The 133775-nt window shown below is 54.6% G+C and overlaps 12 protein-coding genes and 1 long non-coding RNA gene across 31 annotated transcripts in view; 7 read left to right on the top strand and 6 right to left on the bottom strand.

Moving 5' to 3' along the window:
* FGFR1 (fibroblast growth factor receptor 1) overlaps positions 1–8388 on the top strand; it is a 22603-nt gene extending 14215 nt beyond the window's left edge. For 2 of the 3 annotated variants that reach the window (XM_062621034.1, XM_062621033.1), the window contains 14 exons: positions 179–354; positions 1187–1310; positions 1829–2019; positions 3885–4029; positions 4972–5168; positions 5901–6046; positions 6133–6254; positions 6367–6477; positions 6559–6749; positions 6850–6972; positions 7119–7189; positions 7338–7475; positions 7971–8076; positions 8169–8388. In XM_062621034.1, the coding sequence (XP_062477018.1) occupies positions 179–354; positions 1187–1310; positions 1829–2019; positions 3885–4029; positions 4972–5168; positions 5901–6046; positions 6133–6254; positions 6367–6477; positions 6559–6749; positions 6850–6972; positions 7119–7189; positions 7338–7475; positions 7971–8076; positions 8169–8345 (2018 nt within the window). In that variant the 3' untranslated portion in view covers positions 8346–8388. Of the gene's footprint in view, positions 1–178; positions 355–1186; positions 1311–1828; positions 2020–2396; positions 2548–3884; positions 4030–4971; positions 5176–5900; positions 6047–6132; positions 6255–6366; positions 6478–6558; positions 6750–6849; positions 6973–7118; positions 7190–7337; positions 7476–7970; positions 8077–8168 lie in introns of all 3 variants that reach the window. The other variant, XM_062621035.1, reaches the window with a different exon arrangement.
* A 6355-nt stretch (positions 8389–14743) lies between these two features.
* LETM2 (leucine zipper and EF-hand containing transmembrane protein 2) lies at positions 14744–21786 on the bottom strand. Of its 3 annotated transcripts, none has more exons than XM_062621030.1 (10): positions 21638–21786; positions 20601–21030; positions 20051–20194; positions 19590–19724; positions 18999–19202; positions 17946–18065; positions 17250–17360; positions 16982–17106; positions 16216–16290; positions 14744–15701 (listed from the first exon to the last, which is right to left on the bottom strand). In XM_062621030.1, the coding sequence occupies exons 1-10, from the start codon at positions 21682–21684 to the stop codon at positions 15626–15628; spliced, it is 1467 nt and encodes a 488-aa protein (XP_062477014.1). In that variant the 5' UTR covers positions 21685–21786; the 3' UTR covers positions 14744–15625. The 3 variants fall into 3 exon arrangements, with proteins under 3 accessions (XP_062477014.1, XP_062477015.1, XP_062477016.1); XM_062621031.1 differs by having other exon boundaries at positions 17020–17106; XM_062621032.1 differs by lacking the exon at positions 16982–17106.
* Positions 21787–23046: 1260 nt separating this feature from the next.
* Positions 23047–58929, top strand: NSD3 (nuclear receptor binding SET domain protein 3). 9 transcript variants are annotated; one of them, XM_062621024.1, is made up of 24 exons: positions 23049–23348; positions 30386–31128; positions 33847–33915; positions 34313–34472; positions 35332–35486; positions 35916–36419; positions 37167–37293; positions 39762–39862; positions 42252–42297; positions 42809–42939; positions 43473–43601; positions 44205–44331; positions 44966–45163; positions 45678–45848; positions 49477–49626; positions 52038–52194; positions 52687–52889; positions 53349–53461; positions 54274–54543; positions 55587–55703; positions 56038–56179; positions 56661–56767; positions 57254–57458; positions 58398–58929. In XM_062621024.1, the coding sequence occupies exons 2-24, from the start codon at positions 30430–30432 to the stop codon at positions 58637–58639; spliced, it is 4323 nt and encodes a 1440-aa protein (XP_062477008.1). In that variant the 5' UTR covers positions 23049–23348; positions 30386–30429; the 3' UTR covers positions 58640–58929. The 9 variants fall into 9 exon arrangements, 6 of the variants coding, with proteins under 6 accessions (XP_062477010.1, XP_062477008.1, XP_062477011.1 ...); XM_062621027.1 differs by having other exon boundaries at positions 23051–23348; positions 49603–49626; XM_062621025.1 differs by lacking the exon at positions 23049–23348 and adding an exon at positions 23424–23447.
* Positions 58930–64820: 5891 nt separating this feature from the next.
* PLPP5 (phospholipid phosphatase 5) lies at positions 64821–67979 on the top strand. 3 transcript variants are annotated; one of them, XM_062621065.1, is made up of 7 exons: positions 64821–64921; positions 65004–65112; positions 65554–65644; positions 66091–66154; positions 66509–66633; positions 66918–67088; positions 67771–67979. In XM_062621065.1, exons 1-7 carry the CDS (start codon positions 64848–64850, stop codon positions 67923–67925), a joined length of 789 nt encoding a protein of 262 aa, XP_062477049.1. In that variant the 5' UTR covers positions 64821–64847; the 3' UTR covers positions 67926–67979. The 3 variants fall into 3 exon arrangements, with proteins under 3 accessions (XP_062477049.1, XP_062477047.1, XP_062477048.1); XM_062621063.1 differs by having other exon boundaries at positions 64836–64921; positions 65551–65644; XM_062621064.1 differs by having other exon boundaries at positions 64856–64925; positions 65551–65644.
* Positions 67980–69854: 1875 nt separating this feature from the next.
* DDHD2 (DDHD domain containing 2) lies at positions 69855–79163 on the bottom strand. Its single transcript, XM_062621023.1, has 17 exons — positions 78911–79163; positions 77729–77919; positions 75821–75910; positions 75274–75394; positions 74438–74527; positions 73495–73630; positions 72719–72927; positions 72553–72620; positions 72317–72436; positions 72076–72171; positions 71700–71813; positions 71448–71603; positions 71269–71371; positions 71025–71189; positions 70382–70544; positions 69999–70118; positions 69855–69929 (listed from the first exon to the last, which is right to left on the bottom strand). The coding sequence occupies exons 1-16, from the start codon at positions 79089–79091 to the stop codon at positions 70028–70030; spliced, it is 2094 nt and encodes a 697-aa protein (XP_062477007.1). The 5' UTR covers positions 79092–79163; the 3' UTR covers positions 69855–69929; positions 69999–70027.
* Positions 79164–83151: 3988 nt separating this feature from the next.
* Positions 83152–86879, bottom strand: BAG4 (BAG cochaperone 4). The gene is made up of 4 exons (XM_062621020.1): positions 86760–86879; positions 85192–85434; positions 84688–84921; positions 83152–83933 (listed from the first exon to the last, which is right to left on the bottom strand). Exons 1-4 carry the CDS (start codon positions 86835–86837, stop codon positions 83457–83459), a joined length of 1032 nt encoding a protein of 343 aa, XP_062477004.1. The 5' UTR covers positions 86838–86879; the 3' UTR covers positions 83152–83456.
* Positions 86880–86920: 41 nt separating this feature from the next.
* On the top strand, positions 86921–88707 carry LSM1 (LSM1 homolog, mRNA degradation associated). 2 transcript variants are annotated; one of them, XM_062621021.1, is made up of 4 exons: positions 86921–87077; positions 87289–87357; positions 88030–88145; positions 88524–88707. In XM_062621021.1, exons 1-4 carry the CDS (start codon positions 87032–87034, stop codon positions 88692–88694), a joined length of 402 nt encoding a protein of 133 aa, XP_062477005.1. In that variant the 5' UTR covers positions 86921–87031; the 3' UTR covers positions 88695–88707. The 2 variants fall into 2 exon arrangements, with proteins under 2 accessions (XP_062477005.1, XP_062477006.1); XM_062621022.1 differs by lacking the exons at positions 86921–87077; positions 87289–87357 and adding an exon at positions 87481–87854.
* A 3546-nt stretch (positions 88708–92253) lies between these two features.
* On the top strand, positions 92254–95879 carry STAR (steroidogenic acute regulatory protein). Of its 2 annotated transcripts, none has more exons than XM_062621019.1 (7): positions 92254–92398; positions 92738–92851; positions 93724–93851; positions 93937–94092; positions 94444–94628; positions 95120–95213; positions 95309–95879. In XM_062621019.1, exons 1-7 carry the CDS (start codon positions 92335–92337, stop codon positions 95414–95416), a joined length of 849 nt encoding a protein of 282 aa, XP_062477003.1. In that variant the 5' UTR covers positions 92254–92334; the 3' UTR covers positions 95417–95879. The 2 variants fall into 2 exon arrangements, with proteins under 2 accessions (XP_062477003.1, XP_062477002.1); XM_062621018.1 differs by having other exon boundaries at positions 93934–94092.
* A 528-nt stretch (positions 95880–96407) lies between these two features.
* ASH2L (ASH2 like, histone lysine methyltransferase complex subunit) lies at positions 96408–105840 on the bottom strand. The gene is made up of 16 exons (XM_062621017.1): positions 105703–105840; positions 105558–105627; positions 103475–103620; positions 102739–102827; positions 102479–102573; positions 102263–102358; positions 101979–102074; positions 101689–101764; positions 99719–99812; positions 99005–99222; positions 98646–98813; positions 98147–98340; positions 97774–97866; positions 97335–97433; positions 97000–97059; positions 96408–96596 (listed from the first exon to the last, which is right to left on the bottom strand). Exons 1-16 carry the CDS (start codon positions 105837–105839, stop codon positions 96489–96491), a joined length of 1839 nt encoding a protein of 612 aa, XP_062477001.1. The 5' UTR covers position 105840; the 3' UTR covers positions 96408–96488.
* Positions 105841–107241: 1401 nt separating this feature from the next.
* Positions 107242–109475, top strand: NODAL (nodal growth differentiation factor). The gene is made up of 3 exons (XM_062621061.1): positions 107242–107535; positions 108127–108863; positions 108955–109475. Exons 1-3 carry the CDS (start codon positions 107319–107321, stop codon positions 109105–109107), a joined length of 1107 nt encoding a protein of 368 aa, XP_062477045.1. The 5' UTR covers positions 107242–107318; the 3' UTR covers positions 109108–109475.
* On the bottom strand, positions 109303–109987 carry LOC134164872 (uncharacterized). Its single transcript, XR_009965298.1, has 3 exons — positions 109906–109987; positions 109670–109699; positions 109303–109429 (listed from the first exon to the last, which is right to left on the bottom strand). It is a non-coding gene; the product is annotated as an uncharacterized LOC134164872 (long non-coding RNA).
* Positions 109988–116233: 6246 nt separating this feature from the next.
* On the bottom strand, positions 116234–121013 carry EIF4EBP1 (eukaryotic translation initiation factor 4E binding protein 1). 2 transcript variants are annotated; one of them, XM_062621015.1, is made up of 3 exons: positions 120831–121013; positions 117705–117875; positions 116234–116633 (listed from the first exon to the last, which is right to left on the bottom strand). In XM_062621015.1, the coding sequence occupies exons 1-3, from the start codon at positions 120976–120978 to the stop codon at positions 116599–116601; spliced, it is 354 nt and encodes a 117-aa protein (XP_062476999.1). In that variant the 5' UTR covers positions 120979–121013; the 3' UTR covers positions 116234–116598. The 2 variants fall into 2 exon arrangements, with proteins under 2 accessions (XP_062476999.1, XP_062477000.1); XM_062621016.1 differs by having other exon boundaries at positions 116234–116630.
* Positions 121014–132989: 11976 nt separating this feature from the next.
* ADRB3 (adrenoceptor beta 3) overlaps positions 132990–133775 on the top strand; it is a 3673-nt gene continuing 2887 nt past the window's right edge. For both annotated transcript variants that reach the window (XR_009965297.1, XM_062621060.1), the window contains exon 1: positions 132990–133775. This exon is cut by the window's right edge. Coding sequence is in view for 1 of the 2 variants with exons in the window: in XM_062621060.1 (XP_062477044.1) it covers positions 133125–133775 (651 nt within the window). In the remaining variant the exon portion in view is untranslated.

Genomic DNA, 133775 nt, shown 5'->3' with positions numbered 1-133775 from the left:
AAGCAGCCTGGTTAGAGCAAGGGGATGTGCAGGCAGGGCCGTGGCACAACCACTGCTGCAGCCATGCATGCTGAGCATGCGCCTCGCAAAGAAAGGGCCCTGTGACCCTTGGATAGCATTAAACCATGAGCTCCCTGTGGGTATCAATGGGTGCTGAGCCCCCCGCTCTGCTCCCCAGAGGCCATCGCTCCCTATTGGACCTACCCCGAGAAGATGGAGAAGAAGCTCCATGCTGTCCCCGCTGCCAAGACGGTGAAGTTCAAGTGTCCATCGAGCGGGACCCCCAACCCCACGCTGCGCTGGCTGAAGAACGGCAAAGAGTTCAAACCCGACCACCGCATCGGCGGGTACAAGGTACCGGCAGCATCCCATGGATGGGGCTTGGAGCATCCCGGTTCACTGTGAGGTGTCCGTGCCCATGCCGTCACCCAGGGCTGCAGCTCCAGCCCAGAGATCCCCCCCCTGGTGACCCCATAAGGGAGCACATCCCCTTTCTCCATCCCATATTCCTGCCCGGGGCTCCCATGCCAGGGATACGCAGCAGGAATGTGGCCACGTCACAGCTCCATGCAGCACATCCCGGGGAGGGCTATGGGCTCACAGCGGGGCTGCTGGCAGCACCACGGCTCCCTGTATGGTGACAGCAGTGCCCTGGATAGCTAATGGGGCTGAAATGTGGAAACAACCAGATTCCAGCTGGGAGCAAAGAATGCAGCCGCAGGGAGCAGGAAAACTGTCCCTGTGCCCATAGAGGGACCCAGGGAGCACCCAGAGCCAAGCCGCTGGGATCCATCCCAAACGGAATGTGCTTGGTCACAGTGAGCATCCCGGGGCTGGCTATGGGGAGCAGCACGGATCCGAGCCTGGAGCCAGCCAGGAAGCACAGTGGGAACAAACCTGCATTGTCTGTTCCCTCCGTGCACTGGGGCGCTCCAAAGGGATGTCCCTGTGCCCATCACGCTCCGATCCCAGCATCTGCTCCCTGTGCAGTTGGCTCCATGGCCAGGCTGTCCCGGGACAGCTGGGAGCGATTATGGTCCCTCTATAGGAAAGGGGAAAGGTGACCTCAAAGGGAGATTTATGTCCTGTCCATGCGGAGGGGCCGAGCCAGCTCCGGCATGGATGGGGATGAGGACTCATGTGCTGCAGCTTCGGATGTGACCTGTGGCCATCCCTGTATCCCCAGGTCCGCTACGCGACCTGGAGCATCATCATGGACTCGGTGGTGCCGTCCGATAAAGGCAACTACACGTGTATAGTGGAGAACAAATACGGGAGCATCAACCACACGTACCAGCTGGATGTCGTGGGTGAGGAGCACGTGGTCCCCTCTACCCCACCATTCCCAGCAGATGCGGGTGCTGCAGGGATGGGGATGGCGAGGTTCAATCTGGGTTTTTTTTTAATTGTGGTGGAAATAATTCCATAGACCAGACAGAAACTTGTCCTAACCGCCTTATTAGCCATAATTCCCAGCTGGGAAGGCTGCTCTGAGCACTTCCACATGTGGAGCTGCTCTAAATGCCAGTAAATGAACCATTCAAAATGTGATTTAATTTGATTACACTGAGCAAACTGAAGGGAACAGCCAGCGAGGTGAACAAAGGGGTTTGTTAATGCTGACTCACCGCAGTGGCAGCCGCTTTGTTAACAGCCGGGGCCCTCCTTAGGTTTGTTTGACCTCTCACCCCCCCAAAAATAGGGGCAATTCCTGTCCCCGCACCGGGATTTCACCTATCCCATAGCTGGGGTTCCTCATAGCACAGTGGCGGGTGGCCCAGCATCCCGAGCCCCATCCTGAGGTGCCCCGTGGCCCTGCATCCCGCAGAGCGGTCCCCGCACCGGCCCATCCTGCAGGCAGGGCTGCCTGCCAACAAGACAGTGGCCCTGGGCAGCAACGTGGAGTTTGTCTGCAAGGTCTACAGCGACCCCCAGCCCCACATCCAGTGGCTGAAGCACATCGAGGTCAACGGCAGCAAGATCGGTCCCGACAACCTGCCCTATGTCCAGATCCTGAAGGTAAAGCCGCACGCCGGGATGCTCCATCCCGCATCCCCGCCGGCCCTGTGGGATGCTTGGGTACCACCGTTGGGCAGCAGGAGCCATAAAGCCACCACCAGGCTCTGTGCCGAGGTCCTGCCATGGGGCTGGGTGGGCGACCCTGGGCAATGCATGGGGCTGGATGCAGGGAGCTGAGCCCCTGCTCCATCCCGATGAGAGCAGCTCCCTCTGCACCGCAGCAGTGATGCTCGCAGCGCGCCCACCAGCATCCCCAGGTGCGGAGCAGGATGCTCACGGCCCCACGTCTGCTCCTGCATCCCGTGTTCATCCCCATCCCTTCCCCGCTGCCGGTGCTCGCAGCGTCAATGTGATTCCATGTTGTTGGTCTGTTCCAGCACTCGGGGATTAATAGCTCTGATGCGGAGGTGCTGACCCTGTATAATGTGACAGAGGCGGAGAGCGGGGAGTATGTTTGTAAGGTTTCCAATTATATTGGCGAGGCCAACCAGTCTGCGTGGCTCACGGTCACCAGGCCTCGGGCACAAGGTAATGGGGAGAACACCCCTGGGGTGTTTCCTCGGACCATCAGCGGTGGAGAACAGACCTCTGGGCTCTCTTGTTTCTGCTGTTCCTGGTGCCACAGCCATGGAAAAATCCTCAGTGGGGCCGGCTGGGCTTGTGCCCCCTGTGTGTGTCCTCGTGTTCCTCCTGTTTGCTTCCCACCCCAGGTGCCTGGTGGATCCGGCTTCACTGAGCACTGGTCCTTGTGGTGCTGATATGGGGCCAGAGCGCACCCAGCCCTGGCACCCGTCTGTGTGTGGATGGGAACAATGAGGTTCTGTGTCCCCCATCTGTGCTGCTCTCCTGTATCCATCCTCCTTGTCTCCATCCTCGTCTCCATCCTCCCATCTCCATCCTCCCATCTCCATCTTCCATCTCCATTCTCCTTGTCTCCATCCTCCCATCTCCATCTTCCATCTCCATTCTCCTTGTCTCCATCCTCCCATCTCCATCCTCTTGTCTCCATCCTCCCATCTCCATCCTTGTTGTCTCCATCCTTGTTGTCTCCATCCTCCCATCTCCATCCTTGTTGTCTCCATCCTTATTGTCTCCATCCTCCCATCTCCATCCTTATTGTCTCCATCCTTGTTGTCTCCATCCTTGTTGTCTCCATCCTTGTTGTCTCCATCCTTGTTGTCTCCATCCTTATTGTCTCCATCCTTGTTGTCTCCATCCTTGTTGTCTCCATCCTCCCATCTCCATCCTCCCATCTCCATCCTTGTTGTCTCCATCCTTGTTGTCTCCATCCTTGTTGGCTCCATCCTTGTTGGCTCCATCCTTGTTGGCTCCATCCTTATTGTCTCCATCCTTGTTGTCTCCATCCTTGTTGTCTCCATCCTCCCATCTCCATTCTCCCATCTCCATCCTCCTGTCTCCATCCTCCCATCTCCATCCTTGTCTCCATCCTTATTGTCTCCATCCTCCCATCTCCATCCTTGTTGTCTCCATCCTTATTGTCTCCATCCTTGTTGTCTCCATCCTTGTTGTCTCCATCTTTGTTGTCTCCATCCTCGCACCTCCCCATGTCGTCCACGTCACCCAGCCGGCTCTGCCTGAGGCTCATTTCTCCATGCAGCCCATTGCCAGCATGTTCCGATGGGCAGGACACTCAGTTTGGTGAAGGGTTTTTTAACCAGCATCTCCTTAGGTCCGCCTGGATGAGTGGTCATCCCGAGGGTCTCTTTAGCAGGTCTGCAGTTGGTCTCTGTCTGCTCCCCGGGGGTCTGGCAAATGAGACTGGGCTCTCCCTCCTCTCTGGCCTCCTTCCCACAGGATCTCATGGCGTTTGCTTCTCCGTTTTTTGCTTCCATTTTTCCCTCTAGACGGCTGGCGTTAACACGACAGACAAAGAAATGGAAGTCCTTCACTTAAGGAATGTCTCATTTGAGGATGCTGGGGAGTATACATGTTTGGCGGGTAATTCTATTGGGATCTCCCATCACTCTGCATGGTTGACAGTTCTCGAAGGTATATACTCCTCTTCCTCTCCCTTTCCTCCCTCCTTTCCAACGTATGCATCGTGGTCCGGGAGAGAGCTCATCCCGGTCCCCCCCCATGCACTGAATGCAGGAATGCTCCCTGCAGCCGGAGCGAGATGGGATGCGCATCCCCCTGCTGTGTGCCCCCATTGGGGTCTGCCCCCCACCCTGCTCTCTCCCTGGCCCCATTGATGCATACCCGGGTGCTTAACCAGGGGCTGCTCCGTTGGAGCAGGAGGGTCCCGTACCCAGGGCAAGGTTTTGGGGTGCTCCCTGCCTTGCCCTGCAGCACAGGACCCACGTGGGGCTCTGTGTGTGTCGCTTCTGCTGTGCCCCTGTGTCCCCATTGATGCTGCTCCTCAGGCATCAATGCACGGACCAAAGCCTGATAACAGCATCCGGGAAAGCTTTTGGGATGCTGCCTGGTTGGTGCTTCCCAGCCAAAAGCTTTCCCCGTTATCAGGTGCTGTTTTCCAGCCGGGTGTGCTCAGAGATGGGACCGGAATCCTCACTCCCTCTTACACCTCTCTCTGAGGCTCTGTTCTTAGGGGGGGTCAGGTTGGGGGGGGTGCAGATCCATCACTGTTTGTGGACCGCGCCGTGAGGCTGCAGCCCTATGGAGCTGTGCATGGCTCTGATGTGTCCCAGCAAAGCGGGGGCTGCCCCATGGATGGGTCCCACTGCAAGGTCGCTGCCACTGGAGGTGCTTCTGGCTGCTCTGCCCTGGGTCAGGCCCCATCCCACCATGGCCAGGACTTGAGCTCTGAGCGGATGCAGAGCACTGGGAAAGGGGGCCCGTTCCCGGGATGCTGCATTGCCCCATCCCTCCGGGATGGGTGATGACACCCCCTGGTCCCTGCTGCCCCGAGGCTCCAGCGATGCAGAACCAGGGGGGCTCATGGATGCTAACGCCCTCTTCACACCGACCCAGCTATTGAAGACACCCCGGCCATGATGACGTCCCCCCTCTACCTGGAGATCATCATTTACTGCACCGGGGCCTTCCTCATCTCCTGCATGGTGGTGACCATCATCATCTACAAGATGAAGAGCACCACCAAGAAGACGGACTTCAACAGCCAGCTGGCCGTGCACAAGCTGGCCAAGAGCATCCCCCTGCGCAGACAGGTAACAGAAAGTAGAGAGGGGGTTTGTTTGCACCTATTGCCCCTCCGGGGGGACACCCAGCCCTGGGGGAGCTCTGCCACCCTCTCAGCTTGGTGCCCATCGTGGTGCGGGATAAGGGGGGACATCCATGGGTATCCCCCAAGCAGAGGGGATGCACTGTGACCCCTTGGCATGGCTCAGTGAGGGGGAGGAGAGAAGGAGAAGGATTTACAGCAGCTTAATGCTATAGAACCACAGAATGGGTTGGGTTGGAAAGGAGCTGAAGATCACCCAGTTCCAACCCCTGCCATGGGCAGGGACACCTCACGCTGGACCGTGTCACCCAAGGCTGGCCTTGAGCACTGTCAGGGATGGAGCATGCTCTTCTCTGGGCACCCTGTGCCAGCGCCTCAGCACCTTCACATAAAGAACTTCTTCCTTATCTCCAACCTGAACCTCCCCTGTTTCAGTCTGAACCCATCACCCCTTGTCCCATCCCTACAGTCCCTGATGAAGAGCCCCTCTCCAGCATCCTTGTAGCCCCTTTTAGACACTGGAAGCTGCTCTGAGGTCTCCACGCAGCTTCTCTCCTCCAGGCTGAGCATCCCCAATGCTCTCAGCCTGGAACTGCACCTTAGCCTGGACCCAGCGTGGCAGCAGCAGGGTTTGGGCTGTGAGGCCCCTGGCTCAGCATCCCCCTGCCACGGGGGGCAGCGGGTGCAGCGTGAAGGTAACCCACGGTCCCCCCCGCAGGTCTCGGCCGACTCCAGCTCCTCCATGAACTCGGGGGTGATGCTGGTCCGGCCCTCGCGCCTCTCCTCCAGCGGCACCCCAATGCTGGCCGGCGTCTCGGAGTACGAGCTCCCCGAGGACCCGCGCTGGGAGCTGCCGCGGGACAGGTGAGGGCCCACGGGAGGATGCGGGGCTGGTGGCACCGGGGATGCGCGTTGCCGTGCGCCCACGTTGGAATCTCTCCTCCGGCCAGGCTCATCCTGGGCAAGCCGCTGGGTGAAGGATGCTTCGGGCAGGTGGTGCTGGCAGAAGCCATTGGGCTCGACAAGGACAAACCAAACCGTGTGACCAAGGTGGCTGTGAAGATGCTCAAGTGTAAGTGGTGGTGAGAAGGAGGGGACACACACACACACACACACACACCGGGCACGATGCTGCGGTATGGGGGTACCCACATCCAACCCCCATCACCAACCTCTGCCTTTAGCCGACGCCACAGAGAAGGACCTGTCCGACCTCATCTCCGAGATGGAGATGATGAAGATGATCGGCAAGCACAAGAACATCATCAACCTGCTGGGAGCCTGCACGCAGGACGGTGAGGCTGGGAAAGGGCTCTCCCTGCAGCCATAGGGCCCGCAGCTCCCGCTCCGTCATCCAACCTCTCATCCCACCATAGGACCCCTCTATGTGATCGTGGAGTACGCCAGCAAGGGCAACCTGCGGGAATACCTGCAGGCGCGGCGGCCCCCGGGCATGGAATACTGCTACAACCCCACACGTGTCCCCGAGGAGCAGCTCTCCTTCAAGGACCTGGTCTCCTGCGCCTACCAAGTGGCCCGGGGCATGGAGTACCTGGCCTCCAAGAAGGTGAGGAGCATCCCGATGGGATGCAGGGCTCGGGATGCAAGCGCGTTTCATAGCGGGGACCCATCCCTGGGGACCTGCTGATGTGCCGGTGCTTGGGCAGTGCATCCATAGGGATCTGGCGGCCAGGAACGTCCTGGTGACCGAGGACAACGTGATGAAGATCGCTGACTTCGGCCTGGCCCGTGACATCCACCACATCGATTACTACAAGAAGACCACGAATGTGAGTGTTGGGGATGGGAATCCGGAGGGGCTCCGTGTGCCAGGGATGCTCCATCCCTTGCTGGTGATGCCACAGGCACGCAGGGCTGCATCCCTGTCCCGATCCCTGTCAGCACAGAGCTGATGGGGAGCTTTCCTGTGCCCCAGGGCCGCCTGCCAGTGAAGTGGATGGCCCCAGAGGCTCTGTTTGACCGAATATACACGCACCAGAGCGATGTGTGAGTAGCAACATGGGACATGGGATGGGATAAGGGAGCAGGGACACGAAGGCAGTGATGCAGCGGGAAGCCCCCAAGCAAATGAACCCAAAGGGGGGGATGCTGGCCCTATGGGTGCCCCAGCATCTCCTGCGCTTGCCCTCTATAGGTGGTCCTTTGGTGTGCTGCTGTGGGAGATCTTCACCCTGGGAGGCTCGCCCTACCCCGGCGTGCCCGTGGAGGAGCTCTTCAAGCTGCTGAAGGAAGGGCACAGGATGGACAAGCCCAGCAACTGCACCAACGAGCTGTGAGTGCGGAGCGGGGCAGGGAATGGGGCTGCAGCGGCACCAGGGCTCGTCCAGCTCCAATGCCCTGCTGTGGGCAGGGACACCTTCCACTAGAGCAGGATGCTCCAAGCCCTGTCTGCATCCCAATCTCCCTTCTATCAGGTTAAAGCCATTCCCCTTGTCCTGTCCCTGCATCCCTTGTCCAAAGCCCATCTCCAGGTTTCCTGTAGCCCCTTGAGGCACTGGAGGTGCTCTGAGGTCTCCCCAAAGCCTCCTCTTCAACCAACTCCCCCCTTTGCTTCTTGCAGGGTAGGATGCCAGGATGACCCCGGAGCAGGGATTAGCCCAGCTCCCCGAGCATCCTCCTCCCAAAGCATCCCTGCAGCCAGGAGGTCCCTTCCTTCCATGCAGGGCATTACCCCTCCATCCCTGGAATAACACCTTTCCTGGCCATGGGCTCCCAGTGGCCATTCCAAGGGTCCCCATGCTCATCCCTCGCCTCCCTCCGCCCGCAGGTACATGATGATGCGGGATTGCTGGCACGCCGTCCCATCCCAGAGACCCACCTTCAAGCAGTTGGTGGAAGACCTGGACAGGATCGTGGCCATGACCTCCAACCAGGTAGGAGAGGCCCCACGGTGCCGGGGCTGGGCGCTCCCCATGGGATGCTCGATCCCCATCCGGAGCCCATCCTCGCCGTTCCTCCCTCCCAGGAGTACCTGGACCTCTCCATGCCGCTGGATCAGTATTCCCCCGGCTTCCCGGACACCCGCAGCTCCACGTGCTCCTCGGGAGAGGACTCGGTGTTCTCCCACGACCCTCTTCCGGACGAGCCGTGCCTTCCCAAATTCCCACCTCAGCACACCAACGGGGGCCTGAAGCGACACTGAGGGGTGGCATCGCCATAGGGACCGCCATGGGCTGCCCGCTCCTGCTCGGAGCAGAGACGCAACGGCAGCATCTTCCCCCTAACCGCATCCATCCACCTCGTGTGCCGGGAGCTCCCTGCAGCCCCAAAGGTTTCCTTCTGCTCTTCCTTTTCCCTTGGATATTTCCGCTTGGTTAAGCCGGAATCTTCTCCTGCGGGAAGCGAGGAGCCAAGCACCCATCACCCCAGGATGCGTTTGGAGAGCTGGGATTAACCAGGACTTGGAGCTGAGCATCCTATGGCTGTGCAAGGGGGCTGGTCCTGCAGCTCGGATGGGATTTGCTTGCCAAACCCTTGGCACATCGGGATCAGGAGCTGCAGCGGGTGCCACCCCCCCCCCCCCCTTCCTTTTCCAGTGCTAAAGACAAAACTCCTGTGTACATAACGACAAATATGTATAAATATGAATATATATTTACATGTCTTTTTAAAGGGGTTGTTACCAGAGATGCACCAGGCGGGTAGGAAGGTTCTAGTGGCTGGGAGGGATCAGTTGCTATGAAAAACCACCAACAACAAAAAAAATCCATATATTTTGCTACTTTTTGCTGGTTTTATGGTTTATTTTTTAAGTTATGTTCTAAACCCAGTTCAGTTTTAGGTCCCTCGGTATCAATTGCTGCTGCTGCTGCTTCACTTTTCTATGGGGCTCTATTAAACAGTACCAATAACGTCGATGCCTTGTGGGAATACGTTGTCATGATGTGCCTGCCCCTTCCCTGGCCCTCCCGCACCCCATGGCACCATATTGGTGCTTGGGGTGCTTGTGCCAGCAAGGGGTTGGGATGGTACCCGGGGATGGGGCTGCACCCCCTGCCATTGGCTCCCATGGGAAGGAGCAGGGATCATGCCGGACCCCAAGGCATTGGTCCAGCCCCCGCCCCGGGTGATGCCCACCAGTGCCTTACCGGGAGCATCCGCATCCTGCCCGAGCTCTGCTCCATGGAGCCGGTGCTGGGGAGGACAGGCTGGGGTGTTTCCATGGGCAGGGATGGGGATACACGTGTCCCTTCCCTCCCTCCCCGTCACTGGCGTTGAGATTCCGGAGCCAGGCCGCTATTACTTGAAAAGTTTATTTTGCCTTTGTATGGAGAAATCTTATTTGTTGTAAACTCTTCTGTAATGAATCTGGAATTCCTGTAATTATTAAAGACTTTAACCCAGGCTCCGCTACCCTGTCCCCGCTTCCAGCTCATCAGAGGGAATAGCAGGGAACGGTGCCTGGTCTTATGGGAGCTGTTTAGCACGGCTCAAGCATCCTCCCCGTTCAACCCCTTTGCTACCACAAACAAGTGCGTGATGGTGACAGTGGGTCCCTTCCTTAGGGATAACCACTGAAACGGCTGGGATGAAGCAGCTGCAGCATCATCGGCCTCACTGGTCCTCTTAAAAGCATCTGCTTGTTGCTGTTTCCCTGCACAGATTAAATCGATCAGCAGTGTCTGCCCCCCCCCTTTCCCCTCCTCCTAAATTAAGTAGAGCTTTTAATGAAGTGATTTATGTTGAATTCCCAGCCCGGGGATGAAACCAGGCACAGGGAGCGGGGCTGGGGGTCTCCATCAATCACCGCTCCCTTGGGATACACTTGGCAGGGCAGGGAGGGATGGAGCTCGTGTTCACAGCACCAGGAACCGCTGCAGCCACAAGCTCCTGCTTGTTTTCCTGGGGTTACCAGGAGGGCAGTTCAATAGGATCAGAGCAGAGCAATGCTGCTGATGGGGATGGGGTGGGTAGCGGGAGCATCCCTGCATCCTGCATCCCGCAGCGCCCTGGGGATGCTGCGCTGCCTCTCACCCAGGGATGGATGCAGGGATGGAGATGGGGATCCTCACTGCTCTTCCAGGTACAGCATCATCATGACGTGGGCAACCCCTCAACATGGAGATACCCCAAATTTGATGTCAGCACCCACCTAATGGGTGGCCCCACGTGGAGCTGGACCCCGAGCATCATCCCTGAGGGTGGCAGCAAGCGCAAGACAAGGCTGCAGGACCAAAGCCATCCCCATCGTCCAAGCACTGCCCAGGGGCTGCAATTGAATTTAGGAGGTGAGTGAGATGGGAAATGACCCCAAAACAAGGGGGGATTGGAGTGGGTGCCTGCAGGACTCCCCCCTCCAAGCACTGGCAGGGCATTGGTGCTCAGCCCCCATAGCACGTTTGGCCCTCGCAGCATCCTTTGTCTCTTCCACTCCTCGCCTTCCTCTTTCTCTCCTTTTAAAGCCCTCTGGCTGTGCAGGACCCAGGCAACCTCTTGGCCACGGCCCAGCCCCTGAGCTGGGCTTTGTCCTGCTGCCAGCCGTGGAAGTGTCTCTGCATCTGCACCTTGATGCAGGGTCCTACAGCACAGTGGGTGCATGGGCAGCAACCCCCTTGTCCCACACGTCCCAGCCAGCAGTGGGGCTCCGGGGGTCTCCTCCATCCCCATAGCAGGGCCAGAACCAGATGTAGATCAGAACCAGAACCAGATGTGGATCAGCACCAGAACCAGATGTGGATCAGATCCAGAACCAGATGTGGATCAGATCCAGAACCAGGTGTGATCAGCATCAGAACCAGATGTGGATCAGATCCAGAACCAGATGTGGATCAGCACCAGAACCAGATGTGGATCAGATCCAGAACCAGGTGTGATCAGCATCAGAACCAGATATGGATCAGATCCAGAACCAGGTGTGATCAGCATCAGAACCAGATATGGATCAGATCCAGAACCAGATGTGGATCAGAACCAGAACCAGATGTGAATCAGCACCAGAACCAGATGTGGATCAGCATCAGAACCAGATGTGGATCAGATCCAGAACCAGATGTGGGTCAGAACCAGATGTGGATCAGATCCAGAACCAGATGTGGATCAGATCCAGAACCAGATGTGGATCAGAACCAGATGCGGATCAGCACCAGAACCAGATGTGGATGAGCACCAGATATGGATCAGCACCAGAACCAGATGTGGATCAGATCCAGAACCAGACGTGGATCAGCACCAGAACCAGATGTGGATCAGCACCAGATATGGATCAGATCCAGAACCAGACATGGATCAGCACCAGATGTGGATCAGCACCAGAACCAGATGTGGATCAGCACCAGATATGGATCAGATACAGAACCAGACGTGGATCAGCACCAGATGTGGATCAGCACCAGAACCAGATGTGGATCAGCACCAGATATGGATCAGATACAGAACCAGACGTGGATCAGCACCAGATGTGGATCAGCACCAGAACCAGATGTGGAACAGCATCACATGTGGATCAGCACCAGAACCAGATGTGGATCAGAACCAGGTTGGATCCAAGGAAGAAGTTGCTCCCTGTGAGGGTGCTGAGGCACTGCCCAGAGAAGCTGTGTCTGCCCCATCCCTGCAGTGTTCAAGGCCAGGTTGGACACAGGGGCTTGGAGCATCCTGCTCTAGTGGAAGGTGTCCAGCATTCCCTGTGGGCTCTGCGATGGGACCATCCCTGGGTGCTGAGCCCTCGCTCCCTGTTACTTTAGGCTGGTTTTAGGCTCCGTCTCCTTTGTTCCAGATTTACAGCACAGACAGCAGGCCTGCTCGGAATGCAGCTCGGATGCAGGAGGCTGTAAATCTCAGCCTTTGTTGTGCTTGGGCCTCACTAAATCAGTGCTTTTCCCCCTGAATATTCATCTCCTACAAAGTGCTGAGCCCTGCATCTTTGTGGGGAAGAGGCTGACGCAAGGGCCGGGGCTGTGCCATAGGCGACGCTTCCAACCAGGATCCAGGTGAAATCCCAACCACCTCCAAGGCAGAGGCACAGGGGAAGGCAGCAGGAATGGGTGCCACAAACCCCTGGAGCCGGGAGAACACCGGGATGCCCCTGGGGAAGGATAAAGCAGCGAGGAGCTGGCTCTGGGATGCGAGGGGGGGGGACTGGAAGGTGTTTGGCACCGGCACGGCTGGAAAAGCTCTCCCCATGCCAAAGCACACACGGCCCTGGATCCGTGTTCATGCACCCGGTGCTGCAGAGCAGCATCCAGCTCCTTATGGGTCCCTTTGCGCCTCTCGCTATGGGGTCATGCAGCAAACCCCTCCCTTCCATAGAGTTGGGGGTCACTGGGGGCCAGGGCTTGGGCTACAGCACCCATAGGTGCCCAGTGATGGGCTGGTGGGAGCAGGGCTCCCCTTTGCAGCACAAATCCATGTGGGAAGGATGTGTCTTTCCCATCCCAGGGCTGGCTGTGTGCTGGGGTGGGGGGGGGGGAAGGTTGAGCCCCATCCCTATGGAAAGCCAACAACCCACAAGGGCTTGCAGGGGCTTGGTTAGGGATGTGGAAGTGGTCCAAGGATGCTGTGGGTTCACGTAGCGCCCTTGCTCCCCACTGGTGCTCAGCACTGGAGCTGGCAACGGAGCCGTGCGGCGCAGGACAACCAGGGAACGGCATTCCCTGCCTTCCAGATCCTTCTAAATGGGAATCACAGGAGGAAAACAGACACAAAGCAACTCCTCGCTCATAAACACCAGCATGGATGGGGCTCATAGAGCACCACAGCTCGCCCTCAGCTCACCCCTTCATCCCATCAGCATCCCACTGCTTCCTGGGAGCCTGTCACAGCTCTTGGAGGGGGCTTTTGGTGCTGGCACAGCTTGTTCTTCCCTGGCTTTGATGAATCCCTATGGTTTTAAGCCAGGATCCTGCCTCCCGACTCCCACCCATATGGGACACCCTGAGAAAGGAGCATCCCTGCTCCTCTGCAAGGGGTTTTCTCCTGCAAAGGGAGCTGCTGCTGTTCACCCCTGTTCCTGCTGCGGAGGAACAAAGAGGCCATTCAAACCCAGCTTTCCCAAGCCTGTCCCTGGTTGCTTCCTGATGGAAGCTGATGGCCTGATCCTGCTCAGCTGCTGGTGCTGCCGGCACACCCAGCCCCTAGTATTAAAGCAGAGGAAGATGAGCTCATTGCTGCTGTGCAGCAGGCACCCACCAGGCTCGCTCAACGCATCAGGTAGGCTCATGGTGCTGCAAGCACAGTGGTGATGGGCTTGGTGAGCTGCTGGGGCACAGCCACTGTATCCATGTGCTGGTGATGCCTGCAAAGGGGCTTGTGTGGGGCAGGACAAGGCTCTGGTGCATCCCTCGGGCAGGCTGCAGGCGCAGCACCCAGGCAGCGATGGTGCCCATGGATCTGTGGGTGCTTTGAGGATGCCTGCGCCCCATGGACCACCATGAGGGGCTGGGGAAGGGAGCAGCATCCCCTGCTGCAGAGCTCGGTGGGTTGCCTTGGCCGCTGTGTGCAGCGGGTCTGGATGCAAGGCCAGGGTTTGGGCTTTGAAGCAGGCACGGGGAGAAGCTTTGAAGTCTGCTTGGTGTTGAGAACACTTCATTACCCCGCGGTAATGAATGGCTGATTCCGGGAACTCGGAATTCCTCAGCTCTAATGGGTGCCGGGAGGGAACTGGGATCGCTCCCTCCCGCAGCTCCTGGGAATCCAAACCCGCTCTCCTCCCAGCTTGAGGCAGATGCTGGGGTGTTGCGTGCGAGGATCAGGCTCTCCATGTGCTGCTCTGCTGTCGTGGGGCTGCAGCCAGCTCTTTAAAGGAGGGCTCCCAACACACCTCCTCCATGTGGCTTCGTGCGTTACTGGAGGGATGCTGTGCATGGGCACCAGGAGCACTGAGACCTGGGTGCAATCAGGAGCATGACTTCATGGGCTCTGGGGGGGGGTTAATGCTGGTCCTTGGGTGTCGTTTGGACCTGGAAGCAGGGTCCTGCGTTAAATCCCAAGGGCTTCATGGACATGTGGGATGTGGAAAGCTTTGCAGGTGTTTCTAGAGGCTCCTGGTCGGCCCCGGCTTCCCTTTGGGACATAGTGGATTCCCTCCACCAGCCCATTTTGGGGCTCGTCAATGCAAGCACTGGGTGATGCTGCGATCTACCGGTGGGAAGCGGCACTGGCGTTCACTGCGCTGACAGAAAGGACCCGCATCCCTCCCGTCATCGCCGCGGGGTCAGCCCCGTTTGTGCCCAGCAGCTCCAGCTCCCTCTTCACACGCTTGTTGCCATAACGGGAACAAGCTGCTCGCATCCTTCTGCACACCCATCTCAGTGCCCCCACTGGGATCTTACACTGAGCAAGCTCCTCTGAGTCAGCCACCAGCAACACCTCACCCGCATCACGCAGAGGAATGGGGTGGTTTTATTGAGGTAACGTTAGTTGTTCTTTACTTAACCCCCAATACTCCATGCTGCGTCCCAAGGCAGGGTGCAGGGGTGGAACAGGGAACACGGCATTCCTGTGAGCAGGATCCTGGAGCTGTGTGCTTGAAGTGCTGATAGCAGCCGGGCTTTTGAGTTGGATTGTTCTAAGGGCTGTCTGACCTCTACAAGAGATGCTTCATTCTACTTAGCACCAAGTCTAGTTTTACATTGACAATAAGTATAAATACACGTTTAAAACCCATCATCTGAGTCATTGCTGAAGACATAGGACAAGTTAAAAACACATAAATGCTAAAACCAGCTTTTGAGCATCTTCCCATAGAGGCTTCCAGAGTCAGTCAGCATCGGAGTGCCCGAAGCATCACTTTGTGCAGCACAAGGGGTCTGAGCACACTGATGTGCAGCTCTGAGCCTGATAAGGTTTAATTGACTTGATGCAGGTTGCATCAGGCTTGGTCCAGCAGTGAAGCCATCCTCTTCACAGCCCTGCTCTTGTCCAGCAAGTCCTTAGGTCCTCCTGACCAGTTAAGTTCAGCCACAGCACTGAAGAGTGTGCTGGCATCCCTCTGCTGCTCTCATTCACCTTGGTACACATGGAACAGTGAAACACAACAGCGACACAGGCCCCTCTGTGCACTGCTTATTGGTTAACCCATGCTAGGATCAAGAGCTTGGAAAGCTGCAGCAGCCAGATGATGCTGCAGGCCCTGGGGATGGGGGTCTCACACTGTACACCAGGCTTTACCAGAGCTCCAGCACAGCTCATTCTGGGCTTCAGTGCAATGAAGAGTTGCCTTTCCTGAGGTTTAAGAGCACAAACACCCCCCTTCAGCAACAGTGCTGACAGTGGCATCACTGTTAACATACCATAAGTTAAACTAGGAGGGGGGGATCCAGCACAACAGAGGAGCTGATGCCATCCAGGTAAGTGCCAGCAAGCTTGGAGCACACAGAGAGGCCCCCAAGGGCTGCTGCCTCCTCTTTTGGGTGATGCATCCTCTGGGAAAATCCCTCTTTCCTTCTGAGGAGGGGCAGAGGGGACAGTGCTTCTCTCCCGGTGTCACACAGCCCTCGCTGGCTCCAGGCTATGCCCCATTGGCACCGGCTTTGCTGCTCCGAGATGCTTCCATTTGAGTCTGGGTGCAAGAGAAAGACGTGGATTTGAAGCACTATCAGGACAAACGCTTCTTGAAATGTAAGGGATTCTTTGGAAGAAGGTATTTTCCCTATGGGAAGCAGGCTAAGAACAAAGTTACTGTGGAAAGGAGCATCCTCCTCCTTGCAGACATCAAGCCTGGATGTCTGCATGAGCAGCTAAACTGACATCAGGTATTTACAGCAAGAAAACAGGCACAAGTCACTGCAGAAAGGACTTTACAGATACAAAACACCATGTAACCCCAGGGTGGGTTTATCCTCGTGGTCCACAGGCGGATATTAAAGAAGAACACAGAGAAAGGCACACTGGGAATTCCCCACAGTGCCTGTCAAGTGTGGTGGGTTTGTATTTAGCAGCCCTCAATGCAGTTCTCATCCACCCCAGGTGCTCCTTGAACTCAACATCCCCAGCACCTCGTAGCATCCAGCCCCAGCTTGGGAGCTGTGGAAAGAACAATCTCCTTTGGGAAGTCTGAGGTTGGAAAAGCTTACCTCTTGTGGGGGAGGCTTTGCTGGCACTTCTGAGCCTGGCAATTGCTCTGTTGGCTGGGATACAACCTCTTCATCCTTTAAGGGAAAAGCAGCTTTAAGACATAGAAGCCTTGGAAAACAAAGCTCTACCTCCATCCCATCCAGCCCCTTCTCCTTCCCATGCACTGCATGCCTGTGAGAGCTCCAGGTCAGCATCTCCAACCTAACAGTGCTGTTTGGAAGTCCTAGCAGTCGACACAATGTCCTCCTTCAGTTCTGCTGCTGCTTCTATCAGCTTGGACTAATCCAAGGAATTCTCTTCAGCCTTATGCTGAGAACCATCCCCTCTTGGCTTTCCTGCTCCAGGTGTTTTGTCTCTCCTTGTCCTGGACCACTCCCCAGCTCACTAAGAGAGTTGAAAACAAGCCTCAAAGTCACCTTTAACTGGCTTCTCTGAGCTAACTGTACCTGGACAGAGGTCTCTGTATGTGACTAAAGCAACTTAGCAGCTTGTGAGCCCTCCTCTGCTGGAAGCCAGCACCCTGGTACTGATTAACTTGGGTTATTAACCCTAATCCTGGTGCTGCTTCCAGCACCAGCCCAAGATGTGCCATAGCTCTCTGTACCTTTCACTGCCTCAAGGCAAAGCGTGCAACCGTGAGGCTCTGTGGCACAAACACAAGCACATGCACTGCTTGTGTGCTCTGGACAATGGTGTCAAAGAAGGGGTGTTGCCTAGCTCTGGAAAGCTCTGTCCCCATGCTCTTCCCAAAGATTACAGCAATACACCCTCATTGTCCTACTCGGAGATTGCTCTTTTCCAACCTTTCCTCCCTGTACAACAGGGGCAGGATCCATCAGGGTCTCTTGGCCTTCGAGAGTGGATGTCGAGACTGGAGCAGCTTCACCTCTCTGCAGAAGAACACTGAGCTCAGCACAGTTCTAACTTCAGCCCCCTCCGAGGATCAAAGAACAAGATCCTTGTCTCAGGGCTTCACCTTTACAACGTGTAATGGTTGAGCTATTAACCTGAAAGCTCTATTCAAACAACTCACCTGCTTTTGGGGAACTGGAGCAGGTTGTGGCTTTGCATCTATCAAGTACAAGGCACGGGAAAGCAGGAGCAGAGAAGGTGGAACGTCCTCTTTCAAATGCAGATCCAGCCACTATTGGAGGAAAACAGAAGGAAAAGGTATTTCATACATGGTTTTATGTCGGTACAGAAAACACAGCACCCTTTGTCCTTCAGGAGCTTAAAGGTATCTGGAGTTTGACTTGCACAGATTGAAGTTGCCACAATGAGAAGGAATAGTTTGGAAGAGTTAAGGATACCAAATGGAATACACGCTAGAGAGGATGCTCCCAGCTGCTCAGAGGGCAAACATCACTACTGAGAAGCAGCCACCAGCTAAAGCAAAGTACTTTGAGTTACCTGTGTCTTACACAAACATCACCTACCGCACTATGTGTAACCTGTTTCAATGCTTACAGAACACTAGTGTTGGCTCTGCTACAAATCTTGGCTACTTTAGAAGCTTAAATCATATTCCACACCCCCTCCCTTCATCTTCCTTCTAGCTGGCCCTGATGCAACTTGGTCTTCTCCTTAGTCCAAGCCATCATCTGGATCCTGCATGCCTTTAATATGTTTTGTCAGGCGAGGACCCACGTGGAATGGATGAATCCCTGGTGAAGCTGGGCCTGAGCACTGCTCCTCACTGTGTCCTAGGACCACACCGGAGTGGACTTGCCTGTCTGAGCTGTTCCTTCAGTTGCTCCTCTGAGAGACCCAGTGACCGCATCCCTCTGGCTCTGCACGCGCTCTGCAGCTCGGACACACTCAGGCCATTGACTCCTTCCTTGGCAATCAGCTGCAATGAAAAGGGATGCTCCTATCCAGGCACAGAGCAAGCCAAAACCCTGATGTACTTGCTGGGCTTGAGCCCAAAGAAAGGTCTGTTTAGGTAAATGGGCATGAAGTCACCCCGATACAAAGATGAGAGGGAACCTTTGTGGGTTATTCCTTCTGACAGCTTTCAGCTCCAGAGGATGGAAAACCTGGATCCTAATTACTTTGGGTTCCCCCAGGCATATGTTACATGTGATGCTGCAGGTCCGAAGAGCTCCTTCACACACTCAATTGCAGGCTTTAAAGCTGGACCAGGGTTAGTTAGTTAGCTGGTTAGTTAATTAGTTAGTTAACCTGGTTAGTTGCATGGGCCTGTCAGAACTCCTCACCTCTTCCTAGCAGTAACCTTTCTGGTCTTTTCTTCTGTGTCCCAATAGGATTCTTTACACCATTTCAAACCACAGCTCCTGCACAAGCCTAAAACATAGGCTGGGACTTCTGGAGGTCCCCAGTCCAACCTCCTGTCCAACAGAGGGTTAACTTAACACGTTTCTTTACATTGCTCAGCCTTTTCCATGTATGCCTTGAGCATCCTTAGGGATTCGGATTCCACAGCCTTTGGAAAACCTGTTCCACTGTTTACCCACTGAGTTTGACTTTGTTTCCTTATCAAGATGGAATTTCCCTTGCTGCAACTGATGACCTTTACCTGTTCTCCTCCTGTGCACCTCTAAGTCTGGTTCCATGTGCTAAGCAACCCCATTAGGCGCATTCTCCCTTGGCCTTCTCCAGGCTAAAGGAATGCAGCCACTCTATAAACTAATATAAACTCATCCTGAATTCACTTGGTTCATGGTGTTTCCATGAGATGTCTATTCCAGACCTGGAAAGCAGCAGTGATTCAGTGGGCTTGCGCTCCACCAAAGCAAGGACATCTGAGCTGCCTCAAGCTCACCTCATCGTCTGCCTTGATGGTTCTGAGCCTGAGCAGGAGCTGAAAGCGGAGCAGGTTGTTGGTGCCAATGGGCTGCAGCTCAAGCAGCTTGCACAGAGCCACCAGCTGAGGCCGTTCCAAGTGCTCCAGGGTGAGCTCGTCCTCAAAGAGCTTGGAGAAGCGCACGATGTCCTGGGTGCTGGGCTGGTGGCCGCTGCGACGGATCTGGGCAAAGCAAGAGGCATCAGGGCCAAAGAGCACCCCAGTTTGGGAAGGATCCTCTTCCCCCTCTCAGGAAGGGGCCCTTCCTGTTTCTCACACTGGGTTTTCAGCCTCTGGATGGAAACCAGAGCCTATAGTTACAAGGCCAAAGGGAAACAGCATTGAGTGGCCACCTAAAGGATGCTCCAGCATGGGAATGCTTGTCCGTATGGATAGCTCTGAGTGGTGGGGTCAAGAGCTAGTGCCAGCAGGGCATCAGCAGCAGGAGGGCATCCAGTTAATGGTAACCCCAGACAGACAGCTCTGCAATCTTAGTACAAATCCCTCATTCTCTGCTCAAAACAGCATCGCTAAACCCCACCACCACCACCACCCCCCAGCCCATTTTACCTGGTGCACATAAGAGGAGAATTGTTTTCCTTGTGCTGATTCCACTTTGTTCCTTTTGGCCATCTCTGCAATGGTTTCCTGCAGGAACTTGGCTAACTCCAGCTTCGCGTTTAACCTCTTCTTCTGCTTCTCTTCCTTCATTTAGGAAACGAAACAGAAATTAGGAATTCCACTTGAAAATCAGGAGGGGATTGCGGGAAGGAGGTGGGATAGGGCTTCAGGGCTGAAAGCAAACAGGCATGGGTTGAGGCAGGTAAATGACTTGCTGTGTGTTTTCCTGCTGATCACTGCTTACAGCACACCCACCAGACCCTGGTGCTCAGCATAGGAACAAGCTGGGCCCTCGACCTGTGCATGAGGCTGTTCCTCACTCAAAGCAACAGGCAGGAAGCAAGAGCTCTTGTGTGCAGCTGTAGAGATGCTCTGATGAGCTGGAGAACGCCCTCAGGAAGGACACAAACCTTCTTTGACTCCGTCTCAAACGTCGAGGGCAGCATTTCAGGAAAGAGCTTCAAGAACACAGGCAACAGGAACTCCATGAAGGGGACAATGACAAACACCAGGAAGGGAACCAGGCGGAAGAGATCTGCACAAGTTCTCAGCAGCTGTAGAGAAGACACAGCAGAAATCACCACTCAACCAGGCACACAAATGGGCTCCAAAGGAGCGTGGCAACTGAGCGGTTCAGCTCCTTTCATAGAACCATTGAGTTAGGGTTGGAAAGGACCTGAGGATCACCCAATTCCAATCCCCTGCCATGGGCAAGGGATGCCTCACACTAGACCATGTCACCCAATGTGGCCTTGCACACTACCAGCGATGGAGCATTTACCACTGTGCCAGCTCCTCAGTATCCTCACATAAAGAACTTCTTCCCTATCTCCAACCTGAAACTCCCCTGTTTCAGTCTGAACCCATCACCCCTTGTCCCATCGCTACAGCCCCTGATGAAGAGCCCCTCTCCATCACTGCAAGCCTCTTATCGCATCATTTCAGCCAGGTAGCACTCACCCTTCTTCTCTCCCTCCTAGTGAGGACCTGGCCATGTAGCAGCCTCCACACCATCCTGGCAGCCACCTTCGTGTCGATCCAAAGCAAGTGGAATCCATTGTAATAATGCCTCAGTTCCCCCACAACTCGTTGGCGTAAAGATCTTGTCCCCTTGGGCCTCTCTGCGTCTGGAGCTGTGTCAGGATGAGCCTTATGGGTCACATCGCTGCAGGATGTGGGTTCTTCCTGGTGTGAGCAGCTGGAGGTGTGGAATGCCCGTAGGGATGCAGCCAGTGGATGGGGCAGGATGGTACCCACGGGAGCACGGCACCCATGGTTCACAGAGTCTCTTACACAGGTCCAGCTTAAACCAGGATCCACTGCTTGGGCAAAAGCAGCTGCTGGGGAGTGCAGAGAACTGGAATGCGCGAGGAGATGGGAGCCTCTGAAACTGGGAAGGTGTTTAAGCAAGTCAGAGCAGCGCAGCCGTGGTACCCAGGCTTCAGACACATGTTAATGGCCTTAGTGCCAAATTCATAGCCACCAACTGCTTTGGGTTGAAGGGGTCTGAGAGGAAAGTACTGAGAATCACAGCAGTGCCCTATGATCCATCCAGTGCTGACAGCTCTTTTGGTGGAGAACAGCTCAGGACTTCACACTGAAGGAAAGCCCTTTTAGCAACTGCACTGCTCCAAATTTGCTAGTTTTAAACCCAAACCGTATGTTCAGAACGGAGATCACATCTCCTGCCCCAGCAGCATCACTTGGGCATCATGGGCAAACTCCATCTCCTTTATCAATGGGAGAAGACCTCGCCCACCGGAATCCCTGTGTTTTAGTTAAACCAAACGTTGCATTTCCCATCTTTAACCCAGGAATCGTTTTAACGCATCCCTGCAGCGTGTTAACGCATTGCTGCTACCGCACAGCGCCAGTAACCGCATATAAACGGCTAAAGCAAGGCGTTGCGGTGCCCGGGACCCCCCGAGGTGCGCTTACGCCATCCCTATCCCCATCCCTGGAGCACAGAGCGCTTGGAAACCCCACCGGCTCCTTACCTGTGCCTGGCGGCGGCGCGGAGCAAGCTCCATCCCCCTGCGGCCATGGCGGACGGGCTCGGGCCCCGGAGGACCCCTCATCCCCCTCGGGCCCGCAGCTCCCGGTGCTGGCCCCATCGGCGGCTCCCGCACCGCCCCATCGCGCCCGGTCCGCAGCGCTCCCGCACCGGCGAGCGCCGCTCTATGGCTGCATCGCCATCACGCCACGGCGCGGCGGCACGGCCCGCTCCGAGGGAGCCAATCAGAAAGCGGGATTGAGGCCCTGCCGCACAGGACACCCAATAGGAGCGGGGAGGAGGCGGGGCTTGACCCGAGGCGGCACTAGAGCGGGCTGGTCCAAGCGCTGCCGGTGATGGGGCAGCCACGGCTTCCCCGTTCAACCCATCCCGGTGTCCCAGCACCCTCACAGGGCAGCACTGCTTAAAGAGCCCATCCCAGCCTCCCCTCTGGCAGCTTAAAGCCATTCCCCTTGGCCTGCCCCTGCATCCCTTGTCCAAAGCCCTTCTCCAGCTTTCCTGCAGTCCCTTCAGGCACTGGAGCTGCTCTGAGGTCTCCCCTTAAGGAGCCTTCTCTTCTCCAGGCTGACCCAGCCTGGCTCCAGAGCAGAGCTGCTCCCCTCATCCTCATGCCCTTCACTGGATGGGCTCCAACAGCTCCACATCCTTACGCTGGGGACACCAGAACCGTACGCAGTGACCATTAACGTTTAATTCCACGCATTTAGAATGCACAGAAGGGAGAGGGAAAGCCTTTCCCAGCCCACCTCTGATTGTGTTGAAAGAGAGTTGCTTTACCATCCCCTTTCACACTGGGGGCCATGAGATCATCACTCAGCTCGTGTCCCAGCTTCCTCTTCCGTGTTAGGTCTCATCGCCTTCTACCTCATCCTTCCTGCTTTATTGTCCACGGGTGTCACCTCCACATCGCGTTTACTTTGCCTTTCCTTGCTTCCCTTCCCTTGTCTCCCCCCGCCCCTGCCCCGCGCTGGCTTCGCTGCAGAGCACATTCACTCCGTGCGCTCCGCTTGCGTTTTCCTGGGCTAAATAAAGCCGGGAGGGCCGTGAAGGAGGGGAATTAACCACGACCATCCCCATGTCTCCTTCACCACTCACAACCTCCCGCGAGCCACGGCGCTTCCCTCCCGGCTCCCACTGGGGTCCCTCGGCCGGGGCCGGTGCTTCCCAGGCCTCACCGTGAGCTCCTCGGGATGCGGGACACGGAGTCGCGGTACCGAGCTGACCCCTCCGGACTACAACCCCCATAATGCCTTGCGGCCGACGCCGCTCGGCTACCCAATAAGATGCGAGGGGCGGTGGCGTCCCGTACGTCGTGCGCGGCGGCGGCGGCGGCGGCGGGGGGGCGGAGGCGGAGGGCGCGCAAGCGGGGCCGGGACCGGGCCTGAGCGCACCGAGCGCCGCCTTCCCCCGCCGCCAGCGGTCGCCCGCGCCCCGCCGAGCGCCTCCCCTTGGCCGCAGCGGCCGGGAGCCGGGCGGTGGGGGGGGCGGGCGGGCGGCCTCCCTCCCGGGGCGGAGCTCGGACGCCAGCGGCGGGGGCGCGGAAATCGAGGCCGGGGCTCCATCGCGGCCTGCTGCTGCAGCGGGAGGAGGCGGGAGGCCCGCCCGCCGCCGCCGCCGCAGCCCCCGCCGCCGGCCTTTGTCTCCGCTGGGCTGGGTGGACGCGGCGGGGGCAGTTAGAATGGAACACACTGAAGGTGAGGGGCAGCGGGGGCGGCGGCGGCGGCGGCAACGGCCCGACCGGGCTTAAAGGGGCCGCGGCCGCCATGTTTGCTGCCGGCGCTGCGGCGGCACCGGCGCGGGCTCCACGGGGCGGGCGTGTGGGGCGGTGTGAACGGGGCTGTCCCGAGCCGAGCCGAGCCGACCCCGCGGCAAGGGCCGGGCAGCAGCGGAACGCGGGCTCCGTGGGGCCGGGCAGCGGGACCCGCTCCCTGCCTCCCTCCCACCCTCCGGTTGCGCAGGCGGCAGGTAACCGGGGTCCGGGGAGGTGTGTGGTGTGTGTGGGAGGGGGGAACCTCGGGCTCGGTGTGTGTGTGGTGTGAGCGGCGCCGTGCCCCTCGGCTCCCCGTCGGTTGTAAGGGTTTCCTGTGTTTGGAATGCCGGGCAGAGCGCGCTTGGATGGGTTGGGGTGGGTTTGGGGCTGTTGCTTCCTTGTGTGTCCCGCCCGGCTTGCTTTGAAGGGTCAGTTTTAATGAAAGCTGAAGGTTTTCGAGGAGGTGTTAAGAAGGAATCCTAACGCTGATCCAGTTCATTGTGTACAAACCGCCCCAAAAGCCGGTGTAAGGTGATGGGAGCTGAGGAAGAAGTTGTAGCCTGTTTTAGTGGTTGTTCCTGTGGCTTTAGTGTCGAGATGCGCAGAGGAAGTTGGGGCAGATTAAGAGTTACAATGGGAATAATGAACTGCTTGGGAAGGTTTGGCTCCCAAAAGTGAGCATGGGCTTCATGGAGTCACGGAGGAGAGGATGCTCATCGAGGGCTGCATGGTTTGGGTTCATGCAACAGCGTTGTGAGGCTTTCAGGGTGTTCACTGCGCCTGAGCTTGAAGGGATTCCTATGGGATACAGTGCAGTTACTGCACTGGGTTGAGATGTGGAAGCACGTCACGACTCTTACAAGGCTTGGTATTAAAGAGCTGGTTTCTGAGACTTTAAATCCCGATGATTTAGAGCCCCAAAGCGACCCCTTTTCTTTCCCTTTTTAACCCATAGCGTTGTCTTTGCTGCTGCCCAAGTTGTTCCGTTCCGGAGGTAACTTCGTGCAGGCACCTTTCTCAAACCCAGGTTTCAGCCTTGACTCTTTCTTCTGGCCTTAAACAAAAGCAAAGCACCTTTAGGAAGGGACCCAGGGGAGGGGGCAGTCTCTCCACACACCCTCAGGTTTGTCTAGAGGCCTCTGATTCACCCTCTGTGGCTGCCAGGGGGGGTCCACAGGCTGCAGTTCCTCTGCTAAGGAAGCTCTGTGCTGTTATAAACCATCCCAAACCGTTCTAGGATTCCACGGAAAACTCGGTGTTGTCTTAATGTGTGTAAAGCAAGCTTGCCATGAATGGTTTCCTAAGGCCATGCAGGACAAAGTGGGACAGAGCAGGTTGCAAATCCCGATGGCAGGAATGGGGAAGACTCATTCTGTTATTTCTGCTCCTGTATTGTGAGCATCACAGAAGGCTGTTAGGGTTGAGGAAGCAGCTCCGCAGGTGATTTTGGACGTGACCATAGGCAAGGTGAGGCTGTGCTCAGTGGTGGTGAGGAGCCTCAGGTGTTTCACCTGGTTCCAGGTGTTAAGAGCAGGAATGGAAACACAGCAGGAGCTGATTGCATCACTTCTAAACCTGAGCGAGCCAGCTCGGTTCCAGCCCAGCAGCTGTCCTTGGTGCAACACCTACAGCAGAGCTCTCAGCTCAGCTGCGTGGAGGAGATGCTGGAGGTGCCTGGTACCAGCATGGGTGAGACACGGGGGTACAGGGAATGAAACAGTGTGGAAAGTGGCATTGAATGGGTGTGTGGTGACTCAGGCAGTGAAGAGCTGGGCTGGTTCTGCTGGAGAAGGCTCCAGGGAGACCTCAGAGTGGCTCCCAGTGCCTCAAGGGGCTACAGGAAAGCTGGAGATGGGCTTTGGACAAGGGATGGAGGGGCAGGACAAGGGGGAATGGCTTTAACCTGGTACAAGGGAGATTGAGCTGAGCTCTCAAGTTCTTCACTGAGGGTGATGGAACACTGGGATGGATTGAATGGAGAAGCTGTGGCTGCCCCATCCATGGCAGTGCTCAAAGCCAGGTTGGACAGGGCTTGGAGCACCCTGCTCTAGTGGAAGCTATCCTTGCCTATGGCAGGGCTTGGAACTAAAGGAGCTTTAAGGTCCCTTCCAACCCAAACCAGGCTGGGATTCTATGATGTGAACAGATCTTTGAATCTCTCTGCTTCAGCCCAGCGTGGATGGGAGCTGGGTTGTTGTTGTTACAGTGTAAAGACATCCCTGGAACTCCTGCTTTCGAGCCTGTTGATCGGAAGCGTGGCTGAGGGTGACGAGGCGGTGACACCGTTCACTGAGCACATAAGGCTGACTCAAACGCGTGCTGTTTCAGCTCAGTGAGCCAGTAGGACAGTTCCTGTTCGCACAGCAGATGCGTTTGCCATCCTCTTGGCTCTCCCAAGCGCTAACCAACTGCTGCAGGCAGGGCTCCCCGTGTGTGGGGGTGTCCCCGGGAAAGGGTGCCTTGAATACAGAAAGGCTTTGTGGAAATCCTGCCGTGCCTCCCTTGATGTTGTGTCAGCTCCAGGGATCTTCTCGCCTTGCTTTGAGCTCTTCCTGCCGGAGCAGGAGCACAGTGGATGGATCCATGGCGCTCCCGTGTTGCTGTGGGAGCCCGAAGCTCCTTGTTTAGGAGGAAGAGCAGCTCCCATCAGTGGGATCAGCATCCTTCGGAGCTGTTTGATGATCTGAGGGCTCAGTTGTTATTTAGTGTGCTGCAGCACAGCAGGAATACTGGGGGGGGTGTGTGTGTGTGTTGGTTTGCTGGGAGGGAAGTTGCGAAATGCTCCTGCTAAAAATGGCTTTAGAGAAGTGCCAGGGTGAACCCAGAGGGTTCCAGAGCTCTTTGAAACCTTCCCGTTGTCCTGAGTGGTTTGAGTCAAACTCAAGTGAAGAAGCTGGGGTGGGGTGGGAAGTGAAGCAAACTTAGTGTGAGTTGAAGAGCTCTACCAGGTTAACCTTCCTTTGCCTTGTACTGCTTTTATGTTTTCGTTCGTTTGCTTTCCCCTCTGGTACTTGGAATTGGGACTCTTCCATGAATAGATTTGCTCAAGCAGTGTCTGTAAACAGGCTCATTCCCTGCTTGGGCAGAAGATCCTGCAGGGAAAGGGCCATGGGCAGGCTGTGTTTCTCTCCCCAGTTTTGGAGGACAAACTTTTCCCTCCTTAGGACATCCAGTTGTGGTTTGGAAGGTATTGATAGCTTCATGGTGTTTCCCAGCTGCTCTGAAGTGCCTGTTTCCTATAGACCTGAAGTAATAGGTTTCTTTAGCTGTTGGTTGAGTTCCAGTGTTACATGTATTGTGGATCGTGTTCGGAACCAAAATCCTACAGCTTGCAGGAGGCTGACACTGTGATTTAATAGAGTGATGGCTGTTGTAATGGGAAGAACTTATTCTGAACCGCTTCCTTGCAGGATCAACGTGGGTTGCTGAAAATCACCTTCAGCTGGGGGGTTAGGTGGTGTTCCTTTGCTGAGGAGGGACAGGCCCAACTCTCTTGAGCTTCTTTGATGTTCCAACAGCCGTGGGGATGACTTATACATGGGAATGACTTGTCCAAAGTGATCCTTGCTGGGGTTTGGCTGTCGAGCTTCCTGTACTTTCCGCGTTGATGGTTCTGGTCCCTTGGTAGCTCCAGGGGCTGTCCTTTCACTGGGCAGCAACTGGGAAACAACCAAAGCAATGCAGAGCTATGGAGAGGAGGGGAGGGTGGGGAGCTCTGGGTGTGAGAGCCGTGATGACAGCGGGGAAGGAAGAGGCTCCAGATGATGTAACCTCTGTGGGGAGGAGAGTACTACAACTGAAGTTTAAGACCTGAGAGTAGCAGTGAAGCAATAGCCCCTGGTGCTGCAGCCTGGATGGGGAGGTACTGAGGCAGGTGTGAAGTTCAGGCTGTGTTACCCAGGTGAGCTCCACAAAGGAGTTACTTCAATAACCAAACTCCTCTCTTGTGCTGGAAACTCCTAAATCCAATGGAAAAAGAGAGATTTGAAGGCCATTAACCCACAGCCTTCACCAGGTAACAAAATGAAGCATGCTGGCAACACATAGACCTTGTGGAGGCGAGTGTGTTGGCAGTGTTAGGAGCAGCCTTAACCTGGGGACTGGCAGCGTGGGCAGACTTTGACCCAAGGACTCTGTGGGCAGGAGATAAGAGCCACCAGACAGTGGCTTGCAGCTTTAGAGTTCTGTTACTGCCATGCCTGGATCTCCTTAATTCCATTCTGGGATAGTTGTGTTAGCAGGGAGAACTTCTCAACACCACCAAAACTGCTGGGTTTGCTGCTGTACCTTATTCCAGCCCTTCTAAGTTAAAATAAGCTGCCTTGGCGTGAGCATTCCTTGAAGGAACAGGCCAGAACTTCTCTCTGTGTTGCTTTGAGTGCTGCATCTCACTGTAGACCCATAGATGTGACCGTGACAAGGAGCCTGGGGTATTGTCACAGCTTGGTGCTCTAGCCTTGTGAAAAGGAGTTCTTCCCATAGGAACACAGCTGAGGCTCAGAAACACTCTGTTAAATCACTCAGCAGTCTGTAGATCCTCAGCTTCAGAGTGATGTTTATAGATGGGATCAGAATGGGGGAAGGCAAGTAGCCTAACACAGAACCCTGCAATGGGCCTTGGTGTCCCAGTGAAACACAACACAAAGCACTTGGGTTCATATCCCCAAGTGTGGAAGCTCTTCTGAGGCAAGCCTGGAAGTTGCCAGTGTGACAGGGAAGGGTCTGCTCTAAGGAGAGGAATGAGATGTGCTCAAGTTCTTTGCCCGCATCAGATGAGCATCCTCCAGCAGGGCCCAAAGCTCACAGCATTTCCACCCTCAGGAGGACATAAAGCAACATTATCCAAGCACCATGAGACATTAGCAGGGTTACTCTTTAACTCTCTATAGTTTTCTTGTCTTAGATTTTCTTCAAGTTGATTTTTGCTTTTGATATAGTTCTGGTGTGGCCTCGCCAAAGGCTGGGTCCTGGTGTGACGTCCTTTGGCAGATCCCTTGTTGAACATCCTAGTGCTTCATGCTGAGCTAAGGGGATGGTCTTACTTTCGTTGTATTTGGGTAAAAGAACGTGACTTATTTCCTATTCAAAGCCTTCCAAAACTGGGAAGTTGAAAGTAATTCTAAGCTCTGTTAAACTCTTCCTGCTTTGACTCTGCCCATCAGTGGATGTACCAGGGTGACCACAGCAGCTTCTCATGATAAAGTTAGGGGGGGTTTTAAGTACCCAGAAGAAAAAGAAGATTGAACCTGCTTTCAGTAACAATAGAAGCAGCCTCGGGTGCAGTTTGTTGCTAGGGTGAGAAATGTGTTGTTTGCTCTTCAGGCTGACAGACCTAAAGCACAAGTAGTGGGTGAGGAGGACAAACAGTGCCGCTTCCTCTTCCTGGAGCTGGTGGTTTTGTGTGTTGGTCTTGGTACACAGCCCTGCTCCGGGTGCTCCTCCCCTGAGCAGCATCGCTTCTGGGGTGGGTTTGGGGTTACTGCACTCAGTGAATTTTGCTGTCGTGCTGTCAAGTTGTTCCCTTGGTCGCTTAATTCCAGCACCAAAGGGGCCTCTGTGATTGTAAAGATGAGCACAGACATCAGTGTAACCCCCAGTGTGAAGCTCATCCTCGTTGCTCTCATGACTTCAGTTTCCTTTTGCAGCCCCGGAGGAGGGAAATGCTCTCAGTGTTTTGAAAACCATTAGGTAAGGCATTGAGATGAGGTGAGAATTGAATGTGGGCAGGGTTAGATGGAGCTTCTTATAATGAGAAGTATCTGTGGGATGTGTTAATGTAGCTTCAAGCCCCGACCAGAAGGGCACAATAACCCTCCTTTGTGCCCACACAAGGACAGGATAAATATCACCAGGCTGTGTTTGCTTTGGAAGGGATAAACTGACCTTGTCTGCAAGCAAACCATTGGTTCTTACCTGAAGTTCAGGTCACTCGTTATTGAACATTGGGATTATTTAGGTGACTGCAAACACCTTTGCTGAGCCAGTAATTGAGGTTTGGAAATCGAACTTGGGTTTCATCTGATTGTCATGTTTTAATAGGCAATGCAAAATGGCAAGTGTGTGTGTGTGAGACAGCTCTCTCAGCTGTAACCTGCATCAGTGATTCCAAACCTCAGGTTTGGAGATGGTTTGATGCTGAGGCTGTTTCCTTCAGATCCATGTAGTGTTGAAGCCCTAAAGGTTTAACGTTTGGGCTCCAGCCAGCCTGAGGGCTGCTCATCCGGTTGTAGCTTTGGCAAGGAGGTGGGGAGGAAGGGAAGAGGTTTCCGTTGTTTGAGTGGTCTCTGGGTGGGTTTTTGGCCTTGTCCAGTTTGCAGTGACTGTGGTGTCAAGAGAACTTGGTATCTTCTGTGTGCTTTGTGCTTCCCTGCACCAAGCTGGAAGGGCTTCAGGGAGCAGCTGGAATTCCAGCCCTGCTGTTGTGGCTTTGTAACGCTTGGGCTCCTAGATCTGTAAGCACTTGGAGGTGCTTAGAACATTTCTTCAGATGTCTTGGGAAGGAAGAAAGTGGTCATTAGAAAAGCTGCTCCGCAGAGATGCGTGAAGGGGGCTTAGAAGGATGCTGGAGATGGGCTCTTCGTCAGGGACTGTAGCGATGGGACAAGGGGTGATGGGTTCAGACTGAAACAGGGGGAGTTCAGATTAGATAAAAGGAAGAAGTTCTTTAGTGTGAGGGTGCTGAGGTGCTGGCACAGGGTGCCCAGAGAAGTGGTGAATGCTCCATCCCTTGTAGCGTTCAAGGCCAGATTGGATGACATGGTCTAGATTGAGGCATCCCTGTCCATGGCAGGGGGGTTGGAAGTGGATGATCCTAAGGTCCTTTCCAACCCAGACCGTTCTGTGATTCAGTAGTACTCCGTAAATCCACAACAGGGTGCTGCTGAATGAAAGGGTTGGGAATGGGTCTTAAATCTCAGCAATTTGCTTAATTATTAGCTTATGATTCACACCGCTTTCTCCTTTCCCTTTTCCCGCCTGTAGGCCCTATGAGAAGAAGGGAAAGCTAAGGATGCTGGAGCAGAACAATGGATTTCTCTTTCTCTTTCATGCAAGGGATCATGGGAAACACAATTCAGCAACCACCTCAACTCATTGACTCCGCCAACATCCGCCAAGAGGACGCCTTCGATGGCAGCAGCGACATTGCCGAAGATGCTGGGCAGACGCCCTACGAGGCGGCGCTGCAGCAGGGCTTCCCTTACCCTGCACCCGCAGCCGAGGAGCTCCCCCCCCTCACCAACGGCTACCCCCCGACCATCAACATGTACGAGCCTCAAGCCAAATACCAGGCGTACCCCCAGTACCCCAATGGTTCAGCCAACGGGTTCGGTACCGTCAGGAACTTCAGCCCCCCCGAGTATTTCCAGCTGGACCACTCGAGCGCACGGCCGCACGATGCGGTGGAGAAACCTTCTCCTCCACAGCCACCGCCTCCACCACCACCACCACCACCACCACCTTCGGTCCCAGCGGCGGTGATTCCAAAGAAGACTGGCTCACCAGAGATCAAACTAAAAATAACCAAAACTATCCAGAACGGCAGGGAATTGTTTGAGTCCTCTCTCTGTGGGGACCTTTTAAATGAAGTACAAGCGAGTGAGTATGCTAAGGCGAAACATGAAGGGAGGAAAGAGAAAAGGAAAAAGAGTAGCAAGCATGACTCTTCCCGCTCGGAAGAGCGCAAGTCACACAAAATCCCCAAGTTAGAACCAGAGGAGCAAAATGTAAGTGGAATCAGAGTTTCAGCCATCTGTATACCTGGTACTGTTGATGGAGTAATGCGTCTTGGGCACTGTTTCTCCTTACTCTTAGTTGTATTACCTCTGTAAAGCCATGGGGCTTTATTGTTAGATGCTCATCTTGCCAGAACCTGTATTTCTAGGACAGTTTTGGTTAAAAGGCTGTATATGACATAATGGATGCTAGAAAAGGTTGTATCGTGGGGTTTAAATCCTATTTAGTGTTTTAGCACGCTTGCTGTGCTTTGGGGAGCGGTGAAGGTGGAGCTTTGGGCCCAAAGCACACAGGCTGCTGGGTTACTCGCTGGAAGGAGCGTTCAGCATTGCAGCTTTGAATGAGTTTCTGAAAGGTAACTCTAAATGCCATGATTATGTATGAAACCCAATAGCTCTGAAGCATGTGTAGAAACCAGTATAAACCAGTGGGCAAAGCAAATGCCAGTTGACTCGGTAAACTTTGAGAGGTTTCACTCTTGATACCTGTTACTGCAGTGTGGTTGCACAAGGGGTGTTGTCTGGAAGTGGTGGTTTAACTGATTCCAGGAAGCAAAGTCCTGGTACTCTCGGCCATTGTTTTCCTTTCAGTTTTAGAAGCCACTTCATTACTTGGGCTTCCTTTTGTCTTGCTTATTCCTGCCAATCTGGGATGCTGGATTCTGTATTTCCCAGTGGAGAGGGGTGTCAGGGATAGGGAAGTTCCATATCAGGCCATGCCAGCTCACAGAACTTGTATCACCCTGTGATAGCTGCTGCTTCTGGTAGGTGTGGGAACCCATCCTGGCCTATGGGGATCAAGGCTCTGATCTGCTTACAGCAGGGTCATGCACTTGATGTGGTGGTCATGTTTTTAATGGAATGCACTCTGATTTCACACTCACACCACTGTTTGCAGCCTCTTCTCCCAAGTAACAAGGGATGGGACAAGAGGAGACGGCCTCAAGCTGCACTAGGGCAGGTTCAGACTGGATATGGGGAGAAATTCCTCCACCAAAAGGGTTGTCAAGCACCAGAACAAGCTGCCCAGGGCAGTGGTGGAGTCACCATCACTGGAGGGATTTAACACACGTGTAGATGTGGGGTGGGCTTAGCAGTGCTGGGTTCATGGTTGGACTTGATCTTAAGGGCCTTTTCCAACCTAAATGATTCTGAACTAAAGCCTTGTCCCTCAAATCCCAAGTTCCTACTCCTATGTGCCATGCAGGATTCACCAGAACTCTTAGTCTTGCTTTTGTCCCCCCTTGGAGCTTCCATTTCCCTTTCAGAAGGTGGTGTTGCAGCGAGATCTTTGATGTTACTCATCCTCGTTGCAGACAGCAGATCACCGCCACGAGCAGGACTTTGTGCTGATGCTTTGCATTGCGAGTTACCCAGCACAGTCTCGGCTGCACCCTCCCACCTTTTGGCTCTCCAGTGTACAACTTCCCCTTCAGCATGCACACTTTTGTCATATTTAGTATTGATGAGATGAGACTTGTAACTTAGGATCATCTTAATGGGAGCAAAACCCAGCTTCAGGGACAACTTTGGTTGTTTTACCCTTCTCTACTCAGCATGGCTGTTCCCAGGTAAGGTTGTCTCCTCCTTCTGCCATTGACTGTGTGGGAATGCTCACACTTGAAAGGCTGATTTGAAATGAAAATGTTATGAAGACATTAATGGACTTCAAGCTCTGAATCCTTGTTTTAAGAACAAGCTCACTGGTGGTGTTCTGGGAGGAACTGATGCTTGCAACTTGCGTGGGGGAAGCTTCCACTAGAGCAAGAAAGGCAGGGGTCACTGCTGTGCTTCCTGCTGCACCAGGGAGGAAGGAATTCTGCCTGGGGTACACTCATATGATTGCTTTTAACTGCTCCTTCTCTCCAGACAGCTCTGAATGAGGTGCTGACCATCATTACTGTAGATGATACTTGTGTTTCCTAGTTTCTCTGAGCTGAAGCATGCTGCTTCCACTAACCTGGGGGCTCTGTTTTCAATGGACTAGTCCTAACTGGGACTCCCAGTATAAGTGGTTTCTCACTGCCTGTGTCTGACTCCTCTTTTGGCTGCTCTTTGAGTCCTTTGACTGTTGACAAAGCAAAAGTCAGCTCCCTGGCTCAGTAGATAGTTCATGTCCCACCTCTTTATCTTGCTCGGCCGTGGGTCACCACGCTCCCTATCACTGCTGCTCCACCAAGGTGCTGGCTTCCGCTCACGGTGATCCCTCTTTCATCACGACCTTTTCCTGGTTGTGGGGTTTCCGTTGTTGACTTTTGATCCCACAAAGAACATTTGCCAACTCTGTGTGATTTACCATGGATTTTACGGGTTTTGTGCTGTGTATTTCATGTGATTTTTGTACTGTAGCTGTTGCAAAGAGCTCGCAGCCCTGGGGGTATCCTCCATATGCTCGTCTCTTTCTTTGACATTGACTATTAATATAGGGGGGCTTACTGGCCCACAGTATGTTCTTCCATCACCTGTTACGGGGGTGTGTGGGTGTAATGTGAATAGTGTAGGAAGAAAGGTCATTTTTGATTGATGCTACTCTGGTTTGGGTTGGCCAGAAGGAGCCGTCACGTTCCTGTTTGCTGGCTTCATGGCTGCCTTTCTCTCCGTGACTTACTGTTTTGGCCTGGTTTCATGATGAGCTTTGTGTGGTTTCCTGGCCCCTTACCTTGTTTGTGTTTGTTTCCCTTTTTCTCTTCGTTGTTACCCATTTCCTAGAGACCAAATGAGAGGCTTAGCATGCTGCCAGAAAGACCCAGAGAAGATGCAGTGTTGGAGGAGACCCCGGTTAGTACCTCCACTCATCACCACTTCATCACCACTTCTCCAACTTCTATTTTGGGACTGATGACAGGCCTTTAATTTGTCAGATAAAGCAGTTGCCGTCTCTTTGAACCTCCTGTTAATCATGACTGCATCAAAACATCTCTCATCCTGTGCTTATTGCTTTATTTTATCCCCAAAACAACGTTCTTAATTGACTTCTGAAGCTTTTTATGGGGTGGTGGCAGGGGGTTGCTGTGGGTGTCTTGGTTTGTCAGTGACTATCTCCTGCCTCAAAGGAATGGTTCTCTGCTGTTAGGTTATCAAACCTCAGGGATACCTAAGAGAAGGGTCCATGTTCCTGTGCTTCTTTGTGCATTGAGTTGTCTTCTGTGGCTTCAAGCTTGCCTTTTCTTTGTAGGTCCAGCAGTTCTTACCTTCTCTTCCAACACAAGGCCCCCATGACATCAAGTTTCAGGTTGGCGATCTGGTTTGGTCCAAGGTGGGAACATACCCGTGGTGGCCTTGCATGGTTTCGTGTGATCCGCAGCTCGATGTTCATACCAAAATCAATACAAGAGGTAAGGAAGGAGGGTCTTTGGCACAGCGTAGCAGGTGTCTGTGGTTCCTTTATTCCAAACATCTTGAGCTCCTGTGTGGGATGAGTTCTGCTGTGTGCATGCTGAGCTGAATATACTTGAGATGGCTAAAGCTGGAATCTGTTGGATTACTTCTGCAGGTGAGCCTGTGCAAACTAGGCTTGTGCACAGGTATTCTTGTTTTTCACTAGGCAATGTATTTATGAGGAGACACTGAGGAGTGTGAGAGTGTTCAGTGTGGGCAAGATACGCTTCACATCATCTAGGCTTATCTTACTTCTAAACGTCAGCCAGGTGCTTCCACCTGCAGGCATGAGTGATGTGGAGAAGGAAGGCATAAGCGAACAGTTCTTACTACAAGAGGGACACTGAGGTGCTTTAGCAGGGCCAGAGAAGGGCACCGGAGCTGGTGCAGGGCCTGGAGCACAAGTGTGATGGGGAACAGCTGAGGAACCTGGGGGGGTTCAGTCTGGAGAAGAGAAGGCTCAGGGGGGACCTGATCACTGCCTACAAGTGCCTGACAGGAGGATGGAGCAAGGAGGGGCTGGGCTCTGCTCCCAAGGGATGGGACAAGAGGAAACGGCCTCAAGCTGCCCCAGGGCAGGTTTAGATGGAGCTGAGGAACAATTCCTTCCCCAGAGGATGCTCAGGCATTGGAACAGGCTGCCCAGGGCAGGGCTGCAGGCACCGTCCCTGCAGGTGTTCACACACCCTCGGTGCCACAGGTGAGTGGTGGCCTTGGCAGTGCTGGGGAGCAGTTGGACTTGATTTAAAGCTCTTTTCCAACCTGGTTCATTCTGTGATGGTGCTAAAAGTGCTGACAAGCATTTCTCATTCCCAGGTGCCCGGGAATACCACGTCCAGTTCTTCAGCAACCAGCCAGAGCGGGCGTGGGTGCACGAGAAGCGGGTTCGGGAGTACAAAGGCCACAAGCAGTATGAGCAGTTACTGGCTGAGGCTGCTAAACAGGCCAGCAACCACTCCGAGAAGCAGAAGGTACGATGAGCATCCTTTGTGCAGAGGGTTACCTGCAGTGTCTGTTAGGGAAACCCCTGTGGGGCAGTCACTGTATAGGCAAGGCAGAAAGTTGATGTGGAAGGAAAAGAGCGTTTATAGGGAAATAAGGAGGATTTAAAAGTAGATAAATGAGGATTAATTCTGTCTCGTCTAACAGGCTTGAATACTGCCTGTTCTTTAGTGAAGCTGTAACTTGGGGCAAGCACTTTTAATTGGGATGATCATAACAATCCAGCTCGAGTGTCTGTACTCTGAGCAGGGGATTCACTGTCTACCTTTATACCCTCTAAATGAAAAGGGAACTTACAGCTGCTACCTGAGGGGTGTGGAGAACCTCAGGACTGCATTTTAAGTGCTGTCTGTGGCCCAGTCTTCAGCGTAATGAGCTGCTTGTCTTTGTTCCTTAAGATTCGCAAACCAAGGCCGCAAAGGGAGCGTGCTCAGTGGGATATTGGGATTGCCCATGCTGAGAAAGCCTTGAAAATGACTCGGGAAGAAAGGATAGAACAATACACCTTCATTTATATAGACAAAGAGCCAGAGGAGGCTTTGTCAAAAGCCAAAAAGACTGCTGCTGCTAAATCAGAGACCAAGAAGAACCGGCGACCCAAGCCAGCGCTGAGCACCCAGCCTGACCCTGCCACTGGGGCAGCAGCATCGCCTTCGAGCGCTGAGGGACGGAGGCAAAGCCAGCGGAGGCAGTCGAGCGTGGAGGAAGAGGAGGCTCCTCCAGTGAAAATCGCCTGGAAAACGGCTGCAGCCAGGAAATCCTTACCAGCTTCCATCACCATGCACAACCTGGACCTCCAAAAGTGTAACATGTCTCCAGTTGTTAAAATTGAACAGGTTTTTGCCCTTCAGAATGCTGCTGGGGATGGAAAGCTCATCGATCAGTTTGTTTATTCCACTAAGGTATGTACTTTGGGTAGCAACTCCTCTTCTGTTCGTGAATGACCCCGAGTCTGTCTCATTGTGGAGCTTAAACCTCAAAGGTTTTGCTGTACATGTTCCTTTCATTGGAGGGGTTACATCTGGCAACAGATGTGACAACAGCATCTTGTAGTGCATGAACTCTTCATTCCAGTGCATCCAAACGTTGCTGGGAGTAACTGTTCTGGCCAGTGGCAGCTCCCTACAGATGGTCACATCTTTGCTCATAACACATTCAAAAGCTGTGGAACTCCAGTAATTCTCTATAAACCTTAAACCAGTGGATATGTGGGAAACAAAACTGTTCATAATGTACTAAAAAAAAGCAATAACTACATTTTGTATAACTGACTTCTAAATGAGTTCTGCCTCCTGGCTTCCTTCAGGTGCACAGCAGCTCCTCACAGTCAGTGTAAGGAAAAGGTTTAGGACTGTTTCTCTGCCTCCTCCTTCTGCCTCTCTCCCTGGAGGGTATTTATTTCATCCTAAGCATTATAGAGAAGGTAATGTTTAGAAAAGTCGCTGGATTCTTTGTTCTCTTGTATGGAAGGGGAGATTGAGGGATGGAAGCTCTGCAGGGAAAGCAGCTCAGTGGTAGACACCGTCACGTGTATGGGTTGAATACACCCATACACATTCTGAGACTTAGGAGTGGGTCAGTGTGCCTGTGAGCAGCAGTAAGTGCAGAAACGGGCTGAGACGATCTCTTCTCTTCTTTCTCTTTTCAAGGGAGTTGGGAACAAACCTGAAATAAGTGTCAAGGGGCAAGAGAAGCTGAACTCTTCATCAGGTCAGAGAAATGAGAAAGCAGCGGTGCAGAGCGCGTCCTCTCCCGAAACAACTTCGGGCTCCACAGGTAGGCAGAGCTGCAGCATCCTCGAGCACTCTTATTATGTCGGTTCAGACAGCGACCCTGGCATTTCACAGGAGTTAATAATGATTATTAACATCTCTCTGTTTAATAGTTGTGACAGGCGTGGCTGATGCAGCACACGGGGAGCCCAGGTGATCCCAGAAAACACGGGATGCCGCTGGGGTGGGATTCACTGGGATTTGAACTTCTGGTGTCCGCAGCTCACGGTCAACTATTTAGGGGGATGGATGCCTTGCGGAGGTGGTTTAGAAGACAATGTAGTGGCTGTGTGTGAACGGAGTGTTGTGATGGCTTTTTGGCACCAAATGGGACATTACAGCAGCTGGGATCAAAGGAGGAGACTCTGGAAGTGGCGTAGTTGAGTAAGGACGGCTCCGAAGCGGGATGGGGACGTTGCTAGACTTTGAGTTCCTGCCTCTGTAAAGGAAAGTGACTGTTTTAAACTGCTTCAGCTAACTCCATCAGCAAAATGAGATGATCTTTGCCTTGTGAAGGCGGTTAGGGGCCCAGCATAAAGCACCAAGTCATGTCTGAGGGCGAGCCACCCCTGAAGCTTATAATGGAGCTTGAGACTGAAAAGGGAACGCCTGGAACAAGCTATTTGAAGTTTAATTTGTAGTACGGTGGTGGAGAAGAAGGGGAAAGATAAATGGGATGAGTGCTCTCTGGGCTTGGAACAGGAAACCAGTGTTTTTAATGTTTGATCTTGAGCAATAGCTAATGGGAATGCTTCCAAAGGGATTGAGCTTTTCCCTACCAGCAGACATTTGTCTGCAGTGTCCTCTCATCATCCCCATGAGGAGCTGGATGCCCTTTGGTGAAGGGATGGAGGTTCCTCAAAAGGCACTGTTTCGAGTCATCTTAAACCAAGAGCTTTTCAAGTTCCTCCAGTCTTTACAGTGACTTCTGTTTTCCAACCACAGATGTTGTCCGGGCCGTGTGAAATCCCCATTAACTACTGCACCTTTGGTACCGAGCTTGCAATCCTGTGCTTGCTATAGCCTCAGACACGCTTAGTTTTACTTTGGGTATGGAAAAGTAAAGTTGAGGTTGCAGCAGAGCACTGGGGTTTTCTCTCATCTCACAGAATGTACGGATGCTCCTGGGGTGGAAGCAGAAAAAGGTGGAAAACTTCTTAGAATACACAGAAAACCCCTCAAACCTTTTCCTCTTGACCTTTGCCAAACGTCAGCTCTGCTTTATCCATTTGTTTGGTTACTTCTCCTTTCCCAAACAGAACGTAAATGAGATTCCAAGCCAGAAACCTCAGCAATCAATGTAAGTGAGGTCCCTGGCCTCTGCCACCACGCTTCAGTGTCTGTACTTGTGCAGCGTTAGGTAGGCTGGAAAGCTTAGTTACAAAGATGCTCCTGAGGCCTAAAAATGCTCATCCCATTGAGCAAGGTGAATTTTCATGGGGTTTTTTCCTAAAGGCTTCTTGCAGCATCTGTTTTAAAGCCTCTCTCTCTCTAGAGCTTGCATCTCCTAACAAGAAGACGCAGGTTTACAACCTCTAACAGGGTATCTGTCAGCACAGGGAGCTAATTCCCAGCCCCAGGAGTTTGTGGTTTTGTTTGGAAGGACACAAAGTATTGTCCATTCACGTCTTCTTTAGGTGAAACACCCAAACTGAAAGCCCAGGTCATGCTCCCCAGCAGATCACTGTAGATCTTCAGATCCCAGTTTTCCATCAGTGCAGCTCTGAGCCTGTGCTTGGTTCTATGCTGTGTCCATGTTTCTCTGTGTACCCTTTGTGGAGATCCTGTAGCATAGAAAGGTCTTCTGGTTTCACCAAGCTTAGTAGCTCCTACTCCATCTCTTGAGCTATGCCGTTAATCTGAGCTTGATTCCTGTAGCAGTATCTCCAAAGACATGGTTTGTACTTTAATGACGATACCACGCCATGATCACTGCTTCTGCTTGTGCTGAGCTTTCCCTCACCCCTCAGTCTTTAGCTGAGCCTTCAGGTCTCATTGACAGCACATGTTACAGCGTGGTTCTTCCTTCCTGTTCTTGTGCCAGCCAGCGGAGCAGTTGCACAGAGCTGGAGCTGGGCTTTGCATCTTCACTTTGGAGCTCGGTTCAGCTCAAGGAGTTGGGTGGTGAGACCTTCCCATCAACACCAAACATGGACCATTTGGTTACAGATAAGCCAAAGCAAAGACTGTGCTGGAGGTGCTGTTTGCCCCCAACTGATTCCAGCTTTTTGTTTCGCTCCGTTACTGGTGTCTCTTCTCGGAAGCTCATCTCCCTGTCTCTGGAATCGGAAGGTGTTGTCTGCAGCCACAGCACCAGCTGGCAAAGAGCTTGGAACTGAATGTAAAAATAAAGCCTTCAAAAGAGGAACAAGTCTTGGTTTCGTTACTTTCTCGGTTGGGTTGGTGTGGAGCAGCTCGCTGTGCCTCGGGAATGCAAGGAGTTGTGTAATGGAGACCTTTTTCCTTCTTCAGGTTCTGTAGAAAAGAAGCAACAGAGAAGATCGATTCGAACGCGCTCAGAGTCTGAGAAATCCACCGAAGTTGTGCCAAAGAAGAAGATCAAAAAGGAGCAGGTTGGCTTCCTCCATGTAGAGAGTTAAAATATATTGTATTCATAAATGTTGTGGCTTATATTGGTGCCTTTTCATTTTTCTCCATTTTTCCCCCATCGGGTTTCGTTTTGGACTATCCTCCATGAAATCCCCTTGTCAATACCATTGCTGTGACTCTGCTACTGGCATCTTACAGTATCAGTCAGGCTATGGAAATGGGAACTCACTGATGCAAGACTCCTAAGAACCTGCCATGTTTCCTTTGCGATTCCTGTCCTGAGCAAAAAAATGGTTTGGTTTCAGTAATTTCTCTTTGATGGAATTGCCACCAGGTTCCTTCCTTTTGCTCTCGGTTCAGCTGCTGGTTTGTATTGAGGTTTTGTTTTTCCAATGAAGTTAGCCTGATTTAATCTGATCGCTTTTGAGAATGGACTTTTAGGAATGATTTCACTTAAAAGATGAATAGTCAGACTTTTCATGTTGGCAGACATCAGCAAAACACATCTCCTGGGATATACGTTTCCTTTCCTTAAGTAGATCTCACATGTACAGGGCATTCCTTTAATCCGGATGTCAGACAGACAAATGTTGTTGCTTTCAAAACTACCATACAATTCTGCCTGGAATGAGCAGGGAAGTTCAGTGGATGGACGTTGCTCTTAAAACCAGAACACCCGTTTCAAACACGTTGCTCAAAGTTGTTGGTTCTTTTCCTTCCGTGGTTGATTCTCCTTCTCCAAGGGCCTCTCCGCTTGAAACCTGGGAATTTGGGATCCAGCTGTTTGATAGTAGAACTTTTATCAGTGAGACCTTTACAAAAGGGACAGTCAGGCTAAAGATTTATATGGGAAGGGGGGGGGGGAATGATCTTTATCTCTTTAATTTATTCTTTGCCCTTTGTTTTGCACTTCATTCACTTCCAAGATTGAAAGTGGACCCAGTTTTTCCTCTCTTTTTCCATACGTTCTTTTGGTGCCATAGCGCTTCCCATGTGTGTTCAGCAGAAGAATGCTCCAGCTCGAGACAGTTTCTAGCTGAAACTTGGAAGCAGCTTCACCATTGGGCATGAGACACCCAATGTAGCCCCATGAGCCTCCTAGGGGGGTGCCTCGGCCTCCCTCCCATCACATGAGTTTTTATGTGTGTAAGCGTTTCTTAAGTTAACAAAGGTAGAAGAACCAACAATATGAACTTCATGGGTCCCCGTTAGCTCGGTGCGCTCCTCTTCCCCAGCTAACTAAGACTATGACCATTAAAGTGCTTTTCTCAGGAAAAGTATATGACTAAAAGTTAAACCCAGATGCACTGTAATGCGCATAACTTTGAATGTATTAAGTTATATTAAAGAAGAAAGACCTTACTAACTTCTTACAGTTCTGCAACAATATTTGTTACCCAAAGTCAAGTTTCCTTGCAACTGATTCCCAAATTAGTCTGCAACAACTTGGTATAAAATTATAACTGGAACGAGTACAATTAATGGGAAAAACCAAATGTTCATGCTACTGTTACAGTGACCAGTGGAGAAATAAAAGTGATTGTTTAGATTTTATATTTGTATTCCGAAATGTATCCGATACAAATCCTTCTATTGTATGTTTTTACCTTTTATTGTACAACAAAATAAAATATTTTTTAAAAAAAGTAGAGGATAATCCTTAACTATTTCCGAAATGTCTTCCTCCCTGCCCACATAACCCCAGTGTAAAGCAGTAACCTCTAATTCTTAACCTTAAAACCAGGCTTTTAGGCAACAGCTTTCTTCTATAGGTACGATGCAGTCGCCAAATTCTCTCCGTGCTCCATGTTCATTGGCAGAACAGTTTGGAAAGGGGCCCTTCTGCTCTAGGCTCAGAGCTCCAAGTGCTTTGTGAGGTTGTAAACTACGGAGCGGATGCTGGCATTGAGCTGTATAGAGCCCTGCACAGCGCCCTGCGCTTTGGGCTGGGCCTTGCAGTGCTCTATACAGGGCAGGAGCCTGCTCCGGAGCGTGCAGGCTTGCTGGAAGCACCCCAAGATGATGCATTCAGTGCCTCCCTAACCCAGTGAATGCCCATTGAGGGGAACTTGCGCTCACACAGGTCTGGGGTTCTACAGAGCATCAGGGTTTGCTGCCAACAGGAGCCCCGTCCCCACCGCGGACACGGATAAAGCTCTCCTGTCATCTTCATGCCCCAAGGGAGTGATTGGAAAGGCCCTTGCTAGTGACTGTGTCTCTGCCTTGTCTCCCAGCACTCAGCGTAGACAGCTAGGATTAAAGCCAACGGGACGAGAAGGCTCCCAGTGGGAAGGGGATGGCAGCCTGCACCTGAGTTCAGAGATGCTAATCGCTTAAACTGCAATGTTTTCTTTTTGATACTAGGGAGAAAAATTCCTCTGGTTTTAACTCTGGATTTTCCTATTCAAACAGGTTGAAATGGTTCCCCTGACAGCAGTGAAGACAGGATTGCAGAAAGGTGAGTGACAGCCGAAAAAGAAACTCTATTTACACCTCTGGCTCCATCCCACTTGGGCAGTGGGTTTTTGCTCTCTGTAAAGCGCAGAGGTTGGAATGCTTTGTGGTGATGAACTGACGGATGCTGAGCTCTGTTCTCTTGTGAGGGTTTGCTGGGTTGGTTTTTGTTGTGTGTTGCTAGCTGGAAGGATGGTGTTAATGTGGTGTGAGCACATAATTCAAGTACTTAAGAAGAAGTCGTCTTTGCTGAGCTGCATTTGAAAGCTGAACAATGAAGAGGAAGGGTTTATCCTCTGTCATAGACAATGTAGTAGTTGCTCTGCTGAGTCAGCATGTTCAGAAGCTTATCAAAAGGTCTAAGGAGGTTTTCAGTTGTTAGCTCTTCAGGGAGAACCAAAGTACTATCACAATTAAGGCTGCGAATGAAGTCCAAATCCAAGCTTTCATCTTTCCTTTTCCTTTATGAAGCTTAAGAACACAGATTAAAGCTAATCTCAGTGTGTTGTGTTAAGGTGCCAGCGAGATTTCAGATTCTTGCAAGCCTTTGAAGAAGAGGAGTCGAGCCTCAACCGACGTGGAACTGACCAGCTCTGCTTACAGGGACACGTCTGACTCCGACTCCAGGGGACTCAATGACTTACAGGTAAATGCACGTTGTTGCTCATAGGGATTTGCTCATTTCATCTCTCTGCCAGGCGTTTTGGTTGTGTATTCCTGAAGGTATGAACACCGTTTTCTACTCCTTTCATGTCTCTGATTGACTGAAATATAAAGCATGTTCTTTTTCTTTCTAATCCCCTCCATTGCGTTGATGTAAAGGAAGATAGAATCTGTCCTTACAAGTGTTCCTGTTTCTTTGGCAAAGCATGGGGTTAGATCACTGCTTCGGCTTGCTTTTGGGAAGGTTTTTGGGATTCTTTGGGGATGCTGATGGTCTATGGCATAAAACTGGGAAAAGTAGGGCCCCCAATACCTTTATGGTTGGTTGTACAGGTAAAAGCAATGCCAAGAAGGCAGCGCTGCTTGGGTCGCTCCCATGAAGTTCAGCAGCGTTGAGGGACCTCTCTTGATGTATTGAACGGTCTTTTTAATCTGTGGTGACTTAAATGCTCTTTCACAATGGGCTTGTCCTTGGGAAGTGTCTTTTTGAGTGCCTGGGGTTTCTCCTCTCTCTAGGGTAGTTTTGGAAAGCGTTCGGACAGCCCCTCAGCTACTGCGGATGCTGATGCCTCTGATGTGCAGTCAGTGGACTCCAGCCTGTCCAGGAGAGGGACTGGGACAAACAAAAAGGACACTGTTTGTCAGGTAAATGATGGAACTGTAGAGAGCTGATGTACCAAAGCTCTATCATCTGTTTCTATTGGTTTGAGCTGATAAGACTTCACATTACACCACTTTGTTTTAACCATGTCACATAACTCCGTATCTCAGATAAAATATCAAGGCTTTTAGGAGTTTTCATAAGAGGCTAAAAGGCTCAAAAGCTGGAAAGGGCTCTCCAGCCCATTGCTGTAGCATAACTTGATGCCATTTTCTGCCCTATGGTCTTTCCAGGCTGGGACAGAGTGAGAATTTTCCAGTATCTGGGGAGAAAATCCTGGAATCTCCTGGCCAGTTTCCTGGTCACTTGTAAGGGAAGAAGTTGTTCTTGCTGCTCAGGTGCCTGGGTGCTCCTGCTCTGTCCCTCCTAGCTCTGTCCATGTTCACACTGCTACAAGAGCAGGATGCAGCAAGTGCTGGCGTTGCCTTCAGCCCAGTCTGGCCACGTCTTTGTAGGGTGCAGAGCAGTTCTCCCACCTCACCTTAGCTCAGAGGGACTTCAGCCTCTTCCTACTCTTTGTTAAGCCCTGGTAGTCTTACATGGAAGACCTGCTGTTCTCTGCTGAGCTGCTTGTCTGCTTGTTCCAGATCTGTGAGAGCTCCGGCGAGGCTCTGGTGTCCTGCGAGGGCGAGTGTTGCAGTGTCTTCCACATGGAATGTCTTGGCCTGAAGTCGATGCCTGAGGAGAAGTTCATCTGCGCTGAGTGTAAAAATGGTGAGTGTTTGCCCATGGTTGGGAAGTGGGGAGGGAGCTCCCTCTGCTAAGGAGCTGTTCTAGGGTCGGAGATACCAGAGGTGGTGAGTTCCATGGGTTTGGAGGGGGTTTGGTTGCGTTATTCTAATGGGTCCTTTACTGTGAGGGTGCTGAGGTGCTGGCAGTGGTAAATGCTCCATCCCTGGCAGTGTTCAAGGCCAGGCTGGGTGATATGGCCTAGTGTGAGGCATCCCTGCCCATGGCAAGGGGTTGGAACTGGATGATCTTAAGCTCCTTTCCAACCCAAACCATTCTATGGTTCTATGATCCTACCTTTTCAACCTCTGAGGCCAGATTCTCCTTTTCCAGCTGGGAAGAAGAAAAGGCAAGTACCTGGTAAGGGAAAAGAACTGCTTAGAGTTTTACTCAGAATGAGGGACTTCTGTGTTAATAATTTCATCTTTACGTTAGCAGTTGCATCTTTACGTTAGCAGTTGCATCTTCATGTTAGCAATTGCATCTTTACTGTGGATTAGGGCAACTCCAGGGTTTGAAGGGAAGGAGCCCGTGTTGCTTAAACCACTGTTCACAACATCTGTACGGCAAAGAATTGCCCGTTGCAGTTGGGATTGTTCCTTATTCCTTCTCTTCCCAGGAGAACACACGTGCTTCTCCTGCAAGCTCCCTGGCAAGGACGTGAAGCGCTGCTCGGTCAACACGTGTGGCAAGTTCTACCACGAGGCCTGCGTTCGGAAGTTTGCCACGGCTCTCTTTGAGTCCCGGGGCTTCCGCTGCCCGCAGCACTGCTGCACCGCCTGCTCCATGGATAAGGATATTCATAAAGCAAGCAAAGGTGAGAGGGGAAGTGGCTTTGAGCAGCGGGAGGAAGCTCGGACGCATCGTGGTAAAGATGGATGTGACTTTACCCTTAGGAATGCAGTGAGGAATGAGGGTTTCCTTCTTAACATCAGGCTGGCTGGGTGGGAAAGCAGCTCAAGTGGACCTGGATCTGCAGCCCAAGTCGTCTGCTGTTGCTGGGTTCAATGGAAGTGGAGGGTTGGTAGTGCAATGCTGTTAGAACATGCTTGGGAGTGGCTTTTATAACGACTCATCTTCCAGAGACAGAGAATCCTTGTAGAAATTAACCCCAAATACTTCAAAACAGGCTCTAGAATGACTAAAACCATGTGTTTTTTTTCTTAACAGAGATTTAAAGTTGAGTTAACTTTGTGAAGCTTTTAAAGATGTAAATGTTTCCTTTCAATCCAGTCCTTCTGGGTGGAATCAAATCAGCCTTGCAGCTGTCTGGTGTCTTCTGCCATAGCCTGACTCGAGGGTGACACGGTGCATTTCTCTGTATTAAACAGGTCGCATGGTGAGATGTTTCAGATGTCCCATTGCCTATCACTCAGGAGATGGCTGTATTGCTGCAGGAAGCTTGTTTGTGTCATCCCACATTCTCATCTGTAGTAACCATTCCAAAAGGAATCACTCCTCATCAGCTGTAAATGTAGGCTTTTGTTTCGTTTGTGCAAGAGGTGAGCACACTTGTTTTCTTTCCCCTCCCCTGTTTTATAGTTTTGTGGTCACTTTGGGCAGTTTAGTGATAAAAAGAATGTGTTTCCTAAAACCCCCTTCCCACAGGATGCTCTGGGGTTCCAATGCTGCCTGGAATTGTCTCTTTGTTGCTCAGCCCTTCTCATGAGCCTTCACTTGCTGATATTTGCTGGTCAGAAGCAGTGGGAGCTCCTCAGGAGCCTGCTTGTTTTGCCAGTAGGAAAGAGTGGATGGGAAGCCCCCAGTTGCAGCCGTTGCATGCTGAGGATGGATGCTGTGTGGTCACTCACTGTCTGTTGGGCAAAAGGGGGTCCTTTTACCACTCCCAAACTGAAACCCGTTTAAATTAAGGGTATAAGGTAGGGTTTCCTCATGCTAGAACAAAAATCATCTCAGTTTATAACTTACCATCACATTTGAGCACTCTGAAAGGAGAACATTTGCAGCGCTGCATGAGCAGGTTTCATGCTAGAGTTTTCCATATGCCAAAATTCTCTCTTTTTTTTTTATTTGACTTTTCTTTTTCCCTTTTTTCCTCTTTATTTTTGACCCACTTGTTACTTCCATGGCTCTGAAGTCACCACTCTTCTGCAGGGAGCAGGTTGAGAGGTTTGAATTGCAATGGCTCCTGTACAGTACTGCAGGGGTTTGTTGGCTGCATTCTTCTCAGCAGCTTTGAAAAGTCACTGATAAGGAAGTGAAAAGGAGATGGATCCTGAAGATCTGGGTTTCACTTGTGTTCAGTCACTTGGAGGGTTAGGATGGGACAGAGTGCCTTGAGTTTGCAAGAGCAGATAGTAATGGAGATCTTTGGATCGGAAGGAAAAGGTGGTGCCAGAATAATTCCCTTTCTCCCTCCTTTCTTCCCCTTTCCTCATTTCCAAGTAATTTAGGAGCCATTATTTTAAATATATCTGAATAATCCAGAAGCTAAGAGAGAAACAGGAAGTTACAGAATGAGGAAAAGCTCCTCTGAATGTATAAAAGGTTGGTGACAACACAGTTCAGTGTTCCTCCTTTTGTGGGCTTATTCAAACATCTGGGGCTCACCCCAAAGCAGGATGTGCAGGAATGGGAATTGCCCCAGCACTGCATAAAGGTACACGTGCAGAGTTGGTGGTGCGTCTGTCTTTATGGCCTTTGGTTTTAGGTTTGAGGTAGCTTTATATCTGGTGTGTGTTTAACTTTGGTTGGTGGTATTGTTACACCTACAAAATGCCCAGGCTGAATCACTGTCTGGAGTCAGTGTGGTACCAGGATCAGATATAGGTTTATGACAGAAGACTTTCTGTGCCTGGTTTGAATATCAGCTTAGAAATGTCTCTTGGCAAGGTCCAGCATGGCTTTAGTCTGCCCCTGGCAGTATGAACAGGGGGGTGATGTCTTGTCCTGCTGCTCTGCTCCTACACCAGGTAGGTCGTGGGGTCTCGGCTGACGCGGGTGTCGCTGGTCTCAGTTATGAAGCTGTGTTAGCACCAAGGTGTGAATGCAGAGCAATGGCAGGCTTCTGCCACTGGGCTTAGCATAAATAGTGTGTTTTCTACCAATTTCAAAGCACTGTGAAGCTGTAGTACCAAAATCCATTGCATGATACTAACCAGCTAAATACATCTCTTTGAGGTTGTGCTTTATTACATCTACTAGAGATGCCAGAAGCCAACTTGAGATCCAAACACTAAAGAGGAACCTGCTTAGATTATACATCTGCAGTACTTTGTTACAGATACATCTGAAGGGGGAATCTTCTGGGGGACTTTTGCTCCAAGTTTTGGCTGCTTACTCTGTGACACAAAGGTGTAAAATCAGTGCCTCCTACTTCTCTTCAGTAGAACCTATTGAAAAGCTTTATGGAGTACCTGCTGTTTGGCCACCTTATATAGATAGATATAGATTGATATCTGACTCAGGAATCAGAATGCAGGAGTAGAATTCCAAAGCTCAGGTACAGTAAAGGAGTCTTACACTTGCTGAAGATGCAGACCTAGGTTTATTCTGAAGAATAACTCAAGTGCAGAAGAATGCTCATGCTTTCTTCTTCATTTTCTCTTTCATTTACCATTGCTTCAGTGGTTCTGTTCATCCCTGAGCCTGCCTTCATCAGAGCTGAAACTACACAAATCTCTTTTCTCCTGGCAGTAGAAGTGACCTCTGATCCCCAGCAGGTGGAATTTCCTGCCCTGTGTCTTCACCCAGTCTTAGTTACTAGAGCTTGAAAAGTGACAAATCACTGCCACTGACTGAATCCTCTATTTTATAGCAACTCCCTACCTGTTCTTCTGGAACATTCTATGAGGTTTGTTACTGTCCTGAGCTGGGCTCAGGAGCCGGTGTGCTTTGCCCAAGAAAGACTGGGGGAGGTTTACATTTAGCAAGCCCCCTTTGTGGGTTGAGTTGGGTCCTGTCTAGTCAGATGTGGTCAGTGTGAGGGCAGGAGCTCAGAAAGGCATGAGGGGTGCAGTGCTTTAGAAACACTTGGGCATCTCTATGGAACAATGATGGTTTAATTAGCTTTGATTGATATCTGAAGGAGGTTTAAGTGTTACTGAAGTGAGGGAATCTACACCATACACAAACTTACCACAAGGTACTTGAAATGTGATGTATCTTGAGACTGCTTCTTCCCCTTTCCTGAGCTAGCCTTTGTTGAGCACATCCTAGTTCACCTGATGGCATGTGTGGGTCAGGCTTGTTTGGGACTCCTCCTATGGATGTGTTCCAGGTAGACTGAGGCCATTCTCCCCTCCAGCAGTTTTTAGGCACCCCATTCCCAAAGCTTCTCTACATCACCCAGCCCTGGTGCATCCCACAAAGGGAAGAACCAGTGGCTTGGCTCAGTAGCTCGTCTTTCCTGCTTCTTTGGCAATCAGTGCCTCTGCTCTTCCCATGAATTACTGGCCAAGTGCTTCTGGTCTGTAGCTGAGGGCTCTGCAGAAGGATGGGGAGAAGCCCTTCTTGATGGAGGAAGGCAGAAATGCAGCACATAATTTGAAGCACAGGCACAGAGAAGAGGGCAGGTTCAGTGGAGCTTCACTCCCAAGCAGCCGGTGTAAGGCAGAACTTCATCCCTTCTTTCCCTTCTGGTGCCTTCCAGCATCACTGCCTCCCCTTGTTATTTTTCTCCAACAACTATGAAGGCAAAACACTCTCATAGGTAATAAGAGGTAGGTTTGTAATAGGTGGGATGGTGAGTTCTTGGCTTCTTGCTTTCCCTGCTTGTAGCCCCAGGTAACAGCCTGACCTTAGGTGCGGTGTCCATCACCCTCAGCTTGCTTTGATCCCTAGGGAGGGAGGGTGGATCCCACACCTTTACAGCCAGTGCTTTTCTTGTGCTTGTCTCCTAGTGCACAAGGGAAGGGTTGAAATCCCACTTAAGAGCAGCTTATTCCTCCTGAGTTTCCCCAGTTCAGTTGAATTCAGTCTCTGGAACACACAAACCTCTTCCTTAGCGAGGCAGCTTTCTGTCAGCCTTTTCTTTTTTCTCCATTTCCTCTTTTGTTCATTCCCCCATTATATGCATTAGAGGTGTTCATTTGCTTGGTTTTATTTTCTCCTTTATGGAATCATGGGTAGTTTCATTGCAACTCATCTCTTTCTGTTTGTTTCGTATAGGGCTGGTAGTGCAGGATCATTCAGACCCCCTGTTCAGTTCATATGCCTATAAGTCCCACTACCTACTGAATGAGTCAAATCGTGCTGAGTTGATGAAATTACCTATGATTCCTCCTCCTTCGTCAGCTTCCAAAAAGAAATGTGAGAAAGGTAACCAAAATAGTTTCTTTCTCTTTAATTTTCTTTTGCTTTTTCCTATTATTTCTCTCCCAACTCCACCCGAGGAATGTCTGCTTGTCAAGCACCACTTATTGCTTTCCAGTGAACTTCACTCATTGATTATTGTGAGCCTGTGTTCATGTTGTTGGCCATTTTGATTTCGTTTTTGATTCCAAAAGGGCTTAAAATAATTGCTGTCACTAAATTCTCCTTGGAAGAGGGACAATCCCTTTCTATCTGCCCTAGGCTGCTCCAGCTTGCAGGGAGCTGTTGACACTGAATGTGAATGGGAGGCAAATAGAGCTTGATGTTGTGGCAGTTCAGTGCTTACCCAGGATGATGAGAAACAGCTTCTTAAATTGGTTTTAGGTATGGAAGAAGAGGAGGAGTGTTCTGTTTCCGACCTTCCAGGTCGCTTGTGCAGAGCCTGAGAGAAGAAAGGGGTTTTCAGGTGGAATGAGGGTGGGAATTGTGGCTGGAGGATGGCCCAAGTTGGAGTTAGTGAGGTTTTGCCTGTGCATGTGTCCATTCGCCCCTGGGCTTCATATCCCACCTCTGCTACACTGGGACCACCGGTGCTCCTTCCCCTCCCTCAGGATGGGTGCTCAATCCCTGAAGTGAATCATAGGATCGTAGAATGGTTTGGGTTGGAAAGGACCTTGTCCTGTCCCTATATCCCTTACATCCCAAAGCCCCTCTCCAGCTTTCCTGCAGCCCCTTCAGGCACTGGAGCTGCTCTCAGGTCTCCCCTTAAGGAGCCTTCTCTTCTCTAGGCTGCCCCAGCCCAGCTCTCTCAGCCTGGCTCCAGAGCAGAGCTGCTCCGTGGCCTCCTTTGGCCTCACTCCAACAGCTCCACATCCCTCTTGGATACCTCATGGAGACGCTGGGGCATCCTGGAGCACCTCTGCGAGCACAACTCTTGTCTGGATGAAACAGATGCAATACTTTATTCCCCATAGAAGTTGGGTTCCCTGAGGGTGTTCAGACTTGGTGCCCCATTACCCACGCTGCAGCTAGGTTATTTCAGACACTGCCAGATCCCTGTCAGTAGTTCCTGGAATTCCTGAAAACACAAATTATTTTGAGCCCTCTGCTTAGCTTGAGCAATATCTCACTAATGCATCCCGAGAGCAACGGGTTGGGGTTTTACTCTTGCTTAGCATTGGAAGTCTTGTGTTTGGTTTTGTTTGGTTTTTGCATCCCTTGGCATTTTCCCATCTCGGATATAACGTTGCAGTGATTTACATCGGGTCCGTATTTCCTCTGAAGCAACCATTTGCAAAAGGCTCTTTTAAAAGCAACAATCCTCTCTGATGGGTTTGGGAAGCTCTGGAAAAATCCCTAGGGTTCAGATTTGCTTGTTCTTAGCAGAGGAAATACAGGATTGCTCATGCAAGTGGTTTGTTTAAGGAATGCTTTTTGTGACATGCACCAAGCGATGCGATGATGCTGCTGGAAGTCTATAGGTGGCCAAGATTTTCTGGTAACTGTTTGGAAGTTGCTATTCCCACTTCTTTGGAGCTTGTGGTGGAAGATTCCTTGACATACCCTCAAGTCTCTCCCAGGTTTTTCCATCTGGGATGTGAAAACTTGTTACGGAAAATTATATCCCTCTAAAAAGATATGTATTTATTATACTTACATATAGAAAATATTACTGTATGGGTCATGTATCGTTGTTGTATGAGCTGCTCTGTTAGTTTAGAGATGAGCTGGGCCTCTCCACGTTCAATCCAGCTGCCCAAATAGAACCCAGCCAAGTCAGTGCAAACCGGAGGAGTCAATGTGAATCGCTGCGCCTTTGGGCACCAGAGGAGCTTTGGGGGCAGCTCGTGGGGTCTCATCCTGTGTTAGGTGCTCTGCTCCTAGTGGAAAACTTCCCTTTTGGGGGGGGGTGAAATTGCCACTGCAGTTCTCTTGGAATGCCCTTGGTACAGAAAAGCATTGCTCAACCTATAGGCTGCGGGGTTCGATGCGCACTGACTGGTGGCTGGGGCTCAGTCCTAACAATGTTGATTGGAAAAGGGTTTCTCTTCACCAATTTGGGGGGGTTCCCATTGCTTTGGCCATCACCAAAGAAATAAAGCAAAGGTTGGGCCATCGCCAAAGACGTGGAAGCCATCGGCGCTGCTCTGGGATGCAGCGCTTCCCTTGGGAATGCTGGCTTCAGAAACAGCTGCCTTTTTGGTGTATCTGTGCTGCAGGTGAGAGCCACAGCTCGCCCATCACTCACTGCCCAGGCCTTTTGAACCAACATTGTTACTTCGGACTTGATCCCTTTCTCTTGCCATGTTTTCCTGCGGGACACATGGGAATGTGGAGTGGATGATTCCAAAGGAGTGTCGGGGAGGGGGGAGCAAATCCTCACTTCTATAAACCAAGCAGGCTTTCTTTGTTTAAAGGTGGAAAGCTGTTGTGCTGTGAGTCCTGCCCAGCTTCCTTTCACCCCGAGTGTCTCAACATAGAAATGCCAGAGGGATGCTGGAATTGCAATGACTGTAAAGCTGGCAAGAAGCTACGGTACAAGCAGATCGTTTGGGTCAAGCTTGGGAATTACAGGCAAGTCATTAATGCTTTGGATGGCTTTAGTGTGCTATAGAATTCCAGGATGATGACTCACATCAGCTCAGTCCTTCTAAACAACAACTAGAAATAGAGGAATTCATCTGCTTTGTGTTGGATATCGATGTCAGCTTGACATGACATTCTCCCTCTTATTCCAGGCACTGATGGACACTTGGTTGTGCTTATGTTTGCTCTATAGAGTGTAATAGTGATGTGGAGAACCAGGGGCTGTCTTTAGAAGGAGGATGTCGTGGCTTGTGTTGGCTGTTAGTCACCCCCAGGAACACAAGCACTTTATGGGTGATCTTAGAAACCCACCCCGATGCCAGCTTTCCCAAAGTCTGGAGTAAGACCTTGTCTCGTGTCATGCATGGTGCTCGGAGCCTCGAATTCCTTCCTTTAGGAAAACTGGCTTTGATTTCTCAGCCCAACCTCGCAGAGATGGTTCAGAGAACTGAGGTGCTTCTTTCTCTTTGTGCTTTGCAGGTGGTGGCCAGCAGAGATCTGCAATCCCAGGTCTGTGCCTCTCAACATACAGGGCCTCAAACATGATATCGGGGACTTCCCAGTATTTTTCTTTGGTTCACATGACTACTATTGGGTACACCAGGGCAGAGTTTTCCCTTATGTTGAAGGAGATAAAAGCTTTGCTGAGGGGCAAACTAGTATTAACAAGACCTTCAAGAAAGGTAAAATCAAACAAAGTTTATAGTGGTTTATGACAAAAATTCCACGTGTTTGTGTCTCCATCCACCACTTAACCTGCATGGGAATATTCTGTGACTAGTGTTCTGTGTTCACCTCCAATGCAAGCGTTCTGTAGCTCCCTTGACTGCAGATAGAACTTGTTTCTTTAAGTGCCTACCCATTGTGTGTCGTTGTGGGCAAGTGCAATTCTTCCCCAGGCTGGGAGATGTGTAGATGGAGCTGGGGCTCTGCTGCATGGGATCATTGTTGGGTAGCCGTACTGCAAAGTACCTGATGATAGATTCATGATGTACTGCAATAACTCATTCTTAGCTTGTTGGGGTTTGTTTATGGAGCTCTGTTCCTAGCTTTTAAGAAGAGAAATGAACATACATACGTGTATTGATGTGGTTAACAGCTGCTGGTGCTAATGGCTTTCTATTTTGAACTCCCTTGCGCAGCACTTGAAGAAGCAGCAAAGCGCTTCCAGGAACTGAAAGCACAAAGAGAAAGCAAAGAGGCATTAGAAATTGAAAGGAATTCAAGGAAACCTCCGCCATATAAACACATTAAAGTGAGTTGGCTTCTTTCTTTTCCTCCTTTCCGTGTGTGCCAGGGTAAGCTGGGTCTTTAAATCAATATTTGGAGGTACTCAAAGCATTGTGTGTGACAATTCCAGCATAAGGAAATTCCAAGAAATCATTTTGCTCTTCCTTTCAATACTCTTTTGTTCTGACTTATTATGGCAGAGCGTTTGTGAAAGAGCATTTCTGGTTGAAGAACAGTGTCACCTGAGGTAGAAACTGGCTGGTTGTGAGCTTGTCTTGCGTCTTGGCTACTGATGTGTACCAACCTCTGTTAACACAGCCCTCAGCGCTAGCAAGGGTGCCAACTGCTCACCCTGCCCCTTTGCCAGCAGCTTTGGACACACAGGACTTGATGTTGTCCCTTTAATGGTTTTAGTTGGAAGGAATCCCAGCGATGTACTTGATAAACTTGGCGTGCACTGATCTCCTCAAGCAGTGATTTCACTGGGGGAAGACTCAGGCTTTGCTGTCTGGAGTCATATGAGTTTTGGTGGTCTTCACTTAAATCCCTTACTGCTGGCTTCCCTGAACAGTGTGTGTGTCCCTAGTTAAGTTCATGGTGAGTGACAGGTAGTGGACAACCAGCCACTGGAATCATCTCCCTAGGGAAGTGGATTCCCTAGCACTGGACACAGTTAAGATTCAGCTGGTCAGGGTCCTGGGACGTCTGGTCTCAGTCATGCTTTGCCTAGAAAGGTTGGACCAGATGATCCTTCAGCTCCTTTCCAATGGAGCAGTTGCATCCATGCTCTTTGTGCATTGCCTTCATCATCAATTCCTTTTCCCCTTTGCTCCACAGTCCAACAAGGTGATAGGGAAGGTTCAGATCCAGGTGGCTGACCTGTCGGAGATCCCTCGCTGTAACTGCAAGCCCTCGGATGAGAACCCCTGTGGCCTGGAATCGGAGTGTTTGAACAGGATGCTGCAGTACGAGTGCCATCCCCAAGTGTGCCCTGCAGGAGAGCGGTGCCAGAACCAGTGTTTCACCAAAAGACTCTACCCTGATGCTGAAATCATCAAAACTGATCGCCGGGGATGGGGCCTCAGGACAAAAAGGAGCATTAAAAAGGTAGAATTACAAAGGACAAAGGCAGCCTTGTCCTCAGTTGAAGATGAGGACATCCAGGAGAGCTGGAAAGTGCAGAAAAGGCAAAGAGATCCTGAACTGATTCTTTCCCCATTAGAACCAATGTGGTGCTGAGCTGTACGCACAGGCGGCGTGTAGGATAACCCACAGTGCAATGTCAGGATGAAAGCTTTGTGGATAGTCATTTAAACTGTGAATGTGGTGCTTTTATCTATTTTTACAAGGATTTATCTCCTTAGCTTTAAAGTGTAGTTTACAGTCTCTAGAAATGTGAGATAGAAGGATTATTATGCTGCTGTTCTCATTTTGAGCAGGATTATTGCTTAGACTCACGTCTGCCTATGAGAGGGTTAAATTGCCATGCTTCTTGTGATGACTGTAGTATGTGGGCTGCATCAAAAGGAGCGTGACCAGCAGGTCGAAGGAGGTGATCCTGCCCTTCTGCTCTGCTCTCATGAGACCTCACGTGCAGCACTGTGCATGGAACTATTGGAACAAGTCCAGAGGAGGCCACAAGGATGATCAGGGGCTGGAGCAGCTCCAGGCTGAGGAAGTTGGGGCTGTTCAGCCTGGAGAAGAGAAGGTTGCGTGGAGACCTCATAGCAGCCTTCCAGTGTCTGAAGGGGGCCTATAGGGATGCTGGGGAGGGACTCTTCATTAGGGGCTGCAGTGACAGGACAAGGGGTAACGGGTTCAAACTGAAACAGGGGAAGTTTGGATTGGATCTAAGGAAGAAGTTCTTCACTGTTAGGGTGCTGAGGCACTGGAATGGGTTGCCCAGGGAGGCTGTGGATGCTCCATCCCTGGCAGTGTTCAAGGCCAGGTTGGACGAGGCCTTGGGTGAGATGGTTTAGTGTGAGGTGTCCCTGCCCATGGCAGCGGGGTTGGAACTGGATGATCTTAAGGTCCTTTCCAACCTTAACCATTCTATGATTCTATGAAATGCTTTTCTTCCTGTGCTGCTTCCCTTTAGGATAGGAGGGAGATGAGAAACCCGTGCTTAACTTGTTTTCCTTCCCTTCCAGGGTGAATTTGTGAATGAATACGTTGGTGAGCTGATAGACGAGGAGGAGTGCAGACTGCGCATCAAGCGCGCGCACGAGAACAGCGTGACCAACTTCTATATGTTAACTGTAACAAAGGTACACGTCACACCTCGTTCGGTGTGAGCTGTTGAGGGTTGAAACTTGGGGCAAAATGCTGGCAGAAGCATTGTTCCATGTTTGCTCCTACCCTCCTATCCACACCTCAGTGGGTGAGGAGGTGAAACAGAGAACCTGTATCTCAGGTTGTGCCTATTTCACATTGTAGCATCAATATTCAGGCTGTCTTTCATTAACTCTTAAGGGAGAACTTAGCACTTAGAAGCAGTATATGAAATAAGTGTATTTTTGCTGCCTGGGCCATTAGTAATCCCTTGTTTCACCTTTTTCTTTGTAATTACTTGACCATGTCTGTGTCTTTTTTGCTCTGAAGGACCGGATCATAGATGCTGGCCCAAAGGGGAATTACTCTCGGTTTATGAACCATAGTTGTAATCCAAACTGTGAAACACAGAAGTGGACAGTGAACGGGGACATTAGAGTTGGACTGTTTGCTCTTTGTGACATTCCTGCAGGTAAGAAGTTCTGCACATATACTTCTGTCTCCATGGCTATAACTTGCTGTGGTGGTTTTCCCCTTAAATTCCATAACACCAGCAATGTTTATAGGAACTTTGTCATTCATTGGAGCAAAGACAAGTATTTGAGTTCTGGGGATCTGTCGTTGGAGATTTTGAAGCTGAAAGCTGCTGTTAAAGCTGACTCCAGGCTTTGCTGCCAAGTACAGTGTTAGCTCTGGCCTGTAAACGCTTAGCACAGTACTGATCTTTCATCAGGATTTGTCTGGGGTGATGTTATCTTTCCATGCTCAGCGTTTCACCTGATCTCCCATTGTGCCTGGCTCTGTGTGATAGTGGAGTCGAGGAACTCCGTGCATTGTTTCCTTCCAAACACACTGCTGCTGGATCTCCAAGCTCAACCTGATGGATGCCTCCTCCCAAGCCTTGTCTTTCCTCAGCGGCTCTGTGGGTGAATTGTTTTCTCTTCACGTTTCAGGGATGGAGTTAACCTTCAATTACAACTTGGATTGCCTGGGCAATGGGAGGACCGAGTGTCACTGCGGGGCAGAGAACTGCAGTGGTTTCCTCGGGGTGCGTCCAAAGGTACGTGGATGGCAACTGAAGCTTCTCCTCCCAGATCCAGTGAGAGCAGGGCAGGGAGGTTCTTGTTTGAGTTACTCTTTAGTTCAGGTTGGCCAAAGACGTGGTGAGTGCTCCATCCCTGGCAGTGTTCAAGGCCAGCCTTGGGTGACATGGCCTAGTGTGAGGCATCCCTGGCCCATGGCAGGGGGTTGGAACTGGATGATCTTAAGGTCCTTTCCAACCCAAACTATTCTATGGTTCTATGGTTCTAATACTTTCCACCCTTGACAGCCTCTAAAGGCACAGTAGTGCTGTTGTGGACTTCATGTACCAAACTGTGTTAATTCAGGCACACGTGGATGAGCATTTCTGGCTTCTGTAGCTTAAACTCTTATTTGGGGTGGATTTAATGTAGGCAGAGTGCATGCAAATAATAAGCCCAAGTGATTAATTGTAATGCAAGGGGTTTGTAAAGTGACTGTATGCTCTGATCTTTGTAATTGCCAGACAGCATTTGCAACAGCAAACGAAGAGAAGGTGAAGAATGCAAAGTTAAAGCAGAAGAAGAGGAAAATAAAAACAGAGCAGAAGCAGATGCATGAAGACAACTGCTTCCAGTGTGGAGACGGGGGAGAGCTAGTCATGTGTGACAAAAAGGACTGTCCCAAAGCATACCACCTCCTATGCCTTAACCTGACTCAACCCCCTTTTGGTAAGAGCAGTCCTGTGCTTTCCTGTTCAGCTTTCCTTCCTGCAGTGCCAGAGCTGAAATGCAGCATTCATTTAGGTTAAAAGCAGCTTATTGGCTTTGGCAGCGCTGCTTGGTTTTAGGCATACGTCAGGTGGCAGTGTTCTGACATGATGAGCAGAGGTGTTGTAATACTTCATGTTCTCTCATGTGTTTAATTTGGCTACTGCTAAAGGGTGGCACGTCCCTTCTGTTTGATTTCTCCATGTTAAGGCAGAGTTCTCTGTAGCCAGGGTTCAGGTTATTCAGCAATACAACGTCTTAATCCCATGGCAGGATTTGGGAAAAGCCTTTATCTCTTTAATCTTCCTGATTCCAAAGACTTTGATGAAAATCATTGGAAGGCCAGATTAGTCTAGGATTAAATAATCCAAGCAGCTGCCACCAGTGAAGCTGAAGAAGCAGCAAGAAGCTTTTGATTTCCCTTTTTCCTATGCTCAGTGCACCTCTGCAGTCCAAGAGTTGAGCATATGGTCATAGAAAGACGTGTCTGAATGGTTTGGGGATCTGGGGCTTTTGTGCTCCAACGTATTTTTACCCAATTTATTCTTCTTTTAGCCATTTCTCACTTAGTTTCCAAAACTAATGCATTGAACAGCTTAGTTTGGAGATACCTCTCTGAGCAAGTCCAGGTCAGTAAGAGATGCTCACAAATCAAACCCAACTCCCCTTGCAAGGACATTTGGTGTTTTGATGCCAGAGGAGGTTGAGCTCTCTTTGTTTTGAGCTCTGGTTAAGCCCATTTTGATGCTTTGAGCCAAGTGAGGCCTAAAAGATGCCCCGTGTCTGTTGGACACGAGGAGCAGAAGTGGCAACCGCAGTCAGAGCTGGTTTTCCAGTTTCGAAACGCGCGCTAATCCCAGCTTCCTGTCTGCCTCTCTTCCCTGCCCTTCCCGTCCTCAGGAAAGTGGGAATGTCCGTGGCATCAGTGCGACGTCTGTAGCAACCCTGCCGTTTCCTTCTGCGAGTTCTGCCCTCACTCCTTCTGCAAAGACCACGAGCAGGGAGCGCTGGTGCCGTCGGCGCTGGACGGCCGCCCCTGCTGCTCCGCGCACGACCCTAAGTCTCCCGTGGCCCCCGAGTACTGGAGCAAGATCAAGTGCAAATTGGAAGCACAGAACCCCGCTGAAGAAGCCAAGGAGTGAATTTGGTTACAAAGAGCCAAGGGAAGGGGAGAAGAGAAGGGGGGCGGGCAGGCGATGAACTCAAAGAGACTGCTTGGACACGTTCAGTCTTTGGCATCGTCGTGCGCGGACTGGGATGGGGACCATTTCCTCCGAGCGAGCAGAAGCAGGCGGTGGTGGTTGGGTTTTTGTTGTTTGGTCTTTCTTTTAGCCTTGAATGTGCTACAGCAGCTCTTCCTGTGGGCAACCAGAGACGTCTTGGCCTTCAGAGGAGAAACCTTTTGACAGTGCAGAGAATATTCCGTTTCCAAGCTGTTCTCTTGAGTGTAGAAAAGCAAATCATAGCAGCGTATTTATTTATTTAATTTCTAAAGGGTGTTGGAAGATCTGGCTTTGCTCAGGCTTCGTGGCTTTAGAAACAGAGCAGCAAAGCCAAGGTCACTTCTGTGTGTAGTTTACAGCAAGGACAAAGCAGTCCCCACTCTGTAATGCTGAGGTGCCACACGGGCAGATGTGGGGTTCAGACCAGGTGACCCTGAAATGCCTCTATCCCAGTGTTTACTGCTATAAGGCATTTGGAGAAGGTAGGTTATGTTCACGTTAACCTCTGAATGTTGTTGTCAAGCTTTTCCAATGAGAAATGAGGTGGGGGACTTCTTGGAAGGGCTCTTAATGCCGGATCTGGCATTGGTGATGGAGGGCAGGAGTTGCATCTCCCTACTGGAGCTGTAAGTGGGTGCTTGCAGGCAGGTGGAAATGCAGAAGGAGCTTAATGGCACAATGGGCATTCCATTCTCCTGCCTAACCTTCCTAGTCAGGAGAGCCTCAGCCTGCGAGCACACTGAGAACTGAGGTCTTAATCCTGCCCATGGGAGCGCTGCCATTGACTCCTGTAGAGGGAGGAGGACAAATCCCTGCTCTGTGCATAGGTATTTGTCACCTGCCAAGTCTGGGCTTGTTTTCCTGCGGTTGCATTCATGTGATTCCTTCCTGCTGCCTTCCCAACCTCCCAGTAGCTTCAGATCTGAGGAGATTTGAGCCCGGAAGGAATCAGACCCATGTATGTGTTTGCTTTGATGGAATGCTTAGGTATTATTTTTGCTGAGAGAGCTTCTGGCTTTCATTTTTGTTAATGGAGCTAAGGAAAAATCTCAGCACTTCAATGAACAGGGTATTTTCCGCCTGGGTCACGGGCTGTGTTCACAGCAGCCAACGTGAGCCTCTTGAAACACTTCTCCCTTGCATTTCCTCTGCTGGAGAGGCTTATGAAGGGGCTGCTCCAGGAGGAGGTTCCTTTAAGAACCATTCTCTTTCATGTGCAAGGAGCCTGGAGAACTGCTTTGGTGCACCCTTCAGCCAAGCACTGTGTGTGTGTCCCCTTGCCCTGGTACAGTTAGAGCCCACTTCTGACGTGGGTACTCGAGAATAAGGTATTGAAGATAAGGAATTCATATCAAGTGTTGCTGGCATCTGGCTGAGTGGAGCCTTTGGGTTAAGAGCTGTGTCTTTAGGAGAGCTCCAGAAACGTGGTGACTTCTCAGTTAAGCCAATCAAAGGCAGAAGAAGTACATGGGAGGTGGTGGAAGGTGTCTTGCCTCTGGTTGGTGATGTCTTAGCCCTCAGATGAGGGGTTGGAATCACTTTGTGTGCAATTAGGACAGAATACACTACAGTGCCATTAACTGAGCCAGCAGCTCATCTCCTGAGCACCCATGGGTGCTTGGGGTGTACCTGGGGGGGGGATTCAGTTACGGTGCAGAGGCTCCTGGGCTCTGCAAAGCACTTCATCTTGTGGTCCGTGCTACAGAGGACATCCGAAACACTAACGTTGCTTGAAAGCAGTGCTCTATTTTGGTACTTTTTACACCACAAAAAGCCCTTTGCAGAAAAGGCTTTTCTTTTTCTTCCCGTTTTTGGTGATAAATGTCTCTTTTTAGGCTCTTACTGGGGCTCTTTGCCCTTTTCAGCAGTGCCAGACGTAGCTCTTGCTGCAGTAAGGCCCAGTGTGTTTACTTCAGCTTATTTATTAGGCTTGATCATGTTCAGGTGATGTTCTCTTGGGAATACAGAGCGTGGCTATGGGGTGAGTGCAGTTTTCACTGTGTCAATGGTGTGAGGGCACCAGGACCCCCCTCTTGAGCGCTCCACATGGATGAGAGCTGTGGACCGTCCTTCACCTCGCAGGCCACACAGAGGTTCACAGAAGGCTTAAAAGCATGTCAAACGCTGTGAATTGAGGGTTGCTGCTGCTCCCGTGCCATGCACTCGAGGTCTTGGTTCATTTTGGTCTCAAACTCCTTACAGGTGCTTCTTTTTTCCACCAAAAAGCTAAGATTAAGGATAGCCAAAACCTGGAGCAACAGGAGACTGGTTTATAAGCTGGTGAGCAAAGAGTCTGAACTGGATTTCACTCTACTGGAGAGAAGGTGAATCTTTAATGTTCTGAGATAAGAAAATGCCACATTGAAGCATCTTCTTAACGGTAGGGTTGTTCTGTTTGCCAAACACAATGTTCAGGCACACCTTTTAACCCCATCTCAGCCGACTGAATAGTGATAACGGCATTCCTTCATCAGGAAGAGGTTTAATGGATGCTCTAATTGGCATCAAGGGGGAGCTGTATCCTCGACTGGGATGAGTAATACTGGATGGTGATTTGGCTGTTTTCATGCTGATGCCTGGAAGAAGTCCCCAGGCCTGCTGTGATTTTGGTTGAGAGCTTGATCCTGCTGTTAAAGGCCCCGTTATTCCTTCACCCCAACGCTTCTCCCTTTGTCTCCCATTCCCAAGGGAGCACCACGCTCTGGCTCCCTCTCCCATCACCTGCGTGTGCTCCCTTTTGGTGCAGCCTCCAAGCTGCTGTGTGAAGTGAACAGGATTGTGGTGTTTACTGGGGCTTTTACTCTGGGTTGCACCTTAGCACAGCACAGAGCACGGCCAAGCGCTGGTTGACTCCCTGCATCCACGGTGCAAGCATTTAGTTGTAGCTTTCAGGTCGTTTCTGTAGACTTCTCCTCTCCATAGACTGTCGAAGGCATTTGCAGCTCAGGAAGGATAAAGCTAAAGGCAATTTGGGGGGCAAGGGGGGGCAAATTCCCTTCTCTGCCCACCACCCTGGTCTTGGAGATAGCTTTTGGAATGGAGTAGTAGGGCCGGAACGTTGGATTTTGGCCTTTCTTGGGAAGAAAACCCTTCCTTGTATCTTTCATTTCAGGATAGAATGGGAAAGACCCAATTCTTAGACGTACTGAACAGCATCCCATGTGTATATATTGAATCTTGACGGAACGCTGTGGGTTGGGAGGGGAGGGGGGGTGTCCGGCCCTGGTACGAAGTAGTCACTTTAACATTGAAACCTCTGCCTCATTGAATTCAGGGTTTAATGTACTTGAAGCTCTGCGGTTCCTTCTCCAGCTTTTGGTTGGGTTTATTTTATTTATGCATTCTTTATGTAGCCTCCATTGAGAAACGTCTTTTTGCCTTCCCTCACCTCCCTCCCTGCTCCCCCTGGATCCGTGGCACAGGGAAAGGGGGCGGTTTCCAGGCTCGAGGGGCGGCACGGTGGGGTGATGCTGCTCAGCTTTTGGGTTTCCCTTGGCTTTCCCCTACCTTTGTGTAGCAAGGACCCATTTGCACTCACCCTGCTCCGCTTTGGATGGGTTCACAATGGTCCGAGTATAAAGGAAAAGGTAAAAATGCCCTAACAAAAGAAGGTGTTTCCTGTTATGTTCTATTCCTGAGCAGCGAGCTCAGGTTTTATCACCCCATATGGGGCCGTGCTGTGGGGAGAGCGATGTGGAGTCTCTGTGCTCTGCACAGCGGCTTCCATGTGCTTCATATGAACCCCAAAAGGGAAATCACGTTTGACTTTGCCAAAGCCATTCGCTCCTTCACCGCCTCTGCTGTTACCAACAGGCTATAGGGAACCATTCCCCATCCTGTCTCATTCCCGGTGTCCTCCTCTATCCGCCGTTGGGATCCGACCCCCCCCAGTTTGCACAAGGCAGGTACGTGCAGATCCTGTTCCCATCCCCGTGTGCTCCGAGGATGCCCTTTGTAGAGTCGTTCTCTCCATAGCCTTTTATCTGTACCAAACCTTGTAGGTCCTGTGAAATGTTCTGTTAAGGCAATCCCTCATAGCAAAAGCATCCATAGTCACTGAAGCCGGTATCCTAAAGAGTCCTTGGGAGTCGCCTAGAAGCTCTTTGACACTAAAGGGAGTAGTGTTCACTTTCCCTGGCCATGTTCCATTGGGGCATTAACTGTATTATGACTTGATGTTGCCGCATAGACTTTGAGATAGCCGATATTGGGGGGTTTTGTTGTCCGGCCTCTGTTCTGCATAGTGTGAAACCTGTAAAGCTTGGGTAACCCTGTACATAGGTAGCTGACCGTCACCTAGTTATAGCGTACCTAGACTTGCCTGTAATATTCTAGCTTCTTCCTTGAATGTGTGTGATGGTAGGAACCATATAATTTTTGTACATTCTATTTCCGGAGATGTTGCCTTTTTATTTTCCAACTCCTTTGGAATTGGGATGTGGTTTTTTTGTTTTTTTTTTGCTTCCGTGAGGATTCATTTGGGGGAAGGTTTTTAAATGACATTCCACTGATCTGAACTTTTGCTTGAGGTTGACTTCAATAAATCGTTCTGAATGTTCCAACGACCGACAAGGCTTTTCCCTCCCTCTTGTCTTGGGGTGGGCAGGGAGAACAGGGGTTCACCCTGCTCCTGAGGGAGCTCCCGGTGTGGGTCCTATGGGAGCTGCTCCCTGCATGGCTCCTTCTTGGTTCCTAGGGGAAGCAGTCCCCTCGGGGCTCCCTCTTGGTCCCTATGGGAACCGGTCCCCTTGGTTCCTATGGGATCCACTCACCTCTGTGCTCCTCCTTGGTTCCTATGGGATCCGCTCCCCTCGGTGCTCCTTGCTCGGTTCCTATGGGATCTGATCCCCTTGGTGCTCTCTGCTCGGTTCCTATGGGATCTGATCCCCTCGGGGCTCCCCCTTGGTTCCTCTGGGAACCGGTCCCTGTTGGTCCCTATGGGATCCACTCCCCTCGATGCTCCCTGCTCGTTTCCTATGCGAACCACTTCCCTCAGGGTTCCTCCTTGGTCCCTATGGGATCCGCTCCCCTTGAGGCTCCCCCTTGGTTCCTATGGGAACCGCTTCCCTGGGGTCTCCCCCTTGGTTCCTATGGGATCCACTCACCTCTGTGCTCCCTGTTCGTTTCCTATGGGATCTGCTCCCCTTGGGGTTCCCCCTTGGTTCCTATGGGAACCGCTTCCCTGGGGTCTCCCCCTTGGTTCCTATGGGATCCACTCCCCTCGGGGCTCCCGCTCGGTTCCTATGGGATCTGCTCCCCTCTGTGCTCCCTGCTCGTTTCCTATGGGATCCACTCCCCTCTGTGCTTCCCTGCTCATTTCCTATGGGATCCGCTCCCTTTGGGGCTCCTCCTTGGTCTCCATGGGATCCGCTCCCCCTGGGGCTCCCCCTCGGTCCCTATGGGAACCGCTTCCCTCGGTGCTCCCTGCTCAGTTCCTACGGGATCCGCTTCCCTTGGGGCTCCTCCTTGGTCCCTATGGGATCCGCTCCCCTCTGTGCTCCTTGCTCGTTTCCTATGGGAATCGCTTCCCTCGGAGCTCCTCCTTGGTCCCCATAGGAACCGGTCCCCTTGGTTCCTATGGGATCCGCTCCCCTCGGTGCTCCCTGCTCGGTTCCTACGGGATCCGCTTCCCTTGGGGCTCCTCCTTGGTCCCCATAGGAACCGGTCCCCTTGGTTCCTATGGGATCCGCTCCCCTCGGTGCTCCCTGCTCGGTTCCTACGGGATCCGCTTCACTCGGAGCTCCTCCTTGGTCCCCATAGGAACCGGTCCCCTTGGTTCCTACGGGATCCGCTCCCCCTGGAGCTCCCCCTCGGTCCCTATGGGGTCCGCTTCCCTCGGAGCTCCTCCTTGGTCCCCATAGGAACCGGTCCCCTTGGTTCCTACGGGAACCGCTCCCCCTGGAGCTCCCCTTCGGTCCCTATGGGAACCGCTTCCCTCGGAGCTCCTCCTTGGTCCCCATAGGAACCGGTCCCCTCTATCCCTATGGGATCCGCTCCCCCTGGAGCTCCCCCTCGCTCCCTATGGGACCCGATCTCCCCAGCGGTCCAAGCCGGCTTCCCCGCCCCTGATCCAGGAAGGGCCGTGGCCGGGCTCCTCCCCGGGCGATGTGGGGCGGGCGCTGGGGCCATGCGGCGGACGGGCTGCGGTGCGGAGCTGGCTGCCGAGGCTGCGGTGCGGGCCCTGCTGCTGGCGGCGTTCGTGTGAGTGGGAGCTGGGGGGCTCGGCTCGGCTCGGCCCCGGCCCCGCAGCCTGAGCCCCGCTCCGGTTCCGTCCCTCCCGCAGCACCATGGAGTTCCTGCCGCCCTTCCAGCGCCTGGTGCAGCCCGAGGAGATGTGGCTCTATCGGAACCCCTACACGGAGGCGGATCGAGTGCCTGCGCTGCCCATGGCCGTGAGTTCCACCCCTTCCTGCGGGTTTGCTCTGGGCCTTGGGGTTAAAGGCACCTTAAAGCTCATCCAGCTCCCACCCCATGGGGCACAGGAGGATGCTCCAACCTGGCCTTGAGCGCTGCCAGGGATGGGGCGGCCGCATCTTCTCCGTGCGACCCATCACCCTCACGGGGTGCTTAAGAGCCCATTGCGGTCTCCCCTCTGCCTAAAGAGCTGTACTGTCGTTACTTTCAGGCGCCATGGGTGTCCCTGGGGGTGGGATGCTGGGTGATAACCGCGTTTCCCTGCATCAGCGTCTCCCGTGGTTTTTCGCTGATGGGAGCAGTGTGGGTGCTGCAGGCAGGGCTGGGTTTGTGTTCCGAGGGACGTGCAGCGCTGCGAGGGGGCAGGATGCTGCCTGCCTTTGCCCTTGTGTCCTGACAGCCGTCTCCTCCCGTGGCAGCTCATCGCCTTCCTGTCCCCGCTGCTCCTCATCCTCCTGGCAAGGCTCTTCCTGGGCGCCGACCGGGAGGACACACGGGAAGCCTGCCTCGGTGAGCTGCTCCTGAGCCCGCCGGGGGGTCTGAGGCCTCAGCTGCGTGGCTCTGCATGAAGCTCGAGCGCTGAGCGTGCCTCAGCATAGAACCACAGCAGGGGTGGGGTGGAATCGCCCTTAAGAGCATCCAGTTCCAACCCCTTGCCGTGGGCAGGGGTGCCTCGTACTAAACCGTGTCACCCAAAGCTCTGTACGGACAGGGATGGAGCATTCACTGCTCTGGGCACCCTGTGCCAGCGCCTCAGCACCCTCACAGTGAAGAACTTCTTTATCTCCAATCTGAACTCCCCCTGTTTCAGTCTGAACCCATCGCCCCTTGTCCTATCCAGCCCCTTGCTGAAGAGCCCCTCTCCAGCATCCTTACAGCCCCCCTTCAGAAGCTGCTCTGAGGTGGTGCCTCCAAGACGGGGATGGTGCTGATGTGACCCCTCTGCTCTCTCCCAGCTGCCAGCCTCGCTCTTGCCCTGAACGGGGTCCTTACAAACGCCCTGAAGCTCGTGGTGGGCAGGTGAGAAACTGGCTCCTTCCTCCTTGCACCGTGCAGGGAAGGGATGCGGGTCCGGGCCATGGCAGAGCTGCAATAGGAGCAGCAAGGGCCGGAAGCTGGAGCTTGCCACGCTCAGTGGGGACAGAATGGGTTCTGGCTGGCTGGCAAGACCATTAAACATCAGAGCAGACACTGGTGGGGATCCGGGCACCGCATGGATGGGCTCCTTCACACAGGGAGCGGGTGGGATGGCTTCATCACCCCACCTTGGTTGCCTGAGTGGCTGTGTTCGGATGTGGGTGCTCGTTGGAGGGCTTGGGGGGGGGGGTCTGAGTGCTGTGCACCCATGAGCTGTGCTCTGCTGCTCTGCCCTAGGCCACGGCCGGACTTCTTCTATCGCTGCTTCCCGGATGGACGAGCCAACGTGGAGCTGGTGTGCACGGGAGACGCCAGCGCCGTGACCGAGGGGCGCAAGAGCTTCCCCAGCGGGCACGCTTCCTGTGAGTATTCCATGGCCAGGAGCGAGCCGTGGGGAGCCACAGCCTGTGGGAGGGGGCAGCTTGGCTTTGGGTACATTTTGGGGGGGCTCAGTTTTTCCCTCTGCAAAGCAATGGGGTGAAAACCTTCACGGGAAGCTGCCTGTGCCCCCCCCCCCCGGGATGAGGGATGCGCACCAAGGACCAGCTCCTGCGTCTCCATCCCTCACAAGCCAATGCTTCCCATGGGCAGGACACCCCGTCCATGGCAGCAGGGCAGAGGGTGAAGCAATGGGTTTCTCTTCCAGTCGCCTTCGCTGGCCTCGCCTTCTCTGCCTTCTACATAGGGGGGAAGCTGCGGTGCTTCACGCCGGGCCGGGCGGGCAGAGCCCTGCGCCTCTGCGCCTTCCTCCTCCCGCTCTTCCTCGCCACCCTCATCGCCGTGTCCCGCACCTGCGACTACAAACACCACTGGCAAGGTGGGTCTGAGAGCGCAGAGTGGGGTGGGTTGCAAAGGAGCTTAAAGCTCATCCAGTTCCAACCCCCCTGCCATGGGCAGGGATGCCTCACACTAAACCATGGCACCCAAGGCTCTGTCCAGCCTGGCCTTGAGCCCTGCCAGGGATGGAGCATTCACAACCTCCCTGGGCAACCCATTCCAGTGCCTCAGCACCCTCACATAAAGAACTTCCTCCTTATCTCCAGCCTGAACTCCCCCTGTTTCAGTCTGAACCCATCACCCCTTGTCCTATCCCTACAGTCCCTAATGAAGAGTCCCTCTCCAGTATCCTTGTAGCCCCCTTCACACACTGGAAGCTGCTCTGAGGTCTCCACGCAGCTTCTCTCCTCCAGCCCCAATGTTCTCAGCCTGGCTCCATACGGGAGCTGCTCCAGCCCCTGAGCATCCTCGTGGCCTCTCCATGTCCTGATGATGCTGAGGACACCATCACTGCACACAGTGCTGCAAGTGGGGTCTCACGATGTCAGTGTCTGCCTAAGGACACAACTGGGTACCCTCAGTGCAAGGGGAGTCCATGGTGGGCTCTGAACCTGAGGATTAACCAAAAACCCCTTGGGTTTGGGGGTTTTCCTGCTGGAGAGCTCATTCCTGAAGCTTGGGAGGGTGACGGGAAGCTCATTCTCCTCTGCTCTTGCCCACAGACGTGGTGGTTGGCTCAGCCATTGGCTTCGTGCTTGCCTACCTCTGCTACAGGCAGTATTACCCTCCCCTGACAGACTCCATGTGCCACAAACCCACGCAGCTGCCAGCACACCAAGAGAGGCCTCCAGCTTCCAGCTTCCACCTGGATATATAGGGATGGGCTCTGCCCTGCTGGTCCATCAATGCCAGGGCAAGGGGAAGGCTTTGGGGAGGCTGATGGTGAGATGCAGATGAACCTGATGCTGGTGCTGATGGGTTCAACCACATCTCATAGCCAGCCCCTGCCCTCAGGGCGCAAGCCTGCAGCCACAAAGGGTCCTGAAGCAAGAAGCAGGATGGGACCAGCTGGTGCTCCCCATTCCATGGGTGTTCTTGTCCCCATCAGGCACCTCCCTTCAGCCCCATCCCTCCCTATGGGAAGTGTATCCCGAAAGGGCAGCGCAGGACCTGCTCTCGGTGTCTTTCCAACCCCAGCTGAGCTCATAGGCAGGGATGAGCATGAGGTTGCAGCCTCTCGACCCACGGCTTGAATGGGGGGAGAGGGAAGATGCCTCTGGCGTGTGTTCTGTGCGTTATTGTGCTGGCCCTCACCTTTCCCTGTGTGCCAAATAAAGGAGTTTAGTTTTTTACATGGGCTGCGGTACTAAAAGCCTTCTTCCAGTGGCTGGGTTCATTGCTGTGCCCTCGGTGCTGATCTTCCACCTCTTCCCTTTGCTTGGCTCTAAAGAGAGGAGAGGCAGCAGAGGTGTCTGCAAGCAGCCCCTGCACCAAGGGGGTCAGGGTGCTGCAGAGCCCCCGCAGCACTGCTGTAAGTAGTGACCCGAAAGCAAAGTTGGGGGGCCAGCAGCACGTAAGGCTCAGGATGGGAGTGATGGAAATGCCACCCCCCTTAGCAACAGGGCTTAGAGGAACAGCTTGATCGTGTTGCTGTGGATGCCCCAACCCCTTCTGGCCATGCACACACCGCAGGCAGCTCCCGGTTTAGTTTGGCTTTTACTGGAAAAGACATTAAATTAATAACACTTAAAACGGATTTAACTGCCCCGGTGCCAAAGTGCATCACTTCAGAAAGCCCAGCAGTAAGTGTCTTCGCTCCTCCTGCCCCTCCTCTCGGCAGGCACCCGCCTCAGCTTGTCTGCAGGCAGGGAAAGAACGGCCCCTGTTCCTTTGGGAGGGGAGGAGGCTGCAAACAACCCCTTTCCATAGTGCAAATAACGGGGTACAGGGGGGGGAGATGGACAACAAACAGGCAGCGGGTGAAGGCTCCGGCCCCCCATGCAGGGCAAGCATCGGTGGGAGGGGATTGCCAAGGCCCTGAGCCATCGGTGCAGCAGCTGTAGGCTGGGTCCAGGGGTGCTGTGGTCATAGGAGGGATCACCAGAGGCTCCTTGTCCCCCTTTAGAGCAGAGCCAGCACATCCCAGCCTGCGCTGGTGCCGTTGGGGCCATGGGGTTCAAGGGGATGCCAATGGCCGGGGTGGCCACGTTCCTGCTGGCTCTCGATGGCAGCTCCTAAACCCTGGGCTTCACGTCCCAAAGCCCGTGGGGCTCAGGCCTGGGGCTGTCGTGGCAGGGGGAGGTGAGCGCTGGCCAAGGCTGCTGCAGTGCTGCCCACTGTTAAGGCTTTTGATTCCTCGAGGTCAGGAGCTACGAGGGTCCTCACTCAGCCCTGAGCCCTGCTCTGCTTTGGTGCTAGGGGTTAATGGGGTAACGCAGGAGGTGCCAGGGGTCAAGTCCCACTTCAGGTGCTGGGGGCGAGCAGGAGTGGTTTCCTTGGATGCTTTTATCCCTCTGCCCTTACCCTAAATGGGGGAAACCCATCCTTAATGTCCAGGGAGCAGCAAGCCCTTTGGGGAGCAGCATGCGGGACACAGCAGAGGAGGAGAATCCGGACTTCCCCGGTGGGTGAATTGGATCTAAGAAGGCAAAAGGAGAAGGCAGGAATGGCTGCAGCGGGGCAGGCCAATGCAGCCAGCGCCTACCAGCAAGAGAACAGGGGAGGTGAGGAGCACAGGCCACGTGTATTCCGTATCCACAGGTGGATTGCACCCATGGGAGCGCGGGTGCTGCCGTCCTTATCTTCCTTGGGTCTCCTTCTGTCTGATAGTGCTTATGGGCAGGGGAAGAGGAGCCAAAGGTGCTGACACCCACCCTCCTGCCTGTAAATAAGGCCAATGTCCTCCGAGGTGTCCTAGGAAATCAGGGAGGAATTGGGGGGGGTGACTTACATCAAGTGGCCACAAGAACCCAGGGGTGGTCACTGGCTCCCTGGCAGAGGCTGATCCAATGTAATGCCTTGGGTCTGGTAGATCTCCTTCAGGACCAGCAGAACAGTGTCCTCTGACTCCCTGCATGAGGAGGAGGAGGAGATGGGAGTTAGGAGGGGCATGGATGTGTGCTGTCGGGATGCCTGTGCTGGTTATGGGGTAGGTGCAGTGCCCAGCACGTGCAAGGAGAACTGGTCTTCCTCTACCCCTCCCCGCTCGCTCTGTCTGCATTAGAGGCAGGAGAGCATCTTGATGACTCAGTTGAGGCTTTCCTTACAACGTTGGCTTTAAAAGGGAGGGCACTTTGCTTCCATCAGCCCGGGAATGTGAACCTTGAGCCTTACCAATAGCACAGGTGCCCTTGCAGTGCAAACAGGTACTCATTGAAGCTCTCTATCGGCTTCTCCTGCAGCACATAGTCGATGCGGTTCCCTCCGTTCAGCCTCCCCACGTTAATGGGGGAGGCCTCTTCCTTCACTGCTGGGGGGGGCTCCTCTGCCTTTGTGTCTGAAGGAAACAAAGAGCAACGGGGTTCAGCCACAGGGCCCCAGCAGCCTGCTCCATGGGCTGGTCCCAGCACTGCATCCTGCTCCATGGGCCTGTCACAGTCCTGCATCCCTCCATGGGCAGGTCACAGAACTGCATCCCTCCATGGGGAGGTCCCAGCCCTGCATCCCTCCATGGGGAGGTCCCAGCACTGCATCCTGCTCCATGGGCCTGTCATAGCCCTACATCCCTCCATGGGCCAGTCCCAGCCCTGCATCCCTCTATGGGCAGATCCCACCCCTGCATCCCTCCATGTGCAGATCCCACCCCTGCATCCCTCCATGGGCAGATCCCACCCCTGCATCCCTCCATGGGCGGGTCCCACCCCTGCATCCCTCCATGGGCAGGTCCCACCCCTGCATCCCTCCATGGGCAGATCCCAGCCCTGCATCCCTCCATGGGCAGATCCCATCACTGCATTCCCAGCACCCCAGTACCCACCTGGCTGCTTCTCCGTGCTGGCCTCTGCCTCTGCTTCCCCTTCAGCACTCGCAGCCTCCAGTGGGGGCAGCGGGGCGCGGGTGAAGGACTGCCAGGCCACCCGCAGGGACCCCAGGAGGTTGTTCTTCAGGTCCACGCTCATGCGAGTGAGCCCTTCCTTCAGCTCTGCAAGGCAGGAGGGCATGGGGTCAGGCCGGGGCTGTTCCCAGGGGAGGGGGAGCAGGGTTTCTCCTTCCCCCCCTACCCAAGTGCATCCTCTTCCTGCCCTTGTGGTGGGGCAGCAGCATGGGCTCAAACTCCACATCGGGGACGATCATGGGCTCTATCCTGTACGCCACCGGGTCGAACTGCACGAGGAGGAGGAAGGACAGTGAGGGGTGCTGCACTCCCCTCCCGCTGGCAAGCTCTGGTGCTGATACCTACGGGGTGGAAGATGTTGAAGAAGCCTTTGCAGGTGGGCAGGCTGTAGTCGGGGTTGATCCGCTTCACTCCTCGCACCGTGAGGAACATCCCGATGGGGGAGCCGAAGGCAAAGAAGATGCTGGGTTTGTAGTTCAGCTGAGGGTAGTTTGCTGACACCTGAGATGGGGAGATGGGGGTGTTTCAGGACACAAGCTCCACGCTGGTGGGTGACAAGCACCTCGTCGGGGCAGGCAGAGCGCGGTGCTGAGGTACCTGGCCTAAGCCAATGTCCCGGTATTGGCAATTCCTGCCTTCATCTGTGTGATGTGGGCTGGGTTGGGCTGGGGACCTGTGCTCCTTGTGCTGGGGAGCTGCTGAGCTCTGGTCCTGCAGTGAGAAACCCCCAAGTGCAGCTCCTGCAGTGAGCCCATGGGCAGGAACACGAGGCAGCATCCTGCTCCGGCTCCATGCCCTACCCCACCAAGTCCTCCTGCTCTGTTATCACCCTTAGGATAAAGTGATCCTGCAGCAGTAACACCAGTGTAACACACAGGAGCTGCATCGTCACCACAGCCAAACACGAGCCCATGAGAGCAAGGGTGGCCAGGGATGGGGAAGCTGGGATGCTTGGACCCGGATGAACACAAACCTGCGTCTCCCTCTTGGAGCTGATGTAATGAAGTATCTTCATTCTTGGTCCTAAGGGAATTCCCATTTCTTTCAGGTTTGCCTCTGTGCACAAGAACTGGAAAACAAGGAAGCCAGGTATGAGCACAGGAGCAGGGCTGGTGTGTGCTGGGTACTGGATACCAGGAAGATGCTCAATGGGTGGGAGTGGGCAGGAAAGCAAAGAGGAAACCCAAGAGGCACCAAAGGGGATTGCTCCTCACCAGTGCTTGCCCGTCCATCTTCTCCTTCTCAAAGACCTCACAGTATTCCCACAGCCCCAGCTCCTTCAGGATTTCTTTTACATCCTCCACACCTCTGCTGCTTGCTGCTGTCCTGGCCCCCTGTGAACAGAGCCATCAGAGATCAGGCTCCGTGCTCCCTCTGCCTTTCGGATTGCGTCCCCTCTTCCCAAGCAGCAGGAGCTTGGTTGGGTGATGCTGCCCGGGAGCCTTCGTACCTCTTGGTGCTCATCCTCCTCAGGAGCAGCCTTCTGGTTCGTCAGGAGATCAAACAAAATGAGGGACCCTGGAAACCAGGGCAGAGCATCAGCACCTGGGCAGGGAAAAGCCCCCATCCACACCCTTGGGGTGCTCCCAGCAGCTCCCTCGGGTGAGCCCCCTTACCCAAGCTGTGCCCCGCGATGGAGACCCCCCCTTTGAAGAGCGGGTTCCTCTGCAGGAAGAGCTGGTAGAGGCGGTTCATTTCGGATGCCACCGTGTCCACGATGGTCTGGCAATAGGTGGAGCTGTTGTAGAAGAAAACGTCCAGGATGGTGTCGTTGATGAAGTGACGCAGGCGATTGATGCTGGGCAGCGTGATCCGCTCCAGGTCCCTGTGGGGAGGAAGAGGGAGGTGCAGTCAGGGGTGCCAAGGGGGCCACAGCGGTCCTAAAGCAAAGTGCAAGCTCAGAAAGGGATCGTCACCATCTCAAAGGGCAGGGTCTGGAGCACGGGGGGTGATGGGGAACAGCTGAGGGACTTGAGGGGTTCAGTGTGGAGAAGAGAAGGCTCAGGGGGGACCTGATCGCTGCCTACAAGTGCCTGACAGGAGGATGGAGCAAGGAGGGGCTGGGCTCTGCTCCCAAGGGATGGGACAAGGGGAAACGGCCTCAAGCTGCCCCAGGGCAGGTTTAGATGGAGCTGAGGACCAGTTCCTTCCCCAAAGGATGCTCAAGCATTGGAACAGGCTGCCCAGGGCAGGGCTGCAGTCACCGTCCCTGCAAGCGTTCACACCCCCTCAGTGCCATGGGTCAGTGGTGGCCTTGGCATTGCTGGGGTGCCAACGGGACTCGGTGATCTCCTTCCCACCCTGGTTCATTCCATGCCTCTACCGAGCATCCTGCTTCCCGTTCAGGGACCACCCGAAGGAGGCAAGGAGGAGGCGATGCTGGGACACTCACACGTCCACGCCGGTGGAGTGCAGGGAGCTGTGCCAGTTGACGGGCAGGAACTCCACGCGCCCGATGTGCTGCTGCTCCTGGGCTCTCTTGAAGTGAGCCTGCAGCATGCTCAGGGAAACGCTCCTGAAGTCATTCACTGCAGGAAGAGCAGCGAGCCCTCACCCAGGGAAGGCTCCGGGACGAGCCACAGCCGCAGGGCTCAATGCAACGGAAGGGAAGATCAGTCCCAAGGGTCTTAACCAAGGGAAGGCCCCATGTCCTTCCATGTGGGGTTACCAGAACCCCACCTGGAACCCGGTTCCCATCTGGAACAAGGCTCCCTTCCACGTGGGCAAGACTTTGGCCCAGCAGCAGGATGAGGAAGGTGCTTTAAAGGGTTTAAACCCAAGGAAGCTGTTGTGAGGATGCTTGTGTTAGAAAGGGAATCCTAAGGGGGGGGGGGGGGGGGATATGAACTGGGAATGACTCAGTTCTGAGACAGAAACAGGGATTTCCTTCCTTTCATGGGGTCTTGAGAAGGGGTTCATGGATGAACACACGGAACGGACGGCGTTAGAGCAGCGGTGTGTTTTATAGGAACCAGAGACTGAACACCTCGGCTCCTTTGATCCTTACAAGTCAAATCATGCCAGGCTCCCAGGCAGTTTCAGGAGCACCTCTCCTGCAGGACCGAGGCGCTCTAACACTGAACAGGTCAGACCAGAGTTACCTGGTTTAGCACCCAGCTCCAGGACTGAGCAGCAGAGGATGCTCGGAGCCGGATGCGAGCCCAGGAGCCCTTCTTGGTGCTCCCCACTGCAGCCAGCTCATTCAGCTGAGCACTGGGAGGGGGGGGGCTGTGAATGCACCCCGAGAGCGTTCTGCGTGGTCCACACGGATGAGGGCTCAGCACCTGCACCCAGAGCAGCGCGTGGGACACGCACCCATCCGGATCTGCACCTACCGCACTGGACGATGCTCCTGAAGCGGATGTCGCAGGCGGGCCCGATCCCGTGCACCACGAACACCAAGTGGTCGATCTGCAGCGGCTCCCCTGCGGGGAGAAGAGCGATTCCCCTTGTCCTGTCCCCACATCCCTTGTCCAAAGCCCCTCTCCCCGTTTCCTGCCGCGCTGGAGCTGCTCTAAGGGCTCCCTGGAGCGCGTTTGCTCCCTGTTCCTGACCCGTTTGTCCTGCTCCATTCACCCTGGGACAAGAGGAGAGCAGAGGAAGGCGAAGCAACTCATCCCTTCCATCACCATCCTCACAGCTCATTCCCACCCAGTGCAAGGAGGGGGCTGGGACCATCCTCCCCCATGCTCAGCAGTGGCACAGGTGGAGTTCTCTGTGGTTCCCTATCTCCCACACGCTTTAGGTTACCAACCTGCTTCCCTGATGGCATGCGTGCATGGAAATGAAGGGGTTAGACTGGAATAACTGCTTGTCCTCCCCTTGGGAACACATCCTGGTGCCTCAGTGGGAATCCTGACACAGCTCCCAAGGCAGGGAGAGCACGGGCTCCAGAACGTAGGAGATAACCCCTGTGTCCCTCCAGGGGAAGAACCTCCCCTCCTTTACAAACACACCCCAAGGCCTCAGGCATTTCCAGGCACTGCTCTGCTTCCCAGAGCTGGAATCACAACCCCTTCTCCCTGTGTCCCTGCTGCCTCTGCCCAGCAGTTCCACTGCAGGCTCTGATGCTGGGAAGGCTCCTGCTTCACGGATCACGGGAGCCTTGTGCCAGGCTTTTTGAGCCACCGGGTTGGGAAAGGCTTTGGATGGGAGGGAGAAGGGAGCTCACCACTGGGGATCTCAGCAGCGATGTTTTCCACTCCTCTCTTCACAGTCCGAGGTCGACCTTGCTCTGTAGGAGTCGAGCCCCAGTCGTCGGAGGGGGCAGCGGGGTGGTAGTGCACCATCAGCTGGGGAACAAGAGCCCGTCACTGAGCTGCCCCATGGCCGAGCGGAGGGGATGCTCTGGTAGGTGACACGGGCAAGGGAAGGGAATGATGGGGCAGAGGTGGGGAAAAGAAGCAGCTTAAAGCCACAGCACGAAGCCAGCATGGGGCAACAACAGGGATGTCCTTACTGGTCCACACAGGGAGGTTGTGAATGCTCCATCCCTGGCAGTGTTCGAGGCCAGCTTGGAGGAGATGGTTTAGTGTGAGGTGTCCCTGCCCATGGCAGGGGGGTTGGAACTGGATGATCTTAAGGTCCTTTCCAACCCGAACTATTCTATGAAGACCATGAGTCAAGGGCAACTCGGAGCAACCCGCTCCAGTGGAGCTTTAAGGTCCCTTCCAACCCAAACCACGCAGTGCTTCTGTGATCACCAGGCCCCTCCTCACCTTTGGGTTGTGCAGGATAATGATTTCCCTGCTAGGGGACTCCAGTTTCTTCTTCCACTCATCCTGGGTCACGGCAGTCATGTAAGCTTCCTATGGAAAAGAACACCTGGGAGTCAGCTGAGAGCATTCCCATGGGTATTCCAGCACTCGGGATACTCCCCACCCGTTTTATGGCGTTTCTTATCAACACACATTGCCAAAGAGGCAGAGGAATCAGCAACGGGGGCACCTGCTAGGCAGCTTCCAAGAAGCCAACAGCAGCAGCAGGCTTCCAGAGCCATTTAGATTTGCACTGTTTGGTCCATCAGAACAGATGTTATTGCAAAGATGTGCATTTTTATACCTATACATATGTAGAGATGTGTATATATATATGATGTGTGTATATATATGAGATGTATATACATCATATATATCAGATTTCCAGATCCATTTAGATTTTCATTGTTTGGTCCATCACAATAGGCATTATTGCAAAGATGTATACTTTTATACCTATACATACGTAGAGATGTATATATATGATGTATGTATATATGTGTATATATATGAGATGTATATATGTATAGATATGTATATATATGAGATGTATATAAATATGATGCATATATAAATGTGTGTATATATCTGAGATGTATATACATATGATGTGTGTGTATATATGTGTATATATATCTGAGATGTATATACATATGATGTGTGTGTATATATGTGTATATATATCTGAGATGTATATACATATGATGTGTGTATATGTGTATATATATCTGAGATGTATATACATATGATGTGTGTATATATGTATATATATCTGAGATGTATATACATATGACATGTATATATGTGTATATATGAGATGTATATACATATGATGTGTATATACATGCATGTGTATATATATATCTGAGATGTATATACATATGATGTGTGTATATATGTATATATATCTGATATACATGATGTATATATATATCATATATACATATGATGTGTGTGTATATATATGCATGTATATATATCTGTATATATGATGTATATACATATGATGTGTATATACATGTATATATATCTGTGTATATATATGATGTGTGTATATATGTATATATATCTGTATATACATATGATGTATATATGTATATATGTGTATATACATGCATGTGTATATATATATCTGAGATGTATATACATATGATGTGTGTATATATGTATATATATATCTGAGATGTATATACATGCACAGCTATATGTTTCCACAGCCACACTGTGCTCAGTGAGTTTCTCCTTTGGCTTGGCTGTGATTGCGGCGAGGATGATCCTTCCCAGTGAAGGGTCCATGTGGAGCCGGGGCAGGAGAACCCGGAGCAAAGCTGCAAGCTTGGAATGTGCAGCAGGAGGATGAGTCCTGGCTGGGGAGGGCAGGGGAAGGGGAGCAGCAGCCTGGCAGGGAGCTGGTGGCAGCGCTGGCGGTTGCAGTAATCGGCTGCGGAAAGGCCGTGCCAAAGCCTCTTTCAAGTTCATGTCCTCAGGCGTGGCTGTGGTGCCAGTCACCCCGTGGGGAGTTTGGGACATCAAGGCTGGCACTGGGACAGCTTCCAGTGTCTGAAGGGGGCTATAGGGAGGCTGGAGAGGGGCTCTTCATCAGGGGCTGGATAGGACAAGGGGTGATGGGTTCAGACTGAAACAGGGGGAGATAAGGAAGTTCTTTACATGAGGATGCTGAGGAGCTGGCACAGGGGGGCCAGAGAAGGGGTGAATGCTCCATCCCTGGCAGTACAGAGCCACGGTGTAGTGCGAGGCATCCCTGCCCATGGCAAGGGGTTGGAACCGGATGCTCTTAAGCTCCTTTTCCACGCCAACCCATTCGGATCCGATGACAAGACGGATGCTACGAGGAAGAGGCTTCGTTACCTCCAGTTCTTGGCTGAAGGTCTCCGAGTAGGGAATATACTTGTTGTCCTTGTCTCCCTTGTAAAACCACGTGCAGCGGCGCACCTCGGCCGCCTCCTCCTCCCAGTACACCGCGACGCGCTGCCGCGGCTTGAGGCGCACGTCGTACCTCCCGCCCGACGTCGGGACAACCACGTCTTCCTTGTCTTTCCCTGCAGGAACCGGGGCACACGAGGAGCAGAAAGGCAGCTATCGGACTGTGTGTTATATATACACCTATACATAGGTACGTATATATATATATATGTGCCATAGCACAGCACAGGGACCAAACTGGGACATCTGTGAGCAGCACACACGAGCATGCAGGAGCAATGGCTGTAGACACTAAGGCATCAGTGTCAGAAGGTAAGAAGAAGGCATTAAGCTACAACTGTCTTCCTACAGGAAAACATGGAACTGTGGCCCTGGGAAGGGGGATGCTTCACGGTGGAGTGCAGGGCTCCAGCCTCAAGCCTTTACCCTCTAAAACTCCGCACAGATCCCAGCACAGACTCCCAATTCCATGAGTTCTGCTGCCTGCGGGCCCGTACCAGGCTGTGCCCGGCTCAGCCTCTAATCCAGAGCATCCCCAGGGAAGGAGGCCGGGAGCAGGGGATGCAGCGACGCTTTGAGGTGGGTGATGTTTGGTGGCACAAAGGGCCTCATGGCAAGCGATGCTGCTTGGAGCAGACCCCAGTGCCGGCACAGACCCACCGAGGAGCAAGGCAGAGCACCCATCACACGAAGAAACCCCCCCCTGGGCCCACCCCGCAGTGCTCTCCCATCACAGCTTTGCAGCGATTTGATGTATAATTCAGAGCATCACTCGCGTGAATGAGGTCAGACCATTCAGCGCGGCCACCGCGTCGTTATTCACGCGTTTCCAGCAACAGGAGTAGGCACGCTGCCAGAAAACAAGTCCCAGTTTAAAATTCCCCAAGGGAACAACGCAGCATCCCGCTTGGAAAGCATGGAATTGTGCTGGGAATTGTGCTGGGAATCTCTGGACACCCCCCACACACACACCAGTCACCACCGACCAGGCCAGGTCCATGCAATGGTTTTTAAGCGCAAGCACCCGACGGGCAGCGATGGGAGCGGGACGGATGGAGCCGTGCCCGCTGTGTGTGTCCCCCCCCTTCCCCGTCGTCACCCCCGTACCTGCTCCGTGCGCCTCCTCCAGGCGCTCCGAGTCCTGGGCGCTGAACGGGACCCAGCGCTCCCTCCCGTCCGTGACCTTGCAATAGAACCAGTGCGGAGCCACCGCTTCGTAGCCGCCCGCCGCCTCCGGCTCCGCGCTGCCCGGCGGGGGCTGCGCCTCTTGCGGCTCCCGGGCGGCCATGGCGCGGGGATGGGCACCGGGCTCCGCTCGCAGCCCGCACCCGGCACCGCAGCCCGGGCGCTGCTCGCTCCCTGCCCCTGCCCTGCGCACACGCGGGGCCGGGCGGCGCTGCCCGCACCGCGGCTGCCGGTACCGAGGCGGCAGCGGCGGCTCCGCACGGCCCCGCCGCCAGCGCAGGCCCCGCTCTGGGCACCGAAACCGCCCAAGCCGGGGCGGTGCTGCCGGCGCTGCCCGCCCCGCACGGTGCCGTCATCAGGGGGGCGGGCGGGGCAAGCGGAGGGACCCTGCCTGCAACGCTGCCCGCAACACCTGCCCGTAACCCTGCCCGTAACCCTGCCTGCAGCCCCTGCCTGCAACCCTGCCCGCAACCCTGCCTGCAACCCTGCCTGCTGCCTGTAGCCCCTGCCTGCAACGCTGCCCGCAACCCTGCCCGTAACCCTGCCTGCTGCCTGTAGCCCCTGCCCGTAACCCTTCCTGCAGCCCCTTCCTGCAGCCCCTTCCTGCAACCCTGCCTGCAGCCCCTGCCCACAACCCTGCCTGCTGCCTGTAGCCCCTGCCCGCACCCCTGCCTGCAACCCTTCCTGCAACCCTGCCCGCAGCCCCTGCCCGCAGCCCTGCCCGCAGCCCTGCCCGCAGCCCTGCCTGCAACCCTTCCTGCAGCCCTTGCCTGCAAGCCTGCCTGCAGACCCTGCCTGCAGACCCTGCCTGCAACCCTGCCTGCAATCCCTGCCTGCAGACCCTGCCCGCAATTCCCACCCAGAACCCCTGCCTGCTCCCTGCAGCCCCTGCCCGCAACCCTGACTGCATCCCTTGCCTGCTGCCTGCAGCCCCTGCCTGCTCTTCCCACCCAGAACTCCTGCCTACAACCCCTGCCCCCTGCCTGCAATTCCCACCTATGACCCTGTCTGCAACCCCTGCCCAGTGCCCACAACCCTGCCTGCAGCCCTGGCAGCAGCCTGAGCAGGTCCATGCCCAAACGCGGTGCCAGGCAGGCAATGCTGGCGCTAATCAGGACTCCCTGAGCCTTGACTTGGTGCTGATGGTTCCACCGCCGAGCCACTGCCTCCTGTGCATGCTCGGGGCAAGCACTGGGGCACGGGGTGCCCTGCGGCTGCAACCACGAGACTCTGAGCTCATGTTTGCTTCCCGAGCCTTCCGTGCCCTTTAGGCCTTTGTGGGGATTGAGAAACCCTCTCCAGTGACGTGCGTTGCTCCTAGGAGCAAGAGGCAGAAGAAGAGCTTGGTTCCTGCAGAGAGGAGCTGATGATGGGGGGGATGCTGCAAGGCAAACCAGGAATTGCCATCCCGGCGCTCACCTCTGCCACAGCCACCCCTGAAGTGCCCAAGGTCTGCAGCTGATCCCTGCTCTTTGGCTCAGCTCTGCCCAAGGACCAGACCCAGGCCTGTCTCCTTGCAGAGCAACGCTGGTTGTAGGGATGGTAACTGCTCTTTCAGGTTACAGAGATGGTAACTGCTATCTCAGGTTCTAGAGATGGTAACTGCTATCTCAGGTTACAGACATGGTAACTGCCATTTCAGGTTATTGGTAACTGCTCTTTCAGGTTACAGAGATGGTAACTGCTATCTCAGGTTCTAGAGATGGTAACTGCTATCTCAGGTTACAGAGATGGTAACTGCCATTTCAGGTTATTGGTAACTGCTCTTTCAGGTTACAGAGATGGTAACTGCTATCTCAGGTTCTAGAGATGGTAACTGCTATCTCAGGTTCTAGAAATGGTAACTGCTATTTCAGGTTCTAGAGATGGTAACTGCCATTTCAGGTTATTGGTAACTGCTCTTTCAGGTTATAGACATGGTAACTGCCATTTCAGGTTATTGGTAACTGCTCTTTCAGGTTATAGACATGGTAACTGCCATTTCAGGTTACTGGTAACTGCTATTTCAGGTTCTAGAGATGGTAACTGCCATTTCAGGTTATTGGTAACTGCTATCTCAGCTTATAGAGATGGTAACTGCCATTTCAGGTTATTGGTAACTGCTATTTCAAGTTACAGAGATGGTAACTGCTCTTTCAGGTTATTGGTAACTGCTATCTCAGGTTATAGAAATGGTAACTCCCATTTCAGGTTATTGGTAACTGCTATTTCAGGTTATTGGTAACTGCTATTTCAGGTTCTAGAGATGCTAACTGCCATTTCAGGTTATTGGTAACTGCTATTTCAGGTTCTAGAGATGCTAACTGCCATTTCAGCCCACTCTTCAATGTGCTTTTAACTGGAGGTTTACATAACCCTCTGCCCACACACAGGAACTTCAGCTCCGGAAGAGGAAATCTCTACAGGAATCTGTTACCTCCATAGGTTCAGCACTAGAAGAGCAGGGAAGGAACCCTCCTCCTCCTCCTCCTCCTCCTCCTCCTCCTCCCGGGCTCTGCCTTGCTGGAATGCCACACATGGACTTCCAGCTCTCCTGGTGATAAAGGCATCATGGCTCTTACCACGTCTCCACAGCAGGAAACCTTTGTCCCAGACCACAGAGCACTGGTGATGCAGCAGCTGAGCACGGGGTTTGGAATCTCTCCTAACTGACTGCATTGCAGGGCCCACACTCCTTATGCAGCTGAACCTCCCTACTCCTTTCCCTGGCAGCTGATAGGGGAAGGAAACGAGTCCCGGAGCAAAGAGGATGCAATAAGCAATGCAGGTTTGCTCCTGATGGGATTCTTGCTCCTGAAACACACATAGAAAGGGAAGGTGCAGCCAGCTCCTTGCATTCCAGGCTGCCCCAAGCTGGCTGCAGGCAGTGATTTGCTGCTAATGCCACATCCTCTAGGAAGCTGCAGGACTGTCCCGGAGGAGTCACTCTGCACTGATGGATTTTGCTTTCCCTGTTGAAACAGGACTTGCACCACCTCTTGCCACAGCACATTCCAGGCTTTTTTTTTTGGCTGATCCTGCCCAAAGGGAACCCAAAGCCTCGATTTCAACAGCTCCACCAACCAAATATAGCACCGCATGTGGTAAGAGGAGGGGAAAGAGCTCCCCAGAGCACAGATGCTCCATCGCTACCACACAAACCAAACCCAAAGCACAGATTCATTCCTGGCTGCTGCCTTTATCGGGGAAAGAATGGCATTCCCTGGGGCTGGACCACTGCCTTCCATGAGCTCTGCGAACCAGGGCAGTGATTTGCACCTCCAGTACAGCCACTCCGACGTCCTGTTCTCGGCCTGCCAAGAGGATGGAATCAAATCGCATCCCGGGACACTCGTCTCCCCCTTGGCTCACCTCATCCCTGCAGGCTGACAGCCACATGTGCTCCCAGACACATCCAACGAGCTGCAAAGGTCAGTCCCGTGCACGCAGCCCCGGCTGGGACTGACGTGGGATCCACCAGGGTGCCCTTGAGGACACGGGCTGGCCATCAGAGCCAAAGGGTGATGGCTCCTGGAGCACCAGTGGACCCCAAAGCAGGCACTCTGAGAGGGAACGCGGCCACAGAGCCAGCCTGGCTGGTGCTGGGTCTGAGTTGCACAACCTCCCCATAGGGTCCTATTAAAGAGCAGAGACCTTGAGACACCCTAATTACAAAACAACATTGAAAAGGTGTCAGGGTTTATTATCTCGTCACACACAGCAATGATTCACTTCACGTGTGCTGTATAACCAGAAGGTTAACAGGAGGATGGGCTGCCTCCCTGCAGGAGGATGTTTACCATTCAAAAGTGGCTTTTCCCCCAGGCGACCTGGAAAACGCTTCCCAGCATCCCATTGTTTGAGGATGCCCTTCTCCAACGCCTTTCTTCTGCTCACACCTCTCCTTTCCAACAGCAGAACAATGCAGGGGGGGCACCATGCACTGGCTCACCAGGGCACAGGAGGCACGACACGACATCAGCTCGCAGCCAAGAGCTGCCAACCTGGTCCCTTTCTGCAGCACTTCAGTGCCAAAGGATACCCCACAACGACACGGGAGGGGAGGAAGCTGAAGATGCAGCCAGGGAAGGGCGAGCCTGGGGTCACGGCTGCACGTTGCAGTGTGGTACCCCACATCTCACAAGCGTTTTGGCTCTCTAGGGCTGCGGCTACAGATGGGGCCTGCCTGGGGAACCTCTGTACAGTGATGGAGATGGAGAGGATGCAGAGCCCTCTGGGTCTCCCCACGGAGACCTTTCCATCGTGGGTATCTCGACGGTTCAACAATTCAATCTATGGCTTCAAACCTCTTTTAGTTCATCTATTGCCAAGTTATCAGCTGGGGCTGAGCTCCCGGGGTTGGGTTTCGGTGGCTTTGTGAGGGCTTATTGCTATTCCATTGCCAGCAGTGCGTAGCAGAGATTTAGCAGAGCTGGGACTCTATGGAGCCTCCTCACCGGGCCGCCTGCTGCAGCTTGAGGATGTGCTTTCACAATCCCTTTCTTTCCAGTTTTTCCAGTATGGCCTGGATTCTGTGGACGGATTCCTTCCTGGCCTGCCGAACACTGTCCTGGCCGCCCGTCTCCACGGAATCCAGCTCCAGCAGCAGCTTGGTCAGCATCTCCTCCAGCAGCCGGTAGGATTTATCCGTCTTTTTCCCTACAAACTCATCCACCTCCTCCTCCAGCTGCTCCGCCTCCCCCATAACGTGCAGGATCCTCTGGATTCCCGGCCGGATGCCTGCGGAATGCGCTGTGGGTCGGTGCTCCCCAGGTTGAAGCTCCCTATTCCCGGCCCAAGGCTTCCGAGGCGTGCTGTCATAGAGCTGGGGCTGGGCGCTGTACTGCACCTTGGGGTGCTGGGGGGCTGCTGCGTGGTCATTCACTGTCCCATAGGGCTGGTGGTTGCCGTCGGGGTAGTAGCTGTGATGGTTCGTGCCGTGCTCGGGTTTCTCATAAGCAACGTCCTAAGGCAGGAGGAGAAAAAGCCTCTTAAGTGGTTTTGCCTAAAAACCAGGGGTTTCTCTCTTATCTGACACTTGCTTTGAGCTGTGCTCAGTGGGGGGGACACAGGGCAGTGATACAGGCAGCATCTTCTGGACTCCAAGTCCTGCCAAGAGGTCCCAAAGAGGCACAGGACCCACACGTCACTAAAGAGAGAGGCCAATGAGGGTCCTGTTTGGGCATCCCAAAGACACTTCTCTGCAGGTGGCTGTTCCCAAGGGATAGCAGCGCCCATCCCTAAATCCCTGCTGCATTGATCCTCCTGATCAAACCCTGACATGAACAGACCACTCCAAATGCATCATTTCCTTCTGGTTTGGGCTTAAAACATCCCTCAGTAAGTAAGGGATGGCTGTGCCCAAAACAAGCACTTGAAGAGGAATTCCAAAGGCTGCAGACTGGCCCTTGGGGAGTCCCATGCTCTTCACTGCTTGAGAGAGGTTGTTGGACAAGGGCTGACCCATTTCCCTGCCCTGGGATGCCCAATATCTCCAGTGCCTTTCTATAGCTCCAGCCCTGCCTTTTGGTCTCGTGTATGCAAAGAGGTGGTTTCGCTGCAGCACCTGGATCCCTGCTGCTTTCTTTCTACCTAAACTAAATGTGCTCAGGGAAAGGGGCATTCCCAGGAGACAGAGGCAGGGTTTGGGGAGGTCTGCCCCCAACCAGGACCCAGCATCACCTTGCACTGCATCACTGCATCATCAGCATCAACGCTACCTTTGAGTCCCATGCAGTGGGGTGGGAAGTTGCTCCGCTGCTGGTCCAGGATGGGTGCGAATCGGCCACGAAGGGGTTCCCGTGCACTGAAGTGGATGCCCATGGGTACCGTGGCTGCACCCCATAGACAGGGTGAGGAGCCCATGTGTCCTCCAGGGCTCTGGGCTGCGGTGGGGAGGTGACCCCTGAGCTGCTGTCTCCATAGGGATACTGCGGGATGGGCATTCCCGGTGTCTGCAAGAGGAAGAGAAGAACAGGAGTTACCCATGGAGTCACTGCTCCCTCCAGGCAGCCCCACCAACAGCCTCGCTGCTGGCTCCTGCTTTCCTTGCCCTCAACCTTGGAGTCTCTGTAGAGATATCGGAAGTTTCCTTATCTCCAACCCAAATCTCCCCTATTTCAGTCTGGACCCATCACCCCTTGTCCCATCCCTACAGCCCCTGATGAAGAGCCCGTCCCCAGCATCCTTGTAGCCCCCTTCAGACCCTGCAATTGGGCTCTTACCTGCGGTGGGGAGTAGCTGGGACCCTGCTGCTGCCTCCGGAGCGAGGAGCCCTCGTTGGGACCCTCCGGTGCCGCGTAGCTCCAGGGGGGAGCCGGTGATGGGCACCGGTACCTGCCGGTGGGCTCGGAGGGATAAGGGGGCCCGGAGCAGTGGTACCCCCGTGGCAGCCCCGTGTAGTGTGGGGCAGCACCAGGAGGGTAGGAGGGGCTGTAGGCTCCATTGGCATAGGGAGAATCCATGGCCTGGGAAGGAGGGAAGAGCAGAGGAGAGGTCATGGGCTGTGGCTATGAGGCCAAGGGACCCTTCCTGCAGCCTTTATATCATCCCCAGGATGGGTTTCATGCTCTGACGTTGGCCACCGTCAATGAACGCGTTTGATTCACGCTGTGGTCACAGCACAGGGGACATTGCAGCAGGTTGGTGTGGCCGAGGGGGGGGCTCAATGGCTCAGCAATACCTCTCCCATTGCCCCCTCCCCGGGGCAAACAGCTCCGAGGAGCCTCAACCACGTCACTGGTGCATGAAAACCGCTCCAGGAACGCTCGTTTCCCCTTTCAGTCTGCGAAGAGAAATGAGGCAAGAGGACGGGATCCACCAGTTCTGGGCCCCGAGGGCGCTCCGATCCCCAGAGCTGCGGGAGCACGAGGACACGGGATCATGGAATGGGATTGGATTGGAAGGGACCTCAAAGCTCACCCATAAAGCAAGGACACCTTGCACTAGGGCAGGGTGCTCCAAGCCCCTGTGTGCACCCTGGCCTTGAGCACTGCCAGGGATGGGGCGGCCACAGCTTCTCCATTCAACCCATCCCAGCATCCCAAAGAGCTCATCCCCATCTCCCCCCGTGGCAGGTTAAAGCCATTCCCTTTGTCCTGTCCCTGCAGGCCCTTGTCAACGGGTGGAGCTCGCGGAGCCTCCCCATAGCTTTGGGCACAGCAGTTTTTCCCCATGAGCCGTTTGATGGAGGAGAGATCGGGATCAAACCTGCGCATCCCATGGGATTAGGACAAACCCCGGCTGTGCCCGCACAGCAGGAGCACGACGAGCGAAGCCTTTCTCTTCACGCAGCGTTTGTGCAACAGCCCCTAAAAACCGCTATTGCTGCAATAAACCCAAATGGGCCCCAAAGAGCAAAGTGGCAGGAGCGGAAAGCAACGGGCACCGGGATGCTTCTTCCCTGCGGGAAGCGCGGCTCCGGTTGGATGCGCGGCTCTGCCCCGCTCATCCCGGCTCCAACCAGCCGGGGCCGGCAGCATCTCCGCGGTGATCCCAGCGTTGGAGCCCGGCTCCCAGCCGTGTCACCTTGGACGGCGCCCGGGGACAAAGCTCCTCCGCGCCCGTTTAAACGCGTTTAAACGCGGTTCCCAGCTCGGGGATGCTCTCAACGCGAATGGATCCGTTCGGAAACCAGGGGATGCGCGGCGGCCCCCGCCCGGCCGAGGCCCCGCGGCTCTGCCCCAGGGCACGGAGACCGCGGCTGCCCCACCGAGAGGGGCGGGATCGCGGCTCCCTCTTCCCCCCCTCCCCTCGCCGCCGGTCCGGTCCGGTCGGGTCCGGTCCCCGTTACCTGCGCCGCTGCCGGCGGGCGGGAGGACCCGGGGGCCCACAGCGGGCCCGGCTCTGCCGCGCGATCGCAGCGCTCCATGGCGGCCGCGCCACCGCCCCGCCAATCAGCGGCCCGGCCCCCACCTCGGCTGACCAATCAGCGGGCGCCTTGCGCGCACGACTGGCGCGTCTTAAAGGGGCAGCGCCACACCGAGCTCCTCCCGGTTACGAGGTGGTTCCGGGGCGGCACCGGCGGCACCGGCGCATGGCGGCGCTTCCGCCGCGGGCAGCACCATGAACTACATGCCCGGCACGGCCAGCCTCATCCAGGACATCGACAGTGAGTGCCCCGGCCGGGCTCCATCCAGCGGGTCCCCGGTCCCTATGGATGCTGCATCCCATGGGGCTGCTTGGACCCCCTGCCCCGTGGGCAGCGCTCCGGTGCGGGGTTCCTCGCTGGTTGAGCATCACTGGGTCCCCCCCGCGCTGTGGGTTGGGGTCCGGGGTGTCCATCCCGGTCTGAACCCCACTTTTCTCCTCGTGTCCCGCAGAGAAGCACCTGGTCCTGCTGCGGGACGGGCGGACGCTCATCGGGTACCTGCGCAGCATCGACCAGTTCGGTACGGGGGCACCTTGGGGGGGGGGGGGGGGTTGGATGTGCCCCGGTGCCAGGCGTGTGTTGGGACGGGCAGCGAGGAGGAGGATGAGGAGGAAGAGGAGAGCCCCATAGGTACCCGTTTGTAGGAGCTCGGTGATGCTCCCGGGCTCACCGGAGGAGCTCCCTTCCCAAGCAATAAAGAGGGAGCTTGGATTTAGTGGGAGCTCCCCATTTTGGGGTCCTTGCTTAACGCAGTAGCTGTATTAACCCCACTGCGTGCTGGTCCTGAGCAGGAATATGCATTTCTTCGGTTAAAAACATGAGGTTTAAATCAATTTCGTGGTAAGTGGAGTGATGTGATTGCAGGGTTACAGCGTGTTTGTGCTGTGCGTTAAAGCACCCATCTGTGTTTAATCCCCCTCCTCCCAATTGCATCCAGCACTGATGCTCCAGCATCCCTTTTTAGGCACAAAGGGATGGAGACACCCATGGGCTTGGAACCTGATGGCGCTGCCATGGGTGCTGTGGCCTGCTCTGCCTGCCCAGGCTGTGGGTGCTGCATCCATCCATGGGAGATGGTTGGTGCCATCAGTGATGGGAGCGCTGCTGCTGCTGCTGCCCCGGGACCGGGGGGGGGAGATGCTCTTTAATAGCTACAAAACACGGTGTAATCTGAGTTCTTCTCTCTCTGCAGCAAACCTGGTGCTGCACCAGACTGTGGAGCGCATCCACGTGGGCAAGAAGTATGGGGACATCCCTCGAGGCATCTTTGTAGTGAGAGGAGAGAACGTTGTTCTGCTGGGGGAAATAGTAAGTGAGGGGCCCTGACACGAGTGTGGTGCCCATCAGTTACAGGTGGTCCCATTGTGAGGGCTGATGGTTGAGCCCCCATGGATTTGCTGCCCAAGAGCCCTCTCCCATGGACACTGTGCTGGGGGGTCCCTGGTTGTGTCCCCCCCACATCGCCTTCACCGTGTGCCCTGCGCATGCAAACCTATGGGCAGGGTGGACCCAAGCCCTTGCTGCCTGTGTGCCAGCTCCTGCTCACCTCAGCATCCATCCTGCCCCGTTAACATCGGGGAGAGCAATGGAATGGGCTGCCCGTGGCACCGCTCGGCCCCGGCAGCATCATCCCGGCTCCGAGAGCCTGGAGCATCCCATGGGCTGAATGGGCTCTTTGTGTGGCAGGACCTGGAGAAGGAGAGCGATACCCCCCTGCAGCAGGTCTCCATCGAGGAGATCCTGGAGGAGCAGCGCGTGGAGCAGCAGGCGAAGCAGGAGTCAGAGAAGCTGAAGGTGCAGGCGTTGAAGGAGCGGGGGCTCTGCGTGCCACGGGCAGACACCCTGGATGAGTACTGAGCCCCAAACCCACTGTTCCCATGTTGGGTTTTCCATGGCACAGAGGAGGAAATGATGCCTTTGGCTCCTCTCCTTGCATGGAAGGAGGAGGAGGAGGAGGAGGAGGAGGGGAGGCAGGCGCCTGCCCCGTGCACTGGGGAACACAAGGGAGTGTGTTCAGGAGGAAACCCCCTTGGTCCTTTTGGGTTGGTTTTGCTTTCGTTCCTCTTCCCGTGCCTCGGGGGGAGTTTTCCCTTGGCCTGTAAATAAACCCTCGGTCTCCATAGCAACGGCTCTGCCTCTGGTCCCCTCCATCCGCATCCCAGTGCAGGACCCTCTGGAACAGGGAGAGGGATGCTGGTAGCCCCCAGCTCAGCTGAGTGCGCTGATGGCCTAATTAGTGCTAATGAAGAGCTGCTGCAGCATCTCCTCCCCTCAGTGCAGCAGGGAGGGGGGGTCCTTTGGGTTGTGCTTGTCCCCATCCCGTTGGGAGCCAGCTGGGATGGGATTGGATTTGGGCAGGAAACAGCAAACCTGGGTGCTGAGTGGGGGCTTTCCTCTTCCCAAGCACCTCGGTTTGGGCAGGATGAGCCCAGCTGATGCTGAGTGCACAGGGGTGAAGCCCCCATAGGCAGGGCTGGGGTCCCCTCTGCCCCACAGCTCCCTTCTTCTGGTGGTGGGGGGGAAGCAGCCTCCCCATGGGCTTTGTCCGGGTGGGATAGGGTGAGTTTGGTGGGAGGACAGGAAAAACAAGGGAATTCCCTTTGTGCTTTAACAACAATGGAATAAAAGGGGGGTTGGAGCTGGTGGGGAACCCAAATCCCCTGGGAGGATGGGGCTGGGGGGGGGGTCCTGTACCCGGGATGAGGGTGGGATGGGGCTCCCACCCATTAGGATTGTGGGAGGAGGATGAGGATGATGGGAATGAAGGCTGCAGCGCTGCCCCTTACATCAGCCTGTGATGCCCTGGGGGTGGTCCCACTCCCATCCTGATCCATCCCAATCCCATTCTCACGCTGCATCCTGGATTCCCTCCCCATAGGCATCGTGGTGGTGCTGGTGCCCTCCCCAGGAGGGAGAGGTTTGACACTAGCACCAATGCCTCCATCCCATGGGATGCACAACCCATGTGGGCTGGAGCCTTGTGCGAGCAGGAGCTGGATAAAGGGGTTTTGGCCTTGGGATGAGGTTGATGTCAGTGTGTGATGCTGCAAGAAGTGCTGGGATCTGGGAAGCAGAGCAGGATGAGGGCTGGGTCTGAGCTACCTTCACCAAGGGCTGCCTTGGGGCACACCAGGATCATGTATGTCCCTTTATCCCCCTTCCCTTTGAGGTCCCCATCACAGGGCTCAGCCAGGGAGATGCGTTGGGATGCAGGGGATGAGCATCATTGGTATCATCGCAACAGACAGGTTAAAATCCAAGGGGATCATTGGGTGCTGGTGCCTACAGAGTCCATTGGAGAGGCAGGGAGGGAATTGTGTAGGGAATGTGCCCCTGAGCCTGCCCTCTGTGAGGTCAAGGATGCCCCTGGATGATGGATGCAGGGTCCTTGCCTTCACCCTTGGTATGGCAGCGGCGGGTGGTGGTACCCAGCTGAGGATGCTGTTAACTGGGGCAGATGGGACAGGAAAGGTGTTTGGTTCCTTATCCCATCCTTATCCCTAAACACAATGAGAACGTTCACAGACCTGCACGTAGGGAACTGTGGTGCTTCTCCATCGGTTAAAGGACATTTCAGACACTTCCAAACCAACCTGGAAGTGTTGGAGTTGCTCTTTCCTCTGAGGAACCCAGTGCAGAGCCTGTTGGAGGCTGCAGGGACCTGGTTTAGCTGCGTTTCTTCATCTCTGCCCCCAGCACCTCTGGTTCCCATTCACCCCCATTCTGTGCCTGTGTGAGCATCATCAGTGCTGGGACATGGGGGTCTGATGGGGGTTTAGAGGCTGAAAGGTGCAGATGGAGCCGTGTGGTGGCTTTTGGGGGGGACATGGGGGGTGTTTTGTGGGGTTCTTTTGCCTCCCCCTGTGTTTTCCCCCCCCTCCTGCCCCACAGATGTGGGTTGGAGGGCTCTGCACCCATCCCACAGTGGGGCTGTGCTGTATCCCCTTGCTGGTACACAGGATGCGGCTCCCCTTGTCACCAGCGGTGGGTCCAGGCAAGTCACTGGGGCCTCATCCTGCCCGATGCAGGAGGGTGATGCTGGATGCACAATGGGCTCCATTGGCCAGAGCATCCTGGACAGGCACCTTCCCAGAGCCTGGGGTAGGTGCTGGCACCCGAATCCCATCCCTGATGCCTGTGGTACCCAGGATGCTGTTGCTCCTTAGCACCCAATAGGTGCTGAGCTGTTGTCCCTTCCCTTGCCAGGCCCATTGGATGCACCCCTGAGGGGTGTGTGAGGGTCCTGGGGGGAGTCCCAGTTAAACCAGTCCCTCCTATGGGGGTTTTGGGTGGGTTTGGGCACAGCCTCCTCCAGGCAGGCCTGGGGTCCATGGACCATGTTGGGGGGTCCCCCCTGCTCTCCATAGACCCACTGGGGACCCTGGAATCACCCCTGTGTGGGGCTGCAGCACTGGGATTATAGGGGATGTCCCTATAAACACTTGGGATGGGGATGGTGCAGCTCAGCTGGCTTCCCCTTGATCCCCCCATCACCTCCATCGATGGGAGCACAAGGTCCTGATGGAGAACAGCAGCAGCACCGGAGAGGAGCCGTCCATGGGAGCAACGGGACCATTCCCACATGGCAGGTGGGACCCAACCCATTCCTTATGGGAGCAGAGGGAGGCGATGGGGCTGCGTTGCTGCTTGGTGCCCTCCCCGTTGTGCAACAGCAGGGGGAAGGTCAGATCCTGCAGGAGGGAGCCGGGGTTGACGTCAAGGGAAGCAGCTGGGGATGGGAGCAGGGCCATAACTCATCCTGGGAATGGCGTTTTCATCCTTGACTCTTATCACTGCTCTGCATTGCCCACTGCTCCCAGCCCCAGGGGCAGATAAACCGGCCTCGGAGGGGGGGGAGGTTCAGGGCTGCTCCCAGCCCCACAGCGTGCCCCATGTTCAGCTGTATAGGGCTGACAGAGGGGTTGCGTTGGTGTGGGGTCTTCCAGCACCGCTCGTGTCTATGCGATGTGCACGAAGCATCCCGGTGTTCCTGCATCCCGGGTACCACCATCCCAGCGGTGCTGGATGTCCTGTTCTGCTGCGTTTGGACCTATGGGTCAGGGTCTAATGTGATGGCACAGGAGTGGGGTCTGGTCCCTATGTGGGGGGGAGTCCTGGTGTGTTGGGAGCTGAGGATGGGCTGAGCCTGGCTCTGGTTGTTGCATCCCGGCGAGACGACAGTGCTCTCCATTACCTTAATTATTATCCATTGTGATCTGTTCTTATCCCTTCTCCGGATCTTTATCCATGGCTGCTCCATTCAGGAGCACGCCCCCAGCCCTGTGCAGCGATGCAGCTGCGCAAGGAGCCAGCTCCGACCTTGGCCCCGTGGGTCCTGCCGTAAGCGATGGCTCTTATCTCCCTGCTGACGAGCCAGCATCCTTCAAGCACCGTACTTAAGGCTCAGCCCCCGCGGGGCTGGGGCAGAGCAGCTCCCATCACCGAGAGGGAGAGAAGCAGGAACCGGGATACCCAAGGGCTGCATCCGCACGGGAAGATGCTGCCGGCGACGTTCAAGCTCTGCGCTGCCATCTCCTACCAGCACCTGCGGAACATGAGGGGTGAGGGTGCGAGGGAGGCCACGGGGATGGGCTCCCCGTCCCACGTTGGGGTCGGGTTGTGGTTGGTGCCTGTGATGGGGGATGAGGGGGGGGGATACGCTGGTGCTGATGTGGAGGGTGGCGATGGGATGCAAGGATTTAGTGTTCTGTTAACGCAACTCTACCTTGTCCCTTGGTACCCATGGAATTGCCCCTCGGTGTTCTCATGCTGGAATCTGCTCCCCGGGGAGGTCCTGTGCCTGTGGGGACAGGGCAGAAGCAGAGGCTTGTTCGAGGTGTTTGAAGTGGGGGTAAAAGCCGCTGCCCCAGTGCTGGGGCTGACGCTGCTCTGCCCCCCAGGTCTCAGAAGACAAGCGGCCCTCACCATCGGCCAGGAGCTGAGCAAGCTCGTGTGCCGCAGCCCCGGCCCCGGGCCCTGGATCAGCCACGTGCGCAGGAGGAGCTCCTTGCTCAGTGAGTGACCAGCGGCGGGGTCTGACCCTGTCCATCCCCTTTTCCATCCCCTTTTCCATCGCCCTCTTCCATCGCCCTTTTCCATCGCCCTTTTCCATCCCCCTTTTCCACCCCCTTTTCCACCCCCTTTTCCATCGCCCTTTTCCACCCCCTTTTCCATCGCCCTTTTCCACCCCCTTTTCCATCGCCCTTTTCCACCCCCTTTTCCGTCGCCCTTTTCCGTCGCCCTTTTCCGTCGCCCTTTTCCGTCGCCCTTTTCCGTCGCCCTTTTCCGTCGCCCTTTTCCGTCGCCCTTTTCCGTCGCCCTTTTCCGTCGCCCTTTTCCGTCGCCCTTTTCCGTCGCCCTTTTCCGTCGCCCTTTTCCGTCGCCCTTTTCCGTCGCCCTTTTCCATCCCCTTTTCCATCCCCTTTTCCATCCCCTTTTCCATCGCCCTTTTCCATCGCCCTTTTCCATCCCCTTTTCCATCCCCTTTTCCATCCCCTTTTCCATCCCCTTTTCCATCCCCTTTTCCATCACCCTTTTCCATCCTCCTTTTCCGCCCCCCCTTTTCCACCCCCCTTTTCCACCCCCCTTTTCCACCCCCCTTTTCCACCCCCCTTTTCCAGCCCCCCTTTTCCAGCCCCCCTTTTCCAGCCCCCCTTTTCCACCCCCCTTTTCCATCCCCTTTCCGCCCCCCTTTCCACCCATATGGTGACTGTCACCATCAGGGCTGTATGGAGTGCTTGCTCGTGGGCAGCCCGTGCCTGTGAAGCGCAGGCAAAGCAGGGGCCGAGTTCCCTTCCCCATGCCTGGAGCAGTGGATTTGATGCAGATGAAGCTCACCCGGTGGCGCAGGAGTGTTCTTACCCTGCTGCTGTGTGACCTGGTGCAGGCTCAAGGCTGGAGGAGAAGCCCTTCAGCGACGTGGAAATGTCCTACATCAAACAAGGGGAAGAAGCGCTCCAGAAATCCCTGAGCATCCTCGGGAACCAGGACGGCTGGAAGATGGAGACGGAGCTGGTAGGTCCCGTGCCCCACTGCAGCCTTCACCCGCTCCCCCCTGTCCATGTATGCAATGGGAATCCCCCATTCCCTTCTCCAGCAGAACGGAGACCGAGTGCTGAGCAAGGTGCTCCCGGACGTGGGGAAGGTGTTCCGCCTGGAGGTGGTGGTGGATCAGCCCCTGGATGCGGTGTACAGTGAGCTGGTGGACAACATGGAGCAGATGGGAGACTGGAACCCCAGCGTCAAGGAGGTCAAGGTGGGAATGGGCCCCCCTTTTCCTGCTCTCACTGCTTGTCCCTTGGCCCATTGCAAAGGATTTCTCCAGCCTTCCTTTGGGAATGGGGAGGGCAGGATTCATCCTACAGCAGGAGTGAGTCTGTATCAGCTCGAGTGCTCCTTGCTCTGCATGAAACGCACTTGGGCTTCACTGCAGGGTAGCGAAGGTGTTGGGTTAGAGGAGAAACAGCAGCACAGAGCCCCAGGGTGCAGGGAGCATCGCTCCAAACCCCTCTTTCCTATTGGAACAAGAGAAGCATCCAGAGAAACCCCTTCCCTTTGCGGTGCTTTGAGCGCTGCAGAGCTAACGCTGGACCCCTGAACTTCCCAGATCCTGCAGAGGATTGGCAAGGACACGGTCATCACCCATGAGAAGGCAGCTGCTCCCCCCGGGAACATCGTTGGACCCAGGGACTTTGTGAGCGTCCGGTGCTCCAAGAGACGCGGCTCCACTTGTGTCCTGGCTGGAATGGCCACGCAGTACGGAGCCGTGCCGGAGCAGGAGGGCTTTGTAAGGTAACTCCCACTTTAGGGTCACTTACATGGAATGGCAGAGCCACAAAGTGAGTTTGGAGCAGTTGGGTTTGTCTTAGGTGGGAGCTGTTGAAGAAATCCCAATCCATGGCATCAGCTGGGTTTAAAGGCACCTCAGGAGATGATGCAGTCCGACCTCGAGCAGGCTCCACAGGGAGCAGGCAGGCTTGGAATGGCTCTCTAGAGCCCTAAACCATGCTGAGGTTTAGTTTATGGCCATCGCTCCTCATCCTGGTGCTGAGACCAGTGGAAAGGGTCTGGTACCCACATCTCCCCAGGGATGCTTTCAGCCACTGCAAGGACATCATTGGAGGGGGGGACACCAGGAGGTGCACTGGGTGCAGCAGTGAGGCTGAGAGTGGTCCCCAAGGGCAGAACTCGGGGTGTGGGGGGACCAGGACAGGACACAGAAGCCCAGCACTGCTCTTTGAGGCTGAAAGCTGGTCCCTAACGTGCACCCCTGCCCCTCGCAGAGCAGAGAACGGCCCCACATGCATGCTGCTGCGCCCGCTGTCCGGCCGGCCCTCGCACACCAAGCTCACTTGGCTGCTCAGCATCGACCTCAAGGTGAGCTCCCCTTCCAAGGCCACGAGCAGGAGGTGGGGTTTAGGGGCAGGTTCCACTCACGGGCTCTGTCTCCTCTCCTCTCCTCTCCTCTCCAGGGTTGGCTGCCCAAGAGCATCATCAACCAGGTCCTGGCCCAGACCCAGGTGGACTTTGCCAACCACCTCCGGCGGCGCCTGGCGCGGACGGCGGCCCCACAGTGCTGACAGTGCTTCAGCCCGGGGCGGGGGGGATGAAGGAGGGGAGCTTGTATGGGCAGACAATGTAATCAGAGCCTGTGCTCATTAACCGAGGCCTTTAATAGTAGACACTGCTAATTAACCCCTGAATAAAGCCGCCTTTATTGAACTAAGGAGTTAGCAGGGGCCTGAGCATAAACTTCTGCTAAGTCAAGTCCTGCATTTGCTCCAATGCCCCCTGCAACCTCCCTAATGAATGGCTGTTAATAAATAAAGCTCCAATGATGGGTATTTACTATTAAAGGCCTTGGTGACTTAGTTGTTAGGGAGGTCCCATGCACCCGAGTGGGAAGGTAGAAGGATGAGCACAGGAACTTGCTTTAAACCCTCACCTTTCCCTCTCCTCCTTCCCCCAAACCCCAGCCCTAAGAGTTCTGTTCCCTCCTCCCCGAGTGAAGCAGCTCTAATTTATTGTTCCTGTACAGACACACACCACGTGTCCCGTTATTTATTCAGTTAAAGCTCTGTAATGACCATCGCTGGCACGAGGCCTTGGAACTTGGCAATGCAGTGAGGAGGAGGAGGAGATCTTCACCCTGAGAGACCTCCAGAGCGCGGCTGCTTTGAGTGGAAATCTCATTTTTAACAAGAAAAAAAACCAAAACTTTATTTTTAAACTAGTCTCCAGTTTGTGGGGAGGAAGGGGGGAAATATACACTGTGAGCTGAAGCCCAGATTTCAGCCCTGCGTGCAATGGTCTTGTCCCAACACAGTCCTCGTGGCTGGGAGCTGGTGTTCACTGCACAAAGCACCCAGCCCAGGAGATGTTACCTTCTTTAGCCACACTGGGAAGTTACTGAAGCCTCCAAGAGGTGCCCACAGCCAGCACCCTACCAACTACAACTGCCCTCACTGAGCCTCCAGCCCAGGGGCAGAGCAGGAATCCCTTGCGGGTACCAAAGATACACAATACCTGTGTTGTTTCCCCCTCCTCCTCCCCAGAGCTGTGTTGGCTTCAGCTCTGAGTGATGCATGAATAAAACCCACTTGCTGGAGCCCCACGGTGTGCTTGGTGTTAGCACTGTGCTGCCTGCTTGCCTTATGGCTCCCAGGGTGGGCTCCGTCTCCCATCCACTTCTGTCTCCACGTGATAGAGCACATCCGCCAGCGTGTGCTCCACAACGGCGCCCCAACCCATGTCACTCATCTGCAAAGGGAAGGAAAGACAGGCTCAGGATAAGGAGGGGGTTATCCCATCGTAGAGCAGCATTCCAGGGCTGTTTCCCTCCTCAAACGCTCGTGGTAGTGGTGGGGAAAGGTTCAAGTGTTTCCTCAACCAAGAGAAGCGGCTAACACAGGCATGAACAGGGGCTTTACGACCTGTCAAGAGGAACAAACCTTAACTAAATAGCCTAACAAATCACTCAGCACTTACCCATTTATAAATACAATCCTTTTGGCTCTCCTGGCTGAGGCCAAGGACTGAAGAGGACAGATACAGGCTTGGTATAAATCACCTCCCACCAGCACGATGCTCGCACCCACCTTGTGTTTAAAGAGGGTGAGGTGGTGACAAAGTGTGAGGGTATAAAGCTTCAGTCAGTACTTACTGGCCTGTAAGTGATGTCTCGGGGTGGATACTTGAAATATGGCCCAAAGTTTATAGAAACCTGAGGAAGACACATCTGGCATTAGATCAACAGGCAAAATGCTTTAGGCTTCAGTCCCCATCCCCTCCTCCTCCTGCAAGACCATGGAACAAGCTGCCCTGGCATGGAAAACTCAGCACTTGGATAAAGTCCCATCAGCAATGTTATCCCAGAGCTGCTCACTAAACTCATTCCCTGATTTCCTCTTTATGTGCTCGCCCTGCTCCCAGCGTGCCCACGCTCTGGGCATTACTAAAACCATGCTGGGAATCGCCTTGCAATGATCTGCTACTTACAGTGCAGCCTTTGTACAAAGAAATAGCAGGAAAATAGACTCCTTCAAAGATGTCTTTAAAGGCAACTCCTTGGCTGACACCATTCTTGAAGAAGATGATCTGAAAAGAAAGATGAAGAGGGGGATTTTTCCATCCATGCCAACTTCAGGAGCTACAAAGCAAGCTTCAAGAGGCAGCTTCACCTACGCCCTCCCCTTTACCTGAAGCCAATCACTTCAGTGCCAGCAGTAGCATCACAAGCAAAGGGTGCAGCTGGTTTGCTAAATTCCCTTTTATTGTTGCTCTAATAAAAGCATTCTTGGTTCTGATGAAGACCCAGTGCTCAGCCTCCCTTTGTGCTCATTAAATGCAAGCAATTAATACACACACTAAGCCCCTCTTAGCAAGTTCTCTGCTCTTCCTGAAGCTCTGCATCCTCCCCTACCAGCATTTAACTGACCTGGCTTCCAGGTGCTTGCTTCAGGCTCTTCTCTGCTTTGTCCACAAAGTCCTTCTCTTCAAAGTACAGGTAGCTTTTGAACTTGATGAGGGCCTGAAAGAGCAGAAAACATCCCCTTCAGAAGGGAATCAGAACAACTGCTACCTTTAGTGACACATTAAAGACCTACAGGAGCCCTGCTCTGGGCCAGGCATGCCTGTGGGGTCACAGGAGAGCGATTCACACATCCCAAGTATCTGAGAGCCAGGAGGGCAGCAGGAGATCAAACAAGAGGTGGGCAATCTCCCTCAGCAGCCCACATAAAGTCCCCCTTGACCCCTCTGCCATGAACCACAGGTTAACGTTTAATCCCATTGTGAATTCCACACCTCACCTTATCTTTGTAAGTGTCAGGCAGGGATTTGGCAGTCTCAGTATCTTCTGGAAGACTGATGTAAAATCCCAGTATATCCCCCTGCCCATAGCCAGATGAATAGTGTTTCCCTATGGACTGGTGAAACTTGGTTCCCTTCTTGCTGCGCCAGGAGTAACTGAACTTGTCATATCCCAGAGGTGCCTGGAGGTTCCCTGTGGAAGCCAACAGGAACATCACACCCTGTAGCAGGAGCACCGCTGTGGGTCCCAATTCAAGTTTTGGGGGCAGTAATTACATCCAGTTAACAAATACAGCTCCCCTTAGCACAGACACATCAACTACAGCACGCAAAGTGTACAGGATCCACCTGTACTGCAGCTCTGCACTGTTTAGATCACCCAGAAAGAGTTTCCCCTTAAGAAAAGCAGTGAATAAACAGCCAAGCTGATGCCTTACCCCCCTCAGGTCTACGTTACTGGGGAAAGACATACAGGAACTAGTTGGTGGAACTCTTTACCTAATGGCTGTGACCAGCCCAGTCGGGCAGCAGTGTCTGGAGGCATCTCATCCATGGATATTTCAAAGTACCAGGCTCCTTTCCTCACTCCATGCGAGGCTCGTACCATGGAATAACCCTTCTCCCCGATAACAGTCAGTCTGTCATCCGAGATCTTTAACTGAGGAGCTGTGGGAGGGAAGAGCTGATGTGTGAGCTCTGATGTGCAGAGGAAGGCAAAGGAAGAGCAGAAGTGGATTTAAGGTTTACACCTCAAAGCAATGACACCTCAAGCATCAATAAGCACTCAAGTGAGGTGATAGAAGATGCCCCCCACCACCACCACCAAGGCCCACTTATACAACCTGCAAGCCTTGTACCTCGGTCGTGCAGTGCTAGGAGCACCCGTTCGTAGAGGCAGGCTCTGTAGAGGTCCCCAGGAATTGGCTTCCCTGCCCAACAGTCCAGCTCCAGCTTTTCCGGGTCAGGAGCATGGGGGTCAGGCTCTGCCAGGATGTATCGATACCCATCCTTATTGAAGGGGTGCTCCAAGGGGTAACCGTGGGGTGGCAAGCGCTGGGCGGAAAACAGCGGATCACTGCGGAACACAAAGGCTCACGTTGGCATCTCATGGTGGCTCCAGTTCAGTCCCAGGACAAACCCAACCATTCCTGCAGCACTGCCAAGGCCATCACTAACCCACAGCATTGAGGGCCTGTTCCAGTGCCTGAGCACCCTTTCAGGGAATAAACTTCTCCTCATCTCCATCTAAACCTCCCCTGGTGCAGCTTGAGGCCCTTTCCTCTTGTCCTACCACTTGTTCCTTGGGAGAAGAGATCAACCCCACCTCACTCCATCCTCCTGTCAGGCAGTTGTAGAGAGCAATAAGGTCCCCCCCCGAGCCTTCTTTTCTCCAGACTGAATCCCCTCAGGTCCCTCAGCCATTCCTCATAGGGCGTATTCTCCATCATCAGCTTTGCTGCCCTTCTCTGGACCCAAAGCAGCATCTTAAGGCACCAAAAGCCAAGCTGTGCCTCTGACCAGCACTGAGGGGACCCTCAGTGTTGTGCCCCAGCACCATTTTCCCCTCTTACCTCCTGGTTTTCTTGGCCGTTCCTGTGGTCCCTCCATCCTGCTGCTTGCGCTTCGCTCCCCGGCCCTTCCCGCTGCCTCCCGCGGCGATTCCCCCTGGGCACCACCAAGCACAGCACAGTCAAGGGAGACGTGATGGGACAGAGCCCGTGAGCACAGAACCTCCACTGACACAAAGGGGCAGAAGCAGCCCAATTGCAAGCAGTTCACGAGCTCAAAAGCCTCCTACAGTGAGCCAAATCCAGCACTTCCATGGAGCTTCCAGTCCGCTCCTGAAGTGGCCCAATGCAAAGTGGAAGCTGAGTGAGATTTTATCAAGAGCTCAAGTTTTTAAGGTGAGAATCCAGAACCTTTTCTGTCTGGGATCCACTTCCCAAGCATTATTATTTGCTTTCATGGAGATCCCAGGCACAGTTCACATTGATTGCTGTGACGGCAGCAGAAACCCAACCTACAGCACACACTGCCTGATCAGGAAACAAAGCCATCACCCCCCTGCCACACTGTGCTGGAGAAACCCTCTGACACCAGAGTGCAATAAGCACTTAACATCCAAATTCCCATCTATAAAACAGAAAACACTTCAGCTGATTGAAAATGAAAAGCAGGAGGTGTTTCTCTTCAGTATGACCCAAGTCAGGGCTGTGCTTGATGCGGCTTCTCTTCTACTCCACTTGCATTTATGAGTAATGATTGATTGCTGTAATTCACACTGGTACATGTTCACATTTCACCAAACCACTGTCAGTTTAACGTATTAACAGGCTATATTGTAAATGCATTTTATCAGCACGCTGCAAAACAGACTGCTACTGATTCACACTGCACTGTAGAAAGACACCTTTACAAACCACACGCTGTGCTGGAGCTAAAAACACAGCCAGCTCTTAGCTTATCAGCACTCCCCTTGGGCTGGAAGGGATTCAAATCAATGAGGGAACAGCATATTCTGCACGACCGTGACATGATCTCAGCTGCACTGGCTGGTTTGACTGCAGACATTGAGGCTCTCCTGTTTGTCATCATGCCTTTGCCTCTCCCGGTACCATCCCAGCTCCTGGATGCACATCACTTGTTGTGGCATTAGGGTTTAAAACTACAGTAGCAGGTCAAATCATGCACAGGGAAAAGAGAGAAGTGAAAATGAAGCTTTCAAGCAGTCAAGTGGGGCAGAATATGAGCATTCAAAGCTTCTACCTGCTAAAAGACTACCAGGGGAAACTGTTGGGTTGTACTACAGGGTTACTGCAATCATATCAGGGCACGCTTGGGCTTTATGATTGACTTTAGCTTCTAAAAGAAGGGAGCAAAAAACGCTTTGCAAAGGATAATACTTAAGGTTTAGAAGCTGAAAGGTAAAATATTCACCTCCCATAGAGGCTCCACCTGCAAGAAGAGAAGCGGCACCACAGGTTTGTCAAGCTTCCAGGTATTAGACCAAAACCAACCCAAGACAAGGCAGCCTCAGATATCTATAACCCTGTTTTAGAAAGCCCAGACTACCTCCTGTGAGGCAACAAATGAATATAGATGAATATAGGCTGAATACAGAACACTGTAGCCTTGTGCACAAGGAAGTCTCAGCAGCAGTTAGCATCACTGCAGTAAGATGACCCCAGGTAAGATGCAAGCAGTGCTTAGAAGGAATAACATGTACCTTCCCCAACTACTTTCAGATCTGAGAGTGAGGGCATCTGAGTAACACAAGTAGGTGAATCAATATCCTTATGGAATAAAACTGACTGATTTAGCTGGCCACCAGGAAGGAAGAAGTTGAGCCTTCACAAGGAGGTAACATTAACCTACCCCTGTGGAAAGGCACAGTGAGAGTGGCTGAATGCTTTGAGTGCAATAAGCATAACCTCAGTTCACAGCACAGGTTTAACTGCAGCATCTCAAGTGACCCCCAGCTATAGGACTGGGCAAACACAGTTTAGGCCCAGGGATTCAAAAGCCTGACCGAAGAACTTGCCATTTAAGCTTCCACTTGTGGACACGGCGTTGTTCTGTTTCTGGTTATCATATGCAGGACCAATATTGGCAAGATCCTGAAAGAGAGAAAAGAAATCCAATGGGATTGGATTTGAGTGGTAAAACTCAATCTTACCACTCAAAACCCACCTGCAGGTGCTGGGGTATCCCAACACAGGCTCAGAATGTGACTTGGGTAGGCTTTACTCATTAGGTGACCAGCAAAAAGAGCCCCCACACCTTCCTCCCACCTCCCCACTGCACACTTTCCTTCCATCACCAACCACATACTTGGTCTAGAAGGCCAAACTTGGGGTAATCTTCTTCTGGGTCTTTACTCCCTGGGTCTGGATGCTCCTTCACCAAGAAGACATCTCTCTCTTTACACTATAAAAGAGGAGGAGTTTAAGTTACACAGAGAAGGCTCACACCAAGTTCATTAAGAGGTGTTTAAATCATGGTATTTATTAGTATGTGTGTTAATTATGGATGAAACATTAGAATCTTCACCCTTTAGCTCTGGTGGCAGCAAACACAGGCACTGCTCACCCAAAACCCTGCACAGATTTACTTACCATGGTCTTGACAATATTATTAGGCCAAGTCATCTTCCCAGGTCTCTGACGTGTCGTCATGCACTCCCAATACTTATCAATAAATGGGATAATATCCTGGAAAACAGACAAGCAAACAGACCCTTTAACAGTGGCTGTGAGCCTCTCCCAGTGTCGGAGCATCCCTGAAATCCCAGCTCAGGTCAAAGCTGTGCTGCTTTCCGGGACAAGCCTCACCTTATCTTTGGAGAACATGGTTTTTGGGTGCTCGTCCTGGGTCCTCGACTGCCATGTCAAGTTGGCCAGAGCACTAAGGCACATTTCCTTGAGATCTAAACCAAAAAAGCACAGCAGAGCTGGAATTGGGTTGGGAAAAGCAAACACCCACCTACAGACCATGGGGTCCTGGTCATTTTTGGGCAGCTTCAGCAGAGCTTTCCCCTGTGTTCAGCTCCAACAAAGCCTCCAGGCTTAGCTTGCACCGAATGCATGCTTACTTGCTTGTTTTCTTAAGAAATAGGTGTTCCCACTGTGATGGCAAACGTTGCAATGGAAGCTGTAGTTGGTCATGAAAGGCAGGCAGGAGCTGGAAAAGAGCAGGCTGTTGGTCAGCAATCAGATACTGGTAAGATATTCCTTATTCTTTACTATAGAGGGTTATAAACTCAATTATCCCAGGTTAATTCTTCTCTCACAGGTTGAAGGATGCTCTCATCAACGGAGGTTGCCCATGGGCATCAAGAAAAGCCACAAAGCTCTGGAAGGCCACTCAAGCTCAGTGGCCACTCGCTTTAGAGAAGCCCTGACATTCAGCCAGCAGAACAAGAGGCAACAAAGGCAGCTCTGCACAAGGAGCATCATCTGAGCCCTTAAAACTGCAGCTGGAAGCCCAGAGAACGTTTTAGGGGCAAAATACGCTCCCAAAAGTGATGTTTTTAGGAAGTCTCATATGGGTTAAGGAAAGAAAACTGAATTTACTGCTCGTTTATAGAGACTGGGGGGGTTTTTTGGTGACACCCATTGAGAACGGCTGTGAAAGCCCCCCTTGATTTTAGAGCATCATTCCCAGACCCCCCCCAGCCCTGAGCTCTGCAGGCCCAACTGCACAAACCCTCCCTGCAGCACTGTCAGGAAGCTGCTGTTTCCAACCCACAGCCGCTTCCCTGTGTCCTTGGAGCAGGGTCCTTGGGCCCCGAGAGCCCCAGCACCCGGCGCCAAGGCGAGCTTACGCACGTGGTGTCAATGCCAAAGGTGTCCGCCGTGAACCACTTGGTGCAGATCCCGCACTGCAGCTCGATCTCCCCCAGCTGCCGCCCGTTCTCTTCATCCACGGAGCCTGCTTGAGCATCCAGGACTTCCGAGCTGTCCCCTGCAGCCTCCTGCAAGCAGAGAGCAGCACAACGGGCGCCTGGCTTAAAGCCTACAGCAGCCTTTTTGGGGCAGGGAGCTGGCAGGACAGGACTGAGAGGGAATAATCTGGTTCCCCTCTACTTTGTATTGCTTTGGAGTGTCCATTAGAGGCAGTCGGGGAGGGGGAGGGTTTCCTTTCCAGCAGAAAACTGGAAGCGGGGCTGTCAGGATGGAAAATCCCTTTGGAATATGTTTGGATTTTGGTTTTCAGCAACTTCCTGCATCTTTATCTTTCCGCTGACTCCAATGATGGAAAACTGGTGCTGATGAGGCCCAATAGGATCCCAATGAGGATGCTAATGAGTTCCAATAGGATCCCAATGAGAATGCTGATGAGGCCCAACCGAATCCCAGTCAGGATGCTGATGAGTACCAATAGGATCCCAGTGACGATGCTGATGAGACCCAATAGGATCCCAAACAGGATGCTGATGAGTTCCAATAGGATCCCAAACAGGATGCTGATGAGGCCCAATAGGATCCCAGTGAGGCCCAACAGGATCCCAATAAGGATGCCGATGAGATCCAATAGGATCCCCAAAAGGATGCTGATGAGGCCCAATAGTATCCCAATGAGGCCCAACAGGACCCCAATAAGGATGCTGATGAGTATCAATAGGATCGCAATGAGGCCCAACAAGATCCCAATGAGGATGCTGATGAGGCCCAATAGGATCCAAATGAGTCCCAACAGGATCCCAATAGGATGCCAATGAGCCCGAACAGGATCCCAATAGGATGCCAATGAGTCCCAATAGGATGCCAATGAGTCCCAACAGGATCCCAATGAGCCCCAACAGGATCCCAATAGGATGCCAATGAGCCCCAACAGGATCCCAATAGGACACCAATGAGCCCCAACAGGATCCCAATGGGATCCCAATGAGCCCCAACAGGGTCCCAATGAGCCCCAACAGGGTCCCAATAGGATGCCAATGAGCCCCAACAGGATCCCAATAAGGATGCCAATGAGCCCCAACAGGATTCCAGTGAGGATGCTGATGAGACCCAATAGGATCCAAATGAGTCCCAACAGGATGCCAATGAGCCCCAACAGGGTCCCAATAGGATGCCAATGAGCCCCGACAGGATCCCAATGAGCCCCAACAGGATCCCAATAGGATGCCAATGAGTCCCAACAGGATCCCAATGAGCCCCAACAGGATCCCAATAGGATGCCAATGAGCCCCAACAGGATCCCAATAGGACACCAATGAGCCCCAACAGGATCCCAATGGGATCCCAATGAGCCCCAACAGGGTCCCAATGAGCCCCAACAGGGTCCCAATGAGCCCCAACAGGGTCCCAATAGGATGCCAATGAGCCCCAACAGGATCCCAATAAGGATGCCAATGAGCCCCAACAGGATCCCAGTGAGAATGCTGATGAGACCCAACAGGATCCAAATGAGTCCCAACAGGATGCCAATGAGCCCCAACAGGATCCCAATAGGATGCCAATGAGCCCCAACAGGATCCCAATAGGATGCCAATGAGCCCCAACAGGATCCCAATAGGATGCCAATGAGCCCCAACAGGATCCCAATGAGCCCCAACAGGGTCCCAATAGGATGCCAATGAGCCCCAACAGGATCCCAATGAGCCCCAACAGGATCCCAATAGGATGCCAATGAGCCCCGACAGGATCCCAGTGAGGATGCCGACGAGTCCCCCCCACCAGACATTAACACTGACACAGGAACGCTTTCCCAGCGGACACCTCCCTGCCCTCTCCGCACACCCGCTGTCCCCACACCTTCCCCACGACCCCTGCAGGCACCATCCCGCTCCCAACCACATCCTTTGGGATAACGCCCTGCTGCTAAAGGGGGACGGGGGGGGGCGGAAGCAGAAGAAGACCCGGACCCCCCCGAGCCGCTGCTCCCAAGCCCCCATCCCGCCCCTACCAGCGGGTCCTTCCCGTTGCCGGACTCGGTCTCCAGCGCCGCGGTGCCATCGGCCAGGGCGGCTTCCCCGCTGCGGGGGCACAGAGCGGGGTTAGCGGGGACGGGACACAAGGGGAGCACCGGAGCGGGGGGGGGAATCACGCACCCGGTGTCGGGGCCGGCGCTGCCCGGTTCCGGCGGGGCCGGGGGCTCCGTGGAGGGAGGCGCCGGCTCCGGGCCCGGCTCCGGGCCCTCGGCAGCGGCAACCGCGGGTACGGAGGTAGCAGCCGGGGCTGCCGCCATCTTGGCCAACTCTCGCGAGAAGAGGGAGTGTGGGGGGGTGTTCTCGCGAGATCTGACGCTTCAAAGGGCAATGGGACGGTGGGGCCCACAAAGGGAGGAGGAGCAGCGCCACCTGCCGGGAAGGGGACGGCGGGGGCGTGACGTCATGCTGCATGGGTGTGACGTCATCAAGGCACACACTGGGAGGGGGCTTGGTTTGAGGGGGTACCCAAATGAGATGGGGGGTCTCAATGGGATGGGATGGGCAATGGGGGCCCCGGTACCCAAATGAGATGGGGGGTCTCAATGGGATGGGATGGGCAATGGGGGCCTCGGTAGCCAAATGAGATGGGGGGGTCTCAATGGGATGGGATGGGCAATGGGGGTCCTGGTACCCAAATGAGATGGGGGTACCAATGGGATGGGATGGGCAATGGGAGCCCCAGTACCCAAAGGAGATGGGGGTGTCTCGATGGGATGGGATGGGCAATGGGGGTCCTGGTACCCAAATGAGATGGGGGTACCAATGGGATGGGATGGGCAATGGGAGCCCCAGTACCCAAAGGAGATGGGGGTGTCTCGATGGGATGGGATGGGCAATGGGGGCCTCGGTAGCCAAATGAGATGGGGGGGTCTCAATGGGATGGGATGGGCAATGGGGGCCCTGGTACCCAAATGAGATGGGGGTGTCTCGATGGGATGGGATGGGCAATGGGGGCCTCGGTAGCCAAATGAGATGGGGGGTACCAATGGGATGGGATGGGCAATGGGGGCCCCGGTAGCCAAATGAGATGGGGGGGTCTCAATGGGATGGGATGGGCAATGGGGGCCCCGGTAGCAAACTGAGATGGGGGAGTCTCAATGGGAGGGGATGGGCAATGAGGGCCTCTGATCCTGTTCTTACACCCAGGGTCCTGCCCCAGACAGCGCTGGGAGAGGGGGAGAGCAAGAGCTGGACAGAGCTCCTGCATGGACCGGGCTGGGGCAGGGCCTGGGATGATGCCCACAGGTACCCCCTTGTCCCAGTCCCCGCAGGGCAATGGAGTGGGTGCATCCCCCGGCAGGACAGGACTGGGAATGCTGAGCTGGTGAGGGGGACCGAGGAGGGATGGATGGGTGGGTGGATGGATGGATGGATGGATGGATGGATGGATGGATGGATGGATGGGTGGATGGATGGATGGATGGATGGATGGATGGGTGGATGAATGGGTGGATGGGTGGATGGATGGATGGATGGATGGAGAGAGGGATGGGGAGAGCAAGTGATGGGGATATGGAGGGATGAGGCTGGAGGCAGGCAGGGAAGGATGGAGAGAAAAAGGAAGGGAGAAAGGGAGGAACAGGAGAGATGGAAATGGGGAGGGACAGCTTGGGGGGGGGGTGGAGGGGAGGGGGGATGGAGATAGGGACAGAGGGACGGGGAGAGGAGGGGAGGGGGCCGGGGCGGCGCTCGGGGCCGCGGTACAAATAGAGCGGCTGCGGGTGGCCCCTGCAGCCATGCGGGTCCCGCTGCGCTCCGCACCCGCGCTGGTGCTCTGCGTCCTCGCCCTGCTCCGCCTCGGCTGCGCCCAAACCCGCGCAGCGCTCGGGGCACCCACCCGCGCACCCGCCCGCGCCCCGCCGCGCTGCCCCGCGCTGATGCTGCAGCTCCTCCGCTCACCTCCCGCCCCGCTCCGCGCCGCAGCCGCCGCTGCTCTCAGCCTCTCCCCGCACGGTGAGTGGGGCCGCGGCCCCGGACATCCCTATCCCGGCAACAGCTCCATCCCCGAGCATCCCCATCCCGGCACCGGCACTGTCCCGAGCATCCCCATCCCGGCACCGGCATCGTTCCGGGCATCCCTGTCCCGGGATCCGCACTGTCCCGAACATCCCTGTCCCGGGACCGGCACCATCCCGAGCATCCCCGTCCCAGGATCCGCACCGTCCCTGAGCATCCCTGTTCCCAGGACCTGCACGGTCCTCGGGATCCGCACCATCCCTGTGCGTCCCTGTCCTGGGACTGGTACCGTTCCTGGCCATCCCCGTCCCAGGATCCGCACTGTCCCGGCCACCCCTGTTCCCAGGACCTGCACGGTCCCCGGGATCTGCACCGTCCCTGAGCATCCCTGTTCCCAACACCAGCACCATCCCGAGCATCCTTATCCCCAGGACCGGCACTCAGGACCGGCACTGTCCCCGAGCATCCCTATTGCGGGTATCCCGGTCCATGCCCTCCCACGGTGCCGAAGCATCCCTGTCTCTCCCCGGCGCCGGTGCTCTCGGGTTGGATCCCGGGGTCCCCTCACCGTGCCTCTTGGCTTTGCAGGCTCGGTGCAGAGCGGCTCCCGCTGGGCGCTCTCCTTCGATATGTCCTCGCTGTCCAGCAGCCAGGAGGTGAATCTGGCCGAGCTCCGCATCCTCCTGCCCCGGCTCTCCCCAGCCCACAACGTGTCCCTGGACATCTACCACAGCCAACGGTGCCGGGGGGCCGGTTCCTGCCCACACCAGCTCCTCCTGGGCTCCGTGTCTGGCAGCCCCTCTTCCATCCAGGCCCCTTGGAAAGTGTTTGAGGTCACCACGCTGCTCCGCTCCTGGCTGCACCAAGACGCAGCCCCTGGGTACCACACGGGAACGGAGCAGTGGGATGCGGGTGCTCCAGACGCCTGGAGCGATGCCGGCCACGGGGATGTGATGGACAGAGCCCTGCTGCTCGTGTTCTCCAAGGATAAATCACCGGGAGACCACAGCCTCATCAGGACAGCGGAGACCTCCAAGCACGTCATGCGGGAGAGCAGCAACCAGGGCAGCGTCCCAGGGATGCGCCGGCATCGCCGCACCAAGAAGGAGAAGCAAAGGATCAAAGGGAGCGATGCTGGTGCTGCCGTCGCGGCTGAGGAGGGCAGGCCCCTGTGCAGGAGGGTGGATATGATGGTGGACTTCGAGCAGACGGGCTGGGGGAGCTGGATTGTGTACCCCAAGAAGTACAACGCGTACCGGTGCGAAGGGCAGTGCCCATCGCCCGTGGATGAGACCTTCAAGCCCACCAACCACGCGTACATACAGGTAAGAGGGGTTGCATCCTGCCCCCCCCAGACCTCAGCCCCATTGCAAGGGGCAGGGGGTGATGCTTTGCCTTTGCTGTGTCTCCCCACAGAGTTTGCTGCAGCTCTACAAGCCCAACCATGTGCCCTGCCCCGTGTGCTCCCCGGTCAGGATGAGTCCCCTCTCCATGCTCTACTATGAGAAGGGGGAAATCGTCGTCCGCCACCACGAGGACATGATCATCGAGGAGTGTGGCTGCAACTGAGGCTCATCCCCTCTGCAAGGGGCACGGCTCTGCCCTGGAAGCATCCCCAAGGACCCAACACACGGAGCGGGGTGCCTATGGAGCGGGTTGGGGAAGCTCTGGCTGTGCCAGAGGAGGAGCGGGGTGTGCGGATGGCCACGTGCATGGATGGAGCCAGGCTCCGCATGGGAAGGGCCGTCAGACACCTCCCTGCAGCACCAGGGTGCTGGGTGCCCGGTGCTGGGTTATCCATGTGCCAGGGCTGGTGCTGCTCCGCAGGCGCAGGGATGGACCCGTGGAGCAAGGCTCCTTCTGACACAACAGGAATCGCAGTGGTGGGACACTGCATACACCATCATACACCATCATACACCCATCATACACTGCATACACCATCATACACCATCATACACCATCATACACCATCACACACCATCATACACCATCACACACCATCATACACCCATCATACACTGCATACACCATCACACACCATCATACACCATCATACACCATCATACACCATCATACACCCATCATACACTGCATACACCATCACACACCATCATAGACCATCATACACTGACATACACCATCATACACCATCATACACCTATTATACACCATCATACACCGACATACACCCATCATACACTGACAAACACCATCATACACCATCACACACCATCTTACACCATCATACTCCAACATACACCCATCATACACCATCACATACCAACATACACCCATCATACACCATCACACACCATCACACACCATCACACACCCATAATACACCCATCATACACCATCACACACCATCATACACCCATCATACACCATCACACACCATCATACACCCATCATACACCATCACACACCATCACACACCATCACACACCATTATACACCCATCATACACCATCACACACCCATTATACACTCCCCTGGACCATACAGGGAGTGATGCTAAAGTTGGCCCCAGGGCTCCTGCATCCCTCTCCAGAGCATCATCCATTCACTGGGAGCCAGAGAGGGATTTGCACAGGCAATGAGGTGGGTCTGAGCCCCCCACCCCGGCTCACACAGCTGCTTTCCCCTCTCAGTGTGTGCAGAAGGGGCGGTACTGAGAGGGTTGGATGATCCATCAATAAATTATACCCATTGAAAATACCTGGTGGTAAATGATGCAAAGGGGCGTGAAAGATGCTCAACAGGAAGGTTCACGTGAGATAACAAAGATGCTCTCACCCTGATGGGGAGAGCAAGCACGGAAGCACCTGCAGGCACCGAAGAGGGGGGATAAAGGGGGTTTTCCACCTGTATTTATCCCTTGGGGATAAGCGGAAGGGGAATGTTCTCTAACAGCCATGCAGGCAGCTCTCCTTTGGGTGATGGGGCCGGCAGCTGGAGCAGGAGAGCTCCAGCCCCACAGGATGCTCATTGCCCCCTACATGCCAGCCCTGGGGGGCAGCAAGGGTCAGGTTCCCAAGCTCATCCCATTGCAGCCCTGGCTGTGGGTCTGGGCTCTCCCAGGCTCCCCCAGCCATAGATGGGGACATGGTAAATGCATGGGGGCCCAGTGCCATGGGGACCCAGTGCCATGGGGACCCAGTGCCATAGGGACACAGTGCCATGGGGATCCAGTGTCAGTGCTATAAGGACACTCTGTTAGGGACACCCAGTGCCATGGGGACCCAGTGCCATAGGGACACAGTGCCATGGGGATCCAGTGTCACGAGGACCCACTGCTATAAGGACACTCTGTTACGGGGTCCCAGTGTCATATGGACCCAGTGCCATGGGATCCCAGGGCCATAGGGACACAGTGCCACGGGGACTCACTGCTATAAGGACACTCTGCCATGGGGACCCAGTGCCATAGGGACATGGTGCCATAGGGATGCACTGCCATAGGGTCCCAGTGCCATGGGGACACACTGCCATGGGGACCCACTGCCATAGGGACACACTGCCATAGGGACACACTGCCATAGGGTCCCAGTGCCATGGGGACACACTGCCATAGGGATGCACTGCCATGGGGTCCCAGTGCCATGGGGACACACTGCCATGGGGACCCACTGCCATAGGGACACACTGCCATGGGGACACACTGCCATAGGGTCCCAGTGCCATAGGGACGCACTGCCATAGGGTCCCACTGCCATAGGGACACACTGCCATAGGGACACACTGCCATAGGGTCCCAGTGCCATGGGGACACACTGCCATAGGGATGCACTGCCATGGGGACACACTGCCATGGGGACGCACTGCCATAGGGACACACTGCCATGGGGACGCACTGCCATGGGGACACACTGCCATAGGGACGCACTGCCATGGGGACGCACTGCCATGGGGACACACTGCCATAGGGACGCACTGCCATGGGGACGCACTGCCATGGGGACGCACTGCCATGGGGACGCACTGCCATGGGGACACACTGCCATAGGGATGCACTGCCATGGGGACACACTGCCATGGGGACACACTGCCATAGGGACACACTGCCATGGGGTCCCAGTGCCATGGGGACACACTGCCATAGGGACACACTGCCATAGGGACGCACTGCCATGGGGACACACTGCCATAGGGACGCACTGCCATGGGGACACACTGCCATGGGGTCCCAGTGCCGTGAGGTCCCAGCGCCCTGCCTGCAGCCAGCACAGCGGAGGGCACGGTGGGAGCGCACGGGCAGGGGCAGGCCGGGGCCATCCCCATCCCTCCCCTCCTTGCCCCAGCAGCTCCACTCCACATCCCAAGCCCAGCCTGATTATCCCCAATCCACATCCCAGCCGGCGGATAAACAAAGCGCGTCTGGGCCCCGCAGCCCAGGCAGACCCGCCCCTGGCTCCCTACACATCCCGACAGCGTTCACACTGCCACCAGCCCCTCATTAGAGGGTCATTTGCAGGGGCTGTCAAGCCGTGTGTGGGGCTAACCCCTGGCAGGAGGCAGCTGCACCCAGAAACCCGGGAATGGGGGCTCCGGAGGGGAGTAAATCCGAGCGGTTTTGCCTTTTTCCTCTATGGATTTGCTACTGGAGGCTTCGCCCCCCCAGCCCTTTCGCCCTCCTCCAGCTCTATCTTTGCCATCTCTGCCCCTCCATCAAGCAGCGGGTTCAGAGGTTGTTGTAGGGCAGGGAGAGGCCCGTTCCCAGTGGGAAAATAAAGGCTGAGATTCCAGGGCTGTAAGGAAAACATCAAAGCGGGGATGCTGGTGATGATAAAGCTGTGCTTAAAGCAGGGCCAGCCCGGCTTGGGCTGGGAAGCATGGATCTAATCTCGGAGCAGGGTGATGCTGCGCAGCTCTGCTCCTGCCCCAATACACAAACAGGGACATGGAGCTGGCTCCCAGTGCCTCAAGGGGCTACGGGAAACCTGGAGATGGGCTGTGGACAAGGGATGCAGGGACAGGACAAGGGGAATGGCTTGAACCTGATAGAAGGGAGACTGGGATTCAGACAGGGATTGGAGCATCCTGCTCTAGTGGAAGGTGTCCCTGCCCATGGGGAGCTGGATGAGCTTTAAGCTCCCTTCCAACCCATTCCATTCCATGGCTCTGTTTCTGGCACTCCAAGCCTGGCTAAACCACACCACTCACACTAAGAGGCTGAGGAGCTGCCTTTGCCATGGGCTGAGCATGGGGATTGCCAGGAGGAGGGGATGCAGCCGTGTGTGTGGCTGCTGTGCACAGCTGGGATGCTCCAGGGAGGTCCGAGGGGACAAGTGTTGGCTTTATCCTGACATTTCCCATCCCTGCCCCTTTTTGTCTCGTGCAGGGCGCCCGCATCCTGCTCCGCATCCCGGGGTGAACAATACCTGACCCTGGGCCCCATTTGTACACACGGGCTTTTGATAAGCCCTTGGGTCTGCTTGGTCATGCTTGTTCCTTCTGTGTCCAGAGCAAACTGTGCCTATGCTCCACCCTGATCATGTGCTGCTGCTCCTCCAAGGCACAGGATACAGGCAAGGCTCCATCCTTCCCATGCCAGCACATAGGGATGCTGAAGCTAAACCACCTCCAGGAGGGCAATGAGATGCTCCCCTACTCGAGGGCTTTCAGCAGCAAAACCCCATGGAGAAACTGGTGGAAAACCCCATGGAGAAACTGGTACAAAACCCCATGGAGAAACTGGTACAAAACCCCATGGAGAAACTGGTGCAAAACCCCAGTGAGAAACTGGTACAAAACCCCATGGAGAAACTGGTGCAAAACCCCATGGAGAAACTGGTACAAACCCCATGGAGAAACTGGTGCAAAACCCCATGGAGAAACTGGTGCAAAACCCAGCAACAGACCCACCATAGAGAGATATGGGTCCAAACCCACCTGGGATGAAGGATAAGGAACGGGAGCAGGGGATGCTGAGACCCCACACCAAGAGAACTTCAAGGCACCGGCTTGGGGACAAATTGCACCCAGGTTCACACGTTCACAGCTTCCCTTTGCCCCCAGCACCGCAGCCCCAGGGCCCTGCTGGGCCCCCCTTGGTGCTTCTCAGGGTGCTCATCCTCCTTTGGAATTATCGGCTCTGAATTGCTGTCGGAGGCACCTGGTGCTTTGATGCTGCCCCAGATCTACATAAGCCACAGATACCGATGCAAAGGCACGGGTAAAATACTTCACACTTCCAGCACTTGTTATCCCGAGCGTTGGGTGGGAGGGAATGGGATTTGAAAGCATTACTGGCAATAGCTGACAAGCCAAACAAGCCAAGCAGATGCTTTGGTACCTGATACAAGGCTCCCAATCATGCCCTGGCCATTGCGGGTCAGAAACTCACAGCAAGGCTGAAACCGGCTTGTTCCACCCCAGGATGGGCAGCCCAGCAGGTACCAGCATCGTGTCCCCATCCCACCTTCACCATTGGGTAACACAGCAGGACTGAAACCAGCTTGTTCCACCCCAGGATGGGCAGCCCAGTGGGTACCAGCATTGTGTCCCCATCCCACCGTCACCATTGGGTACTAGAGCAGGACTGAAACCAGCTTGTTCCACCCCAGCATGGGCAGCCCAGTGGGTACCAGCATCGTGTCCCCATCCCACCATCACCATTGGGTAACACAGCAGGACTGAAACCAGCTTGTTCCACCCCAGGATGGGCAGCCCAGTGGGTACCAGCATCGTGTCCCCATCCCACCGTCACCATTGGGTACTAGAGCAGGACTGAAACCAGCTTGTTCCACCCCGGCATGGGCAGCCCAGTGGGTACCAGCATCGTGTCCCCATCCCACCATCACCATTGGGTAACACAGCAGGACTGAAACCAGCTTGTTCCACCCCAGGATGGGCAGCCCAGTGGGTACCAGCATCGTGTCCCCATCTCACCATCACCATTGGGTACTACAGCAGGACTGAAACCAGCTTGTTCCACCCCAGCATGGGCAGCCCAGAGGGTACCAGCATTGTGTCCCCATCTCACCATCACCATTGGGTACTACAGCAGGACTGAAACCAGCTTGTTCCACCCCAGCATGGGCAGCCCAGAGGGTACCAGCATTGTGTCCCCATCTCACCATCACCATTGGGTACTACAGCAGGACTGAAACCAGCTTGTTCCACCCCAGGATGGGCAGCCCAGCGGGTACCAGCATCGTGTCCCCATCCCACCGTCACCACTGGGTACTACAGCAGGACCTTGCCCAGTGGGTACCAGGTCTCAGAGCATCCCATCATAAGGACAAGCAGCAAACTGCACCTTAACTCTTTTCAGTGCTCTGAAAGTGGATAAAGTGGGTGTCACAGTTGGGGGAAGGTACTTCAGGAAGGGTAAAAGCCCATCCTTTCCCAATGAAACCCATTCACTAAGGATAACATCAGGACAACTCTTCCATGCTCGAGCGACCATCACATTTTGGTTAGGATAGAGCAAGAAAACGTAGCCCCAGCACTGAAAACAAACTCAAATCACTGCAAACATTAAGTCTGTTATATTTGCCTTCCCAAAAGTGACCGGCTTGGGATGAACTCCTGTTAATGCAGTTTAAACCCAAATCTGCTGCTTCCCAAGGAACGGGAGCTGGAAGTCGCTGCGATGGGCAGGACCCATCAGCCCCGCAGCAATCTCTAGCCCCATTTCCATGCCCAGCCATGAATGCAGCAGCCCCAGCAGCGATCACAGCTCCTCCCTCCTCATAACCAAACCCCAGCTGGAGTTGCAAGCCCGATAACGCAGCACCCGAGGGCAACCCATCCCAATGGGTTCCCATTAAGGTTTCAGAGAAAGGGCTTCATCTTATCTGCAAGAAAGGCAAGTTTTATCGGCAGCAATTGCTTTGTCTCAGCTTCTTCTGTTCCTCATTAGTAAAGGCTTGCGTGTCATGATGCCACAACCGAGCTTAATTAGCAGGTATTTAAATGCTATCGGCACAGACACTCCTTGTCCTTTAGGAAGTCTGAAGTTCAAGCCCTGGCTTCATCTGCAATTCCCCTCTTGGGATGCCTCCATCACCAGCAGATGCCATCACTGTAAGGCAGCCATGCAGCACTGTTAGAGGCTGCTCCAAGCACAGTTATTAAACCACATGGAGAACAAAAGCACTTGCTTGGGATGCCCAAATTGAACACTCCCACAGTAAAATCATTGTCTCAGATGAGCATTCTCCTCTCCAAACCAAGCAGGTTTATTCCCAGCTTCCCACTTCAACTCTCTCTTCCCCCCCCCAAGCCTTAATCCTACTGTAAGAAGGAGAAACAAGTGCAAACCAGCAATAAAGTTCCAAGGTGGACCAAGACCCCAGCAGAAAACCATCGTGAAGCTCACACCCGTGTGCTGGAAGAGCTCCAGCATTCCAGGAAGCAGGAATGGCAGCACAGGAGGTGAAGGCTCAGTTTGTGCCCTAGGAGAAGGCAGCTTGGAAGCAGAACCCCCCAATGAAACCGATTTCAAGCGCTTCCATCTGCATCCTGAGCCCTGGAGGGTGAGCACAGAACCACCCCAATGCACACAAACCCCCTGCACTGATTACACAGGGGACACACAGAGCTCCTTTGCCAAGAGACCTTGAGGCATCTCAGCTTTGCAGGGCAAAGCAGTAGCACAGTGCTCAGCTGAGGCTGTACTGATGGCTTTCCCCCCCAGCAGGGTGGCAATTCCTTGCTGGAAGGGATAAAGGACAAGGAAATGGGGTTTATTGCGTCCCCCTCCATAGCAGGAGGCTCCAAGTGATGTTTATTTCTCCCTTGTATTGCATTTCTGTACCTTTGACAGTATGAAAATGATTAACAAAAGCAGGAAACTGGAAACAAAACCATTGAGAGCATCTCCTCTGGCACTCTAAGGCCCGTCATCAGCAGGGGCTGCGCTTGCGCATTGGCACCCATAGGGAGGCTGAGGCTCCATCCTTGTGACACACATTCCAAAGGGAATAAACTGCCTTTCCCGGGAAGCAGGAAGGCACTCAAGGCATCGGCTACTGTTAAGCCTGGCTGGTGGCAATCCTCAAGACAAGGTCCTGGTGCTTCACTGGATAAAGCACTCCCAGGGCACGTGCTTTAGATGTCCATGTCAAACTGCTCTTCCTCACCTGCTGAGAGGAAGAAAAACCACCAATGAGTCCTCAAAGCTTCACTTTAGATACCAAAACCATGACTGAATACAAAAACTATGACTGAAGGAACAGCTCTGCTTCAGGAAGAGGGCAACTTGGACCCAAAATCACCACTCAGCCATCAAGTTTGAGAGGAAAACCATCGTGTACAAGCAAAATGGAAGCTCTGCCTGTAGAGGGGATCTTGCACACAGAGGCAGCAAAGATGCCCTTTAAGTAGTTCATTTCTACTCTGCATATCCTTGTGAAAAGCAATGTAAAGGATAACAATCACTGGTACAAGCATCTGTGACCAAGATGCAAAAGCACATTCCATACTTGCTGTGTACCCAGGCTGTTGGACAAGATGCCAGAGTGAGCAGCAATGATGCTCCATGGCAGCAGGTGGGAACTGGATGAGCTTAAGGTCCTTTCCAACCCAACCCATTCTATGATTGCTCAAGAGCAATATTCATCGGTGTTGCTGCTGCAGAGCCTTCATTTGAGTGCTGATGTGCACAAAGGGGCAGACAAACTCTGGTCTCCTGCAGACTAACCTCCACCTTGCTCTCATGCACCCCTGCAAGCTTCTGCTGAAGCCACAGTGATGGGTACATGGAACAAACAGCGACACAGCAGGTATTGGAGGCTGGCTGCATAAATGGACCTCTCTCATACAGCTTGGTGTCAAAACCAGGCAGAAGCGATTTCCAGCTCAGGTTGATCCTAAAAACCCTGAGCAAATCCTACTGGGAATTGGTATCTAAGCTTAAAACTGCAAAGGAGCTGCAAACCAGGCTGGATAAAGAGAGGCAGCAGCAGCTGCTCCCATTGATCCATCGCTGCTCCAGCAGCATCATGAAGTGCTTATAACAAATACCATCCAAAAAGTCACAATCCCGGGGCCACAGGAGAACCTAAGCCATGAGAACCTCATCACCTGGGAGCACCAAGCACATGGATTCGAGCAGAGGCTCTCAGGGACCACTCTCATAGGGAATCCTGGCTCCATTCCCTGCGTGAGCTCTGGAGCCAGCGCTGCAGCCCACCGGTGCCTGTGCACGCACTGACCTGCGCTCGCTTTCTCCTCACAGTTTTGGACATGGTTGCTCTCAATCTTCAACTCCTCCACGTTTGGGCTTGTAACGCCTGGAATGTCGGGAAGGTCGGAGGGAGGCGTTTTGGCAACGGGGGAATTGCGGCATTCCATCAGGAACTTACGGTCGTAAATCATCCTGGTACCTGGGGGTGGAGACAAGAACACTGTTGGTGCTCTGCACAGGGTACAGCTGCGGGGGTGAAGCCACCTTTAGAGTTATTTAGCCCTTACTCTGTTCATTTTATGCTACCTTCGAGCAAGCCACGTGCTGTTAACACTGTGTTTGCTATGGTGTGAATCAGGCACCTGAGGAATAGCTAATGCTGCAGAGAGAACACAACCCCAAACCCCACAGTGCACGCAACAGATCCATCCCCTTCCACCTCCACGCCACAGCAGCGCCCAAAGGAAATGGGAGCAAACTGAATTTAGCTCCTGCTCAGCAGCATCGCAGGCATTTGAGGTGTCAAAGGCTGGGCATTGCAGACACAAGCACACACGAGGCAGGATGCGGCACTGCCTCCCCATCACTGCCCAGGGGTCTGGTTTTGGGTACCAGGCATTCAAGGCTTTGACACAGGCAGTGGTTAGTGTCTGTTTCCATGGGTCTCCCTGCCCTGTGTAGAACAAGCCAGCTCCAGTGCATTACTTGGAGCCTCCACATGGATTTCTAGGAACACAGCTGGACTGAACAGCCTGTTCCCTATAAAGGAATTGCACTGGAAGATGCTCAAAAGCCACACACAGAAAAGGGAGCCCTCCAAACCAACCTCAGCCTTAACCCATGAAGCCCTGGAGAGCGATTCCTTCTTCAGCAGGAAGAAGCCTGCAAATTCCCTGGATCAAGGCCAGGCTGCTCTGCTCCTGTTCCAGCCAGAGGGAAAAGCAGCTTCTCCTTGGGCACTCCCTAAGAAGCATTAACTACAAGTACACAAGCACAGGCAAACAACTTCCTTTAACATCCGTCCCGGAACATGAAACTCACTGGGGTTTGAGGCATGGCTATAACTGGGTCTCAGGAATGAGATCCCAAGACGCTGAAACCCTTTTCACTCCATGGCTTTTGAGCTGCTTCCTTAGATCCAAAGGCAGGGCTGACCCAGCACGGACCTGTGCTGCAGCACTGGAGAAGGCAGGCAGCCAGGCTGGGAGCTGTGGGAGAGAACAGGGCTTCCCAGCTCATGGATAGAGGATCAGGAACACAGCTCAGGAGCTTCCACGTTCATGTTCCACCTTTTCAATAGCCTCCAGTCAGAGAGCACTGGCCCCAAGCCCTTTTTCCATCACTCACATCCCCAGTGCTGCCCGCAGGCAAAGGGATGACTGCAGGGACCACAATCCTCAGTTCCCCTCTGAAATCAGGCACAACAAACTCAGGTTGCTTCTTTCTTCTGATCCTTCATGTTTAACCTCCTGCTTTGGAGGAGGTTAAGGCTTTGAATGGGCTGCACACATGGAACGTTTGGCAAAGGACCCAAACCGAGTGCTTCCGAAGCAGGAGATGGTTCTTACGTCAGGCTTATGTGCAAAGCAGCAACGCAAAGCATTCAGCGAGCAGAAAACAGATGAAGAGAGGAAGCAAGAGGTTCAGCACGCTTGCAAGTGACACTTTGGAGCCTGAACGTGGGGCGTTTGGTGTGAAACGCATTGATAAGGTTCCCATGAGGGCTCCTCCAGACTACACAAGATAAGGTTTGAACCATGCCTCCTCTTGGCACCCAAGCAGGCACCTGCAGGCAAACAGGCAGCAGCACACTCTGTCCCCAAACAGCACCACAGTCACGGGAGTGCTGGGGACGTGCCAGCTGCACACACCCCAGGCCGGCAAACAGGGCTTGTGCTTCTCCTCCTGCTCCAGGCATCCGTTGCCTCCCCAGAGACACATGAGAACCCTCGGGCTCGTTATGCTGCACGCTGTTAATTGCTCATTTCTGCTCTGTTAATGAATAGAGCCGAGGAAGTCGCTCTCCATCGCCCACTGTAATTACTGCAAGTGCTATTGAAGTGCTCCAGCCACTCGCTGCTTTCAAGGAGAGAATACACGGCAACAGCAACACAAGAACTTCAGTTGCTTCTCTTCACAAACCCCAAGTGAGTCAGAAGCATCATTTCCCCCTTCCCTCTGCACGTTAACCCCTGGAACCCTGCTTGCTGGACACCACAAGGTGAAGAAAGCATCCTCCATCCCCTCCCATCCAGTCTGCTCTTTTGGCCGGGGTTCAGGCACATCATTCCCTGCTCTCATTGAAGGGGGAATTCTTAGAGGTATGGAAAGGCTCCGCTCAAAGCAGCGATCAGTGGAAGCACAGGGAGCTGGAAACACACACAACTGACCCAGAGCCATCAGCTGGATGGGGCCTGGAAGCCAAACCCTTAAACACAAAAGCTTTCAGATGGAGGAGCCCTTTATGTTATCTCCCTGCTGCAGCACGCGGAGACACACGAGGTGCAGTGAGATAAATGGGGACCATGCATGCTGCAGCCCTCCTTTGCTGTCTCCATCCCAAAGAGGTTCGTTGTACTGGGTTGAAGATGAAATCCATACAGGATCCCACTGCTGGCAGTGACACAGGGCTGCACAGCACCGGTACCAAGGGTAGAGGGGAGGGACACGATGTATTCCTGCGGCAGTGCGTTTCCAGAAGGGAGATAAAGGAATAAAGCAAGGAATATAAGGGTTTACTTATGCCAAAGGAAACAGCAAACGTTAGGGGTTAGAATGAACCTGGAGGAAACACGGGTTTGCTCCCAGGAGCAGCACCCATAGCCTCGTATCTCAGCACAGGCACCCAGGGGATGCTGCCCCACCACAACAGAAGGTGGGGACCCCCCCCTCTCCCCAAACCCCTTTGTTCCTATTCACAGCACACACCAAGCACCCAGGGACCAGCAAGATGGGAACCCCCAGCACCAAATGAGCCCCGCAGGGCCAGCACCCACAGCGCTGCTGCCTGGGGGACCCCATAAAGCCCCAATCCCCACGCTCTCCCCCCCCCCCAACCCCATACCCTGAGGAAGAGCCCCCCCAAACCACACCAGGTCCTCCCCATCCATCCCCATCCCGATCAAGGAGCCGTCCGCTTCCTTCCGCCGCTCACCGCCCGGCGTGGTCCCGAACACGGTGCCCCCCGGCGTGGTGCTGTAGTCGCCGGGCGGCAGCGGGGCTCCGTCGGGTAGAGCCAAGCACTTGCCGGGGGTCGGGATATCGCGACTCGGCGTCTGGCCCTGGCAACAGCGGCCCGACATGACGTCAGCACCGCGACCGGGACCGGGACACGCCGTTACCGCCCCGCTGGTATCTTCCGGTCCCCGACACGGGCGGGGTAAGGGGCGGGGTTTATTTGAGGGGCGTGGCTTATGCAATTAAGGGGCGTGGTTTATCGGGACAGCGCACGCCGGGTCCTAGTGCCCCTCGGTTCCCCCCCAGCGCCACTGCCCCCGGCCCCATATGGTGCAGCCAGCGCCCCACGGGGATGCTGACAGCGCTGCCCCGGTCACTGTTTCCCCCATAAGGACCACCCCCGCCCCAGCTTGCCCCATGCAGCTCAGGTGGCCGCTGCGGTGGGTCCCGGTGGTCCCCGTGTGAATCCTGCGGGACAGATGTCAGCCCGCCCGTCCGTCCCAAATGGCTCTGCCACCTCCGGGGGGGGGGGACGGGACACGGGAGGCAGCAAACGGGGATGGGGGACACACACACGGAGCCTGCACACGTGTCCCGCACCCCCCACGTCTTCCCCCCCGGTGGGGCAGTGAGAAATGATGGTGTTTTCCTGCAAATCGTATTAAAGGAAGCATTTAAAGAGGTAGCGGGAGAGCGGCGGGGAGGTGGGGGGGGTCCCCAGGCTGGGCAGGGGGAGAACTGGGGTGCACAGGGGTGATGAGCCCCGACACAAAGCCTCTGTGAGCATCCTTGTCCCCCCCCGCCCCAGCATCACCGCGCTGCTCACAAGTGTGATGAGTGCCGGCAGCTCAGCCCTGCCCGCGGATGGAGGCAGAGGGGGTCACTATGGGATGGAAGGGAAGCAGGGACCCAGCAGTGTTTCGGACCCGTTTGGGCTGTGCTGGTGAATCCACTGTGAAAGGGGTTTGGAGCTGCCAGGAGGCGGTGGGATGCAGGGTCCTGCCCAAGCGCCACCGTCATCCCGGCTCCAACAGATGGAGCTCGGCCGCCGCAAGCTGCACCGGAGCTGGACACGGCGCTCTCCATCCTTCCCTTCCTGCTTCCACTGCCCCATCCCTGGGGATGAAACCTCATCCCTTTGGAGCCTGGCCTGCTGGCCTTGGATCTAAGCCCGTTCTCCAGGACGGCATCAGTATGGAGAGGGACACTTGGAGGGCTCCGCTTCCCAAAGCCCCCATGGATCACGGGCAGGCTGCAGTGCCCATAAGATCCTCGGGGGCCCTGCGGTGCCAGGGGGGCTGCGTTCGCCCTGTGCCGGCTGCTGAATCGATCACCGGGAGCTGGGGCAGGAAAACAGCACTTCCTGCCCTATGGAATGACATCAGCCGTGACCCCCAACCCAGCGAGGCGGCCGCGGCCGTTTCCTCCTCCTCCTCCTCCCAAAGAATGGACCATTACAGGGTCAAGGAGCCGTGGGGAGGTCAGGGATGAAGGCCACATCCTGGCTTCAGCACGGAATCTGCCCTCGGTGCCTTGGGGAGCCCAGGGTGGGGGCAAGGATTGGCTGCAATAAAGGGGGGAAACCCTCCAGGGTGTTCAAAATGCCCCAAAATGCCCTTTCTGGAGGTACTACTTCAGGGGGGCTGATCCTTTCTGTCCCGCAGAGATGCTACTCCATGCCGTGACCTGCAGGCACATCCCCATTGGTGTAGGGGGCACTTGGGGTGCCCAGGAGACCCCAAAAGGCTGCAGCAGAGCCGGGTGGTGTGAGATGGGCAGTCCCTGTCCTGGACCAGGGATAGGGATGCTCAGTTCTCACTGCCTTTGTTAAGCTCAGTGATGTCCAAGGGGGGCAGGACTCCTGTGCCTCTTTTTCCTGGGCAGGAAAGCCCTTCATCATCGTCATGGGAGACAAGGTTATCACCTTAGTGCTTTCTAAAAGGGGAGCTTCTTGGAGGTATCCATCTCTTCACCCGCTCACCATCAGTTGCAGCATCTTTGCTACTGACCTGGTTTAAATCCTAGTTTAAATCCTGGTTTAGCTCCCAAGGAGGGGAATCTGTTTGATAGGTCCTGAAAAACCTATTGCATTGGGCTATTGCAGTTATTGATTGCAAAGGGGTTTGCTGCAGGCAGGCAGAAACTAAACCAAAGGGAGGATAAAGCTTTGCATGGTGGGCAGTGGGGATGGGTGCTTCCATCTCCCCCATCCATCACCCCCCTGTCCGCATGGGGAAGCTCCATCTCCAGCCCAACCCCATCTCTCCCATGGCTGCGAGCCCCATTCCAGCCCCACAGAGGACAGGGTGATGATGGCTCCCTGGCTGCTGCTGCCCATCCCATTGAGGATGTCCCTGTGCTGTGGCATTTCCAGCCCATCCGTGTTTACATTCCCCTCGGATTGCCTGCCGAGATAAGGACAATCCCACATCCACTTTGCCTGCCCAAGGGCTGTTTGTGCAGATAAAATTTGCCCCATAAACAAGCCCATCCTGCCTGTGGGAAGTGCTCCTCCGCCCTGCCCTCACAGGAAAACCCTCACCAGGCCTTAGAGTGTTCCCAGTGTCCCATCCCCTGGGATCAGGGGGACAGAAACAGAGCGAATGGCACCGAGTCAAACCCCCAGGAGCTGGGATGCATCTCTGGATCAGGAGGGAAGCCTTTGCTCATCAGCCACATGGCACCCTGCATCCCCCTGCTGCATGGCATCCTGCATCCCTCTGCTGCATGGCACCCTGCATCCCTCTGCTGCATGGCACCCTGCATCCCTCTGCCGCATGGCATCCTGCATCCCTCTGCCGCATGGCATCCTGCATCCCTCTGCCGCATGGCATCCTGCATCCCTCTGCCGCATGGCATCCTGCATCCCTCTGCCGCATGGCATCCTGCATCCCTCTGCTGCATGCATGCATCCCTCTGCCGCATGGCATCCTGCATCCCTCTGCCGCATGGCATCCTGCATCCCTCTGCTGCATGGCATCCTGCATCCCTCTGCCGCATGGCATCCTGCATCCCTCTGCTGCATGGCATCCGGCTCCAGCCTGCTCCATAGATGGGGCTGGAAGCTGGCTTGGAGATGGGAAGTATTCCTGAGCAATCTGCTCTTCCATACGGATCCCAGGCTCTTCCTCAGGTTCTCTGCTGCCCTTCCTCCATGCTGCAGGAATACGGGCCCAAGGAGAGGTTTCCATCCCCTGCCTGCACTGAGAGCATCCTGCCCTCAGCATCCTGCTCTGCTGGGTCCCTCTGAACTGGGATGCTCATGGGCTGGGGCTGAGCTGCTGGTTTGGAAACAGGCCTTGAGCTTCTGCCTCCTCCTCCCTGGCTCCATCACATCCCCATCACACCCCTCCTCATCCATGCTCTGGTCTCTCCCCAACTAAAGCAGTTGGGAATCACCCAACACCAAGCTCTGGGTGGGATGTGAGCTGTGTGCCCATGGAAACACCCACCTGTGCTCTATGCCAGGAGAAACAGAGGGGCTGGAAGCCCTTGAGGGTACCTGGAGCTGTGGAATCCTGCTCAGCTCCCATTCCAAGGGATCCGGAGCCATTCTCCATCCCAGCACCCACTTCTCACATGAGCATCCAGTGGGGAGGAAGCTTTTCCCCTTTTGCTTCCCTCAGGAAAGAGGTGGGAATCAGGAGGAATACATGGGTTTAAAACAGCCACCATGGCATAGGAGCCATCCCGGGACTTGGATGCTGGGAAGCAGGGATGCTGCTGGGGATAACTGGGAGCTTGAGTGGCTGGAGATGCTCCATAGAGGCAGCACCGAGGTGGCTCCATGGAGCCATGGATCTGCTTGGGATGCTGCCACTGGCAGCCACATCCTCAGCTTCACCCAAAAGAGCCCTTTTCACCCCAAATTGAGGCCAGCCCCTCACCCTCCTGCATCCAGGAGGCAAACCCACCCTGGGGATGCTCCTTGCGAAGCTCTGCCCCTCCGAGCTTTCCTCTCCCACGTTATTTCTGCCGCTGACGTGATTTGGGGGGCAGTTTCCCTACTCTTTGTGCAATTCCTGCTGATGTTATTGCAAACCTCTCCCTCTTTCCCCCCCCTCCAACCCCGTTCCGCTTTAGCAATCCCTGCAGCACAAACAGAAACCATGGAGAAGGTTGTGGAAACGTCTCAAAGCTCCTCGCATCCCAGCACAAGGACCCTGCGGCTGGAGGGAGATGGGAAAGGTTGGAAACAAAGCCCCGTGTTCAAGATGCCAGAAGTCGGGAATACCCTGGCTTTCCCCACAGCATCAAACCCGGCTTCGTTATGGGGTTTATTGGTTTCTAATCTGAAAGCACAGGGAGCTGGGGGGCAGGAGAAGGACCTGAGGTTGCTTTAGCGTAGCCTTTGACACTGGCTGGGTTTCAGCATCTCCATGCCCCTTTCCCTAATTCTCACAATGCCTCGGGAAGAGCTGAAGCTCCGGGATTGCCGGGGCTGCTTTGGGAAGCACAGAGGGAAGCTGCTTTGATCAGCCCCACAGACCCAATGCTTCCATCTCCAATCCGGTGGGAAGCGATGCTCCCCACCACCACGGGGGGAGCAAACTGCATCCGCTGCTTCCCACCCCTCCATCCAGGAGAGCGGATCCCACCGTCCCTGCCCCTTGCCATCCTCGGCACCCCGAAGCCCTGTGTCCATAGGGTGAAAGTGTGGGAACGGGATAATAAGCAAGGAATGGCGTGAGCTCAGCCCTGCCTGCGCAGGCAGCCGGAGCGGGCTCTGACCTTCTCGGTACCCAGGGTACACGCTGCCTCTTTCATCATTATCCATGCATTTGCTCCCAGGAGCTTCGCTTGGAAAACAGGATGTGAGCGTGTGAGACGGCCGCTTGGAGCCTGCCGGGATGCTCCCTTTGCCCTCAGCTGGGATGGCCACTGGGCTCATGCCTATGGGGCAGAGGAGCTGCTGGTGTGCGATGGGTTAGGAGCTGCCCCAGATGCAAAGCGCAAACCCTTGGAAAAGCAGGGTGAATGCTGCTGGGAAACACTGCTGGGATGCATGGAAGACGTCTCCCTTTGCAGGGCAGTGGGATATGGAGCATGCTTTGCCTAAAACACACCCTAAACCCAGCCAAACGGCCCGGTTTTGATGTGCTTTATTGTTCTCACACAGGATTCTTCCCTTCCTGCTGTTGTCCTGAGCCCTGGCTGATGCTCCCAGAGCTCTCCTTGTATTTACCAAGGAAAGAGCTTCTATGGAGCTGGGAGTTTATGGACAGCTTCCTCCAGCCTTCCCGGGACAGGGTGAAAGCTTCATGGCAGCGTGTTTATGTGCTGACAAGGAAACGTGGTGACAGATGATCCCAAACAACTTCAAAGCGAGATCCGTGGACCCGATATGGAAACTATTCCTAAAGTCTCCGTGCTGAGAGCATTAAAGGCGGCCTCAAGCCCAGCCTGGCCCCAGGAACATCAAGCTCCCTCCAAGGCGGATTTAGGGCTGAATGATGCTCCTTGAGCATCTTTTGCTTAGGCAGAGGGTAGAGCATCGCCTCACCCACTGCCTCACCCACCCCATGGTTCCAGGTGGGTTCCCTGCACCCACAGCATCCCCATCTCACCATTGGGCTATTCCAGCCCCAATAACAAGAGGGGCTGGGATGCAGCTCCGTCCGCCTGGGAGGCATTTAGGGATCAGGGAGGGATGGAAAGGTGCTGGGACCTTGTTCTGGTGCAGGCAGTGGTGTGGTGAGGGCCCTGAGCCCATTGTGTGTTTGCTGCAGAGGGGGTGTCCCACCAGCCCTATGTAGCCCTTTAGGGTGATGTTGGTCCATGGGGTCTCTGTTGCAGGGCTGGGTCCCCTTGTGCTGATGGGGCTGTTGGAGTGCTGGTGCTCGCTGTGCTGGGGAACCTCCTCTGCTGCCCTTTGCTCTGGGCTGGGACATGCTCCAGCACTGCTCTGGCTCTGGATTCCATGGCTGGGCAGCCCTTTGCGACACAGCTCTGGCACCGACTGTTACTGGTGCAAAGTAACTGCATCTCCCAGTGCAGCACAGCCTGCGCCCTGCTCTGCTCCCTGCACCCATGGGTGGACAGAGCCCCCTCCAAGGCTCCTTTGGCAGGTTCAGTGCAATCCCTTGTGCTGCATTTGCTTCCTGACCCCCTCCTGCGATGGGGAAGCTGAGGAGGGCTGTGCCAAAGGGGGAAAAGGGAGATCCCGTGTCGCTGCCGTTGCTGTGATTCCTGCTCTGTGTTATCGCTTGGTCTCTAACAGTGGCTCTGCAGCCAGGGCACAGAGCAAGATTCCCAGCTATAAAAAGCTTTCCTTTAATCCTAGGGTTGTATCAGCCTTGGCAGGAGCTGAATGCGCTGCGTTTAATGATGCCAGGAGGCAAAGCTGGTGCCTGCCTGCCCTCCAACCAGCTTTGGTGAGCTCACAGGGGCCGTTCTGCATTGAACACAAGGGATGGAGGATTAAACTGTGCTTAATACCTGAGGTGGAAGGGCGCGGGAGCAGCAAAGCCCCCTTGCCCAGGCTCACCTCTATCTGCTGAGTGCCAGGCACTGATTTATCTGCTTTCCCTGTCTGGGATCAACCCTTGGTGTAGGGGATTAGAATGAGAGCTCTGCGTGTGAACCCGCAGCGCTCCATGAGGGTGGCTGGGTGCTCACAGCCTGGATAAGGCGGTGGGATAGGGATTAAACAGCGCAGGGATTTTGCATCCCCTGAGGCAGGAGCGGCCGCGTGTGAAAGCTCCGTGTGGGATCAGGAGGGTGATTTACACCTCACGCAGGCTCAGCCCTTAGCTGCTCTTCAAAGGCAGGTTGGATGGCGTTTGGAGCTACCTGGTCTAGTGGAAGGTGTCCTTGCCCATGGCTTTAAGGATGAGCTTTAAGGACCCTTCCAAGCCAAACCAGGCTGGGATCCTGTGATGCTTGAGCTGTCTCACCCCTCTACCATGTCCAGGCAAACCCTGTCCCTCTCTGATGTGCCTGGGACACCCTCAGGTTCCCTCTCTGCTAACACATCCATGGGCACCAGGACCTCTTTGTGCTTCCCTGCAGCTCGTGTTCCCTGCATCCCATCTCTCCCCAAGCAGGGATCTTCCCTGTTCCATCCTGGCTCTACATATGAAGAAGTCTTTTTAAATACCCATTGTTTATCCTGCAGCAACAGCCAAAGGAGCTGCTCTGATCCGGGATATGAGCATCGTTTCCCAGAGACTTCTAAAGAGCCACTTGACCTGTTGATCTGGAAGCAGATCCAGATCTCCGGCCTGGATCTGCCTCTGTATCCCATGGCAGGTAGAGGGAACCAGCAGTTCTGGCCAGTGCAAGGGATGGGCAAAGGATGAGGAGGAAAAGTCTCATGTAAGTGCCAGGGGAAGACAGCAGAAGTGGTGTTTGGATGCCTGCATCTGCCGTGTCTGCTCCTCGCTTTGACTGCAGTGGGATGTCCCTTCCCTCCGGGCCATGGTGGGATGGGAATGGGCTGAAAGCGCCATGGATACACTGCAGGAGAAGACACTGAGCCCTGCAGCTCCATTGGTGCTGCGGAAGTGGAGATGAGGATGGGAAGCGGAGGTGAGGATGGGAAGCAGAGGTGAGGATGGGAAGCAGAGGTGAGGATGGGAAGCAGAGGTGAGGATGGGAAGCAGAGGCAAAGATGGGAAGCAGAGGTGAGGATGGGAAGCAGGGATGAGGATGGGAAGCAGAGGCAAAGATGGGAAGAAGAGGTGAGGGTGGGAAGCAGAGATGAGAATAGGAAGCAGGGATGAGGATGGGAAGCGGAGGTGAGGGTGGGAAGCAGAGATGAGGATGGGAAGCAGAGGTGAAGATGGGAAATGGAGATGAGAATGGGAAGCAGGGATGAGGATAGGAAGTGGAGGTGAGGGTGGGAAGTGAAGATGAGGATGGGAAGCAGAGATGAGGATGGGAAGCAGAGATGAGGGTGGGAAGCGGAGATGAGGGTGGGAAGCGGAGATGAGGATGGAAAGCAGAGATGAGGATGGGAAGCAGAGATGAGGGTGGGAAGTGGAGATGAGGGTGGGAAGCAGAGATGAGGATGGGAAGTGGAGATGAGGATGGGAAGCAGAGATGAGGATGGGAAGTGGAGATGAGGGTGGGAAGTGGAGATGAGGGTGGGAAGCGGAGATGAGGATGGGAAGAGGAGATGAGGGTGGGAAGCGGAGATGAGGATGGGAAGCAGAGATGAGGATGGGAAGCAGGGATGAGGGTGGGAAGAGGAGATGAGGGTGGGAAGCGGAGATGAGGATGGGAAGCAGAGATGAGGGTGGGAAGCGGAGATGAGGATGGGAAGTGGAGATGAGGATGGGAAGCAGAGATGAGGATGGGAAGCAGAGATGAGGATGGGAAGCAGAGATGAGGGTGGGAAGTGAAGATGAGGATGGGAAGTGAAGATGAGGATGGGAAGCAGGGATGAGGGTGGGAAGCAGAGATGAGGATGGGAAGTGGAGATGAGGATGGGAAGCAGAGATGAGGATGGGAAGCAGAGATGAGGATGGGAAGTGGAGATGAGGGTGGGAAGCAGAGATGAGGGTGGGAAGCAGAGATGAGGGTGGGAAGTGAAGATGAGGATGGGAAGCAGAGATGAGGATGGGAAGTGAAGATGAGGGTGGGAAGCAGAGATGAGGGTGGGAAGTGAAGATGAGGGTGGGAAGCAGAGATGAGGATGGGAAGCAGAGATGAGGATGGGAAGCAGAGATGAGGATGGGAAGTGAAGATGAGGATGGGAAGTGAAGATGAGGGTGGGAAGTGAAGATGAGGATGGGAAGTGAAGATGAGGATGGGAAGTGGAGATGAGGGTGGGAAGTGAAGATGAGGGTGGGAAGCAGAGATGAGGGTGGGAAGCAGAGATGAGGGTGGGAAGCAGAGATGAGGGTGGGAAGCGGAGATGAGGATGGGAAGCAGAGATGAGGATGGGAAGCAGAGATGAGGGTGGGAAGTGAAGATGAGGATGGGAAGTGAAGATGAGGATGGGAAGTGGAGATGAGGGTGGGAAGTGAAGATGAGGATGGGAAGTGGAGATGAGGATGGGAAGCAGAGATGAGGGTGGGAAGCAGAGATGAGGATGGGAAGCAGAGATGAGGAGATGAGGGTGGGAAGTGAAGATGAGGATGGGAAGTGAAGATGAGGATGGGAAGTGGAGATGAGGATGGGAAGTGGAGATGAGGGTGGGAAGTGAAGATGAGGATGGGAAGTGGAGATGAGGGTGGGAAGTGAAGATGAGGATGGGAAGTGGAGATGAGGGTGGGAAGTGAAGATGAGGATGGGAAGTGGAGATGAGGATGGGAAGTGAAGATGAGGATGGGAAGTGGAGATGAGGGTGGGAAGTGAAGATGAGGATGGGAAGTGGAGATGAGGGTGGGAAGTGAAGATGAGGATGGGAAGTGGAGATGAGGGTGGGAAGCAGAGATGAGGATGGGAAGCAGAGATAAGGGTGGGAAGCAGAGATGAGGGTGGGAAGCAGAGATGAGGATGGGAAGCAGGGATGAGGGTGGGAAGCAGAGATGAGGGTGGGAAGTGGAGATGAGGATGGGAAGCAGAGATGAGGATGGGAAGCCAGCAGCAGGGTGATGGCAGAGCCGGGCCTCCTGCCCTGGTGCCTGCTCCACAGATCCCAGCCCAACGCCCTCACTATCCATGGGCATTCCCAGTGATGCTCTTGACCCAGAACCCAGCCGTGCGCCCTTGTGCTGCTGGTGCTGGGGTCAGCCTGAAACGAAGCCACCTTCCCTGCTCACCCCTTGTTTGTGCTGCTCCAGAGGAGGCCCAAACGGCCCTTAAATAGCAAGGCCAGGGTTTGGCCCACGCCAGCAGCCGATGCCAGGGCTGGGAGCTAAAGGAGGTTGCATCAAGCCCTTGTCTGAGTGCTTTGATACATCAAAACACCCTTGTAATGCTCCAGCTTGCAAAGCCCGGGCCCCATTCCGCTCGCTTATGAATGGGATGAAATGCCAAGAGGATAATGTTTTACACATCCTTATTTTTCCCCTCTTTGCCAACATTCCCCCTTTTGGCTGAAGCTTCAAGCTCCCATATTTGGAGAGTGCCTGCCTTAGAACTTCCAGGATTTGTATAAATAGCTGATAGGGAAAATATGACCCCAGGGGCCCGCAGGAGGAGGAGGGCACCGCCATAGGGCTGGAGCAGCCCAGTGCTTCCCAGGCTCCCCAATAGGAGAGAGAAGGAAGTGTGGGGGTCCCCACAACACCAGCACCCACCCAAAGGTTCCCCTCCATCAGCCAGGAGGAGGTTTGGGTGGTGTGGAAGTGGAAGGGTGCCTGGGATGTGCTGGATGATGTGTGTTGGAACAGGGCTGGCATCTCACCAGCCCTCTGCTGATGTCCAGGGGACCAGGGTGTCATTGTCCCCTCCAGTGCCAGCCTGTTCTGCCCAGGGAGAGCCTGAGCATGGCGAGGAATGCATGGGTTTGCTCCGGTATAAAGTCCTGGGCACAGTGAAGGGATGGAGCTCACAGTGAGGGGATGGAGCTCACGGTGAGGGGATGGAGCTCATGGTGAGGGGCTGGAGCTCATGGTGAGGGGATGGAGTGCACGGTGAGGGGATGGAGCTCATGGTGAGGGGATGGAGCTCATGGTGAGGGGATGGAGAGCTCATGGTGAGGGGATGGAGAGCTCACGGTGAGGGGCTGGAGCTCACGGTGAGGGGCTGGAGCTCACGGTGAGGGGTTGGAGTGCACGGTGAAGGGATGGAGCTCACGGTGAGGGGATGGAGCTCACGGTGAGGGGTTGGAGCTCACGGTGAGGGGCTGGAGCTCACGGTGAGGGGATGGAGCTCACGGCGAGGGGCTGGAGCTCACGGTGAGGGGTTGGAGTGCACGGTGAAGGGATGGAGAGCTCACGGTGAGGGGTTGGTGCTCACGGTGAGGGGTTGGAGCTCACGGTGAGGGGATGGAGCTCACGGTGAGGGGATGGAGAGCTCACGGTGAGGGGTTGGTGCTCACGGTGAGGGGTTGGAGCTCACGGTGAGGGGTTGGAGCTCACGGTGAGGGGTTGGAGCTCACGGTGAGGGGCTGGAGCTCACGGTGAGGGGCTGGAGCTCACGGTGAGGGGATGGAGCTCACGGTGAGGGGATGGAGCTCACGGTGAGGGGTTGGAGCTCACGGTGAGGGGATGGAGCTCACAGTGAGGGGATGGAGCTCACGGTGAGGGGTTGGAGCTCATGGTGAGGGGATGGAGAGCTCATGGTGAGGGGCTGGAGCTCGTGGTGAGGGGCTGGAGAGCTCACGGTGAGGGGCTGGAGCTCACGGTGAGGGGATGGAGCTCACGGTGAGGGGATGGAGCTCACAGTGAGGGGATGGAGCTCATGGTGAGGGGATGGAGAGCTCATGGTGAGGGGCTGGAGCTCGTGGTGAGGGGCTGGAGCTCACGGTGAGGGGATGGAGCTCACGGTGAGGGGTTGGAGCTCACAGTGAGGGGCTGGAGCTCACCGTGAGGGGCTGGAGCGCACGGTGATGGGATGGAGCTCACAGTGAGGGGATGGAGCTCATGGTGAGGGGATGGAGAGCTCATGGTGAGGGGCTGGAGCTCGTGGTGAGGGGCTGGAGAGCTCACGGTGAGGGGTTGGAGCTCACAGTGAGGGGCTGGAGCTCACGGTGAGGGGTTGGAGCTCACGGTGAGGGGCTGGAGCCCACGGTGAGGGGCTGGAGCCCACGGTGAGGGGTTGGAGCCCACGGTGAGGGGCTGGAGCCCACGGTGAGGGGTTGGAGCTCACGGTGAGGGGTTGGAGCTCACGGTGAGGGGCTGGAGCTCACGGTGAGGGGTTGGAGCGCACGGTGAGGGGCTGGAGCTCACGGTGAGGGGCTGGAGCTCACGGTGAGGGGTTGGAGTGCACAGTGAGAGGCTGGAGCTCACGGTGAGGGGCTGGAGCTCACGGTGAGGGGTTGGAGTGCACGGTGAAGGGATGGAGCTCACGGTGAGGGGTTGGAGCGCACGGTGAGGGGTTGGAGCGCACGGTGAGGGGCTGGAGCGCACGGTGAGGGGTTGGAGCGCACGGTGAGGGGCTGGAGCTCACGGTGAGGGGTTGGAGTGCACGGAGGGGAGCGGGGCGGGCCGGGGGGTGCCCGTGTTGGGGAGAGGCGGTGCCGCAGCCCGCTCCTCTTCCATTGATCTCCGGAGCGGGGCCGCCCCGAGCCTTTAAAAGCTCCTCCTCCAGCAGCGCCCCTTAGGGGAGCCCGGCCCCGCCGGTCCGCCCCGAGGGCTGCTCCGGGCTGCGGCGGCCGCGGGGTGCGCACGTCGGGCGAGCCCCCCCCCCCCCCTCCGCCAGCCCCGGTCCGGAGGAGATGAGCCCCGTGCCCGCGGGTAACGGCAGCGCCTGGGGGGCAGCGGCGGCGCTGGGCAGCGGCGGTAACTGCAGCGGGGCCGCCAGCCTGAGCCGGCAGTGGGTGCTGGGGGCTGCCCTGAGCATCACGGTGCTCGTCACGGTGGCCGGTAACTTGCTGGTGATCGTGGCCATCGCCAAGACGCCGCGGCTGCAGACCATGACCAACGTGTTCGTCACCTCGCTGGCTTGCGCCGACCTCATCATGGGCTTGCTGGTGGTGCCGCCGGGGGCCACCATCCTGCTGAGCGGGCACTGGCCCTACGGCACGGTGGTGTGCGAGCTGTGGACCTCGCTGGATGTGCTGTGCGTGACGGCCAGCATCGAGACGCTGTGCGCCATCGCCGTGGATCGCTACCTGGCCATCATGTCACCGCTGCAGTACGAGGCGCTGGTGACCAAGGGCAGGGCACGGGCTGTGGTGTGCCTGGTGTGGGGCATCTCTGCCTTCATCTCCTTCCTGCCCATCATGAACCACTGGTGGCGGGACGGGGCGGACGAGCAGGCGGTGCGCTGCTACGACGACCCGCGCTGCTGTGACTTTGTCACCAACATGACCTACGCCATCATCTCCTCCACCATCTCCTTCTACGTGCCCCTGCTCGTCATGATC

Source organism: Pezoporus occidentalis, unplaced genomic scaffold (genome assembly GCF_034315485.1).
Source record: "Pezoporus occidentalis ecotype Australia unplaced genomic scaffold, CSIRO_AGI_Poc_V1 ctg226, whole genome shotgun sequence".
Classification (NCBI taxonomy): Eukaryota; Metazoa; Chordata; class Aves; order Psittaciformes; family Psittacidae; genus Pezoporus; species Pezoporus occidentalis.
Note: the sequence above shows the minus strand (reverse complement) of the source record. Positions and strands in the feature narration are given on the sequence as shown.

Coding starts and splice junctions, on each gene's coding strand:
- BAG4 (XM_062621020.1), bottom strand. CDS start 86,837: ATGGAGCGCTGCGATCGCGCGGCAGAGCCGGGCCCGCTGTGGGCCCCC. Junction 84,922..85,191: donor CCAGCTACTCCCCACCGCAG/GTAAGAGCCCAA, acceptor TTCCTCTTGCAG/ACACCGGGAATGCCCATCCC. Junction 83,934..84,687: donor CCACTGCATGGGACTCAAAG/GTAGCGTTGATG, acceptor CTCCTGCCTTAG/GACGTTGCTTATGAGAAACC.
- LETM2 (XM_062621030.1), bottom strand. CDS start 21,684: ATGGCCGCAGGGGGATGGAGCTTGCTCCGCGCCGCCGCCAGGCACAG. Junction 16,291..16,981: donor CCGAGTAGGACAATGAGGGT/GTATTGCTGTAA, acceptor TTTCCCTTAAAG/GATGAAGAGGTTGTATCCCA. Junction 15,702..16,215: donor CAAAGCCTCCCCCACAAGAG/GTAAGCTTTTCC, acceptor TCTTGCACCCAG/ACTCAAATGGAAGCATCTCG.
- EIF4EBP1 (XM_062621015.1), bottom strand. CDS start 120,978: ATGTCGGGCCGCTGTTGCCAGGGCCAGACGCCGAGTCGCGATATCCCG. Junction 117,876..120,830: donor GTTCGGGACCACGCCGGGCG/GTGAGCGGCGGA, acceptor CTCCACCCCCAG/GTACCAGGATGATTTACGAC. Junction 116,634..117,704: donor TGAGGAGAAAGCGAGCGCAG/GTCAGTGCGTGC, acceptor TCTTCCTCTCAG/CAGGTGAGGAAGAGCAGTTT.
- DDHD2 (XM_062621023.1), bottom strand. CDS start 79,091: ATGGCCGCCCGGGAGCCGCAAGAGGCGCAGCCCCCGCCGGGCAGCGCG. Junction 72,437..72,552: donor AGGAGGATGAGCACCAAGAG/GTACGAAGGCTC, acceptor CTCTGTTCACAG/GGGGCCAGGACAGCAGCAAG. Junction 71,190..71,268: donor CAGGAAGAGGATGCACTTGG/GTAGGGGGGGAA, acceptor CCTGCCTTGCAG/AGCTGAAGGAAGGGCTCACT.
- NSD3 (XM_062621024.1), top strand. CDS start 30,430: ATGGATTTCTCTTTCTCTTTCATGCAAGGGATCATGGGAAACACAATT. Junction 35,487..35,915: donor ACCACTCCGAGAAGCAGAAG/GTACGATGAGCA, acceptor TTGTTCCTTAAG/ATTCGCAAACCAAGGCCGCA. Junction 54,544..55,586: donor CAAAAAGGAGCATTAAAAAG/GTAGAATTACAA, acceptor CTTCCCTTCCAG/GGTGAATTTGTGAATGAATA.
- STAR (XM_062621018.1), top strand. CDS start 92,335: ATGCTGCCGGCGACGTTCAAGCTCTGCGCTGCCATCTCCTACCAGCAC. Junction 92,852..93,723: donor CAGGAGGAGCTCCTTGCTCA/GTGAGTGACCAG, acceptor GACCTGGTGCAG/GCTCAAGGCTGGAGGAGAAG. Junction 94,629..95,119: donor GAGCAGGAGGGCTTTGTAAG/GTAACTCCCACT, acceptor TGCCCCTCGCAG/AGCAGAGAACGGCCCCACAT.
- LSM1 (XM_062621021.1), top strand. CDS start 87,032: ATGAACTACATGCCCGGCACGGCCAGCCTCATCCAGGACATCGACA. Junction 87,078..87,288: donor CCTCATCCAGGACATCGACA/GTGAGTGCCCCG, acceptor CGTGTCCCGCAG/AGAAGCACCTGGTCCTGCTG. Junction 88,146..88,523: donor TTGTTCTGCTGGGGGAAATA/GTAAGTGAGGGG, acceptor TTTGTGTGGCAG/GACCTGGAGAAGGAGAGCGA.
- NODAL (XM_062621061.1), top strand. CDS start 107,319: ATGCGGGTCCCGCTGCGCTCCGCACCCGCGCTGGTGCTCTGCGTCCTC. Junction 107,536..108,126: donor TCTCAGCCTCTCCCCGCACG/GTGAGTGGGGCC, acceptor TTGGCTTTGCAG/GCTCGGTGCAGAGCGGCTCC. Junction 108,864..108,954: donor CCAACCACGCGTACATACAG/GTAAGAGGGGTT, acceptor GTCTCCCCACAG/AGTTTGCTGCAGCTCTACAA.
- ASH2L (XM_062621017.1), bottom strand. CDS start 105,839: ATGGCGGCAGCCCCGGCTGCTACCTCCGTACCCGCGGTTGCCGCTGCC. Junction 101,765..101,978: donor AGTTTGGCCTTCTAGACCAA/GTATGTGGTTGG, acceptor TCTCTCTTTCAG/GATCTTGCCAATATTGGTCC. Junction 98,814..99,004: donor CCTAGCACTGCACGACCGAG/GTACAAGGCTTG, acceptor TCCCTCCCACAG/CTCCTCAGTTAAAGATCTCG.
- PLPP5 (XM_062621063.1), top strand. CDS start 64,848: ATGCGGCGGACGGGCTGCGGTGCGGAGCTGGCTGCCGAGGCTGCGGTG. Junction 65,113..65,550: donor TGCCTGCGCTGCCCATGGCC/GTGAGTTCCACC, acceptor CTCCTCCCGTGG/CAGCTCATCGCCTTCCTGTC. Junction 66,634..66,917: donor CCCCAGCGGGCACGCTTCCT/GTGAGTATTCCA, acceptor TTTCTCTTCCAG/TCGCCTTCGCTGGCCTCGCC.